A 143,004-nucleotide genomic window follows, 5' to 3' on the forward strand; every position below is an offset into this window, starting at 1 on the left:
CTCAGACCTTTATCAGGTAATCCACCTCACAATACTGAAACAAAGGTAAAAGCTGATCTCACACATCCACCTCATGTCTCTACATCTCAGTTTATGGGATAGCAGCTATCTCGCGGCTCTGTGAGATGGTGTAAGACACTGACAAGCCTACTTAGAAAATGAATGATCCTCTGGTGCAGGAGAAAAACCATTATGGACTCTGAATGAAGGATAAACGATAGAGCGAGGTGGTGTGGAGAAAACTCTCTGATTTCATTACTGAGTGACCCTCTTTGTGTGCGCCCCGGCTCAGGAGCGACTCCATCGTCACTCACTCTCTGACAGCAGGGGCCTCTATTTTCACACATGAAATGAGACACAGAAACCTAAACCGTGTGCACATTATCCTTCAAGGTCACACATGAATACAAATCCATCAATATATGCATGAGGCAACAGTCTATTGCTGTCAGGTCCATTTGCAGGGCTTTAATATGCCTAAATTATCAATGTCTTATAGAGAATGTTAACCAACTCAGTGTTTCCTTTTTGTTTGTAAAAGTTGTTTTCTTTGTTCTTCCTGGAGCACCTTCACAAAGCAGGCATACGAGTCCAGCATTCATCCCTCCTCTGTTCTCTGGGCTTGGAGCCAGCAGGGCTTTCCTTGCAGAGGAGTAGGTGACAGGCCGTACTTTGTCTGGCCTGGAACCTTTTTTTTTTTTTTTTTTTTTTTACAACCACAGGAGACCTAACTGGGAGTACTACTAAATTAGGCTACCTCTGACTGTAAAGCACACACACTCCTCCACGCAGAGGGGTGGCAACATCCTGAGAGGACATCAGCAGGACATTCAAAACAGCGTTAAGCTTTCACGAGCCTCTGTGCCTGTGCTTGTGTTTGTGTGTGTGTGATGTGAAGTGTGATCATAGAGCTGACGGTGAGAGAGGAGGGCAGCCTGGTGCCAGAAGAGCCAGTGGGCGGGAATGCCTTCTGTTAGTTTTTACTTCCAGGTCACCTAGCATCAAACAGGAGAAGCTAGAAATGGACAGTCTGCTTCTTTTAACAAACTCCAGCTCTCTTCTAATGAAGACAACATCATCATATTCACCAATACAATGGTGAATCTACACATACACAAGCTTTACCTAAAATGATTTGAATGTAGGACTCAATGGATGCTCATCGTAGTTCTGTAAATGGAGTGCATTTGTTTGCAATCATGAAAAGAAACTTTTACATTTTTCCCCTCCACAACCAACCCCTCTTTTGCTCTCTCTCTGTGTCACACACACACACACACACACACACACACACACACACACACACACACACACACACACACACACACCCTGCATCGAGAGGGTATTTTACCTGCGAAAGCTTTAAACACAGCGAGTGAGTTGCTGCAGCTGTGAAGTGGACCATGTTATCACCATGACATAACTGATGGGGCGGCTAAAAATTCTGATATTTAAAAAAAAAAACCCAACAACCTGGATGCTATTTTAAGGTTCATTGCTGAGGTTGAGGAGATGCAACGAGCACCGTTGCACTGAATTTTACAATGGAGTAAAACAAAGTCAGCAACATAAGTGAGCAGACTACATTTCATTTATCTAAACCACAGAAAAAGTAAATAAATAAATAAAAATAATAATATTGCTAACACACACCTGTCCTGAAACAGGTTATTGTAATTATTGTAACAATAATATTGAAATGGCTTTGGAAAATATTACTGTTCTCCTTTTTGTCTTCACACATGCAGGAGAGGAGCCATCAAAATCTAACACATCTTTCTCATTCAGTTTTCTCACCCAATATCTAGTATAGAAACAGGATTAATAATAGGAACAGGACATAATAAAGTTCTACATTTATCTTGGTATTTTTTGCACTGGTTCCCTAATGTGTAGGAGTAACTCTAAAAAAGGTTCAAGTTTTGTTTTTTCCAACCACTACCATAGGAGGTGAATTCCTCTGTGTTTCCCTCTGAGGAAACAAGAGTCTTTTGGGAAATCTGTCTTTTTCTGCAGCAGCTCTCACTGTTTTTTGTCAGCTTCTAAAAATCCTGCCCTTAAATATAACCATGCAAATAAACCGGGCAAATAAGGGGGGGAAAAAAAGAAAGAAAGAAAAAGAACAGCATTTATTTTTGATAAAATGCATTGGTGTGGTTGCAGTGTAGCTACATTTGAGTAATTTGGAATGAGAGTGTAAATTTTGAGGCTGCAGTGTTTCTTTAAGGTGCTGGAGATATCGACTGGATCAGCTGCGAAGCTCAGGGGTAATTTCCTTCCCTTCCTCAGTATCTGGAGGAGCTTCTCTTTTTAAAGTGCTTCAGCGCTGAACAGCCTGGCTATGTGTGCTGCACTGGCAGCTCCCAGGTGGTTTTGTGTGTATCCATTTTAATGAATGGGAAGCAGGGAGAGTGTGCACTACTCATCTGACCATCCACCAAATAAACGAAAATGAAAAATAATCCTTATAGTAGTGGTGAAAACAAAGGCACCAGGGACCCCTCTGTGTCTCTCCTCTCATGTCTGGCCTATTAGTTTTCTCACTGGGCACAATCTAAGCCCTTAGGGAGCAGAGCCGTTCTTAAACAAATCATCCAGTCTTACATAACAACTCCTATAATGCCAATGAAAGGGGCCCATTTAAAACAGCATGAACTACACGAGGAAACAACGTGAATTACTGCTATTAATATGCTTCATATGTGGGCCTAATGCAGTTAGCATCCCCAAAGTGTTTGGATAATGAAAATGGTTGCTATGGCAAAAAGTAGTTTCATTTTATAGACTCGCAGCTGCAATTGTCTGACTGTAACAAGTGAGGTCCATTTTTAATAAACTCTAATTCAAATGAGCCCTTTGATGAAAGCAGCCCGTGTCTTCCCGTTCATGAGCAAACGTGCAACATGCAGGAGCAGCTCTCGCTCTGTCGAAATGCCGACCTCTTTTCCATGAATTATTTCTTATTGCGGTTCACTCCCACGGCCACGGAGAGCCTGACCCGCGAACGAGCCTGAGCTGTCGGGAGCGCGCAGCAGTCATGCCTTCATCCGTCGCTCGCTTCGCCAGTGTCGGAAAATAAGGGAGAAGATTTTCGTCTTTCCCCCCCGAAATCCTCGTGGTTTCAGCGCACCACCGCTCGCCGCGTGCTCAAGAAGGTGAAAACTCGTCGATAATTTGTTATTTTTTCCCTCCTCTTCCTCTCGTTAATGAGACAAAGAGAGGGCAACACGATACATGGGAGTAGGACAGCTGTGGTGATGTGCTCATCCTACATTTCGCAGGTCATTGCTTTAACTTGATGCTGTCGACTCTTCCTGCCGCTGTTCAGTTTTTGGGGGATGTAAATAACCACAGGAAGCCACTTTAACGGAGCTCAACTGATGTGACTTCAGCCACAGTGGAGGTTTTTTCTTTTCTTCATCATCTCTCTTCCTGGAACAACGAGTCGATATTAGAGAGCCTGCACGTCTCGTGGAAAGGTAAAATAAGTCTCACAGCTGATGTTCACAATGTTTCACAATCACTGGTGATTAACTCGATGGAACAAGTGGAGGAAAACGAGGAGACAGGTGATGTCCTGTCCTGTCCTGTCCTGTCCAACAGGACGAGCAGCTCAAAACGACCACAGGGAGAAGAAGTGTGTAAATGTTAAACATTTGCATTAACGTGTAGCATTCCTGTAAAAATGACCTAGGCTACGGTAGCCTACTCAGATTATTGCTTCATTAACCAGACTGCAATGCAAGGCGACTGAAGTGAAACTTTACATTAGTCTCAGCCTGCACAGTGTGACCTGGGTTACACATTAATTTAACTGAGTGAGGAGTCTTTTACATTAAATCCGTGCACTGGATTAAGAATGGTAATTACACAGAGCTGGTAGAGGCGGGATTACTAGATATGACCGAGATTAGACACTGAGTTAACACTGTTGGTGACAGAAAGAAAAAACAGCCAGTAACAGGAAATAGTGATAGAGGCTGCTTTGACATTACTAATGTCGTATCCTATAATCACAAAATTCATCAAGCAGATTAGAAGATAAAGAGAAGATAAATGAAATAGTGGGCCTATAGCCTCTTAATGTGGCATGTACAATGCTCACTTGAGTTACTGAATATTAAGAGGAAAATAGTAAAAAACAAAAAAACTTTATATTGTAGCATCAAACACTCAATGTTGTTAATGGTTTTTAGACTATATTGGTGGACTGAACACAGTAGGTGTACATTTATTGTAGAAGCAGGCCAAATAAATTCAGTATGCATTTATGTACCAAGTAATCATAGCCTAATGATTTTCAGACATTTTACTCATTGTCCTGAAATTTTGATGTGAGCTTGTGACTTTACTCAAAAGGAAATAAGATACCGTTATGCCATAGCATTTAGAAAATATCTCTGCTGTGTGTCATAGCCACATGCTCCACTGTCAACATCATTTATCCCAGGAATGTAAAAAATGAAGAATGAGGAGACAGACTCAGCTTTGCCTTATTTTAGATGTTCATTAAGCAGGTGTCCCCAGTAGAAAATAATAGCCTGTAGTGGAAACAGCAGAAATAGAGGAGAAAGTGATTTTGTATGTAGCCACAAGTCAAAGGGCGGCCGTGGAGGATGATCCATGGCATTACATGTGACAGTTTTGTGCTACAACACAAAGCCTCACTAGACCTCAGAGTTTCACGGGGCATATGTGACATTTTGTTCGTCACACGTTTGGCTCTGTCGTTTTGTGACCGCATTAGCCCGTGTTCACACTGCTCTGTTATTCCCACAACACACTGAAAAGAGTCTGCCTTCCTTCAAACAGCGTTATATGATCATATCTCATTTGAGCCAATTAAAAATATTTAGTCCCTTGTACCAGTTTGAATTTAATAATCAATTTTGTGTTTCTGTTTTAGTTTATGGCATCGTTCCACCACCTTAACATGCATGTATGTTTCTGAGGCAAACTGTAAACCCTCTGCCATATGGTGCCCAATACAGTCATAGTCAGAGGTAGCTTAACATAAACAGGAAGAGAGCCCGTAGGGTTCCAGTTGTGATGGAAAATTCAACTACTTACTCTCTGTAAACTCTCTCTGACTGGTGGCTCAGCCAAGTCAAGTGCTTAAATGTGCTTCAGGAATATCAAACAGCATTTTGGATCCTGGGTTGTGACCCTTTAATATCTTTTACCTCATTTGCAAATTTGTGGTTAAGCACCCTCCTGACACAGCTGGTAATTTTAGGTATTTACTGTAGCTTTGTGTGACAGGACAACCAAGTGCAGGCAGGGAGCTATGGAAATCACAGAGGATAGGGCATATCTACTGCAAGCTGGCTGCTCTCTAATGACTGTGCTCAGTTTTTGATGAAAAACAATGTTAGGTTTATAGGCTACTAGTTTGCAGTATTGGTATACCACCAATACATCCTCACAGGCCCAACAAAATGGATACATCCTGGGTCAAATGAAGTGTTTGTGAACTTTTAGATTTTGAACTGATCAGCAAATTACATTTACTTTGGAAGTTGCTCTAATGAGCTTTAGGTGTAAGGTTTTCCTCTTTATGTTTACTGTGGAGCAGACTCCATTTAACTGCAGTGCACTGTAAAAGCCAATTAGAGCCGAAGTTTTAGATTTCCTCAGAGTACGTCTAAGGATAATTAAATTACTGGGTATTTAATCAATTGATGCTTATGCCATTAAATATTCAAGATCACGCTGCATCAGTGTGACATGGGCTTGATTTTTAGGGTATGACAGCCATGTGGCAACATCTGCTAATCATCACTGGATTCATTGACTGATGCTTTCCCACATTTGTGAATCCATGGACATTTCCTCCTTTTAGGAGACAATAAACAGAATTTAAATAGGCTTATATTGGCCCTGATTCGAGGGAAACGATTAGTTTCATTCTCACAAAGCATTGGGTTTCAGTAGTGACCCTATTGATCAAGGAGGTTGCATTGCGTTTAGTTTGTTGGTTTAATGTGGAACCTACAGGCGGAGGATACTGAATCAATAGAGAAACTGACTTAGCTTACCTCTCTTGACAGGAATGTCAGTGGTCAAGGTCATAGAGCACCTCTAGAGCTTTCTATTTTGCGATGACTGGATCTGATAGTGATGATAGAGACTGTCACTGGTTTCGTTTAGAGACTTAAGTGGAGCATGGCTGACTCAGGAGCCTGAATCTACGTCCTCTGATTAGAGAGCAGGCTGCCAGCTGACCACGCCTCCATGCTGTGCATTAGTGAAATGCTGTGATTAAACGGAAGCGGCGCGTGGCAACAACATGTTATTGTTGTTGTTTCAGTCCTGAAATGAAAGCATATTTGCTGTCTGATGGCACAGTTACTCACAGGGGAAGGTTGTTATACACTGTATGAAATGTATGTTGTTAGTTCATTCACCAATGTTTGAAAAACCACACTGACACAGTCCACTGGCCTAAACATTTTCTCAACACTTATCCAGTGTAAAGGCAAAGGCAGCAGAAGACAAACTATTGGCTAAGCGCGTGTTTGTCAGTTACAAGGAAAAAAAGGTATTTAAAACCGCTGTCTACCAATAAACCGACACGTGTCACAAAATAACATTGGTTAAACAAGACTTACTCATGCTCCCTCATTCAGCCTTTAATCAACTGTGAGGGTGGGTATTGTTGGGATTTTATCTTTAATTAAATCTATTGCCTTATTGGTCGAGCTCTGAAGATTACTTGTTCTGTATCATTACTAAACAATTTAGTTGTTTTTAGACAATCATTTCTTGAAAGAATTAGCTAATGATTAGTGATGAACTGACTCACACAGACAACTTTCCTTTTGTTGCTTCCAGTTTGCTTTCATTTTTCTTGACAGTTAGCTCAACCACTGAAATGTTGTTGTGTAGATGCAAATATCACTTTTCTGTTTGTAGACTGTAGAACAGGTTGTTTGATTTAGTTGTTTTTGACCTTTTTAGTTTTTCTCTTACACTAATATTCAGTGATGGTTGTTGTCCACTCCAGTAATCTTAAATTTTCTTCTGTGTCACAACTTCTCTGCTCTGTTGTTCAACAATGTGTGTGCATGAGTGAGTGTGCACTGTGTACCTGTAGTAGTTAAAGTAACAAGCCAACAACAGGCAAAATAATTTGTCCACTTATAATATTTACGTATTTTGATAGTTGTCCATTATGGCAATTAATCACAGCCGCCTTACACCTGTAACATGATGTGGTTGAGGTTGACAATTAAATTTAAATCCTCATACTGGAATGTCCATAATGTAGAATAAGGCAACTTCAAAAACATAAAATAATATATGAATGGAAACTGGCACCCAACATAGATTGTGGACTCAACTCTTAAATTACTTGGCTGCACTACATTTCCAATCTACCATGTACGTGAAAGTTCATACTTTCAGTATGAAAAGAATGCTTAATTAAGTGTTTTAGCATTTCCACATAAAGCTCACATTTGTGTGACACTACACCTGTCAGTGATGACCATTTATAACTAAATATTGAATGTGAGTATTAAATAGGTAACATTATAGGCTATAGGGGAAACTGGATGAGCGAACCGGGCTGTGATATTGGACACAGCTTCGGTCTCAGACAGATTGCCTAATGATGATGTAATTACGGTAAAGCTGCTGACCCAGGAGAATAATGAGACATGCAGGGAAATTCAGTGTGCCAGTATCCTTTAATTACCATTGGCTGATACTTTTGGAGCTGCTCACTTACATTGCCTTGAAATGACCGGCTCTACTCGACATGATGTGCTGGACCAACACAGCAGTGCCAGTTTTATGGTTTGGAATAGTTAAAGTCACTATCTCGCAGTAAAAGTTGAATTAGTGTTTTATTTTTATGGCAATGAGGGAAACATTCAGTTACTGTGATCCAAATGCTTTTTCAGTTAATGCTTTCTTCAAGACTAATGCAGTTGCTATGCAACATACACAATAAGAGCCAATAGCTGATCTGATGAAGCGAGGATGAGGACATGACAGTTACTGGTGACACAGTAAGCCTCTGGATGTCATATAAATAAAAACAGATTGAATTTATGGTGGATGGGACATTGACTGTTCAGTAAAGGCCATTTGTTTGGCTGGAAGTTGAGCAGGTCTACTTTCCCTCCCCCTTTGGATATAGAGCCCAGACTAAACACACTGTGAGTGGTAAGAGGAATTTTAATAGATCTTAATTAAGCCTTGGCCCACTTTTAGTTTTGATGGGTTTGCAACCAGGCATTTTAAAATGAGGCGCATATAATGAAATTGATGGTCAGACAGTTAAGTAGCTTAATTAGGTCATAGCGGTGAAGGCACTCCTAGTAATGACTCTCAACCAATAGTTGTGGAAAGGACAAACAGTCCTGCAGAGATTCTTACTTCATTCATTTTTCTTCAAATGTTTTCCTGTAATGGGTTTCTGTTATCTTTGTTTTGACAAAACAGTCCTACCAATAAAATATTATAGGGTAGTTCCGAAAAATCCAAAGGCATAACTGTTGCCTCTTTTTCCTTTCTTCCAGGAATACAATTTGTAAAAACATTACGACAACAGGTCTAGAGAGGTCACAAATAACAGCCTCTTGAGTTTTAAAGAGGTACGTTGTCAGAGGTATCCAGCCCTTCTGCTGGACTGCATGTTAAAGCCGGTTCAGCTGATCATTTGTCACGCAAGGAGAACCTCGCCAGGCCTCTCATTGATAACTAGATAATGAGCGCTCGCTGGAGATGAGTGAGATTGATAGTGTTTTGGCCTCTGAGGGTCATTGTAATCCTTCATGGGGTGAAGGAGAGCTCTTTACCTGCACTGTGTGGGACACACAGTGTAAACACACTGAAACTGAACTGAAAATGTACAGTGAAATAGTTACATGGTTTTGTATTATATTTCACACACATTAATGCTTATATTCAACTAGAATGATAACTCTGTGTTATAGGTCTTAATCTTAAAACCAAGAAAACACTCCTGGTAATTTTCCTCCCTGGCCATATGCAATATAAGTACAGTAGTAAGGGCTGCACACTAGGCTATATATTTCCTATACTGTATTTACATACAAGATCTTGTGAAGGACAGTGACTGTTTACGATGCCAGAATATCACATCACATCACATCAAGACTTCTGTGTAGGATAATATTTAGTGACTTCTAGTAGCTTGTTTAAAATTTTCAACATTACATCTAAAGCTTCTCCCATAATGTATGAATATTGAATATTCATAACCATATTAATTTTTCATTTCAAAAGTTCAACAGCTTGACACAAGATATCCCCTCTTTCATTGAGATGTCTCACTGTTTCTACACTGGAGGCTTCAAGTTTTCTCACTGCCTGAATACAGATTGTCTTCAAAACTAGTTGTTACAGTACAGACACTCATATTCAGCACAGACTGAAGGTGAGCCCAGGGGAACCTTCCTACTTCTGCAGTGCCTCCTGTTAAACTGCACATGTACCACTCTGCACAGTGAAGGCCAAACATTTAACAGTTCAAGCCTGTAACATGCAAATAGAAATAGGCTGTACTGTAGGTACTGAAGCCCGTGGATTGTGGCTCGCTGACTCTAAAGTTGTGTTTCTCACATTTGTGCAACCAGAAAGTTGCTGATTATAATCCATGCATCAGGTTTATTTATTTAAAGTATGTCAGGGTATGCATGTGTCCAGTAATCATAACTAAACAAAGGAAATATATTGCAACTAGAAAAAAAATCAGGATTGTAACAGAGAAGAATTACAATTTAAATAGTTATAAATTAGGCAGCAGTGCAGTAACTGCAGATGTTGTATTATTTTCTTTAAGTAATGATGTAAAAATGAATAACTGCTCCTGACATTCACTGTACAAAAGCTGCAGTGGACTGCATCAGCTCATGTCAGCTCCTTAGCATGAGTGTTTATAAGCAGGGTGCTGCTGACAAAGTCACACCAGTTAACTTGATTTTTAAAGTGAAGCACCTGTCATGGGTGAGCTTTGGACATGTAATATTAAACACTGAGGTTGTGCTCTAGGGAGAGCTGTGCTGCCTCCTGGGGCAGAGTATTTTCCTCTCCGACAGCTCCGGGGATGAGTGGCTGGTCTGGCAATAAGACCCCACACTCACACCTGTCAGCGGGGTGCTTATAGAAGAGGTCCAGTCCCCTTGTCTACTCCAGCTCCTGCCAATTTGAAGCTGAGAGATGTGGGTCACCACCACCACCACCACCACACATCATCATCATAAACAAATAAACATCATGGAAACCCCCCCCCCACAGGGTTTGACGGCCCTCATCATTGTAAATGTACAGTATGTACTTAAAGCAAGACAAGAAAAAAGCGACTGTGTAGGTAGCCTACTTCTTTTAAAAGGTTTATTTTCCAAAGCAGTCGAAAAACGATGACAAACTTGGTTCCATATTAAAGGGACAACAAGGAGTTTCTCCATCGAACGAAAAATTCCGCAACAATAAAAAAGTCTCATATTAATGTGGATGAATCTACGTTACCCACACTTTTTAATGGGCCCATTTTCAATAAATATATCGTTTTGTCTCTATCGTTATTTTGTTATTATTAGTGGTGGCGGAAATGCTGGGCGAGCTGACCAGCGTTTCCTTACTTTCGGTTTCGCGGACGCTGCCCGGCGGGTCATGAGAATAACGCCGCCAAATCGCCGTTTATGGTCGGAACTACGACGGTATGTGATCGTCTTCAAACCTCTGACTTTAATTCTTGATGAATGAAAACATGAGTCTGTCATGGCACCGGTCAAAGAATTTCACGGTGCGCACTGAGGCTCATAAATGTAGTGTGAAAACGCTTCGCTTTTCCAAAACTCCTCTTTGTCCCTTTAATAATACATTCCAAAAATAAGTAAAATACCATCAAATTAACGAAATTAGTAACTTAAAGTCCTTAAACAATAGTGATGGTCAAAAACTTTTTTACGACCACAGTCCAACACTGTTCAGCCTGACTAGCCAGCCCCCAGTGACGTGTGACCAAATAATGTGACGCTACAATGACGCAAGAAATTATAAATTGCAGATTAAATGTTTCTCCAAGATGCACATAAAAAGCTCTGTTTTTATCCATGAGGTGATTATAGAGATCAGCTCTATGTGTGATAGAAAGGAACAAAATGTATTGTTGATCGACAGACAGAAATGCCCTTCTATGCTCTTCTCTTACTCTCTACCAAACCAAACACACTGACCGACATTGCGATGATTAGCATGGTTAGAAAGTGCCTTGAAAATCGCTGTGTTCCTTGGAACAGGGTTCTGTGTAATTACTGGTTTGATCTCATTCAGACACACTGTTATCCATTTTGGCCTTTGTTTTAGTGAATGGATCCTTCTTCATGCCTGCCAAAATCTGTCTCGGCTCACCCGTCTCTCCCCCCCTGTATCTCAGCAGATTATAGTTTGAGATGAGGAGTGAAAAGTCTTTGTTCCCAAAATGTGACTAATGTGAAAGTGACAAGTTTGTCATCCAGGATACGACTTGCAATGTGCCTAGATGTGAGAAAGGTACTGCTGACAAATCTGCATTGAAGCAGCGTATAAAGCTGTTTCTCTAGCTGCTAATACAAGATACAGATCTGATCTACACTGCTGTTGTCATCATTATAAGCAGTTTTATTTATTTACCTTCTTGTCTCTGTTTTATTCTTGCAGTATATCTGACTAATTTATTTCACTATAATGGAAAAGCCTAAACCATAAAACATTAATTAAGAACTGAAGCATTTGGAAGAATGCACCTTCTACACCACAGTCTCTTACACACAAAGGCATTATTAATATTTCAGGCTAAATTGATCCTTAAGAATAACCATATTATTTGGAACAAAGTCTTTATGTTTTGGTGTCATGGTTATTATGGTTGAAGAACAGAATATTTTTCCCTTGTTCCAAAACTAGATGGATGTTAACAGTTCATGTGTGATATGAGAAGTGAAAACAGCAATTATAAAATGCACGACACGTCATCCTTGTATCAACACCTCAGTGAATCCATGCACCTCTGTTAACATTCACTATCTTGATGATAGAGCTCAAGTCTTTAAAGCACGTGTGTAATTGTCGGTACTGATTTCCCTTGTGTAGAGGACACATCGGGCTCGGAGGCCCAGGGGATTGTGGGTGATTTAGCTGTTAGTTCCACTACGGTTAGGAAGCCTGTCACTCAAGTGTTAAAATAAAACCATTGCAACTTACTACAGTACCACGATTATTTCTACGACAACCGTAGCTACTATTTCTGCTAATACTGCATAGTATCATTCATACTGTAGCCTACATGCTACTCTTACGAGGAATACTACTTCCCTAAAGCTAATACTGCTAGCGCTCAGATAATGTGTAACATTAGGTTTGTGATTACTTAAAGTAACCATCATTTTCAAGTAATCGTGGACTGAAAAAATTCCATGGCATAACTGGGCTCTTAAAAAATCTCAAATTGTGCACTTTTAGGAGATATACCGGTAATCTATTTTATAATCAGTGTTTTATATTTCATTGGGTTTTTTGTGTTTTTACTTCTATTTTTATGCTTCCTGTAGTTCAGTTAAACACATTAAATGACCTTGTCAATGTGCTATACTGTACAAATAAACTTGCCTTTAGGGGTCACTTTGAGTCAAAGTCAAAATCAAGTTGTTACTGCCAGTGTTTACAGTGTGTGTTCTCTTCTTGGACGAGAGGTGTTAGAATAAGCCAGACAATTGTCAGAGACATTGTACAGCCAAGCCAAAGGGAGATATCATCCTCTTCCCCAAACTTTTTTTGCTGTTCATAAAAGTAGTGGATTCTCCGAAATACATCAGTAGGTTCAGATCTACCCAGGAGAATTAAATTTTTATAGTAAAAGCTGACATTCAGTTGGAGCAGCCTATTAGCCAGTCTGCTGTAGTCTGCTGTAGCTGAACCCAGTGTAATGTAGCTGTGTCCCAGCTTTTGGTTGAGGTGTAAGAAGATCCACTGTCCCCATCAAGATACATCCATCCAACTATGACGCCTTTCAATCAGCTGCCTGAGGACGCTCTCCGGCTCGTGAATCATGTGCAGCCTAGACCCTGACCACTTTTATTTGCAAAAATCTCTACAAATAGGCTGCATCAATGGGATGATTTTCTTCCCTGATAACAAATACATCTCCATGTACAATGGTACATGGTACTGTAGGTACAATAATTTTTTATGTACGTTCGGTCTATGACACTGATTACGCCAGGTAGACTGGCAGTCGCCTGCTGCTCCCAGCAGTTGTTGAACACCTGAAGGAAATCGTGTGAATTGTCCTATGACGTTGGGTCAGAGTTGGTGGATAGATTGGCTTAGAGACAGCTGGAAGAGCTAAGCTGTCAGCATTGCAAATGTTCTCTGTTGCCAAGTAGCAGCAGGTTAAGAGCTACTTTTAGCCTCAAGATGTGTGAATGCAAGTCCTCTCCTTCTTTATAATTGTATGTGGGGATGATTTTTTTAAATATCTTTCACTCTTTATTTAAAGCCCCACTGTGTAACTTATTTGGCTTTTTATTGGCAAAAATCAAATATTGCTTTCATAAATACTGTACATATTTCACTGAAGTCGAATCACACCCGCATACAAATGAAAGCTTTCTCGTACCTTAGAATGAGTTGTTACAAGTCGTTACAAATACATAAGGGGGGGGTGGGTGCACTGAACCTTGGCTGCCATGTTGCATCGCCATTTTTTACGTTCAGTGGCAGCGTGACCGTAGGTAACCACAGAAACTCAGCGGTTGGGAGCTGTCGGCTCGGGGAGAAAGTTTTCCAGGTAGCGCCTGTTAAAACTGTCACCACTGTGTAGTGTGAGGAAGGACGGAGGCACTGGTGTTGCATTCAGGTGCAGTCAGGCACCTGAATGACACCGTCAGCAAACCAACCGGATGTCATTTAACTCGACGAGAGAAAGACGGCAAAACGTGGGTCAGGTAAACAATACGACATCACCATGACAACATATTGTCACGCCTGTATTGTTTTGCCTCATGCTGGCGGACCGCTTGTTTACATAGACGCTTGTTTATCCTGTTACATGCAGCATCTGTTGTCTGTCTGACGTCTGCCCGATTTCACGTGAATGCAACATCAAGAATACGTTCCAATATGCAACCGCACCGCTAGATGGGGGTAATTCCTACACATTATACCTTTAAGGCTTAAAGTTTCACATGTGCTCCACCTCTTTGCCTATTTTTGGGAGTTGAGAGGGAGTAGAAGACCAGCTCATTCTGATCTTCAGTAGTTCTTTTCAGAAATCTGTGGGTGATGTCATAGAGGTTATACCCAAGTATTTTTTGATGCATTTAATTGATAGGATAGTCAGAGAGAGACAGGTAATGGGGAGACAGAGAGGAGGAATCACACGCAGCAAAGGGCCGCAGGGGGATTCGAACGGGCCGGCTGCAGCGAGGACTATAGCCTCTGTATATGGGGCACCTGCCTCACCACTGTCACTGGTCAAAACTGATGAAGGAAAAATGTAAGATGATGACTGACTGGCATCGAATTTCCAAAGTTTAAAGCAGAAGTAAGCGGAATGTTTGTGTTAATATAAGTCTTAAATAGTTATATCTTCCGACAGCAATCACTTACATAGAGTGTTTGGACCGAAACACGGGTCTGTCAGTCACTCTGCTCTGCTGTAAGCCGAGGAGAAAACTTTCCTTGTATCCTACAACCTTTATCCAATGAGGAGAGAGAACGGCATGAAGGGGCGGTCCTCAGTGTGTGTGCAGCCAAGGGATGCGCGTGAATGTGGTGACGTAGGGACGAGGGCAGGGACTGCTAACTCCACTTGCTGACAAGAAGTTAGCCAAAACGACTGGATCGCTTACTTCTGCTTTAAATTAACATTTGCACTTTCACTTTTCCACATTGTTTTACCAACTATAACTATAGTTGCCATGCAAAGCTTATACAAATATTGACACAGGATTTTTGTTGTGCAATAGTGATGATGATGTTATTTTGGAATATGATTTATTTAATTGCTGTGGACCACTGTATATGTCAGTTGTCTCAGGGGCTTGACTTTATTTTTTCCAGCCAGCTTACACAAGAGAGCAATGTGTTGAAGTTTAAAATGTGACACTCAAATTTCATTTGGACGTTCATGACATGAAATAAGATTCTCCGGATCTAATTCATAGTCCAGTCTAGTGTTGTACTTGGGGTTGTTTTGCACAGTTTATCATATTGTAGACATAATAAACTGTGTCTGCGTTTTGTGTGTCTGATCTCTGAATATGCACTGTGCAAAAATCATTTTGAAGGCAGTGGAGCACAGCGCCATGCATTTTAATCGACTTCTCTCCCCTGCTTTGCCCTGGTTAGGTGCTGCTTGAGGACACTGTCTGATTTAATTGAATTTTAGTCAGAATGATTAAGAACTGCAACGTAAACATGCACAAACAAAACTGGTAACTTTCTGCAGACTGTGTACAGTCAGTGTTGGCATTAATGGGCTTGTAAACCTCCAAAAGTAATCTATGAATTATCAGTGGGGTCATAAGATACGCTAATGGCCATCAACTCAAAACATTAGATCAGAGATGTCACCAGTTAAAATACCATCCATGTTTTAAATCTCCTCACAGTATATCTGAGCAGCTCTCAGAGGTAGAAAACTGCAGTTGCTCATAAACATCCCAGAATAATTTTGTTAGACCTCATTGCAATGTATTATATTTAATTGGGACTTGTCATTGTCCCTCTTGAGCGTCATGAATCACGCAAGAAGTTTGCTACCTGCATATGTTAGCAAATTGCAAACATTGCTATATAAATCAAAGGAGGAACTGTCTCTTGATTTTGGAACAACTTGTGGGTCAAGTGTTTTCTCTGTAGTGTCTGAATGACTATAAGAACTTTTAGTTGTTTAGGAATTACAATATTGCAGGATTTTTTTTCATGATTTGGAGGCCAAAAGACCAATTCTGACCAAAATATTATGATTACTGCTATTTTTCTTATTTCTAGCAAACCCCATGGAAGGCACAGGAAATTAACATTTAACAACATTAAATTTGTGACAACTAAGTAAGTGATAAAAGAACAGAAAGAAACAGTAAAGGCAGTGATGAAGTGATTTAAAATACACAGTGCAGTTACCTTGAGCCTTCAAGCAGAGGAATGTGAGGCTGGTTGGCTTCAGAGTCCATAGAAGGAAAGCACCACATTCTGTTTGTACTGGGGTTGCAGCGTGTCCAAAACAGACACTCTTTTTACTTTTTACTACTCTATTGGTGTTCAATAACTTGCATTAGTATTATTCAGTAATTAGAATTTGATTTGTTATAACTCTCTCAGTCATGAATAAGCTCATCTCCAGTCAAAGAAAGTGAAGGGTTTCTTTTTCCTGACATAGAAGGAGCTCTACACATCCACTAATATCACAAACTGTGCCTGTGGTGACTAACTTAGGAGCACAAAATTGATCATTTATTTGTTTGGCACCAAATAAGGCAATGTCATATTCTAAACTATGCCCAGTGGATAAGTTACTGCCCATGATGTGAAAATTGTAAATGATGATGATCACACTGTGCAGCGCTTTTTGTTTTTGTTTCAGCTTTTAAGACTCTTCAGAGTTGTGCTGACGTACAAAGCATTAACATTAGCAATGACATCATTCCGTTCAGGGTGTGAACAGCAGTGGATCACCTTAATGGAAAGCAGCCAGCATTGATATTACTTGAATGACATGCAGCGAGGTTTTAGATCTTTTTCACTGACAGTAACTGCCTGCTGTGGCTGCCACTGAAATGATGAGTGGTGACAGAGAAGATGTGGGCAGGAAGACCAAAACAATGAGCTGAGAGTTTCTGTAAGGCCTCTGTGGTGTTGAGCGTTGTTCCAGATTGTGTGACGCTTCTCTGGGGGTTCGTCACCGAGCGACTCCTTTCACATACAGTGTATGTAGCCGTCCAATGACTACCTGTATGTACTGAGGGGAAGATGGAGAGCAGGGGTTGGATTATCAACAGAGAGGTGAAGATGCCTTTACCGAATCATACCGCTGTGATGGAGGGGGGTCCTGGAAAGGTGGTAAATTGGAACTTTGACAGGTTTTGAGAGTGAAATTCTCCCCAAGAGAGAAACCATGACCAAACTTCAGTTCAGCCTTCACTGTTCATTAAGAAATGCTTCTACTTTACCTGCGAATAATCAGTGGTCCTGATTTGACTTGACCCTCATCTGCCTTTGCTGCTTCTAAAAACATGGCACCAGTGTCAGTCGACTTGAAGTGAGATTCAGCCGAGCCAGTCCAGACTCTTCTCACCTTTCCAAGAACGAGACACCGGCTGGTTGGCATCATTTCCAGTAGGCGTTTGGTGATAGCTGGAGGTTAATTGGTGTTGCTCTCCCAAGTTTTTGAATTTTTTTTTTTAATTTATTCATGTTTTGTTTATAAGTCAGCCCTCCTAATACACAGGCCACAGATGCAGCTTCATAGCTTCTTGCTTCCGAATCTGAACTGAATCAAATTGGCTGTTTAAGATGCCATAGGAGGGAAGAGGGAGAGAGGAGGATTAGATCAGTGCAAGTGAGAGCAGGGTGATGATGACGTTGTTCTTGTCATTTCCAGTGTCCCCTCTCAGGGGTCTTGCCCACAGCACATCAGTGTTTGGACAAGCCAAAAGACAGGAAATAGATGTGACAACATGCTCCAGCTGTGCCAAGCATTTTTCACTCCACACTGGGGGAACCAAAGTCATCCTCTTCTGGTGATTCTCTGGCTGCAGCTGTGCTGTGCTGGAAATGGACCTCAACAAACTGACAAGCTTTTTTTGTGTGTGTGTGTATATTGTTGGGAGCTGTTTGTACGAAAACTGAATAAGATTCTGTTTTCATGTCAATGATTTTACAGGTCGAAGCACCGTAAAATCAGCAGCACACAATGCTGCCTAAAAGATGGTGTCAAATGAAAGCAACGCCTTTGTGACAGCATAAGTCTCTAATTCAGAATATGAATTATAGAAGAATGTATTGATTATGTAACACCAGGACTAATAATTTATTCTGCAAATTGTCTGCTGTCTAAGCAACAGGCACAAACCCAAAAGATATCCAATCAACGATGATATAAAAGCAGTACATTTTCAGCCCAAGAGCTGGAAACACTGTTTTAGCTTTTACATAGCTTCGCGATTGATAATGCACGAATCGAATATCAAAATTATATTGAACATTTTAGTTATTTTAGGATATGTGATTTTATTGTCATATTTTATTTATAGCTCCCTGTTTAACATTAGAGCAGTTTGAATCCACTTCTGTGATCCACTGTTTTCTTTGAAACAGACGTTGCATGTGACTGTACATTTATATTATTCTCTGTCATTTTGCTCATAGTGTTTTTAAAATCAGCCCTGCTGACTGGTTACAGTTTAACCACGTGAAATGGATGGCTTTGTGTATTAACAGCAATAGTTAATGTCAGCCTGTTAGTCCTGGGATGAGGGATTATGACTGATTAGGAATTATTTTACATATCATTTTCTTTACATCCTCTCTCCATCTCTCTCTCTCTCCTCACCCCGCCTCCCCCTTCAGCCTCAGGCGTATAAAGGAACAGGCCCAGCGCTGTCATTCTCCCCCTCTAACGTCACCACAGTGTCACAGCACTTTGTCCTTTCCCCGCTGTGCCAAACCCATGGAGATTGCACGTCCACCCAGATAGGATGCCTGCTTTGCCCACCACCCTGCATCCCCTCCTGCCCATCACCACCTTCTCTTTCTCCTCGTGTGTACCTGCTCTTGCCAGCCATTCCTTGAGGCGCCCAAGGCTCCACCCTGCCCCACTCCAACATGGTGGATGAGGCGACCGCCATGAAGGATGAGGTCATCAACGCCAACACGCTGCCTTGGCTGGTCTGCTCGGGCGTGTCCATCCTGGCCAATACTTGGAGCATCCTCAGCGTCAGCGCCAAGCAGAAGAAGTGGAAGCCGCTGGAATTCCTCATCTGCACACTGGCGGGCACGCACATCCTCAACATGGCCATCCCCATCACCATGTACTGTGTCATCATGCTGCGCCGCCAGCACTCCAACTACGAGTGGAACGAGGGTCTGTGCAAGGTGTTTGTCTCCACCTTCTACACTCTCACGCTGGTCACCTGCTTCTCCGTCACCTCGCTCTCTTATCACAGGATGTGGATGGTGCGCTGGCCTGTAAACTACAGGTAAGTTAGTTTCCGATTCTTCTTGTTCTTCTTAAAAGTTATGTGCACAGTGCCATTTACAGAGTCCTTTCAGACACATGACAAACTTACCTCCTTGTAGTTTATCACACCAGTAGATGTCATCTTGGTTTTATTTGCCCAGGTTTAAGATATCTGTCCCTGTGATTTCTGCCTTGAAGATTTATTTTTATTTGTAGTCCTCCAAGGATTAAAACTTCTCCAGCAACATTTCTCTGCAACATAGACTGTGCTGTAAGAAGTTTCTATTGGGACCACATTTCAGTGAAGACGTGGTTGCCATGAAAACTGTTGTGCTCTGTGGATTATCTCTATGGCTTCATGCCGCAAGAGAGAAGTGAGAAAAAAAATGTTTGATGTTTATGTGAAACGAACCCTTAAAGATTTATCTGCACATTTCAACACACACAGTTCAACTTGTGTTGCCTTTCAATATGTGGCTTTAGTAAAGTTAAGTAAACTCACATCAAGGTGTTTTTCCCAGCAAGATCCTGCACAGACACTGATGTATTGAAAATGAAAGACTTTTTGTAGACTCTGATCTGGGGTCACAGATATTTTTGCCTTTTTTACACTTGACATTTTAATATTCCATCATCTTTCTAAAATACCTCCCAGCAGAATTTGTAAAATGACATTTTAACCCCTTGCATGGCTTCCCTTAAAGACACCAACCACAAAAGACACCTTGGAAGACACCATCGTGGCGTTAAAAATCTTGGGCCTCTCCCTGAATTTCTGAGTTGATTCCTCAGATGGGATGGGACTGCTGTTTAGATCTCTGTCTCTTGTGTGGCTGTTTATCACAGGGTTTTAGAGGAATGCTCTGCATCAGGTGAAATCTCCCTCCTCCTGCCAACACATCTGCTGGTTGCAGCTATTTGGAGCAATACCATGTGAAACCCTCTTCACTGAGCATCTGCCAGCTCTAGCTTCATTTGGCTCCACACAACAAGTGCTATTACAAAGTAACACTGAATAATAAAGATCGTGTTCAGCTCACATTCACAGTCAGCACAATGCTGCAGTAACACCATTTTGGTCCTGTTAGACTCCCCAAGACATCTGCTGTTCACACATAATCAGATGTTCTAAGCAACATTGCTGCTTCCTTCACAACAAGATTTTGATGCTATTTGTGTTTGTATTGAGGGATGCATTAGAGCTGCTTGAACACAACCTGTGCTAAAGATCATTAAACTGTAGCCACAAAGTAAAATTCTGACACACAATCCTTAAACACAATTCACAAGTGAAGTTTGGCATTTTCTCACGTCATTAACATGAAAAATAAATCAATCAATTTGGTTTGTTTTGATCTTGAACATTTTTACACTATTTTCTATTTCAAAAGTAGTGAGTGACTGTATGTCTTTGATTTTAGTTTGATGTTGTCTGCAGTGACACATTATAATGGTAATTGCCCAGTAATACATCTAAGATATCTCAGCTTGGTGCAGTCCAGCTGTTATGCATGGCTGTCGATCACATCAAGCGCACAACAATCATTTGCAGATGAATGCACTTCTAGAGCAAATACTGTGGCAAAGGCAGGTTGAACACACATGAAAGCACTGTTCATATCTACTGAATGCAAACACGCTCCTGTGTGTTATTAAAATGGTGCAGAAACCGGCGCTGTGGTCCATGTGGTGGGAATTGGTATTCTGTTGCCTCGCTCTGCTTTCTACCTTTCTGAAAAACAAAGAGCGATTGTACTTCCTGTGACATCCGGCCCGCAGATGCTCGGCTTACAGCTCGGCGCGGCCAATTTTGCAGTGCCGTGCAGATAAGCAGACATTCAAATAAGATATGCAAACTTTTAAATCTACGCTTGATCTTGCTATCTATATTGCTTGTGCAGCTGTCACTATTGGCAGTTTCCCCACATAGAGATATCAGGCTTTACACAAACGCTTTTATCTCCCTAATCTATTCTCTCATTCGTCTGACTGTATTGTCTCATCTCCTGACTTTCCTCTCAGCAGCTCATCTACTTGTTTTCAAGTCACTTTAAACAACGATCCGGTACAGCGATAGCTCAGGTGATGCACCGTGTAATTGCTGTTCATCTTTGATTTAAATTGCTCCACATTTGCCCTGCTGAGCTAGCATGGCTGCCTTGTCTCTGACATTAACACATACCGAAGGCCTGAATTATGAATTCCAACCTTGTACTTCAGCAGCTGTTCTCATCACCCTGCGCTCGCTATCTCTTAGGAGCATTTTCCCTCGCAACGCTCTTTCTCTGGTAATAGATTCAAGCAGCTTGGTGATGTAACCTCCCCATCGTATGCACCTCAGGCACATTCAGGAAAGGCTAGCATTATTACTCACAGTGACAACAAGACCCACTTGTCTTTGCACACAGCCATAGTGCAAAGATGGAGGCTACCGCTGCTCCCTCTGTGCCACTCACATTGTGTCAGCTAATGCATTACTAACTATATATTTTTTTTTACTCATTTTCGGTGTGAGTGTGTCTGTGGGGGGTATTTTCTATATGGAGTCTGTGCTCCTCCGGAGGATTTTAATGAGAGGAAGCTGAGGGTAGACTACATGCTCTGGTTCTCTTGAGGGTGACAGATTGGGTTTCCTGCAAAACTGCTCCAAGAAAACTGACACTTAACACGGAGAGAATTTACAGTCTTCTTCCGTAACCACAAATGGAACAGGAGAGGTTCATTTATGTGAACTGTAGTACTCTACATGCCACTTATTATCATATCCACGCTCAATAGATGGCAATTCATAGATGCTGTACTGGAATGATGGTATCTAAATATTCAACAAGCCCTAAAGAAGTGTATGGCTTGTTGCTGATACCTTCAACAGCTCAGCAGTACTTAAGGTGTAAATATCTTGGCAGGATAGCAGCAGTCTTTTGTAAAGTTTTGGAAATGAAAACACCAGTCATCTCCTGCCATATTTTTAGACACGCGTGTGCCGCTACAAACCTTGAAAAGTGCCACACCGCGAGGGGACACATACACATTCAGCAAATTGCTCGACTGTAACAATTACTTGGAGGTGAGAGGAAATAGAAATCCCTTCGCACTGAAATAGACCTAGATGACAAATAGACCGAGGGATGTGAAAAGCAATCTTTTGCCATGAGCCAAAGCATTGATTTCCCTCCATTCAACCGCAGTTTATCAAAGTGATGACTGTGTGGGATGGTGCTTTTTTTTCAGCTTACAGTATATGTCTCAGGTGCTGACCTACCATTTTATGACATGTAGAGTAATTTACTGTAGCCTAGATGTGCTGTAGGTTTTTTTATGCCAACATGATTCTTTACCATCTCTCTGTGAGTTGTGCTCAAACACCTCAGCATGTATTGTTATTATCAGTCCAAGCACCTCCATAGTTTGTGTTCCAAGTCTTAGAACCATGTATAAGTATCACCGTTTTTGAGACCCCACAGTATCTTTGTCATTGTCCACAAATGTAGGACTTTTCCAGGAAGAGCACAGCAGGAAAAAAAAAGCCACAGCCAATTTCATTTGATAGTCTGAGAGCAGATCAAATTACTTTATGCTAAAATCTATGGTTCTGCTTCCAGGTTGAGTAACACCAAGAAGCAGGCGGTGCACACAGTCATGGGCATCTGGATGGTCTCCTTCATCCTGTCCACGCTCCCAGCAGTGGGCTGGCACGACACAATCAACCGCTTCTACACCTCTGACTGCAGATTCATTGTGACGGAGATTGGCCTGGGCTTTGGAGTGTGCTTTCTGCTGCTGATCGGCGGCAGCGTGGCCATGGGCGTGATCTGCATTGGCATCGCTCTCTTCCAGACTTTCTCCATTCAGGCGGGCCACAAAGCAGACAAGAACAAATTCAATGTCCCCACCATAGTTGTGGAGGATGCCCAGGGGAAGCGCAGATCCTCCATCGACGGATCGGAGCCTCTCAAGACATCACTGCAGATCACATACCTGATCAGTGGGATCGTCTTCATCTACGACTTCCTGACTGGCTTCCCCATCTTGGTGAGTCCACTGTCGAACCAACACTCAAGCAGTGAGCAGCAATAACTGTTGGAGTTGACTGAAAAAACTGTGCAGCAGTTTTCAAAGTGTGGGGCGCCAGAGAATTTCAGGGAGGAGGGTGTAGCATGTGAAAAAATTAACTAGAAAAAATAACCGCAACATCCGGTCAGCTAAACTAAGCCATGTGGCTAAATGGATAAACTTTTAGTAGCTACGGTGAGAGAGACAGAGAGGTGAGCAGAAAATGTCGGAAGTAGGATCCAGGCATGGTGCCAGGATTACATTTTGTGTGAGCCAAGGTCATTTTGACTTGGCCTTGCACTGACAGAAGTTAATATTTCCAAAAGTTTCCAACTTAAGCACATTAGTCTCTTTAGAACAGAAATAAGTTATTTCCTGCAGTGGACGGCCATTAGTTTGATATGACACTAGAATGATCTGTTTCCACACTCAGTGGCAGGATGTTCAGGGGCTGTTTCCTTTGGAGGAAATGGTCGATGAAGGTGTGGCCCTTTTAAGTTCTCGAGTGTGAAGGCTGAACTGAGATGAGACGGTCCAATCTATGGAGGATTTATGTTGTGCATCAACCAGTTGTGTCCATTGTTACCATTAAGTCACAAAGCGTGGCTCTTGTTGCCTAGGAACCTGGACAACATCTAACTTTTTTAAGGCCCCAGATGTACCTCTCTGAACTGATCTAAAAAACAATATTTAAATTTAAAGGTGGCCAATCTGTTGATGATGTTTGACTCACTGTGCACTGGAAATTAATCTTCAGATGGATTGGGCAATGAAAGATCCACTCTTTGGACCTTTTGTTGCCCAGGAAAAAAGGGACATATTTGTCAGCCAAATTCAAAATGGAGCAGTGTAGTCGGGCTGGTGTGACACATTCGTTCCTCAAATGCAGCCCCTGAAGTGGGACACAACCATGGTAGCTGAGAGGAACACATGTCCTTGTTTGTTTTTTCAGGACATGTACAGATTTTAAGGAAGCGTACAGTTAATGTTATAACTATTATATTGTATTGTAATATATTGTTATTATCTAATGCAAATATAAAACAATACAAAAGAACATTGGCATAATGAAACGTACAGAAACGTTAGAGAAGGATAGGGAGCTGAGATTCCTGCTCGTCTTTGTTTTGATTGTTTCTCTGCTTGCACTTATGTTCCAGATGTTCAGGATGTTTTTTTGTTTGTTTACCAGCAGCTGAATTATACACATCATCCACAGAGGTGTCCTCCTCTCCATAACAAATGGATGAAAAAACTGTAAAAACTCACTGAGTAGTATCACTTTAAAAATGTGTCATTCGTGGTGCCCTGGCAGCTCACCTGGTAGACTACACTGCTACAGAGGCCTAGTCCCCCCAACAGTGGCTCTGGTGGAAAACAGTCAGCGAGTCACTGACGTTCTTTAGCAGACACATGTTGTCTTGGGAAGGAAACTGGGAAGGTTTACCTTTTGTTTCTTAAATAACTTATGAACCACACATTTGGGATGTGAATCTGTGTTTTCACCAAAACGGCTCGGTGTACACAGGACAGGATGTCCTCACAGTCTGGAAGCTGCACTGTCTAACATTAACTCAGCTTCTTTCTCTGATTACTTCAGATCCAGTTGTCCAATTTCTTCAATCCTTCACCTGGTTAGGATATAAAGTTAAAGCAGAAGTAAGCGGAATATTTGTGTCTTAAATAGTTTTATCTTCCGACGGCAATCACTTACATAGAGTGTTTGGTCCGAAACACGGGTCTGTCAGTCACTCTGCTCTGCTGTAAGCCGAGGAGAAAACTTTCCTTGTATCCTACAACCTTTATCCAATGAGGAGAGAGAACGGCATGAAGGGCTGTGGTTGCAGCCAAGGAATGCGCGTGAATGTGGTGACGCAGGGACGAGGACCAATAGATCCATGACGAGGGCGGGAGCTGCTAACTAACGAAGTTAGCCAAAACAACCGGATCGCTTACTTCTGCTTTAAAAACCACCAAGGTTTGTTTGTGTAGGATACTCACAGTAAGAACTTCTGTTATCATATGAGTTAGATGTTGTACAGCCACACACGATTATGAACTCATGGCAGCCATGTTTGTGACGTCTTTGTCACTCAGATGGGTAAGAGATTGATTGAGACTGCCCTGAAGAGAGAGGGAACTGGGTAAAAATAGAAGAAACTAAGGTGAGAAAATATTTGTATGCTGTTATTGCTGTGTCATTGGTGCCATTGCTTTTCACCTTATTTTCTTCTACTTTTACCCCAACAAACCCCCCTCTGTCTCTATCTATCTATCTATCTATCTATCTATCTATCTATCTATCTATCTATCTATCTATCTATCTATCTATCTATCTATCTATCTATCTATCTATCTATCTCTATCTATCTATCTATCTATCTATCTATCTATCTATCTATCTATCTATCTATCTATCTATCTATCTATCTATCTATCTATCTATCTATCTCTATATATATAACCATACTGTGCTGTTTTATTATTTACATGATCCTTAATGTTACTGCTCATGTGGAGCTGTAAGTAGGTCAGACTACATGCGTATGGATGGTATGTGCGTCTTTATAGACAGTGTAGATTATTTCTGTTGCAGCAGGGATAGGGTGCCGATTGAATTCTGACAAACACAAGCTGAAAAAAGTAACAATGATGTTACAAATGATCAAAAATTATATTATGAATACAGAAAGATAAAATCCCCAACAGTGTAATTTTTCTGGGCCTGTGACATAATACAGTATGTGCAGGTCACAGGTCTGACCCTGTTGCTCCAGTTACAGGTTACAGTTCATCACTGGAGTCATCTTCCATGTTCTTTCTATTAGGGAACTCCAGACATAGAAACTGAGTGTAGCTCCCCTCTCCTTCCTGGGGAAACAAATCTGCATTTGATTCATAACGTTAGTTCATTGGTTGTCTGTGCAGAGCCAGTAGAAACCTGAAGGCCAAACAGAAATGGGAACAAACTCATAGAAGTTGTTTGGACATAATCAAAGGAGAACACACCCTCTCCTCCACAAGTGACAGTACTCGGATCATGAGCAATATTGTCTCATCATCAAGCCTCAAGCTAGAATTATCAATTTTATACCTCTTACATAATGTGTGACTTTTCATATGAGGACACAATAACACCTTGCAGGTCTTGGCTTTTAAAGAGATCTCAAATTGGGTGGAAAATCACACTTTCCGTTTCTTTTAGGACGATCCAAATCTGCTGCCTTTCCCCAATCTCTGCTCACCAAGAGCTGAGCTATACTGTAACAGAGTTCACTGTTTCCCTTTCTCATTTATACAAATAGTCTGTCTTTTAATAAGCTGACAAATTAATACATGTTTGTTTCTACCAGGCACCTCTGTGTTTCTTGTTCTGTGTTACCAGTATCATCAGCCTTAAGAGCATTAAATTAGCTCTTGCCCTACAACAAGATGAGGTTTAGGGGAGATATTAGTTCATTCAAGATTCCACCAAAAATGAATTTGAATAAAGGTACAGAGAGAGAATGAACTTCATTATTAGATCCTTGTGGGTAAGATTAATTAGTCAGCACTGATGAGCTCACTGGTCCTAAGGCACCACAGCTGCATTTTGTTGCTGCAGTACCAAAAAAGGTTTTTTTTTATGAATTGGTGCATTTTAGCGTAACATGAAAAATGAAACACTATTTCTACATTCATTCATTTTGTGTGTTAGTTAATTAGTGTGTGTCAGAAGGTTTACAACCAAGCTTCATTACTCACATGTTTGAGTTCAGGTTCAGACAGATTCTGGTTGCTCTATATGAAAAGACGGTGGTATATTACTTTTACTGTGACATCCTGTAGTCATTTATCTATGTGTACATAACAGAGAGGGTAGCACAGTACTGATGAAGGATCATATTTCCAGTGCAGCCACAGAAACAACAAAAAGGCCTGTTTGCCATTTTTATGGCCTGATGTAATGAGCTATTTAAATGCATGGAAAGCTGCAACACAAACACAAATGAACATGTGAACTTGTTCTCAAGTGCAGTGTTATACTGAGGATGTAGGAACACAAAGTACAGAATCACCATTGTTTGAGATCTGTTATTGATGTTGTTAGATGTTAAAGAACCAAAGGAAAAAGAAGTTAGGTGTATGATTTATATGATGCTTATATTGCTAACATTTTTGGAAGATAGTGTGACTTGTTAGAAACCTGAAATCAACACCAGGAGTCACTAAATGACCTGTTACCTCTTCAAATAGACTTAGTAAATATCATACTGGCCATTTGATATTGATCCTGACATGATAAACAGCGGCACTGCACCTTCACTAACCATCAACTTTACTGTGTCTATTTTTACTTAGTAGCTTTACATATAAATCAATTCCATTATTACACACTGAGTTTCAAAGTGACAAGAATCAGAACTCTGTGTTTACCTCCAACGTCTGTTTTTAGACTCGGAGGGTCTGCTCAATAGACCAACAAGATCAATATCTGGATAAGACTTCAGAACTTCATCAAGTCACGTAGTTTGGTTGGTGCTCAAGTTCAAAGTATGACCAGAGGAGGTGACATCCAAGATAATGAGTGTGAGTTAATCAGTCTGATCAGAGTCTTGGCCCGGCATTAGCAATGAGGATTAGACATAGAACCTGTCAACTTTAATGATCAGACCATGTTCTCTAGTCTACGGCCTCACTGAGGTAGGAGAACCTTGTAGGCTCTAAAAAGGCAAAAGGTCATGGCCAAACTGAAATCGCTTTTCCCTACACTAAGAGGCAGTTCGGTGACTGAATGTAGAGATGAAATTAATGATTAGAATAATTATGCAACTAAATATTAGAATTATACAATAAATATGCAACAAATTATTCAATCAATTGAAAAAATAAAAAGCAGCTTCTTTGAATCAGATGATTGTTTAGTCATTTTTGTCCAGTTGGCTTCACTCCTGGTGCCTTTGATTTAATATGCATAATTTATATTTCTACCCCACTGATCTACTAAATTCAAAAATATTATCATGCTACTCTCAACCCTTGTTAGCAGATAGGTCAATGGAGTAGTTGGGGAAATCTTTTTTGTTGTGATATATTGTCTCCCAAGGTGCAAAGCTACATACAAGGTTGGAAAACAAGAAAAAAAAATCTTAAATAACTCTTAATGGGACACCTCTGCAGCCAAGTTATAGTTAGCTATGAGTTATATTTTCACCAATTGCAGGCAGCATTTTCCTGCCATTCATACACATTATTTAAAGGAAGAAAATAACCAAATCCAAATCCAATTTGATTTAGATTGTAGGCTTAGGCTACACATTAATATGAACTGGAAGGACATAATAATAAACATCCAGGTTCTACCAGCAAACCGGCAGAGAAGACCTAGGACGGCCAAGAGTCAAGCACAGAGATGGGCACACACAGCCTGCACGCCCATCTGCTTGTGGGGAATAAATCAACAGAGGGCTAAAGAGATGCTGTGCTTTTCAGAAAGTTCTTCTGAAGGTCAGAATAAGCTCTGTGGTCTGAATTCAGTCATTTCTACGTGGTGGCATATGTATAGTTCTTTATTCCTTTGTAAAAGTGACTTTTAAAATGTATTTGATAGCCTAACTAACCAGGAGTGAGACTGTTCTCTGTTTAGCCCATAATATAACATTAGTTTGTTATCTCCTGCCAGGCCTGTTTAACATGGTAAGTGTGAGCTGTTGTTGCATTTACCTGCTGTTGTTGAGAGAAAGAACGGATGTTGAACATGGTTATGAATCTGCACTTGTCTCATCCACTCTGCTTATTTAACTTAATCAATGACGTGGCCTGCTGATTCTGTGGAAGAGGTCTAATGTCCTCTAAAATTACCGCTGTATAATAAAAGCCTACATTATTGTTTGAATGACTGACACGATTAAATGACAAAGATGTGTACTTTAACCTGGGGTCATGCAAAAAAAAAAAAAAGATGCATAGACAAGGCAAGGGAAGGCAATTTTGTTTGTATAGCCCATTTTTACAAACAGTTTGTCTCAAAGGTCTTTACATAGCATCATAACAACATCATCTGCCCTTAGACCCTCACACCGAGTGAGGAAAAACTCCCAAGAAAACAAAAGCTGTTTGCCATTTACTGCATAGAAAAAGTTAAATGTCCTTAGTCTTTCCTTTATCATTGTTTAATTTTCTCATTATTCACTGTGATTTGATCTGTAAACTGTTTTGATTCCAATTTAGTATTTACTATTCACAGTTTCAGAGCTGGTCTGGAGCCTCACTAACATTTCTCTAGTCCCAGGAACTGATATGAAGCTCAGGCTAAAATCGGACATATTCACAGTGATTGTACCAAAGTAAAGAGACACAGTTTTGTCTCAGTTTCACAGTCAGTGATTTTGCTCTTCTGTCTTGTCTTTCTTTTCTGAGTCTGATCACTTGTGGCAGACTTTGTGTTTTTGATATAAACTGGTTGATTAAAGAAGTGTCTTCATCCGTTTATGGGTAATTTGGGGAATGTAAATGAGGCTTGTACACATGCACCTAATTTCTCAATGATTGAGATTTATAAAGTGGAACCTATAAATCTATAATGGATAATTCTAATGGATACAATGCATACAAATAATCATGTTTTTTTGCTTTCATGTAGCTTTAGTCAAATAATTAACAGAGTTTTATGCGTCTGCAATCTGAATGTAACAGTCATGTCTGGTACACATTAAGCAGTCTCATGAGCAGTTAAGGGTTAAGTGCTGCGTTCAAGGACAGCCTGTGTTTCGGGAAGGTCCTGTGCTGCTCATCCAGTCACCTCCCTTGCCATCATCTTCTTAACATCATCTGTACTGAATTACAAACTAATAAAAGCAGGTTATTTACCTAGTCATCATTAAAATCATTATTGAAATAACATGAATTGCTTCAGTGTTCTAAAACCAGGACGTCCACTTATATTCAAAACAAGAGTAAAGAAAAAACTGCCACAATATCTCAGTCTTTTTAACATTTTTTATTATTGCTGCCTTCAAAAGCTAATTGCACAGTTAATGTGCAGTGATGGAGCGTTTGTTCAGTGTATTAACTGTGTTTGGATATCAGTGACCCTGGTTTCTTTTGTTTACTGGCCTGTCTGCCCGATCCACTTTGTTACTGCAAAAGTTTATCTTTGAGGACTCTACACCGTAAGCAGTCCTCAAGACCTCAACATGGTGTATAACAGCTGCTAATGTTTTTTCCTACCCTTTCCTGACACTGTGCAGGTGGTGAGCTTTGCCAGTCTGAAGTTTGATCGCTCCTACAACTGGATGGTGTTGTGTGTGCTGTGGTGCTCCATTGCCCAGTCCATCCTGCTGCCCATGTTCCTCTGGGCCTGTGATCGCTATCGGGCTGACATCCGCATGGTGTGGGAGAAGTGCGTTGCCATCATGTCCAATGACGACGTGGACGAAGGTAAGTCACTTTCAGATGTCTACCTCCCGTCCTGCCCCCTTTTCCCATCCTCTGCACCCAATGATGTGAATTATTCCTATTTCCACAGACAGTTCAGTAAGTGTTAGTCGGAGCATTAAGGAGCATTTTTTGTCCTGTTGAATGCTCTGTGAGGCCATGTCACATACTAATTAAATATACTAATTAAAGACAATTGGTGTTCCAAAGATAACAGACAAATTGTTTATGAAACCTTAGTGAAACCCTGGTGTAATGACTAGGCATGACTCTCTGAAGTCTGGGTTTGGAAATGGAAAACTGGAAACTGGACTGTCTTTGGTTATAGGAATTACAGTGACAAATGTGAAGGCTTTTTCTTTTAGCCTAGGGAGCAGTTGTACTGGGGAAATTAAGGCTATCAAAATTGCAGGAGGGGAACAGAGGTTTGTATAAAAAAAAAAAAAAATTGTTTAGTCAGTTTCTCTACTGTGTAGCCTGATGTTTGATAGAGATCTCCACCTCTGGTCTTTGAGGTACGGTTGTGTGATCTCTGTGATTTACAGTCAGCTGAGAGCAGCAGAGACATGCTGTAATTCACAATGCAAAATTTAAAATGAAGTTTAGACCACAAATCCAGTGGTGGGTACCATTAATGTGTAAAACATGAGCTCATAAATGATCAGAACTGCATAAGAAAACAAGAAAAACAAACATTTCAGGATATTGCAGAGCACTTGTGCATCGCTGTATATTAGCTTTTCTGATAATTACATCACAGGACATAACTTAACATGCATCCAGTTACAACATAACACTTTATGCAGAAAGTTAGGACTGAGGTACTTAAAAGGTGGATTAAAAGGTGGTTAAAGCATTTCTATGGATGCTTTGAAGAAGGAAGATAATATATTCCTGGTATCTAGCTCATGATGTGGGTTTAAATTGCTCCTTGACTCTGAAGCACCCACAACTGCTACCCCACATACTCACCTGCTGCGACTGCTTTGCTTGGTGTACTAAATATTAAACCATGCAAAGAGAGTCTCTCATCAGTTTTTCAGTCAGAGCAATCAAATGATGAGTTAAACAAGACACTTCTAGTGTCTAGCCACATCTTTATTTTTATGGAGACCATGGACAGTCTGTGTTAGTCAGACTGATTTTGGCATATCTCAAATCTTTGATACAGGACCACCCCGATATGTTGTATGCACAGAAAATTGCTACAATCTGTTTATGCAAAAAATTTGATAAATGGTAGAAGTGATTGCCTGGTGTACTTATTCCATACATACACACACATTTAATACTAATTCGAAGTTGTATATTGTTGTAGTATGGTATAATGTTATCATGTGACCTATCATGTGACCCATTGTCAGGAGATGAAACTGGAGTACCAAGTGTCTGTGTAATACAATTTCCTATACTTAAGTCCATTTTGCTGTTTTTGTACATGCTGTGTACTTTATCAACTGTTTTGTTTTACCATGCTATAAGATTGCTGGAAAAAAATAAAGAAAAATATATTGCTTTACAAAGGACATATTTACCTTGCAGCACTCTTTTTTTCAATTGAGTGCATTTAAACCTCTAAAATGCTCTGGCAGGAGAGGATGCTAAAATAAATGGTTTACCATTTATTTGGGAGGATCCATAATGAAACTGAAACAAATGTACTAAAGCCTAGAGGCATTTTCATGTCATTATGATGGTCATATTTCCCTCAGGTCACAAAGGGATAAAGCCAAATTGTTTTCTGATAGAACTGATATAGATATAAATGAATGATTTACATGTATACACTTATTTTCTCATTTTCCTTTTGTTTGTCTTTAATTTTCTTTTATTTGTGTGACGTGGACTCTGACCTACTCACTATTGTGAATTAAAGAGCAAAATGCTTTATATTGTTAGGCAGAAATTGAGGAAAGTGTTCCAAGACTTCTATCTATTTGATGTATTCCACAGAGGTGGAAAATGAAACATTTCACAGAGAATCACAGACACTTCACAAAATTCGGTCCCAAAATTAGGTCACATGATAATCATAGAAAGCTTGTGGACTGGGTCCATGACCAGGTCTCCATGGTTCATGCAAACTAGTGACAGGATGAACCATCTGTCTTTTTCTCTATTGGCACTGTGTAAACTCAATCTGACCTGAACCCCCTCTCTCCTGTTTCTAACCCTCCAAACCTTTTGATCCTCTTCCTGTTGACACCCTCCCCAATAACCGCTCGCTGTCCAGCAGGAGCCATAAAACAACACAGGGCAGTCCATATTCTGTGTGATAATTAACACTACCAGTTCTCTGCTTTTTTCCAGAGGGCTTGCCATGTATAACTCATCACAGTTGTATGTATAAGGATTGTTTCCTGTTTTTCCAAAGCTACTGACTTGCATGCCAAGCTGCCTGTGCAAATAGCCACTTTCATCTTCCATCTTTTGGCCAACATTTTCCTTAAGATCAGCATTTAACACGCATCTCCAATTGATCTTTAATGAACATGAATGCAGTAATCGGGAAAATCGATTTGGTAGATAGGTATTTCTACACAAAGAACGCCTGACATTGTTTAATTTTGTTGTTAAGAATGTAAGCCCTGTACCTTCCTTAGCTTCTTTTTTCAATGGTTACTGAATTCAGACCCAGTCTGGGGATTTTTTGTCCCCTTCATAAATATATGAATTACAATTATGACAAATTTTTGTTAAACACGTTTTTTGAGCTAAACCTCATTTTCCTGTAGAGACAAAATTCAACAAATCAGAGAACAATTGAACTTGTCTCTCTTATCTATTCGTCTGTCTGTCTGTCTGTTTTGTGTATTGAGTCCGTTGCTCTCTAATCCTGACGCTCGTGCTTTTCTGCACTTTGCAGAAAACAGCCAAGATGGAGGAATTCATGCCGACTTAATATATGACAGACCATATGACTATAGCTCGGCGCCTGAAATCGTGACGATAGACCGTAATGCCAAGTATGAGTTCTCAACCTTAGAAAGGGGGGTTCTGCAAGGGTATCCATTGAGGGAACAACAGGAAGATAAAATGCAGTATTTGCAGGTATATTTTATTGATTTTCTTCATTTGTTTTACTTGATCAATTGAACTATTTTTACATTGCTAATGTGCATGATGAAATGGCCCTTTGAGCCTTAACAGTATCTTGCATCTTGCATTTTGTGATGCTACCTATGCCTCTTATTTTTATTTCATTTATTTTTTGGTCTTTATACTTGAAACAAAACTACACTCTGGCTGACTAATGTTTGGTAAATATGACCATCGACAGTCCCATCAATATCAAATATGCTTCGTTTATCAAGTAGTGTGTCCTAAGCATGGACCTACATGGAGCTGAGCACATTTTTTGTCAGAGGGTAAGAGTTTAGTAACTGACTTACCTTCTGCGTTTCAGGAATCCCTCAAGGTTCAGGAAAGAACTACAAATATCTGCTCATGTTCTACCCAAAAAGCATTGTGTCCATTGGATCCAACATTCATCCCAGTCTGCAGAGCTGCCAAATGCTTCTATTTAGCCTGCGTTAACACCAAAGCTTGTTCAAACACACAGCCTTCAAGGGCAAAATCCTATTTTCTCCTCTGGTTTCAGTTTAACTCTGTAAACCAGGAATTCTGGCCCACAATCAGATATCGGATGAATATAAATGAAAATTACTAATTAGAATAGTAACAATGATAATGATGAAAATCTTTCTGGACTTGGCCTGGAAGACTGTGGTGAGCGTATGTAAAAGTAGAAGCAACTGATGCAACCCACACAGTATGAACCCGAACAAAGCATCCTAACACTGTGTCATCTTTGTCCTAAACAACTTAGCAAGGGCTTCGCTAGTTTACATTTACTGCAATTATTTACATATTGAATAAATATACGTTTATTTTGAAATTGGTATAACGCCCCACATTTCCAATATTATAATAGACATTTCAAAAAACCGATGTGACATTCCCTTTAAATCCCCTTTAAAGAAGCCTTGAAACAGAGATGTATACAGTAGCTACCACTTCATTACATCAAGTCATCACTCCATCCATTGTTTTTGTGTCCAAGACACCATAACATCAGATTCCTTTGATTGCAAAGTAATATTTGACTGTGTTCCTCCTCACTGTATATGCGTGACTGTAAAACGAATGAGGTGCACTCTTTCAGTTACAGGGCAACTGGCTGAACAATGACACAGTCACAGTATTTTTGTTGCTGCTGGAGGGTTTGAGGCCCAGTTAGACCATGAATCAACAAAAACCTATCAAATCATAATCAAGTAGCACCTCCATTTGAGAATTGCTATGGCACTTCTCAAGTGGTTTGATTGCAGAATAAAGCCTCTTTGGCTTAACTGCTTTGTTGTGTGACTCTCTGTCTGTCTGTCTGTCTGTCTGTCTGTCTGTCTCTCTCCGTCCCTGTCCTGCTGAGTTATCCTGCATCGTAATTCATTCTAATGCTTGTGCTGCCCTCTGCTGTCCAGCCCTTCCAACTAACACCCTCAATGCTACTGTATCGTCTGCTGTCTCATTTCTCTGCATCTACTAAAAGCCGCCACAGGGGGGCAGGCTGATATCAATCTTGTGGCTCTTGACATCACCTTGACAAACCCTCTCTCTCTTGCATAGTTGTCAGAACAGAATGGAATGTGAGTATAACACATAGGAAACTATCAACCTGTCAGTCACATCACCAAATAATGACGGTGGAGAGTAGTCGTCGATGTATGGTAGAATGTTAAAATAAATCAACAAATAAATAAAATTGCTCTTAGCACCTGGGGCAAACAGCTTGCTCATGATAGGCTACATGTAGGATTTTGAACACACTGCAGTTGAATCGGTGTACAAAAGTTTTTTTCTCTCCGAACTGCATGTCACCAAACCAAATATATGCAGAAAGCAGTTCATTGGGATTCCTGCTTATTAAGTGACAATCAGTCTTCACAAAAATTAACTAAATCAACAAAAATTGCAGTGCAATGTCAACGTGGGGCTCTCAGCCATACAAGCTTGAAGAATCCTACATGTAAAATATCTAATCAATGATAATAATGTAGGTGAGATCTACAATAACGTTAATGTACTTACAGTGCAGGGCCACAATGCGTACCTACTCTGTGTTGTACAGTTCTAGGTGAGTGAATGCCAAAGTAGTCTAGAGACTGAGGGGTTTGGTCTTGGTCTGTGTCTTGCATCCAGGTGCCCCCTACAAGAAGATACTCCCACGACGAAACAGACATGTGGACCAGCGACAGGATCCCCTCATACCTTCACCGATGGGGCTCCACCGAGGACATGATAGTGAGTGCCCACTACAGCTCCACCTTGCCGCGCCACGAGAGGCGCAGGAGCAGCCTGGTCTCCTACCCCGAGGAGAGCCACCATCACCATCACCCACATCGCAAGCGGCGACGCTCTGAGGATAGCATGCACTCCCTCAAGCACCTGCCCCGCGTGGTTTGCGGCGGGGAGCGCTACGAGGATGAACTGCGGTGTTTCAGCCGCGACGAGGTGATCAACTTTATAGACGAGACTCCACTGCCGAGTCCCAGGAAGAGCCCGCGGCGCGCATCCACCATCTCACTCACCCCCTACGTGTACGAACATCACACAGTTATCCTTCCTCACTTTGCGCTCACAGACTTTGAGCGTGAGCCTCAAGCGCTCCGGCGGCTCTCGGAACACAAAAGGAGCAGCAGTCGGGGGAACTCACCCGAGGGTTCCCCGAAACCAGACAGACCTGGTGGAAAGAGGAGCCACGGGGCTTGTGGCTCTGGTAGAAGTTACCGGGAGTGCCTGCAAGACGGGAAAGAGCAGGGCCAAGTGTGCTCACCGGGGCGATGCCAGCAGACTGTAGGGCACTCTCCCTGTAGGCCCAGGACAGGCGGTGGAGCTCGTGCTGACTGGGGGCACCAGAAACACCTGAGCAAGGCCGAGAGTAAAGGAAGCACAAACAGTTTTGTAAGCACACCTCTGGCATCGTCCTCGGGTTACGTCATATTTCACTCTGATTCTGTAGGCTCCACTACCTAAGAGTTCTCCCATGTTAAAGTCAACATTATTAATAAGGTTATTATCATAATGAAGCCCACCTGAAAATGGTGGTTATAAGAATTTAACTATTGGGCCTTTTTACTACTGCCACTGCTGTTTTACTATATATACCACCAATAAATATCCGTGAAATGGCCATGGGAGTTTTGGACATATTTTCTGAATGGGGCCTAAGGTTGAGTTAGTATGTAGGCAGGTCAGGCGGTCACATTATTCACCTTTCACATCACAAAATGTCCATTGAGGACACTTTTTTTTTTTCAGCACTAACACAAAGAAACTGTTTTTCAATGGTGTGAACATTCCTACATCTTGTTTTTGCTGTTTGGTGTTGTTTCTTATGAAATGCTCAAAGAGTTGGTGGAGGTAGTTGTTAGGGTGATGTTTTTCTCTTTTTGTTTTTTTGTTGTTTTTTACTTGTTTTTGCACTTAGAACTCTTTACTCACATTGTATTTCATTTGACCTGTAATGGTTTTGTGTTTTGTTGTATGAACACGATTGCTTTCATGAATACTGCCCATTCACCTTGAGACTGACTCAAGGGTATGCAACATTATACATGTTTATCCTGTTTTAGTAACACATGGACACATCGGTTTTCACAACACAGGGAAGGCTTTCTTTTCTTTCTTTTTTTAGAGTAACCTGAGAGTGGTAATCCTACACTCTGTCAAGCCTAGCAGTTTTACACCTTAATGTGTGAGTTATTGAGATATAAATGTAAAGACCCCAAAATTTTTTAATGAAAATGTGAAGTCAGTTTTTAAAAAAGATTGTCATGTCATGTATATAAGAAGGAGATAGCATTTATGGTTTTGTTGTTCTTTTGGTCTCTAACCCAAACCCACCCCAGTTCTTGCTATTGCATTGTTTATGTTAACTGGTGTAACATGCAGGTTGTAAACTACAATACAGCAGTTGCACACCACATTGCATATTTACATGAGGAACGCCAAATTAATACACCAGAAAATTGTACTTTTCCTCATTAAGTCAGCGTGTCAGCTTGGCCTCATCTACTATTTGTTTCAGTTACATTAAAAAGCACCAGTAATGATTTTGAAAGTAGGCGGCCAAGAGGGAACCTATATAAAGATGCCTTCGGCTTACTACATGTAGCATATCTTAAGAGCTTGTGTGAGACCTAAACCCAGAGAAAATGTTAGCACAACTTACAAACATTGATAATAAAATGGAAATGGAGTGTAACTGCATACACATATACACTTTGACTGCTAATGGTCTTGACTTTTCTCTGATTTAACTAAGCCCCCATGAAGTATTGAATTAAATCCCCAAACCCTCAGTAAGGCATTCTATAGGAAAATTAAACTGAAGACTCTTGTATAACCTCATATTTAGAAAGGCTGATTATTTAAAGTCAAAGAAAAGTGCAAAATGTCAAGGATTAAAATGCCACTGAATCGCTTCCTAATGCACCATAATTGTGAAGAAATTTTCACCTAGCTAGCGCCCTTACTCAAAATGTAGTTCACTGGTGGAATGAACATTGCAATGTAGCTTACTTTACAAACTCCACTGTTAAATCAATGAAGCATTTCTGTTTAGCAATTGGCCGACTAAAAGAGTGAAAACTCTTCTACTGAAAAATAATAATTAAAAAAAACAAACAGCTTTAAGCGTTGACCTCTCCTGGAGAGTAACTGCTAACATGAATGTATTTGCACAGATTAGATGTACATTCTCAAAGAAATTAGTAAGAGATAAGATGAAAATATCGGCATTAATGGCTCCAGCCCCCCACACCTCCTTGATGGACGGATGGACAGATGGTTGGATGGATGGAATATCCCCTTGACAGCCTTATTAGTTGTGAAACTTTTTTGCTACTACCATCCAAGTAATAAAGTTGCACGTGTTTGACATAGGCTTTTTAACTCATCTGCAGTCATTTAAATGTTTACTTTGAATTCTTACGTAGTTGTGTATTCCCACTCACTGCAGCTTATTCAATTGGACAGGTGAGCTGAGATGTACATTTCTTTGGAAGCGTAACATCACATTCCCCTGTCAAACTTTGCTATGTCATAGATTTTTGGATTTTGTTGTGTTTACAATATTTAAATATAATTTTGTAACTTATTCAAAGATTTATGACTCAAATATGAATGATGTTAAATGTTATGATTTTCTTGTTCAGATGATGACTTTGTTAAAAAGATACGACTGATTAAATTCACAAGATGATGCTTCAGAGAGTGTTTTGCACCAGATGGATTTCTGTTTGTTATGGTTTTTTACTTGTCTTTGGGAAGGGGTACACATTAGAAAGTTTCATTTCTTCTTTTTGCTTTATGTTGATTTCCCGTCTCCCGCAGGAGTTGAGGCACACCATGATGGACATAATAAAGTAAGATGCTTAGTGTTTTTCACCAAGACTGCATTAAAGTGAAGCCCATACAGGACAACAAGACTAAGGCTTAGTGTCCATTGCAAAAATTGAAGGTACATTTTTACACACGACTCATATATTTTGCTCATGTAGCCAGTATTTTTATTTTTATTTATTATTTTTTGTCTTGTAAAAAATGGTGCAACCATAGATTGACACTTTATTAATCTCTAATGGAAAATTTAAGTGTCCAGCAGCTCATAATGATAATTACTAATCAACAGTACAGTAGTTTAATCGTTAGCCTCTGTCTTTGGCTGAGCTGCTTGATGGCCACCTTGAATAAGGACCCCCACAAAGGTGACTAGAGGTCAACTGATAGTGGGTTTTTAAAAGTCCCTGTCAAATTCCTGTCTCGAGTGCCCACCAAATCAGTCACAACTTTACTAGTGTTGAGTCCTCATTACCTGTGACTTCTCAGATGATGTCTCTGGGAATTAGTTAATGGGAAAACTTAACTTTTACAGCAGAGTATCCAATCCTTGTCAAATCCCGATTTTCTTGCACCTCTTATGGTTAAACATAACACTTAAATACCTTTCCAGAGAGGATAAACATTCCTTAAAACACATTCCCTTTTTGTGAAAATACAACAAAAGACCACATTTGAACATGTCTAGAAAAACCACAACCCTCAGATGAAAGCATTTTTACCCTTATCCATGAATAGATATTTTGAATTACACTGATTTTGTAAACATGAACAAAATATTGAACACATTAGCCTACATTACATTGTACAAGTGCTGTAGTAAGGGCTAACAGTGGACGCTTACCGTAGTGTCTAATGAAACCAACCATGAGAACCAACTTCTTCTTTCATGTTGTTAGAGGAATATTTTAATGCTCATATTGCTCTTTCATATCAGTGTAAATAAATCACAATTCTCCACAACACCATATTTCACTAATACAAAGCCTTGAGTGAAGGTTCCTACCTTTATGGTCGTGTCTCAATGGACGACAGTGCCTCCTACTGGACAAAGGTGTGCACTACACTCCCCACCACCACCACCACCGTTTCTGGGTCCTACAGAGCACGTGGGTCACACTGAAAGCTCAGGGCAGGTAAGTAAAAACACCAGTAACTTTTGAGCTCGTTATGAGGAGCTGTCCATGTCAGGGACAGGTTCCTATTTGGACTTCTGCAATGAAATTACAATACAGAATCAATTTTGTGCAACATTAGTCTAAATAATCTGTATCAAATTCGAATAAAGGTTTCACAACTGTGAAAAAATGACCAAGAGTCTTTATAATTTCTGAGATGTAGGTTGTGTAGGTAAGATAACCTGATTTTTGTGGAAACGCAGAAAAAGGCATGTAAATGCCTGTAGGCTATTTGACATTTTGACGAATAGAATTAAGGTTTTTGAAGGTTGAACATTTTTTATTTTGCATTCTGCGTTAAAGTTTTACCTTACATTTTATCTAGCCTCCACTACAGTCAGAAGTGTAGCAGTCCTGTATGTGATTACAACAGCCACTTTCACTTCAGTATTCAACCACTATGGCTGTGCTAAAGCGCTATGAGCAGAGTGGCGCAGCGGAAGCGTGCTGGGCCCATAACCCAGAGGTCGATGGATCGAAACCATCCTCTGCTATGTGTTTTCTGACTTTTTACTATCGTTTTAGTTCATTCTCAAGGAAACGTCCGTGTTTCTTTCCTTTGACTTTACAGAACTAATGCGCTTGGAAAACAGTTTATTGTTACAATTAATGCGCATTTTAATGTTAACCCCAAATTTAGTCCCAAATTTTTCATGAAAATATCTAAATCATGTGCCATTAGCAACCCTTTGAAATAATCAATCATTGTTTGTTTTTTTTAATTTTCATGGAAAAATAGGAGAAAAAGTGTGTGGGATATATGTAGGCTACTAATTTTACATATCCATATTTCTTATATTCCAGCCCAATTTTAACTTGGCTGTACTACAGAACTTTTTTTTTATTTATTTTTTTTACTGTTACCAGTGCCAGCATACATAACAGATGCTTGTGTGCTTTATCACATGTTAGTGTGACTATTTTCAAAAACATGTAGAACAACTAAAAGCAAAAACAAAAAGACACCTATCAACATTACCATTGTCACTTTTGTGCAACATTTAAGACATGCATATTGTAACTTTGTCATTGGATTTAGGTTACAGTTTAGTGCAATATTGCTTTAGTGTACTTTTCATTTTACCATTGTAAATGTATTTTTAGTGCAATATTGACTTATTGACCTAGGGGTCACTCAGAATAGAGGTAACCTGCATAACCTCAGTCTTTTGTTCAGGTTTAAATGCAATTTCAAAAGACATAAAACCAACATGACTACAAAATGCACATTTTAACAAATTTGATGCAAGCTTTTAAAACAGTTTTTTAAGAAAATTCATGAATTGCTCATCTTGCCAACCCTAACAAGTAAAGGGAATGGTCCCTGGATTTGTCACTGATTTTAACAAAACTGCTAATAAAAAGAAGCCTACTAATGACATCACAATGATTCCTCATCCTTTTCCCTAAAGATCTATAAAGGAGAATATGGGAAATCCACTGCCTCCTTTAACTCATCAGACATTTTCTGATTTATCTCATGAGTTCTTGGCCTTTACTCTAAGTCCCTGGTATGAATCTTTACAGAACTGCAAAAATGCCCTATGGTCAGGTTTGTCATGTTTGGTGCCCCAGTGGTCCCCCATCACTGGTATTAGCAATTAGGAAGTATAACATTAGTGATGATGAGTGACACCAGATGTACAGATGAACTTTATTTGAAGCTTCTAGCTTATGATGGTACCTTGCCTATATTGACCAAGATGTTGAGAAACAATAGGCTATTTCATAAAAGTCTGTATTGATACAGCTAGCAAGTAAAATAATTCTGTGACCCAAGTTTAAATGTCAGAAAAGGAAGCCATTTAAAGACATTTTCCTGGACCAAAAATGGACGTTTCTGTAGAATATCCCCTCTACTAACAGCAAAGTGCTGCCTCCTGACAGCTGACTGCACAGGGTGTTAACAGAGACTCTTTGTTTTAGCCAAACTTTAATTCCACGCTGTGCTGTAGGTCAATCTGGAAACAGCCTGGAACCTCTGCTCAGACCTTTTGTAGGTTCACGCTTAATTAATCAAGGAGTCCTTGAGTGAGTCACATGTTCTGTGATGATGGACTAAAGCAGCCTAACACTGTAGGCCTATGATGCTGCAGCAGGGAATATTCGAGGGTTGTGCTGTTGAACCTATAGCACTGCTTTATTTATAGTATATCAGTAAAATAAAGAGGGTACTCAGAAGTCTCACTTCATCCACGTCTGCTCTCTTAAGAGCGCTTGACTGGTCCTAATCTAATGCTAATAAGTTATTATCTCACTCCCTTCGGTTCTCAGCTCTAATATAATATAGGTTGCCTTCAGGTTACTTAAACAATGCTGAGTGGAGTTCATAGAAATTCTTAGAAAATGTATTCAGTTTGGAAGTCACGTGGCATTGCTTTTCTTGGATAATAAAACATTCTTAGGCCTTCAGTGCAGGTTTGACTGTGGGAATGGAGAATATTTACAGAGGGGATTTATTTATTATTATTAGATAGACAAACCAAAAGAGAAAAGTTAGAATGACCATGCAGGGGAGTTTGGGTTCAGTTGTTAACTTGAGGACATGCCATAGTTAACATTTGCAGCAGGCAGTGACTCAGGACACCCATGTGCATTGCAATGCAATAGTGCCCCTCTTCCACGGAGAAGCGGTCTTTTCAGCACATGCCATCTCAAAGAGCTGTGGGCGTTGCAGCGATTCTCCTCGCTGTGAGGTGCCATCCTTTCCGGGGCTGCGGTTTAAGAATGGAGACACTTTATGACACCCCCAGCAAAACAGCGGAAGAAAACTTTAGAGCGCTTTAAAAGAGCTGAGTGATGGACAGGTTCGGTGTCTGGGCCTGTGGCATATGGCCTGTAAAGTCCAGCTTTATGTGGGTGCACTGCATCAACCTACAGAGCATAGGCCGAATACGACTAGACTTCAACTACTAATGCACTAAACCTGCCTGACATTATTTTCAGATGAAGGTTAATTGGTATTTTATGAATTGGATCGATGAACAACAATTAATTCAATCAGCTGTCAACCTCGATCAGAACTGTAAAGCACCTGTAGATCAACAGGGTTTCTTTAAGTCCATGCAGAGCAGACAGAGGAGGGAGTGCTGCGTGTAATTTGCAGCATGTAGGAGAAAATTGTTGCGCTGTCCAACAACATCTTGATTTGCTCGCTGCTGTTTCGGTAATTAAGCGTGAAAACAAAGAATGGAGGAAATGTGTGCAGAGCCGAGCCCAGTGGATCTCGCTTGTTTCTCTATATAACACCTCAGAACCATTTTTTAATTGTGAATTTATCCAATGTAGCCTACGTCTCTATAAACGTGGCACAAACTCAGTGTTTATAGCCTTAGTCTATATGTCTAAAATGTTTGACACAATTCAAATCTACTTTGCTCATACAAAAGAAACATTAACTCACTTATTTAAGGGGCAAAAAACAAACAAACACTATTTTTTCCCCACTCTGTCAACTAGTCACCTACATTGTGAGATCAGGACCAGTTGTACCACGTTACACAATCCTTGACCTTTATAGCCTACCAATAATAAGAAAACACATTCTTTATTTTTGATCATTTTATTAAAAAATAAAACATACAGTTGTACAATAATTGTGGAAATCTATACATTATAAACAGTCAAACTATAATTTAGGATATCTAGTTGTAAAAGTTCTACCAAGGCCGCCACACGCTGTGCTGAGTGTGTGCAGCTTGATCCCTGCCACTGACAGACACACACTTCTTGTGACTGGGACTTTTCCGTGGGGGCGTCGCAGCAGCTGCGGCGCGTTTGGCTCCAGGTGAAGGCCGTGCGTCCTCGCTGGGTAGACGACAGGACGTGCTGCTACTGCGGGGTTTCAGGACGTTCAATCTGCCCGTGTTTCCCTCCTCAGGTGCCGCTGCAGATGGATGAAGCCTCCGCGCCTCCTCCTGCGTCTCAGTCTGGCCCGGCGCGCCGCTGTCCATGGTGCTGGAGACTTCCCCTCGTGCCACGGAGCGGCAGAGTTTACCGGAAAGCTGCGATAACATCCAGCGGTCGCCTCCGTTCAAGGTGTCAGTCATCACCAGGTACTGGTTGAGGTTCGCCAAACAATTACGGAAGCCGGTTTGGTAATCAGAAAACTCGGAAGCAACGGCGGAGCCTGCAATAGAAAGACACCTTAAGGTCAGAGATGCACAGAAGCTGCGTAACATAAGTTCATGATAAATGTCCCCAGTGCTTGAATACTGATGTCTCTGTCTACTGTGAGGATCAAGTTATAACTCACAGCTCTGTATCTTTTGGAGGTTCCTCAGATGTTTCACAGTCAGCTCCAGGATATCAGCCTTTTCCAGTTTGCGCTTCCGAATCTGTGTAAAGAGATGAAAGATCATATTATTAAGATATGGTTCTTCTAATCATTAGCCCACTGTTATAAATTGCCACTAGCAATGTATTCAACATTGTAACGCTTCTGACAGCCATACGTACATTGGTGCTGTAGTAGCTCTCCAGAAGAGATTTTAACTGGTCCAAACACTTGTTGATGCGAGCTCTTCGTTTCTTCTCCATGAGTGGTTTGGATACCTGTTACAAAAAAAAAAAAAAGTAAAATGTCAAGTTAATATTTCTCCAACATTCTTCAGAGGAATTCAGATTTCCACCTTAAATTTAGATTCCTGTTGTGATTTTGCTCCACACACCTTGTGCCCAGAGGTGGGTTTAGACTTTTCTCCGCAGTCTGTAGTAGCCACCATCCTGTTAGTCCTCCGTCTGGTTTCCTTGAAGTTACTTTCTTTGCCTGTGTGGCGCGCGCGAATGATGGAGTTCACTCCTGAGTGGATTTATATAGAGACACCCACTTAACATCTCAATGCAAACAGTCCCGCCTGTCTCCCACTCTAAGCTGAAGGAACACTGGCGTCATTTGACAGACAAAAACCTGGATCATTTTTCAGCTGCTTAAAAGCTGCTTAAAACATTAAATATTAATATTAAATATACACAACAGCACTGACATCACTCCTGCACTTTAGATAAAACTATGGCAACTTTACTTCTCTTAATTGTGTTTTTTGTCTTTAAATGTTATTTATTTATAGGCGGCTATTTTGTTGTTGTTGCTATTTGTTGAATTGACTCACTATTGTTTTTAACAAGTTTTTAAAACCTTTTTAACAATCTTTTATCTGACCTGGGGGGACTTCTGCACAAGAATTCCTATTGTACCCAGCTTGCTGTGTACAAAATGGCGAAATATATTTCTTGAATCTTGAATCTTGAATCTTGAAAACATTTATATATTTACCTTGAATGTTCCATAGTCTTGTTTTGTTTTGTTTTGTTTTTAACACGAATCCATTTCATGTTAAAATGTGTGTAGGAATTCTTTTCTTTAATTTCTTCAGTGCTCAACTAACAAACTGTTCACTGAAACAGGACCTGAAGTTTGCAAAGAAACTGTCCGACAAACGTTTATAGGAGCCCAGAGACATGCAAATAGTCAAGTGCATCACAGGTTGTATGATGTGCATAAGGATTGATACATTGGTGCAGTAGTTTAAAGACACAATGCTGATTGTGCAAATATTCAAGAAACAACGTGTGGGGCAGAAAACTAAAGAGAAGCGTAGAAATCCTAAACATAATGGGCAATCATATGGTCCTTCCAGAGCAGCGTGGGTGCTATTGCCTCCTATATTGGGTCTTTTATATGCGAGTTTCACGCCACCCGCTCGAAGGCAGCACCGTGGTAATTTCCTGCGTGTCGCCACAACATTTCAATTTTCTGGTGGTGGCCACTTGCAGACAAACCACTCTACCTGCAGAGTGTTGTGCTATAACCTGTACTATCTTACCAGGCAAAGGTGCAGGCGCACATCTGTGTACACACAGACACTAATCATGTAAGGGTTTGAAAAATAGTTAACACTTGGGGGATTCTTTGGCTTTTGTGCGTCTCCACTTTTTGTTTTCATACCAGGCGCGCTGAGGCACCGAGGAGAATCGCGGGCCGCCCCTTGTCCTCGGTCCCTCGCCTCCCGATTTTCCACACTGCTCCCTGAAAGGAGCGGAGGCTTGGGAAAAGTCATACTAACTGAAACAATGTGTTGACGATAGGCCCACTGCAGACCACTGCCCACATCATGTGCGCACACACTGACCATCTGAAAACACCAGATGGGGGCGAACTAAAGATATCCATCCTGGTTGTGATATGAGGCAGAAACTTAAAGGGGTTCAACTGTTGATTATGTGAGCTCTGTAGATGTGTAATTCTGGGGGTGCATGAAAAAAATCCTTAAGAAAAGACAGATCATTGTTTCAGGGGGAAAAAAATATGACAATGCTGAGAAACCCATGATAGGTTGCTGTCCTCTTGCCTGCTCCGGTGCACAATGCGTGTGTTAAAACGGGTGAGGGCCTGTCTGAAGGAGGGTATTTCTATTCAGTCTGAGGAGAAGCGCCCGTGAAAAGAGGCCAGTGTATAAATGTGCGCCATTGATCTTTTCTTTCACGTCTGCTTTGTGACCACAAACGTGTGGACATCAAAAGATTCCTCCACTTCTTAAGCGAACAAACATAGCTGCTCCTCTCGTCATCCAGTTTTGACAAAATAGCTAAACCAATTGGTTCCTAAGGGCTGCAGTGAAAATAATCATAACCTTGCAGGTTTAAGTTGTAACTGTAACTATTTGTGCGCTGACAAACATCTATGGCCACAGTTAAAGTCAACCATATTGCTTTACCTTGTTTTTTTTCCAAAGTCGACGCTTGTTTGCTGAAGCTTGATTGAGTGGCCTTGCAAAACCAAATCAGAGTTTCATATGGAAGTGCTGATATTTCACGGCTCCTGCCATATTAGTACGACACTAATTGCGTAAAATGCACCGAAACATTACAGGCCACAGTTGTGGTGCCACATACTGAAGCATTTAATTCGGTATGAAATTTGGCGGAGGTGTCCTGGTGTTAGTGGGCTTTCTGCTGTCTTTTGTCCGCATTTGAACGCCGCATTATGTGCGCTTTTCACGCTCAGTTTTTCAACACAAGACCGTGGAGCGCAGATTTGGAGACGCGGCATCACAACAGTCGCCTGTCTTGTTATTCTGCGCCACAAGGGGAGAAATTTCACCGCTGATTACTCGGTATAATTTCAATTAGTGTTGGCTCTCCGCTCTTTAGGGGTGGCAGATTTGCTAAATGAAAGGAGGGGTTGTGTTTTATTAAAATAAAAGAATGCAGCCAGACATAAAAACAGTGCAAAACACATCAGAAGTCGTTATGTCACATCTATCCATAAGAATAGCGCGACGAGAAACTTGTGTCCCAATTTGACGTAATAATGCAAGTGCCATTAAATGACAAGTTAAGTGTATGTTTATAAAAAGGCGCGGGCTCTTGCTCCACTTTCACTTTTCAGCCTCAGGTCATTCATTAACCCAATCTGACCTTTGTCATGGATGCCTGCCGGCGGGGACCTGACAAAGCTGCTGTAATAATTGGACTATTGGGGAACTTGTTAACAACAATTAGTGAAGCAATTATGCAATTACTGCAATAAACTATTTCTTCTCAGAGGGAAACTGAGACATTTGCAAACCAATGGTTATATAGGCCTACACCAAACGACAGCCTGTGGCTTTAGTAAAAGAAATGCAGAAATTACATCTGAGGAGAAAATAGATCCTATGAATAACAGTAGACAACAAATGCGTTTTCAGCGGCCTGTAACTTTATTTTAATAGTACAGAATAGTCTCATGTTTCTAGATTTAAAACCAACAATTAATGTTTGACAAGCTTTAAATATTCATTGATCAATGATCAGACAAACTCATTTGTCTTTAAGCTGCAGACTGTTTGCAGAAGATGATAATAATAATAATAAAAACACCTTTACTCAGTTGTATCCTGTTTAAGTAAACGCATGCTTTTATAGACTATACCATGTTCTGGTGTTTCAGCAGAACCGTCCTTTTTAATATATGCAAACACAGGCCCGTGACTCGGCGCACCAGGAGCGGAGCAAATCGATGTACCGCCTTCCATTCACACGGACCCGAGGCAGCACTGGTGTGACCAAAACGCTCATTGTGAGGAACAAGGTCACAGTTTACAAAAAGAGCAGGTACGTGGACATGTGCACTGTAAAAATATTAGAAATATAAAGAGGATTTTCTCCACGGCCACGCGACGGACCTGTTGGCGAAGCTCTGATCAAACATCAAACAGACATAGCATCATGAATTTCTATAGACTGGTCCACGGGTTATTTAAAGACTTCTTACTTTGCTTTGGGGACACAATGGCCGCTGTTCGCCCGTTTGTGCCGGGGTTACCGCATGAAAAGGCGAGAGGTGCACATTAACATCGCTTAAGGTTTTTTCAAGGGACGAAATGAACTGACTGGAAAGTAACTTTATAACTCGCTGGAGGATGAAGCCTTTGTCGAGCTCTGAACTGAAAGACATAAGTGCCTAACAAAAGGAGGGCACCATTGTTAAACACTAAAGCGCATGGGTATTGATGCGCCTTGAATTGCAAAACATCTGCCATTTACTCTGAACGACTTGAGCAAAGATTTGAATGAGAATAACCAACCATTCCTCAGCGCACTGTCTTTGGCCGAGGCCCGAGCCTTAAACAGGGATATGGCCAACATGAAGATGAAGCGTTCAATTGGAGATTAAAAGCAAATCAAAACAAACCTAAGAGGAAATCATTGCGCCCTTTTCTCCATGTTGACTCCCTATAAGGCAACACCGTCATCATCTAGTCTATAATATATTTAGACTGTTATTTTAGTCCAGCTCATGGCACTTGATGGATTTATAACCTATCCAGTCCTATCCATCTATTTACCCATCTGTGGATTAAAACAGGGTTAGTTCTGAACAACAGCACATGGACTAAAAATTAACTCCATCTAATTGTAGTTGCTGGCAGGGGCCCTGGTCTGGATGTAAATATAATGAAGCCCACTCTAAAATGAATGCATTTGCTTATGAGTTATAGACTTGTTAATAAACCAGTCAATTTTCTTTAAGACAGGGGTACTGCGCCTTTCTCTAAAACGGGTTGAAGTGTAAGGTAATAGGAGGCACTATTTCATCATTAATTACACCAAGGGTCCTGTCCATTGAAAAATAAAATAAGATAAAATAAAAAGACAATTGAAGGACAAAGTCGCAAATAGCCTCCATTTAAAGTGTGTTTTGTTTTTGCTGTGGGCGCAAAAGGCAGTTTCAGGCCAAGTTTTTTTTTTTTTCCCAGGACTTTCCCTTTATCCGACCAAAGTGGAAAATTGAAAGGTACAAGTGAAAAGCCACGGGGCGTTCCTCCGATTTTCTTCGCTCCGTATTTTGTGGAACTTGAATATGTGTCCCCTCAGCAGAAGGGACTTTAACAATATGATTCTTTAATAGTAAAATTAATCAAAGCATGTTCGCCATTAAAACTTAAAACAAATGCTGCTGCAATAGTGTAAGTAGTTCATCTTAGTTTTAAACATGGAGACTAATTTAATTTCTATAGGGCACTCGTCATGCACCTTGCAACTTTATTATGTTTAGATTTTATTTAGACATTTTAATCACTAAGTGCTCACAGCAGACATTGAACTCGACACAAGAGGATGACACAGCTGCGCAACAGTTTTCTGGCAACCTGTGTGGCGAATGTAATTCTGAAATTGGTATGAAATCGTCAATTTGTTGGTGTCAGCGTTCAGCTTCACAGACGCACCATATGCCATGCAAAGTGGCACCATTTACCAATTCGTTCCTAGTTTCACGGTCCATCCTCCCCTTCTCCTCGTCAGGAAGCTGAATGGCCACAACAAAATGGCAATTTACCCTCTGGAATGGTCACATACCCCCTGCGGCAAGGCTCCAGGGGCGAAATCCGCATTGAGACGCTGACGGGGGTGGCTTGGGACGCATCCGGTTGTGTATGATGCATTGCCATAACAATTGGAAACATATCTGCTATCTGGAATACACGACACAAAACTAAAATATTTGACTTTGAAAACCATCTCTCTGACCTTTCATTTTGAAATTCTGAAGTTTCATGTTGTGCAACTCCAAAGATTTTAGGTGTACAGAGAATTTAGGTGCCATGATCCATCCCTTTTGTGCAGATCTGAATTTTTGTACCTGAATTTTACCCAGCCTCCTGTCTTTGAGTTTTTAACTTATGCAATTAAAGTATTTAATTATCATAATACATTTTTGTATTTTGTATTTACAGTTGGAGATATTGCATTATCTTCAGTGATTTACACAGTTGTGTATTAACTCCAAGCTGGTCATTTGACATAATTTAAAAATGAAAAAAAAATTTTTTCACACTGCTAAGATCTTATGAAATATGGAAAAATAAGATCAAAATGAAGAAATAGAAAAAGAATAATCAAGACAAAAAATGGAATCAGAAATTACCCATAAATCTGTTTTTAGAGGTCAGACCTGCCATCTAGTGTTTACATGAAGGGACACACGAGTTCATGATGTGGTGACATGATGAGGCGGAGAGTAGCTTACCAATGGATTCATTTTTCAAAATCCCAGTGATTAAGCAAGAATTGTCCCAAACATAAAGATCACATAATGGTTTCTGTCTGATTATAGGGGTACAGTATACATCAACACCCTAATTTCTTACCCAAATATTGTAAGGAATCAAAAGAAATCTATTCAGACAGTGCAAGGGGAGTTGTTAAATGGAGCCTTCATTTTTTTGATTAGAGCTAACCCGAACCCTAACCACAAGATAAATGTATACAGGCCAAAAAGGGAAGCACACATGTAGGACTGAATAGTGTTTATTACAGCAAGTTATTTGTTGAAAAAAATCATGAAAATGGTTATCTTTACCAAATCTGCATAAAGCTACCATACTTGCCAACCCCACCACCGCCCTCACTTCAATATCAACAAAAATATTTCAAACAGACTTATTTGCAACAATTAAGGTTTGAAAGATAAAATGATATATAGATAGATGTGTTTATCATCAGACTTCTTGAGAGATACTGACATTAGTGGAATCAAAGAGTCACCTAGTGGAATTGTTGTCTATCCTGTTGACAGTGAGGCGGTGCCATCATGTGGTGAAATTAGTATTGTAACAGTCAGAGCAGTATTCCAGACTAGTGACACAATCAGCCATATAAAAGCTATTTATAATCTAAATTGCCTATATTGTGATCATTGGTAAATGCTACTTTTTGGAGCACATAAAGTCAGATCCAGGCATCTACTGGCTAATTGTTTTGGTATAGTTCTGAATGAGACCTTGGAAGTACTGCTGTGTATTCTTTTGGGGTTGAAAAATGATGATGTAACATTTTGGGAGGAAATACCACAACAAAAAGGAGTAGAGACTGGAGAGTACTGCCAGAGCGTTAAGGGGATGGATGTACTTTCCACGGTAAAGTATAGCCACGGTGGCAAAGATGATCCAGGTGAGGATCAGGAGGAGCAGGCAGAATGTTATAGCTTTGGCCTCATTGTAGTTTTTTGGGAGGTCTTTTCCCATGTAGGAGAATATAAAGCAAAGGCAACATAGAAATACAAGAAAAATAATGGAACCAGAGTTTCCAGCCATACTGACATCACAACTAAGGATGATTTTGTCTGGATAAAAAAGTGTTTCATTGTAGGGCTTGGGGGGTTCACAAGAATTTCCAATAAGAAATAAAATGGCCTGAATAAAAAAAGCTCCTGCAATGACCAGCCACTGTCCATGATATTTCATCCACCAACCGTGGAGCTTAGGAAACTTGGCAGCTATTTTGAAAATGCAAACAATTTGAAAAGAGCGCACAACAAAACATGCCTGACAGACAGTGTAGAACAAAATGAACGGTAAAAACCTTAGGAGACAAAAAGAAGCTGTTGGCTTGTCAAAGTAAAAGAACACACTCAGACTACACAGACTGAGGCAGCCTAAAATGAGGAAGCACATTGGTCCTCCTGCAGATCTTACAACTGGGGTGTTGTAGTTGATGGCAAAGAGAACAGACATGGCTACTATGAGGCCCACCAAGACCCAGGCTCCCACCATGATTATCACGGCCACACTGTCTGAAAATGCCATGTACTCCACCACCCGCAAGCTGCATGACGTACTTCCATCTTCAGACCATTCTGTTTCCTCACATTTGATGCAGTTGTAGGGATCCTCTGTTTTTACAAAAGAGAGGGACAATTTCTCAGAAAAAGTCATGGTTAACATTTAAAAAATAAAGACAGACCAGAAGAGAGATGAAAAGGAGTAAAGATTACAGCAAGTTTTGTGCCTAGAAAATATACTTGCTTGTGTAATGTGTCATGATTTACCTGTGATGTTCACATAAGTTCCATTTGGACAAATTTCGCAAGTGAAGCAGCATTTGTAGATTCCATCTTGTTTTTTTATATGTCCCACTGGACACTCTGGGGAACACAGTGAAGTAGGCACCTGTACAGCACAAGGGGTAGAGGCTTATAAGTGAGAAGCGCCTATTAAGTTACTATTCCGTAATGAAAGACAAAAATAAAACAACAAGCACAACTATTTTCTAGCACCATGCACTTTATATAACAATACAAACACTGTTTTTATTATACTACGCATAAGACGACACATATTGTTATAAGGAAAAAACAACATACTTCTTTTGTGTACCAATTGATTTCGGTGTTGTTGATGAAGAAATTGACGGATGGGTGAAAACGATGAAAGCCGATTTCCTGTGGGTCACCACTGCTGTTCCAGAAAACAATAGAGTACATTCCAAACTTGGGGTCGCCAGCCTCATTGAAATGAATTCTTTCATTTAAAAGTGTAAAGTTTGACTTCCTCAGCTCGGCAAGAACCTGTTGCATTCACACAAACTTAAGATGAGTATTTACTTGCATGTATTCATCAATATGCTAATATTTCAGTGGGGAGGGGCGATCAGATTTAAAGCAGAAGTAAGTGATATATTTGTGTTAATATAAGTCTTAAATAGTTATATCTTCCGACAGCAATCACTTACATAGAGTGTTTGGACTGAAACACGGGTCTCTCAGTCCCTCTGCTCTGCTCTGAGCCGAGGAGAAAACATTTATCGTATCCTACAGTTTTTATCCAATGAGGAGAGAGAACGGCATGCAGGGCTGTGTGTGCAGCCAAGGAACGCCGTGAATGTGGCGACGTAGGGACGAGGACTGTTATGGTGCGTTCAAGGAAACTCGTATTTTTCCGACCGTGAAGTGGTACCAGTTCGATCTGGTACGACTTCACCGGTAAAACAGGTCGGAAAAACACGAGTGGGTTGCCTGAAACGCTACAAAGTCGTAAGTTGTGACTTGAAGCTGTAATTTACGATTTCAAAAGCCTGCCTGGAACGCAGCATTAGCGAAAACGACCGGACCACTTACTTCTGCTTTAAGTTCAAGTTTAAGTTCTTGATAACAATAACAAGGCAATCTTTGAAAAGTAAGCAGAAATTATATGGAGCAAAAGGCTGGCTAATCAAAAACTAAGTTCTTGAAATACTGTAAATATTTGTTTGGTTTCTGTGTACAGTAAGGGAGTTTTGAGCTTTTTCAGTTATTTCTTCATTTTTTAAAAATGTTTTTGCTTGTTGGACTTCATAACAATGAACTTGTATGTATGCTGAGATTAAAATTTGTTAGAACATTTGTGTACTCACCATATGTGGGTACACTGTAATACTGTCATTACATGTACCAGCTCCGCACTGCAAGACATTGTGTAAGGCATGAGCTATGGCATACACAGCAGAATAAATGGGAAAAGAGAAAGACGGGTCTGTAGCAAGGACATCTTCTGGACTCACGCTGCAGTTGCAAACCTGATTACAAAACTCCTGTCCTGCATTTTCCCAGTGAGTCTGGATATTGGATGATTTGATAAAATCATTGAAACCAGGGATCGTCACAACTGACTGAGCCACCCCAAGTACAGTTCCAATATTTTGTACTCCTTCGTTCTTAGAGAGTTTCTTGTTCAAGGACCAGGTATCTCCTGCTATCCACACTTTGTTGGTGACATTAAGTTTCACTGCTGACCCAATGAGAGCTTCTGCAGACATTACAGGAGCAAAAACAATGATGACATTTATTCTTTGTGCTTGTATCTGTTTAAACATTTTGGAATAATCAGAGTTGTCGTCGAAAGTTTTGGTGTACGCCAGGCAGATCTCAGTGTCCTTAATCATATTTCTGAATAACTCCTGGCCATCACTGCCAAAATTGTTATCACTGTTGAGGAAAGCAACCCAGCGCCAGTTGAAGTGCTGTATAATGTTAATGATCGCTTCAATCATGTCACTATTGGGATGGACCGTTCGAAAGAAAGATGGGAATTTTGATGTTTCTGAAAAAACAGAAGTAGAAGATCCATAATTGACCTGTTGAAAGAGAACAAACAAAGGAAACAATTTTAAACGAAAGAAATTATATAACTGATATAAGACAATCTGTATGGCTGACAAAAAAACTAACCATAGGAATGAGATCCACCATGAATAGTGGTGCCACAGTCAAGGCCTGGTTGCTTGTAAATGGACCAACAACTGCTATCACTTTGGGCACATTGGCCTTATGTCCTTTTTGCTTGTGTGGTTCACCCCAAGGATGGATCCAGCCATTGACTGATAGGAGGTTGAAAATATCTGGGAAATTGTGTGTTTCTGAGCAGTGGTCAAATATCTCATAGCCAAGAGATATGTTTGGCAGTAGGTTGGGTGAGTTGTTGATTTCCTCTACAGAGAATCTCATCAACTGAAACCTCCGATAACCTGAAAGAACGAACTTCTGACTGAAGACAAATAAAAAAAACAGCAAGAAAACAGGGTTAAGAACTTGAAATTGTTAAGCATTAAAACCGTATTGGTAACAGTGTTGTTGTAACTATAACTGACACTGCCATTTCCACAGGCTTATGAGGTAACTCACACATTCTTTTTTGTTACTAAGTAAAGCTTCCCATACACCGTACAATATGATGTAATAATACTACAGTTTTGTATTCTTAAATAGTTTGATCTTGGCATCCACAAAGATTAATTGTAAGACTCACCTGGCACAGTTGACGGCTTCTGGTCTGTCCTGATGCATCGGGGCGTCGACATAATGAATATCAAAAAGTCCACCTATTAAATAATCTCCTTTCAGCCGAAACTCTGAAGGTTGGACAGTGCACTGAGGCAAAGCATGTAGAAGAGACCATAATACACACAGAGGAGCAAAGAAGTGCTTCATTGTTGTGGTAAATGTTCACCATTCTGGTGCGAAATACGTGGAGAGTTGCCTCTGCCTTTACTAATTTATGAGACGCAGGTGATGGTTATGCTCCAGTGATTATTTTCATGCACGTGGGAATGAAATTCATACCTATACGTGGTTGGAGGAGAATTTACAAATTATTATGCAAAAACATCTCAACGCCTGCTGAACATACTTCCTATGATGTATACACACAATCATCAAAGTTACTGCCTTGATGAATGACCAGCAACTCACCAGAATTTGAATTCAGGCAACCTCCTGGTGGAAGGGCGGAAATCCTTGTTCTGCTTGGTAAGAGGGAGCAGAGCCTCATCAAGTGAGACAGATTGCACAGTGAAGTTGTGCTGATTCCATTGAGATGTAATAACTTCATTGATACAGCACACTGAAGCACTGTCTTATGTCAGTCTTGTCTGGGAGATTGGACAGTGGTCAAAAGGTTTGAGACTGTGAGTGGCAGGAGTTTGAACCCACACAGGAGAGACATAAGGTGATAAATGCAATGTAAGATCCAGGGCATCTTAGACAACACCAAACAACCTCTACACCACATTCAGGTTTCCATCTCTTATCCAGGGACCTGGGCCAACTGAAGTTTTAAACTACATTAGAATAAGCACACCGTTGGGAGGTCACCAAGTACTTTTGTTGGTACAAAACATTTGCCTTGGGTTTGTTGTCTTCTCACCTTTTCTTACATTTTCATCCTTACTCTGTCTCCGGTGCAAATTAGATTTTCCTTAAAGATTGGGCTGAGTTTCTGCAAAGGGCTGCTTTTTTTTTCTTTCTCTTAGAAAACGTCCGTACACACATCCCATGTACCTACTGTCCATACAATACAGACTACGATTATTACCACTACTAAGAAAACATTATTATTCAGGTTACATGCAAGCATAAAAACCTTTTAGGGATATGTGAAGATTTTTTATGACTGCAAAAATTAAATTGACTTAAATACAAGAGGATGGAAAACCACAAATAAAACTGAACAAGTAGACTTTAATGAGTTTCTTGTAAGTATTTCCATTGCTATAGTCAACATTGCCATTAACAGATGTTTTCTTTCCAGTCCTGAGAGCTTTGGCCAAGTTGGGTATATAAAGGAATTAACTTTGATGCTGAATTGCACCATTTCTTCCAGACTGGTGAGTAACAATTATTATTGCACTTAATATATAGATGTTTATTTGACTGTTCTTTCTTGGGTCCCATTGTCTTAATGTATTTCTTCATTGCATAATACTCAGCAGTGTCTTATTTTCTTGATACATTTAATAACTGAAAAAACTTTAAACTCTTATTGTTGGAGTGAATGTTTTAAAATTGAATGGACCTTCAGAAAAAAATAAAGCAAATCCTACCAAGTAAAGATGAGCTTGTAGAATCACACAGAACACAGTCACAAGCATATAATATTAATATATTTGGTTTATGCTAAGGTCACCTCATCTTACAAATTGTCCCTGCATGATTTAATGTTGCCACACAAGTCATTTGAAAGATGAACATTTGCAATCACACAGCAGATGAAAATGACTTGGATGGCTACTCATCATAGCCGGCTCAGTGGTTTCTCACCACAATTTGAATTCATCCTGGGTGAGACACAGAACTCCTGTTCATCACCAGGGGCGGGGCCCTCACCAACTGAGACGGATAACACGGTGCGGTCAAAATGGTAAAAGACATACAAAGATGAATCAACAACGGCCATTATTAGCAATAAGACTATATAAAATGGAATCAAATTAATCTCAGTTTGAAGCATACATCACTACACAACAATGTATAACAGTGTAAAGCAAAATGTAACTTCTTCATTGTCTGCCATCTGGTACAATATGGATAACCTATACTGTCTAGTCAAGTAAGATGTGTCACAATAGTGTTTGGTACTAAGCACATTTGCACTTTAAATCGAGGAGCTGATCACTTCATTTGATGTTATAAGTTTCCATTTTATTCTTCTTGACCACCAGAGGTGAAGCTTTAAGCACTGGATCTCACATATATGCACAGGTTGAGTATTTGACTTTTTTCAACAGTGTCAGCTGTGACCCCAGATCAACTGAGGGCTTTACTGCACTTATACATAATGAATTGTTTGAAATAGGTTATAGAACAATACATTTACTCTAATGAAATAGGCTAAGTAGTTACCCTTGAACTAACAAACTTTGTCGATATTATACATTTGTCTATATAATAGTTTGTCACGTTGACAATACCACAGTGTATTATTGTGACTGTGTGGTGAGATTAGTGATAGCCTACAGCAACAAACAAGCACATGTCAATGAATATCTTTATTTAATCAACTTTATGAATTAATCATTTTTATTTGATTCACTATTTAATATTGTGAGACTGTATATAACATTGTGTCCATTTAAAGTATATTGTTAATTAATATGCTATTAACATTACAAGCACATATTCTAATATGCCCCACCTGGGTCTTTTGAAAGGATAAAATACCAAGTGTTCAAAAAGATAAGCTGTAGCTTTGTGTTTAACTGACAAGTGTGAGTGCAATTTGATCTTGAGAAAAATGCTAAATTATTCCTTTAATGAGAGCTGTGCAATGGATACAAACTATGCCAATTATGCCAACAATCCTTTGATTACAGTGTCTGTATACTTTATTTCTGCTAATTTCAAGACATGATACATTACAAACCGTAGTTTAAAAGAAGCAAATCACAAAGACTTTCACTATAAAGCTTAATCGTTAGTAGAAGGCCTAAACATGAACTTTTCTGTATACTCATATTTACTGGAGGCATCTACTGGCTAATTGTTTTGGTGTAATTCTGAATGAGACCTTGGAAGTACTGCTGCGTGTTTTTGTAGGGTTGAAAAATGATGATGTAACATTTTGGGAGGAAATACCACAACAAAAAGGAGTAGAGACTGGAGAGTACTGCCAGAGCGTTAAGGATTTGGATGAACTTTCCACGGTAAAGCATGTATTCAGTGACAAAGATGATCCAGGTGAGGATCAGGAGGAGCAGGCAGAACGTTATAGCTTTGGCCTCATTGTAGTTTTTTGGGAGGTCTTTTCCCATGTAGGAGAATATGAAGCAAAGGCAACATAGAAATACAGGAAAAATAATGGAACCAGAGTTTCCAGCCATACTGACATCACAACTGAGGATGATTTTGTCTGGATAAAAAAGTGTTTCATTGTAGGGCTTGGGGGGTTCACAAGAATTTCCAATAAGAAGTAAAATGGCCTGAATAAAAAAAGCCCCCGCGATGACCAGCCACTGTCCATGATATTTCATCCACCAACTGTGGAGCTTAGGAAACTTGGCAGCTATTTTGAAAATGCAAACAATTTGAAAAGAGCGCACAACAAAACATGCCTGACAGACAGTGTAGAACAAAATGAACGGTAAAAACCTTAGGAGACAAAAAGAAGCTGTTGGCTTGTCAAAGTAAAAGAACACACTCAGACTACACAGACTGAGGCAGCCTAAAATGAGGAAGCACATTGGTCCTCCTGCAGATCTTACAACTGGGGTGTTGTAGTTGATGGCAAAGAGAACAGACATGGCTACTATGAGGCCCACCAAGACCCAGGCTCCCACCATGAGCAGTATAGCCTCACTGTCTGTGTATGCAATGTACTCCACCACCCGCAGGCTGCATGACGTACTTCCATCTTCAGACCATTCTGTTTCCTCACATTTGATGCAGTTATAGGGATCCTCTGTTGTACAAGAAAACACACAATTTGACTGAAAAAATATAGTTAACTTTTAAAAAACAAAGACAGACAAAAAGGTGTAAGATTATACAGTGCTGTATATGCCCCTTTCATGAATTCATCATTTTGTATTTGGTATTTTCAAAATTTGTGCAATAATCTTGAACATTTAAATGTGACACATACGCAATTAATAAGAAATCAGCAAGGGGGAAAATACGTTTTCACAGCAATGTATATTACAGTGTCTGACCTTGACCTTGAATGTTTAATAGTTGTCAAGTATAGAAACTGCTTTTACTAATTTTCCTGTTTTCATGCATAGTCATTTACCTGTGGTGTTCAGATAAGTTCCATTTGGACAGATTTCACACGTGAAGCAGCAGTCATGGATTCCATCTTGTTTTTTTGCATGTCCTACTGGACACTCTGGGGAACACAGTGAAGCTGGCACCTGTACAAAACAATTGTTTAACAGCAAATGAAATTTAAGAGAGGACATTGCTGTGAAGGGTGGAAAAGTTTGAGATGGAAATAGGAAATACAACTTACTTCTCCGTCTGTGTACCACTGAATTTTGGTGTTGTCAATGAAAGAATGCACTGATGGGTTAAATTTAAAAAAGCCAATCTCTTCTGTATCTCCATTGTGGTTCCAGAAAACAATAGTATAGGATCCGAACTTGGGGTCACCATTCTCATCAAATTGAATGCTTTCATTCAAAAGTGTAAAGTTTGACTTCTTCAGCTCTGCAAGAACCTGATGTGAGGACACAAAGTTTAGTTGTACATTATTAAAATCAAAAATGTTGTGAAAAGGTTCCTAGAAAAACACACATGTCTGTGTGTGCCCCCCTTTTTAAGCTTTTACAGAAAGGATTTTGTGAATTCTAATTGATATCAATTCAATTTTATTACCTACTGAGTTTGACACAACAGATTTTTTTTTTTGACAAAAAAAAGGTATATCATCAGCTTAAAACTTTAATTATCAGAAATGTTAAAAATTCAAATGGTTAAATTTGATATATCCTCATATTTATATACTTACCGTGTGTGGGTAGACTGTAATATTGCCATTGCATTTACCAAATCCACATTGCAAGACATTGTGTAATGCATGAGCAATGGCATGAACAGCAGAATAAACAGCAAAAGAGAAAGATGGGTCCATATAAATAATATCCTCTGCACTCAGGCTACTGCAGTTACAAAACTGATTACACAACTGCTGCCTTGCATTTTCACAAAGAGCCTGCCTTTTGGGTGATTTGATAAAATCACTGAAACCAGGGATCATCACCACTGGCTGAGCCACCCCAAGTACAGTTCCAATATTCCTGATTCCCTTCTCTTTGGGGAGCTTCTTGTTTAAAGACCAGGTATCTCCTGCTATCCACACTTTGTTGGTGACATTAAGTTGTATTGCTGACTCAATGAGAGCTTCAGCAGTCATTTTAGGAACAAAAACAATAATGACACGTATCTTCTGTGCCCCTATGTGTTTGAATATTTGTGAATGATTAGAATCGTCGTTGAGAGCTTTGGTGTACGCCAGGCAGATGTCGGTGTCCTTAATCCTCTTTATGAACAGGTCACGACCGTCTTTGCCGAATTCATCATCACTATAAAGGAAAGCAACCCAGCGCCAGTTGAAGTGCTGTATGATGTTTATAAACACTTCTATGACGTCTTTATTGGAATGCACTGTTCGTAGGAAAGATGGATATTTTTGTTTCTCTGAAAAGGCAGAACTAGCAGCTCCATAAGTGACCTGTTAAAAGAATTATAGAAAAATTATTGTTATTTTCACTCAAACTGAATTGTCATTTCTATCAATTGACAGCTTTTATTACTTAGTACACATATCTCAAAAAAATGTTCCAACACAGTGCTTGACAAACTTGCCACAGGAATGAGATCTGTCATGAATAATGGGGCCACCGTCAATGTCTCAGAGCTTGAAAAAGGGCCGACCACTGCTACCACTTTGGACACACTGGACGAATTCTTGTATGGTGTCCCCCAAGGTTTGATCAAGTCATTGACTGAGATGAGATTCAGAATAGCTGGAAAGTTCTGTATATCTAAGCAGTGGTCAAATATCTGATAGCCAAGAGATATGTTTGGTAGTAGGTCGGTAGAGTTGTTGATTTCCTCCACAGAGAATCTCATCAACTGGAACCTCCGATAACTTGACAGAATTAAGGGTTTACTGTGGACACAGAAAAGACAGCAGAAAAGTGAGATTGCAACGTGAACAAATCCTAGGTAAAGCCTGTTATGAAACTCACCCGGTGCAGTCAATAGATTCTGGTCTGTTCTGTCGAACAGGGTCACTGACATGATGAATATCAAAAAGTCCACCTATTAAATAATCTCCTTCCAGCTGAAACTCTGAGGCTGGGACAGTGCACCGAGTCAAAGCATTCAGAAGAGATCCCAGCACACACACGGGAAGAAGATGTTTCATTGTTGTGGTTATCATTCATCAAGTTGAGGCGAAGATCAAAGGCATTAGTCTCTGCTTTTAAGAAGCAATGTGGTGCTTGTGACAGGAAACCCCTACCTGTCATTTCCATGCATGTGGGTATGCCTGACTTTAGATAAGCACATACTTGAACATGATTGGTGGAGAATTCACAAATTAGGATGCAAAAAACATAGAAGCTGCACTTACTCCTGTCATGGACAACCAACTATGACAGAATGAAGTGATACACACACACACACACACACACACACACACACACACACATACATCTATTACATTACATTTATGAGCGTGTGGAATTTGATTATCTCCAAGAATCCATAGCTTAAGATAAAGTCCAGCATTTCTCAGGTCCATTCCATCATTACTGCAGCATTACTGTGTGTCTGTATGTAATTGGGCAAAACCAAAGGAAAATGTCCTGCCTTGGCTGGACAATAAAGTTTTTTTTTTTAAAATTCCAATCCAAAAAGTGTTCGAAACTTCCATTGTTCTTTTTTTTTAATATATATTGTGGAACTTTGTGAAATTCAGCTGGCACTTGAACAGAGGATATATATTTTTATTCTGTGATTTTCTCTTATGAAGAAAAATAACTATCAATTAAAAATATGTAGGTATATATATATATATATATATATTTTTTTTTTATAAATGGCAGACCTAAAATTGTATGTAGATATTGTCCATCAAACTGAAAGAGTGAAAAGTACAATGAAACATAGTTATATCATTGCATATTGTATAAATGTCTTATGAGATAAATAGTTTATGGAGGACAGGGGTGACAAGAGGTGAAACTGTGGTAGTGAAATCACATGAGGCCACAAACAAATACTCAAACATCGAGTAATTAATGGTCAGTGCCGAATGCTATCCTGTAACAAATAAGTTCTGCATGACTGCCTGGATAACTGACCACACAGGAAACAATTTGCAGACATGCTGTGGATGACAATGATGGATGACAGGCCATTAGCTGTGCCCTCAGACAACCTGATGAAATGGCCTGAAAAGAGTTTTGTTTTAGTGCTGATACAACAGCATACGAAGAAAAAAGAAGAAAAAAGAAGAAAAAAAGTGTTGTTTGTTTCTGATAACTATGCCAAAAAAAGGTGACAGTGAGGTGGGGGACAGGGGTTGGGGGCTGTTCCTAAATCTGCTGGTTAAGGAGGCTGTTCTCCACACCACAACAACGGCATCCAAAATAGTGTCAACATCTAACAAAGTCCACACTCTGGCCTGTTCAGGGCCGCTATGACGGCAGGGATCACGATTTTCCCATAATGAGCCCTTCTGCGCCACAGTGCTCTGTATCTGCATCCTGAGGGGAGTGGGGTGAGGTGGGAGTTCAGTGGTAGTGTGATGTCCTGTTCTATTGAGGTTGCAATGTGTATAAAAGTAATAGCACACCGATCATGATCAAGACGCGTGTTTTGATATGTAATTTGCTAATTTGTATAATTAGTGAACCGAAATTTGTCCAGAAGATGAAGAAAGAAAATAGGTAGGAAAAAATCCACACGTTAACAATAGTGCTCGGTGCGATTGCCCCATGGCCATAATTATTACTATAAATCTGGAATTCTAATTAATATTGTATCTATTCCTTATAACCAAAACCAAAATAACATTAAAACCACATCAAATGATATTTCTTCTTCCTGGGGAGATATGCTACACTGAAGATTTTATAGCAGTAGAATATATTAGTGTTATAATCTTAACAGACTGAATTATAAATTTAAGTTTCCCAAATTTATTATACAGCATCCATTAAGATTTAAAGGGCATCAAGTTAAGGGCGGTGCATGGCGCAGTGGTTAAAGCGGCCGCCCCATGTACTGTAAAGGCTACAGTCCTCAACGCAGGGGTCCCCAGTTTGAGTCCCGCGTCGGGCAGACCTTCCCTGCATGTCATTCCCTCTCTCTGTGCCTCCCCCTTTCATCATTATGATGTTTCTGATACTGTCTTGGAAAATGTAGAAAATTAATTCATACATTTCGTTCAAAACCACAAAATGTCAACCTCATGGTGTTGCTTGAGTCAGGTGATCACCATTCAGTGGGATCTATTGTTGAAGAACCATAATGAAAAACTGATTAAAAACTGGACTTTTATTTTTATCAATGAATTTTTGGGATTGTGAGGGACCGAGTCGGTTGCAATGAGGACAACAGATAGTAACTTCAAAAAAAGGGGGTTTTATTTACCCAAAATATACAGAAACAAAATTACTCAAATGAACATAAGGTCTGGGCCCATAAAAGAGGTCAAATTAACAAACCTGTGCAAAAGTCAACTGAATAAACTAACAGAAGACAAAACAGAACAGAATTAAACAGACCTAACTAATGAACACAAGGGAGAACTTATATACTGGGTGGTCAGCCCATACTAACAAGAGAGGGGTTAACTTAAACCCTAAACACAAAAGACCACAGCTAATTCACAAACAAAACAACTTAGGAAAGGCAACGTATTAAAATAAACACAATCTATGCATAACCAAACAAACTGATATTACTAATGGTCTAAGGAAAATAATGAACATAACTAAAACACTAAACTTCCCCCCATGGTGCACCAGCCCTTGGGTTGGCCCAATTAGTGCCGCCTCTTATAAAATGGCCGAGCGTGTGGGGGCGGATCCTTTTATCAGGAGGATCCCAGCAACACCAACAGCACCAGCAGCACCAGCAGCACCAACAGCACCGGTAACTCAAAGAACAGAGAGAGATTAGAAACAACAAAAGCTAACTAAATATATGTGCTCAAATAAAACTAATGTATTGCCAAATAATAAAGTATGTTGTATGCAACCAAACCTGTGTGAGTTATTTCAATACTTAAGTGCTAAACCAACTTATAAAATGTATAAACAAAATATGGTTAACATAAATATAGAAACAAAATAGTATTGTGTATAATGTGAATGCAGGTGCAGTGGGCTACCGTTATCATGGCTGTGTGGCCACAGCTGTGGCCATCACACACTCCCCCCCTTCGGAGTCTTCGCTGGAACAGCGGGAGAGGTAATCCGCAGTGGTGTTATCCCTGCCAGGGATGTGCTGCACCGTGAACCGATATGGCTGCATGGCAAGATACCACCGGGTGATTCGCCCATTAGTGTCTTTCATCCTCTCCAACCATTGCAGTGCCTTATGGTCAGTCTCCAAAGCGAACTCCCTCCCCAGTAGATAATACTTGAATGAGTCCAGGGCCCACTTCACCGCCAAGGCTTCTTTTTCCACTGTGGAGTAGCGGACCTCTCTGGGGAATAACTTCCGGCTGATGTAAGCCACAGGATGCTGGTCCCTTTTCACTCCCTGCAAAAGCACAGCTCCAACACCCCTCTCAGATGCATCAGTTTGCAGTGTGAAAGGTTCATTGAAATCTGGACTGTGGAGAACAGGGCTCTTACTCAGGGATTCCTGGATGTCCTTAAAAGCAGCCACTGCCTCAGCTGTCCACTGGATGTGGTTGGGGCACCTTGAGCCAGTTCGGTCGGTCAGGAGGGCAGCCCTGGCTGAGAAGTTCGGGATGAACCGATGGTAAAAGCCAGCCATCCCCAGGAAGGATCTCAGCTGCTTCCTACTCTGTGGGAGAGGACACGACTTGAGTGCATGCACTTTATGGACTTGCGGTTTGATTAACCCACCTCCAATGGTGAAGCCAAGGTACTCTGTTTCCTCTCTGGCGATTGCACACTTTGTGGGATTGACTGTCAGGCCTGCTGACCTCAGGCGATCCAGGACTTCCTTCAATTGCCTCAGGTGGTCCTCCCAGGTGGCGCTGTAGATGACAATATCATCGAGATATGCACAAGCAAAATCAGACAGTTCACAGAGTACCTGGTCCATTAATCGTTGAAAAGTTGCAGGGGCCCCGTGCAACCCAAATGGCAAGACTGTGAACTGGAACAGCCCCCAGGGAGTCCGAAAGGCTGTCAGCTCCTGAGACTGCTGGGTCAGGGGCACCTGCCAGTAACCTTTACACAGGTCAATTGTGGTCAGGTATTTTGCCTTCCCCAGGCGCTCGATGAGGTCGTCAATCCGTGGAGTGGGGTATGAATCAAATTTTGAAACCGAGTTCAGGTACCTGAAGTCGATACAGAAACGGATGGATCCATCCTTCTTCGGGACCAGAACCACCGGATTACACCACTCACTTTTCGAAGGTCGGATTATACCCAGGGACAACATGAGGTCCACTTCCTTTTTCAGGGCCACCAGGAGGCGCTCCGGTATCCTGTAGCTCATCCGTCTCACAGACACATCAGGTTTCAAAATAATATCATGTTCCACAATATCTGTACGCCCAGGATACTCTTGAAAAATTTCTGAGTTAATCAAAGTCTTCACCTGAGTCTGCTGGTCCTCAGAGAGGTGGCCCAAATCCAGGTCAGAGGATACTGATGCCGGTAAATACTCATCGTCCGCCTCCTCTTCCTCCTTCACAGCCTGGATCAGCAGCACCCTTGCACCCTCTCCAGTCCTTGGGAACCATTCTTTGAGGAGATTCACATGGAGAACCCGGCTGGCATGATGACGTCCTGGGTTAGAGACCTGATAGGTGGTGGGCCCAAGCTTCCTCTGAACCTCAAAAGGCCCCTGCCACTTTGCCAACAGCTTGCTATCACTGGTTGGCAGCATAACCAGGACCTTTTGACCTGGTTCGAAGCTTCTCTGCCTGGCTGACTGGTCATACCAGGTCTTCTGATGTCGCTGGGCCTCCGCCATATGTGCCTCTGCCAGTTGACTCATCCTCTGGAGTTTCTCTCTCATCTGTACCACATAAGAAACAACATTAACAGGCCCCTCCCTCCTGTGATCCCCCTCCCAGGTCTCCCGCAGCAAGGCCAGAGGACCCCTCACCTCATGACCATAAAGCAGTTCGAAAGGGGAGAAACCTGTAGAGGCTTGGGGTACCTCCCTGTAGGCGAAGAGGAGGTAGGGGAGCCATTGATCCCAGTCAGATCCAGTTTCATTAACGAACTTACGGAGCATTTGTTTGAGGGTCTGGTTGAACCGTTCTGTCAAACCATCTGTCTGCGGATGGTATGGGGTGGTGCGTACACTCTTTATGCCCAGCAGCTGGTAAACCTGTTTCAAAAGGTTGGACATAAAGTTAGTGCCCTGGTCTGTCAAAATTTCACAGGGGAATCCCACTCTTGAAAAAAATTGAACCAGAGAAAAAGCCACAGTTTTTGCTTTAACAGATTTCAATGGGAACACTTCAGGATATTTGGTACCATAATCGGTAATGACCAACATGTAACGGTTGCCTGATTTACTCTTTTCCACAGGGCCAACAACGTCCATCCCCAAGCGTTCAAAGGGAGTAGTAATGATGGGGAGTGGCTGGAGAGGAGCTCTGGTGGGGCCTCTCATTGAGGTCTTTTGGCACTGAGGGCAACTCCTGCAGAACTGGGAAACATCAAAACTCAAACCTGGCCAGAAAAAATGGTGTTTAATACGAGCTGTGGTCTTGTGTTTCCCCAGGTGGCCAGCCCAGGGAATCGAGTGGCCCAAGGTAAGTACCATGTCTCGGGCCACCTGCGGGACTACTAGCTGTTTAACCTGGCCATGCTGACGGTAAAGAACCCCATTCTGAAGGAAGTACTCTTCCGTCCTGCCATCAGGTTCCATCTCAGGCTCCCTCTCCTTTGCTCTCTGAAAAAAGACAGACAGTATTGGGTCCTCTTGTTGCAGTTGCATTATGTTGTCAGGTACTTGAAAACCTAAAGGCACATCTGGAGCAGCCTCAGCTGATGAATGTAAAGCAGTGTGTTGGAATTTCTCTTGCCTCTTTTGCCTACGGGGCTTCCGACACTTCCCGGGCTGTGTTTCAAGCCTGACACCATAGAATGGCAAGGCACTGAGGGCTGGGGAATCTACCTCCCCCTGTTTAGCTTGTGCTCTGGTGACTGCAACATTACAACTTTGCACTGGATTTAGCAGATCAAAAAGTACAGGGAGGTCATCACCTAAAACCACTGGAAAGGGCAAGTTATCTGCAACTCCAACATTTAACAGATAGGCCTGTCCATGTACTTCAATATAGATGTCTGCCGTGGGGTAAAACTTCTCATCACCATGTACACAGCAAATGGGAATAGTCTCCAGAGTGCAAACAGTATTGGCTGGCACATATTTCCTGTGCACAAGAGTCTGAGTACTGCCAGTGTCAATCAGGGCTCTGAGATGTTCTCCATTTATTTTGACATTGGTTGTTTTCATGGACTGGTTAGTGTGAGGCTTAATGTCAGCTTGGCGTGGAACAAAACACATTTGAGTGAGCTTAGCTGGATTCTGTGGGCACATTGGTTTAATATGGCCTTCCTGTCCACACAGGTAACAAGTGGGTGTTTTATTGGGAGCTCTTGATTGTGTTTGCTGGCTCTCCCTTACAGGAGGCTTACCCCCACCTGCTGGTGACCTCTGGTAGTGTTGAGGAGGGCCAGGTCTGCGGGTGTCCTTCCAGGTGGGGTTGCTCCACGGCTGATTGTTTTTCCGTGCAGCCACAAACACATCAGCCAGAGTAGCAGCTTCTGCAGCTGACTTTGGATCATGCTCCTTTACCCAAACCTGAAGCTCAGGACACAACATTCTCAAGTATTGTTCCAGAATAATCATTTCTCCAACATCATGAACTGTTTTACCTTGAGGTTGGATCCACTTCCCATACAGCTCTTTGAGCCTCACATAGAGCTCCTTGGGGCTCTCATCAGGTCCAACATCCAGTGAGCGGAACCTCCGCCTGTAGGTCTCAGGGTTAACATCATATTTTCTCAGTATAGCAGTTTTTACAGCATCATATTCCAGGGAATCATCAACATCCATATTTACATATGCTCCTCGAGCCTTACCAGTCAGAAGTGGAATGAGTCGGAAAACCCAATCTGATCTCGGCCACCGACATGCAGCTGCTATCCTCTCAAACGTAATGAGAAAGTGCTCAACATCATCATTTTCTGTTAACTTCTCTAGTCTGGGTTCATGAGAGAATCGAGACTGACCTGACGGATTACTCACAGGCTGGATGGGCTCGACTGAGGCTGCAGCTTGGGCCTGCAGCCGACCACCATCTGGGTCCAGAGCCTGCACAGTAGAAGTGGGCTCTAGTGCTGGAGATGTATGTGCCTGCGCTGCCTGTACATCCTCCTGCAGAAGCCTGAACTGGTTATGTAATGCTTGGAACCGTTGCTCCTGCCTTGTAGCTTCTTCTTTCCTTTTCGCCTCCCGGGCCTCCTGTTGCCCCATGAAGGCCTGCAGAATGCCTGTTAAGTCTCTCAATGTTGGCTCTCTACTCTCTTCACCCCCAGTGCCATCTTCTTTTAAAGCTCCCTCCTGCATCTCTTCCTCACTCTCAGCCTGGGCTTCCAACCCTGTTTGTGTCCTGAGATCTGCTCGACCACCTCTTGCCACTCTTCCTCCACGGGCCCGCATGTCTTCACAAATGGAGGAGAAGACAAAAGGGGAAAAAAGGAAAAAAAAGAGAAAAAAAAATACCTGTGTCCTCAACTGGCTGATCCCACCACTGCCACCATATGTGAGGGACCGAGTCGGTTGCAATGAGGACAACAGATAGTAACTTCAAAAAAAAGGGGTTTTATTTACCCAAAATATACAGAAACAAAATTACTCAAATGAACATAAGGTCTGGGCCCATAAAAGAGGTCAAATTAACAAACCTGTGCAAAAGTCAACTGAATAAACTAACAGAAGACAAAACAGAACAGAATTAAACAGACCTAACTAATGAACACAAGGGAGAACTTATATACTGGGTGGTCAGCCCATACTAACAAAAGAGGGGTTAACTTAAACCCTAAACACAAAAGACCACAGCTAATTCACAAACAAAACAACTTAGGAAAGGCAACGTATTAAAATAAACACAATCTATGCATAACCAAACAAACTGATATTACTAATGGTCTAAGGAAAATAATGAACATAACTAAAACACTAAACTTCCCCCCATGGTGCACCAGCCCTTGGGTTGGCCCAATTAGTGCCGCCTCTTATAAAATGGCCGAGCGTGTGGGGGCGGATCCTTTTATCAGGAGGATCCCAGCAACACCAACAGCACCAGCAGCACCAGCAGCACCAACAGCACCGGTAACTCAAAGAACAGAGAGAGATTAGAAACAACAAAAGCTAACTAAATATATGTGCTCAAATAAAACTAATGTATTGCCAAATAATAAAGTATGTTGTATGCAACCAAACCTGTGTGAGTTATTTCAATACTTAAGTGCTAAACCAACTTATAAAATGTATAAACAAAATATGGTTAACATAAATATAGAAACAAAATAGTATTGTGTATAATGTGAATGCAGGTGCAGTGGGCTACCGTTATCATGGCTGTGTGGCCACAGCTGTGGCCATCACAGGGATGTTACACTCAACAATTGAGAACTTTGATCTCAGTTGTGGCGATTAACATGTTTATTCTAACAGGACCAATGGTTATTTTTAATCAATAACACCACTTGTCACTGTGTAGCTATTTCTTACCAGGCTGATTAACTATTGACATAATTTGTATTTTAGGCAGCTAGGCTATAACAAGGCTAACAGTTAGCCTGCCTAAAGAGGCATTATGAGCATAGCACACCACACCTTGTCAACAATACAATGTAAAGACCAAATTTTATTCAGAGAGAAAAGCCGATCAGTTCTCAAATCAGTTAAATCCTATACCAATTGATTTCTGTGGCGTCCTCCCCTAGCATTACCTCTAGCCGCTTGCAAACTAGCAATCAGCTAATTTAAGACAACAATTCACTTGCTAACTAAATGATATGACTAGTATTACCTCTTTTGGACAAATGTTTTTCTCCTTTTATATGATGAACTAACTACTTAAAATTGTTTTTTTTTATTAATCTTTATTTTATTTTTGCAGACACAACAAGCGGTCCATATCAACAACAACAGACATGATAAAACAGATTTAAGAAAGAGAAAAAGACATACACACAGACAGAGAATCAATTCTCCACATAATTCATAAGGCTATCCCACCAGTGTTTTCTAAGCCTGGAGGAATATCTATAGCAGCTCCTATCAGGTCAATAATGCTGTTTCCTGAGTCATCCAGGCGGCACATAAAACGATACATTAAATTTCTTAGAAGTGCTTCACAATTGGGTACATTTAAATTAACAAAGAGTTGGCTCGCACTGAAGCAACAACCTCAGTCCATCATTGTAGGCCACTATGAGCCGCCGCATAGGCTACTGCTTTTCTTATAGCTACACCAGAGGTGAGCTGTATACATTGGTCTACAGAAAGATCTAAACAGGGAACATTTAACATCAACTGAGCACATACTAAACCTACGAAGGAGCATATTAGCTTGAGCATATTGCTTTGAACACTGCCTATAAATATCTCTATCATCATGCCAATCATCAGTAAGAAAATGCCCAAGATACTTTGTCTCCTGACATGTCATGAGCAGATTATCATCTAGAAAAAACTGAGGAAACACTAATTTCTTGTCCTCTTTGCACCTGACTATCATGGCATTACTTTTCTTGTCATTAAATTTAATGTCATAAGCATTCCCATACTGTGAACATACCTTTAACAAACTTTGTAGGCCAGCACTGTATGGACTAAAAATAACCAGGTCATCAGCATACATTAAATGATTTACAACAGTATTTCCAACAAGGCAGCCTGTGTTACATATGTTCAGATGTTTTGACAGGTCATCCATGTACATTAAACAAAATGGGGGACAAAATGCCACCTTGGCGAACACCATTATTTACATGAAACGGGGCCAACACAACATTGGCCTTGTGGCTCTTTTCATACTGAGCAGAATATGGGCTTAATCAGTTATGACTGGTTATATTGGCTGGATTTGAAAGAAAAAAATTACACCCTTGATGCACCTGCTTTAAAATCTACTTTAAAGAAACTATTTATCAGTCAGTTTATCAACAATTACTGGCTAATTGTTTTGGTATAGTTCTGAATGAGACCTTGGAAGTACTGCTGTGTATTCTTTTGGGGTTGAAAAATGATGATGTAACATTTTGGGAGGAAATACCACAACAAAATGGAGTAGAGACTGGAGAGTACTGCCAGAGCGTTAAGGGAATGAATGTGCTTTCCACGGTAAAGTATAGCCACGGTGGCAAAGATGATCCAGGTGAGGATCAGGAGGAGCAGGCAGAACGTTATAGCTTTGGCCTCATTGTAGTTTTTTGGGAGGTCTTTTCCCATGTAGGAGAATATAAAGCAGAGACAGGACAAAGACAAAAGTAAAATCACAGAACCAGAGTTTCCAGCCAGACTGACATCACAGTTTAGGATGATTTTGTCTGGATAAAAAAGTGTTTCATTGTAGGGCCTGGGGGGTCCATGAGAATGTCCACTTAGAAGTAAGATGCACTGAACAAAAAAAGCTCCTGCAATGACCAGCCATTGTCCATGATATTTCATCCACCAACCGTGGAGCTTAGGAAACTTGGCAGCTATTTTGAAAATGCAAACAATTTGAAAAGAGCGCACAACAAAACATGCCTGACAGACAGTGTAGAACAAAATGAACGGTAAAAACCTTAGGAGACAAAAAGAAGCTGTTGGCTTGTCAAAGTAAAAGAACACACTCAGACTACACAGACTGAGGCAGCCTAAAATGAGGAAGCACATTGGTCCTCCTGCAGATCTTACAACTGGGGTGTTGTAGTTGATGGCAAAGAGAACAGACATGGCTACTATGAGGCCCACCAAGACCCAGGCTCCAACCATGAGCAGTATAGCCTCACTGTCTGTGTATGCAATGTACTCCACCACCCGCAGGCTGCATGACGTACTTCCATCTTCAGACCATTCTGTCTCCTTGCATTTGATGCACTTGTATGGATCCTCTGTTTTTACAAAGGAGAGGGACAATTTGTCAGAAAAAAATTTGATTGGTGGTGGTTAAACAGCCGAGTAAGACAGAAATACCTTTACTGATTTTCTTGTTTTCATTTACCTGTGATGTTTAGATAAGTTCCATTTGGACAGATTACACATGAGAAGCAGCATTCGTGGATTCCATCTATTTTTTTTGCATGTCCTTCTGGACACTCTAGGGAACAAACTGAAGTAGGCACCTGTACAACACAATTGGTAAGCAGTAAAATTATTGTAAACTTTTTATTTAGAGGGCAAACAAGAAGAGGAGAAGCAATAGTCAAAATAGCCTTTTCAATTTCAAACCAGAATTAGCAAAATGTAATAATTGTAAGTTGTAGACAACACTGGAGAATGCAACATAAACAACCATCAATGGGTGACTCGATGTACATAGCTTTACTGAAGTAGAAAATGCAATCACGGCCTTCAACAGCACCAATGTCAAACAACAACAATGTCAAACAGACTTCAGAAGAAATTCATAGTAAAACATCTGGATCTGCCCCAAAATTCAAAGGGTTCCTCTCAAATTCAGCAGCCTAAACAAACAGACATGGTTGAAAACACAATCTCTTTGGTGGAGGTACTGTATCAACATTAAAATATTTTTAACACACCATATGCAATATCAACTACTGATAGGAAAAAAACAAAAACAACTTACTTCTTTATCTGTATACCACCGAATTTTGCTGCTGTTGATGAAGAAATGAGATGACGGGGGGAATTTATAAAAGCCAACCTCCTCTGCATCTCCACTGCGGTTCCAAAAAACTATGGAATAGGCTCCACCCATGGGATCACCGTTCTCGTCAAACTGAATACTTTGATTTAAAAGTGTAAAGTTTGACTTCTTCAGTTCTGCTACAACCTGATGTGGGCACACAAAGTTCATAATACGTAAATGAGTTTACAAATTGAATAAACTGGGTTTAATACTCCTCCCTGGAACTGCAGCATGATGCCATTCATTTAAAATGTCAAATCCAACACCTAAATCCTAAAACTTGTCTGAGACTCTGGGTATGGAGGACCAAAAGTGACAAATCTCAAAATACATAATAAGCTACTTGACATTTTAATTGCCCCCCCAAAATTAAATTTTATAATTAAAATTAAAAAATAAATAAATAAATAAAAATAAAAATTAAGGTCAAAAAGTACATAATTTACATTATATTCATAAATAATTAATGGAATTGATAATAAGACTTTAACAAGGAAAAGGGTGGCTTGGTTTCTATTCCATTTTTTATGCTCATTTTCCCCATGTGTTTCCTTTCCTGTTACTGTAGCTCTTCAATTTGCTTAGTCATTTAGCTTTTCCTTTAAGCTTCTCCATATTTCCTCAACTTCGTTCAGTTTTGATTGTACAGGGTAGATAAACTGATGCACAGATGTGCTGATTTGATTTGCACATCTTCATTTAATGAGAAAAACATTTAGTAGCCGCGGCTAACAATGAACAAGCTCACTAACATTAACAAGCATTTGCTTTTTGCATTTGCATTTTGTTTAACAATTTCATGGGACGCTGCCTGTATAATGGAGCTGATCCCCAGCAAAGTATTGCAAGCCATTATTAATGTTTAAAATGCATTTACTGTATTCTGAGCCTGAATCTCAATTCTTTCAGTGTACTTACCATGTGTGGGTATACTGTAATGCTGTCATTACAGGTGCCAGCTCCACATTGCAAGACATTGTGTAAGGCGTGAGCGACGGCATACACAGCAGAATAAACGGGAAAAGAGAAAGATGGGTCTGCTCCAAAGATATCCTTGGCACTCAGGCTGCTGCAGTTGCAAATCTGATTACACATATGTCTTGCACTTTCACAGTGATTCTGACTTTTGAAGGAATAAATAAAGTCACGGAAACCAGGGATTGCCACTTCTGATCCAGCTACCCCAAGTACAGTTCCAATATTTCTGATTCCTTTCACCTTGGGGAGCTTCTTGTTTAAGGACCAGGCGTCCCCTGCTATCCACACCTTATTAGTGATATTTAGTCGTATTGCTGCCTCAATGAGAGGTTCAGCAGTGTATTCAGGAGCAAAAACAATAATGACACGTATCCTCTGTGCCTGTATCTGTCGGTATATTTGGTTGTGATTTGTTTCATAATTGAGACCCTTGGTGTACGCCAGGCAGATCTCAGTTCCTGCAATCTTTTTTACGAACAAGTCTCGCCCATCATTGCCATAATCATCATCAACATTTAGAAAAGCAACCCATCGCCAGTTGAAGCGCTGTACGATTTGAACAATCACTTCTATGACATTTTGATTAGGGTGCACTGTTCTAAAAAAAGATGGAAATGTCTGTTTCCTTGAAAAGACAGAGCTTGCAGCTCCATAGCTGACCTGTTAAATGAGAGATAAATGATTTTCAGTACAGTAAACTCTTGAACTGAAGCTGTTTTATTTCAGCATAGAAAAGTTGACAAATTTACCATAGGAATGAGATCCATCATGAAGAGTGGGGCCACTGTCCGTGTCTCAGTACTTGTATATGTGCCGACCACTGCTATCACTTTGGACACATTCTTGTGTGGTTCTTCCCATGGTTTGATCAAGTGGTTGACTGAAATGAGATCCAAGATTCCTGGAAAACTGTGTGTATCTGAGCAGTGGTCAAATATGTTATATCCTAGAGATATGTTTGGCAGTAGGTCAGTAGAGTTGTTGATTTCCTCTATAGAAAATCTCATCAACTGAAACCTCCTGTAACTTGATTCAGTTAGGGTTTCCCTGTGGACAGAGGAAAGGTTCACGGTGGCTGCACAGACATCGATATTTATAAGAATTTCATGGAACAAAGCCTGATGTCGACTATGAGTACTTAACATCCATATCTTTTACACAGCGATACATTGGATTGATTGGAAAACCAATCAGTTCAATTCTGAGTGAAACAATAGTCTATGACAAATACATTTTAATTAGTTTCAACTTTAGAGGATACCCACCCACTTACTACAAGACTCACCTGGCACAGTCGATGGCTTCTGGTCTGTTGTTATTAACACGGGCACTGATATGATGAACATCAAAAAGTCCACCTATTAGATAATCTCCATCCAGCTGAAACTCTGAGGTGTGGACAGTGCACTGAGTCAAGGCACGTTGAAGAGATCCCAGTACACACAGAAGAAGAAAATGTTTCATTTTTACAGATTACTGTTACCAGTCTGATGTGTCTATATTGAGATCTGCCTTTGCCTCTGCCAAACTGAGACACTGGAGATGGTTAAGCCTCAATCATTTACATACACGTATACGTAGTCATACCTATACATGGTTGGAAGAGAATTTACAAATCAGTATGCAAAAGCATCTGAACTTTTGCTGAACAGACTCCCTATGATATAAACAGAGCACAGTCAATATGAACAGTACTTAATGTCTCTATCATGAATAAATCCCAGAGCATATATTCATTCCTTTATCCAAACTCAAAGTGTTGACATAAAAATGAGAAATATAATTATCTTAATTTTTAATGGGAGATACTGTCCCTCTCTAACATTTGGGATTTCGGCGTTTGCCTTCCTCCATGTCAGCCAAGGATTAGACAGGTCAAAACTAATGGTAACCATGTTGTTTCAGTGCAAATAAAGTTATAGAGAACAGAGATATTGACAAGTCAGTGTTTGCAAGACTAAAAGTGGCCAATTATAAATGGTACACATCAATTCTGTTAATTTGCATTGGTATCAGTTTTGCACTTTATCTTGCATTCCTCTTAAGTGGAAAATGTCAAGTGAACAATGAACTGTACTGAAATGAATTTGACTAAAGAACACAGATGAGTGCCAAAATACAAATAAAAACGCAAGGTGCTCCTGAAGGTGATGTGTGGTGGTTACTTAGACACGAGGAAGTGCAGGGACACTTACACGAGCCAAGGATATAATGACATGATTCAATGACTCTTATTAAGTTATACCTAAAATAAAGGCACTGTGAGAGTGTAAAAATAAATAAATATGACATCAAGGTCAAAATGTGAAGGGAAGACACCAATATAGTTTTGAAGGGACACAGCCTCTTTAATAGCATTGGAGTGAAAAAATTACACTTAAGCTATTAAACTCTATTTTTTAATAACGGTAGCACAAGAAAACAAGAACATGCAATCCATGAGAAAGATATTTAATTCATCAAATCTAGAACCCAATTAACCAGTTCTGCTTTCAATGGATTTTTAAAATAGGAAACAGTATGGTGGTTGGAAGAAAAAAAAAACAAAAAATAAAAATAATCTCAAAAAAAATTTCATATTTTAAAATATATATATATAGATATATACAAATCCTCCAGACAATCCTTTGAAACAAAAACTTTTTACAGGAAAATGTTTTGATCCCTTACTACAGTGCTGATCAAAGTTGAGTAATGACAGATAATCCCCAGCATTGTGATAAAAATGGAAAAAAGAAAAAAAAAATCAACAGGTTAATAGAAAAGAAAGTGTGATCGCCACCCACTTCATCCATTTGTTTTAATAAAAGCTCTCAATCTCTGTTTTCTTATGTTTCCTCTGCAAAAGAAAGAGAACAACAGTTTGCTTGGAATGACTATTTACCATAACTTTTTTTCAAAGTAAACACAGATTATAAAGAACTACAACAGCTAATCTACACAAATCGAATGGACCCCAGACTTTGAAACACAGATGGGTAAATGTTTCAAAGAGAAAAGGTTACTGGGGTATATGTAGAATTGCTTTATTACTAGATTAGACCTCGTTATGATGAATTGGACGTGAATACTGGTTGTGAACTCTGAAGACAGTCTGCTTTATCTTTTAAATAATTATCCACGCAACGGTGTAGAAATCTGAGGTAAAGCAAATTCATCAACTTGCCATTTCAAGCTAAATGCCCCCAAAAATGATTTAGAAATTTGGTTCATATGGGTGCTCAACAACACAGTAGTGTCCCATCTGTTAAACTTTACAAAGGCGCATAAATAGAAAGAACTGATTTAAAGGTAAACTACAGACTACAGGAAACTAAAGGGGTCAGGGTTAGTAACATTCGCCTTGAAATATGCATTCTCTGATGTGGGTGGCTGACAAGTCAAATAAAGTCGATGGTAATAATAATAATATAATATTAGCAGCCAATTCAAGATAAACATCAGTCAAACATAATGTGTGCTGAGTGTTATCCTTTCAAAAGATCAATTGTGATGGGCCCTTTTTTCCTTCTACCTGTCATGAATGCATATTCAAATGTAATGTGACTAGTCTCTTCAACGTGTCTTCATTCAGTACAGAGGACGACTGGCTGACACCTAAGCCAGAGCAGCTGCACACTTTTATCACAAAAGATGAAATTATAAATTATAGTCTTCAGATTTCATCTTAAACATCATGTTATTTTGCTATTTAACACTAATGACTTTCAGTATATAACTTGTTACAAATAAGTATAAACCAATATATTAATCAAAAGTGGGCAGATTTATTTCATTTGGGACAAGAACATGTACTGGAATCAGATAATTGAGGAGGGGGAGGGGGACATTTACCAAAAAACATTTCACTGCAAATAATTCTTTTTCAGTGTGGTTCCTTCTTGATGACTTTATACTTACCCCATGGGGTTAAAAAGGCAAAAGGCAGCATTTTGTTTCACCTACTACTGAACAAATTGCAAATCAGTTCTAAAAATGAGGTTCAGGGTCCTCAAAAACAAAACAAAAAGAAAAACAAAAAGAAAAACTACTTTTTAATAGACAAAGGCAAAATTTCCAAACTAATTTGATCCATGCTGTTCATATCCTCATCCAACACTGTGAACCATGGATCAAACTCGTATTTTTCATGTTATCTTTTCATGTTACTGTCCCACTTACAAAAAAAGGAAAACAAATCTCTAACCCTTGTCTCTCCTCACCAGCTGCGACTGATAGATTTCAAACGAGAAGGAGGGGAAGGCTAAGTGGGAGGTTTTAACTAGCAAAAGGTTTCCCTGTGTCGTCCTTGCCTTTGTATGTCCTCTTCCCGTGTGTGAAGGGTAGGTATCTGTACTTGATCATATGCTGGAGTGGATGGAGAAGAAAAAGAGAGGAATTAACGACAGGTATTTGTAAATAGTGCTAAAACAGTTTTCCTAACTAAACCCATGTGATAGAAGAGTAAAACTACTGCTGATTTTATCAAGTAAATGAAAAAGGAAATAGTTCTTAAAACATGGTACTTAAAATTAACTCATTGAGTGCCAACCACGTAATTTCTCATTTTTCGTTCCCATGCGAAAACCAGATTTCTCGTTTTTTGCTTCTTTTTTTTTAAATTATGAAACTAGACACTTTAACACACCTTATGTGTAAATTTGGGGACTCTACGACGAGCAGAACTGAAATAGATGATGATCGAAAACTCATGACAGCGCACGATCTGGAAGTTTTTATCATAACTCGGCTTTTGCAAACAGAGTTCTGCATGTGGATGCAGCGCAGCTGCTCAACTGTCACCCGCGAGGCTCCAGCAGCTCGGAGAGCCGAAACAGGAAGCTCTCAGCCGACTGTCCCGCCCGGTCTTCATCTCCAGCAACACCGTGTCCTCTCCAAGGTCCCGCGGTAAAATGTGATGATCCCTCGGCCAAAGCAGACCGGCATCACCGACCCGTACCACAGAAGGACCGCGACCACCGGTGGGGCCGGTGTTCCAGACCTGCTGTGGCCGAGAGACCATCACACTCCGCGGCGAGAGGCTGTGACACGGCACGGTGCGTCTGTGTTATTGTTGTTTAGTGGCGCCCCCCCCGCCCCCGATGGTGGTTTTGTGAATAGAACAACAATTGTTGTATATATTTATCTTACACGAGCCCTTTGATCCAGGAATGCGAGTGTCAGAAGAGCGACAGGCACAAACAGAGCACCTTTCATAAAAGACGCTCTATCTCCTTTTCTAGAAAAAAAGCAGGGATTTTGATGAAAACCAGCCATGTTTAGCTTGACTTTTCTCAGGAACGGAGGCACATAGAAACAAACGGTTTGTGGCCATTTGAAGCATAAAGTTTCACCTTTCAAATGAGCCACAGTATGTGTTGGTGGCAATAATATAGAATACACTGTGGCTCTACAAAAATCGTCAAAAATGGTCTAAATTGCCGGTACACTTGACTAAAACTTTGGAAAGGAGCGCGGCACTCAATGAGTTAAACACGCAGTCAAATATAAATAAAACGTATCCAATTGACTCTTTGGGATGAACCACAGTGTTTGTATTACACAAGTGTGACTTCAGTACAGCTACACTGTTAATGTATGCAGTGCATGTAAATATAAGCCAATATATGTTTTGTTTTTTTCACCTTGATCTGCCTCTTCATGGTGATGCAGAAGAGCATGATGAAGTACATTACAAGTATAGGCCAGAACACTGGCACATTGAAGGCATCAAAAAATGTGCAAATCATGGCGATGACGATGCCTTTTGTCGCAGAATGCCTAGAAAGAAAAACAACAACCTCAGTTAAGACAGTGTAATCACATTTGTGACATTTGTTTAGCATAATTCAACAACATCCTTAGCTATAGCTCAGTCATTTACTGAATGTTTTATGAATGCCCATAATGTTCACAGTTTAGTTAAGATTTGATTTTCACCACTATTATTTCATTTTTCAGTCCGAAATACATAAGTGGTAGGGATGCTAAAATTACATTTTGCCACCAGTAGTGATATTATCTATCATCATGAGACTCTTTACAGTATTAGCCTCACACACTCTCCCACGGCTGAGATGTTGTTTTGGTTGCCTGGTGGACCATACTACACAGCACACTGTCTCTCTCCGCTGCAGACACTTCAGGTTAGTTTTAATTTCTTTCTATAGTGCCGGGTGAAGAGACAGCTACAGCACCCATGTTCATTTTCCAACAGGTTGCCATGGTGGTGAAAATCAAATCTTAACTAAACTAAACTAAACTAAACTAAAACCTTAAAGCAGAAGTAAGCCATCCGGTCGTTTTGGCTAACTTCTTGTCAGCCGATGGAGTTAGCAGTCCCCGCCCTCGTCCCTACGTCACCACATGCACGCGCATCCCTTGGCTGCACACACAGAGAGGACCGCCCCTTTATGCCGTTCTCTCTCCTCATTGGATAAAGGTTGTAGGATACAAGGAAAGTTTTCTCCTCGGCTTACAGCAGAGCAGAGTGACTGACAGACCCGTGTTTCGGACCAAACACTCTATATAAGTGATTGCTGTCGGAAGATATAACTATTTAAGACTTATATTAACACAAACATTCCGCTTACTTCTGCTTTAATATATTTAAACACAGAGTTTGTTTGTCAAAGTTTGTTGAAGTCGGAAGTCAGACACCAAACAATAGGTTCACCGTGAACCATTCACAGCAATGTTTTCATCAGTGTGCCTAAATCCTTCTCATATCTGCTCTGGGTAAAAAAGAAAAAAAAGATTTTGCCTCATTATGTGGCCAGAAAGAAACTGTGTGGATCAGTGAACTACACTCAGCTCCAGAAACAAGTCGCAACGCAAATAACAAGCTTCGACATATTTTTAGGCTAACGGGGAGAGTTATGATTGAGCCTTCAGTTTCATAATGCAACTGTGGACAGATTGAGGTCACTGCATCATGAATGTCTCTAAAACAGCAGTACAAACCACACTCTGACCTTCTGTGTGCTGCACTATGATATTCTACTTGACATATCCACACACCTGAAGCTCATTTTCAGTTCGTTCTGCCTGTGTGTAAAGAGCAGAATCTATGTGCGATGTTCTGACACCTTTGTAGGTGCATATTACTCTTGACAATGGTCCTCAAAACACTGCACCACACACTTCAGACTAGTGTATTTGCCATTTAAACAACCTGGGTGCTGAATATGGATAATGACTGCATGTTGCATGTTGGATACCTAGTGGTGGCAGATTATGGGAGGCACTGAAGAAAGAAAGAATACTATCTATTTATATCATTTTTATATTCATATGTTATTTTTCTTGGGAATGCTGTGTTTCCTCTTGAAGTTCTCTGGTAAGTGCTTTGTATTTTATTTTCAAAGGTCTGGTTGACTAAGTATGTCTACAAAACAACTTTTGAAGAAGCTGTTCCGCACTATTACAAATACAGCTTAAAAAGTAATCACAATTTTAAGAATAAAATCATCATTCATGTTTCCAAACTCAACTCAAATGTTTTTTGCACAGTGATGAAGATAATGGTAAGTAGAGTCAAAGATTATCTTTACATATACCAAACAAATTGCAGCTTTAGACTGACAGATGCAAAACCACTCTCTTCCTGCTTTAGACACGAAGACTCATACTTTGCATAAACACAGGAGAGACAAGGTTTGACACAAACTAAAAGACCCATAGCTTTGATTATTAATCAATAGCATGTGCCTTGATACATCAGTTTTTAATGGCTCAGATATTTTAATTGTGGCTGTGAAGGTTAGTTCACCAATGATGGTTTTTGGAGTTAGACGTTTATGTCATAAAGATGATCTATGGATGATGGGAATGAAGATGAGGAGCTGGAGACTTCTTCATTTACAAATGAGCTCTGCATGACTTAACCTTCGACCGCATTATGGACATTTGAATGAATTTATTTTGCAATCACTCTGTGCATGAACATGATGGGAACCCACACCATGAGCTGGACTCACCAGAATTTGAATTCAGGCAACCTCCTGATGAAGGGCCGGAACTCCTCATTCTGCTTGGTGGGAAGGGCCGGGCCCTCATCTGCATTAGATACAGGTCAAAGGATGATATCGTGGTTTATAAACTCGCAGAAGAATAAATTATGACTCAGCATTAAGATTAATAATATATCAAAATCCAAGCTAAAAGACAGAAGGCACTATCATGTTGGCAAAACAATTCTTTTTTCTATGTTTATGTGGAGCTAACATTAGTGTAGATGCCATTGTAACATTGTGTGTGTGTATATAAAAACATGGGTGCACAAGACAGGTAGCGACTAAAGAGGTAACTTGCTGCTCACCACACATCATGACAACGCTACAAAAAATGTATCTAATTTAATTGAGTCAACTTGCCTTCGTCAAGCAGTGAAGGATCCACTTTTGGCGATAGAAAAGCGATGAAGAGGTTGAGATGATAGATGCCCAAAGCATATGTTACTATATACCAACCCTGAAAAGCAGAATAAGGAACATCGCCACATTAGAAGGCGTTCTGCAAAGTCAGTAAGTGCATTTTTGTTAATGTAAATTACACAAACTACAAGAACAATTTGTGGAAAGAGAACAGTGAAGTAGATAAAGATAAAAAAAACAAAAACAAAGATCATGTCAGGTGAATTGGATATGAACTGTAGTGTTCAAACACCTAAAGTAAATATCCCTTTACAGACTGATACATATAATGCAAGTGTACAAAGAACAATAAAAATGTAGAGAGCAAAAAACAAACAAGTGGCCTACACAAATATACATTTGAAGCTTTACCAGTTTATGTACAGTATTACTTAAACGTTTGACCACACTTTGCTATTGGGTTAGGGTGTGTCCAGAATTTTGAGTGTTAAGCCAGGTTCAGACTACACAATTTTTTTGTCTTTCACGATGGTCTCCATGTCAGACTAAACGATCACAGTGGCATAAATTCTTGCCGTGTCTTGGCCGGGAGACTGGCAACACTACAAGTGTCACCCCGACTAATCATCATTCACGACTGATCACGACCCTGTACGAGTTCATAGGCCGTCGGGGAGGCGTCACAACAAACTGTCAATCATGGATACTGTAGCGCTGTGTGTAATAGGTCTTTTGCTCAGACACGAAAATTAAAAGGAAGAAAAAATGATAGTGGAGCCGTTCCACTATCCACCTTTATTTATCTCTCATTTACAAAACATAGATAGCAGTAGTGCAGTAATCATAGAAACAACAGGGTAAACATTACATTAATAATAACTGAAAAACAAATAAATGATACAGAAAATAAATACATAAATAAATAGAAATATTGTGCACATGAAGCACATGTTCATTGGGTGTGAACAATGCGTCAGAGCGCTCTGTCTATTGGTCGACATCAAGGTTCACGTCGTAGGAGTCAATTATGTCACACTACACGTCAGTTTGTCCTTCCCAACGCTCATAATCGGGCACAACGCTGGAAATGTGTCAGCCACGATGAAATCGGGTCAAAATCGGCCTGAAATCGCGTAGTCTGAACCTGGCTTTACTGCATGTGGGAACTGTGTTAACCCGAGCTGTGTCTCACTCCCGGTTGCAGGAGAACGTGTGGGAGTTGGGTTGAGTTTGGGTGCAAATGCAGGGAGATAGTGGGATAGCTGGCATGGCTTTATCGAAGAAACACACTATGTAATGTGATATCTAATTATATCAGTACAAACAGTATCATTTTAACCTATATCTTGTTTGGAAAAAATATATCAATCTACTATAAAAAGTCCACATACCACAAGCCCTTTTTAGAAATAAAGGGGGAAAAAGATGAGTTACTGTCCTCATGACATGTGCCCTAAGTCTTTCACCTTTGATGGTAATCATAAAAAATCTAAATCTTTGTGTCTTACTTACATACTTTTTAAATAATTAAATAATCAATAGAGGTAAATGATTACCTCTCACTACTCTGACTCCGTAACTAAACATTTTAAATGTCGAAAGTATTATTAAGTCATTGTTTGTCTGTGTTACTTTAATCACACCTACCGCTCATGGAGCTCACATGTTCTGACTTCCCTGTGCAAATAACAATATGCTAAAATGTCAAGTGTGACAGAAATGAACAATTACCTGTAGTATGTACACTCTGATCAGGTAGACACCAATGAGTAGTAGAGTGGCTGCCCATCGCACTGCATGGAATGGTGTTGACTTGTCTAGCCATGACTGATAGATCTGTTAAAATACACGACGAAAACAAAATGTCACCATCGCACAACCATGAACAAACACTACTAAGCCTAAAGCTGTTTCACTTTCATTTTGATATTACTAAAACTGACTGAACACCCTGTGACAATGATTGGCCTATTTTTTGCCTAAGGTAAAGGAAAATATTGTGAATATGTGTGACAAAAAAAAATCATTGGATAAAATGACGCCAACTTGTCACTTACAATCAGAATGTACTGATGGCAGTTTTAAAAGACTAATGCCACCTCTGAAAACAAAAGTTACGTTAAAGTAAGACACTACTGAATGATAATGTTGACTATTAGAAAAGAGGAATATGTGAAGGAAAGTGAAAGTAAAATGTTTCATTCGAAAACCTAAAGATATCCCTGCAGTTTATCTGTTTCTTTGATTTAACTACAATTGAATGTTATCTTTGTATCTATGATAATTTAAGCAACTTGATGTGCACTGTGATACCAGGTGCAGCATTACACAAGCATTTTGGAAAATAAAATGCTACTGGCCTAGCTAAATTCATTCACTAAGTGACTTCAGTCACCATCAGTTGAACTGATCATCATACAATTTGTCATTTAGGACAAGGTATCAAATGTTTTATTCTTAATAATGTAAATGATGTGTATGATATAAGCAATGGACATGTTACCTGTCCAACCCGTGTGAAGAAGGCAGCAACTACAGATGGTTTCCCATGGATTGACTCCCCAACACTGTCCCCTTCTGACATTCTAGAAGTGAAGATACATGTTGATTAGTAATGCATACAGATAAAAGTTACCCAGCTTGATTGACTGGAATAGACTACGTAAAATGTAGGGGCAGTATCATCATCATCGAAGATGAAGTTCCCTGTTCGTTTCACTCTCATTTGAAAGAGCAATGTGTTGAGCTGCTACACAGCTTTCGCTGTGAGACAAGATATACAACTTCTTGTATAATCCATAATACTGTTCAACAACAAATAGGAATACAAATCGAACAGATTTATTAACATAAATATAAATTTATTTTTAGATAACAAAGACCCTTCAGAAATACACTATATGGTATTAGGTGTTAAAGTAATCTACATTTCTGCAAAGCTTTTTCAACATAATCAAAAAGTCCATGTAGTTTTGAAAGGGATTATAGGTGTTTTAGGTCATTAAAGCCATAAAGATAGAAACATGACATGGTATCAAAGCTCTAACGCTGAAAGTAGTCCCAAAAATAGATGAAACAGTAGAAGAGGTCAATGTTATTCCTGTCTCTACATATCAGTAGTTTTGTTCACAATTCCTTTTGCCAGCTTTTCACTTAAGGTACGGGCAAAACAATCAAATTGCTAAATCTAGGTAATTCATTAGATTCACATGACGTCACTGTGTTTCTGCGCCGCCATATTTGTGTCCGAATCAGGGCGATCTGGGCACAGATCACAGCATGACGTTACCAGAACAAGTGGAGTAGTAGGAGGAAATCAGCAAGAGACCGAAAATTGACGTTATTTGAAAGATGCCAGGATTATATTGTGCTGTTGACTGTGATAGCAGTCGCCAAAAAAAACCCCGGACTGCAGTTTTATTCCATCCCAAAAGACGTAAAGTTATAGGCGGAATTGACTGCAGGCAGTCTACTGTATCAGTGGCAGCGTGGGCTGTGACAAGTCTCACAAAAAGAGGGGATTCACTTTTTTTTTAATAACATGGATATATTGAATTCTGCATTTTGATTACTTTCTTATTAATTACTCACTGATTCTGCATTTAGGGTCTTTTATTTCTGTATAACAGACCGTTGCTAAGTAAAACGGGCCGTTGCTAGGGACGCCGCTCTGATCAGCGGAGCAGGGCAGAAGAACTATCCAGGGTTTTTACCTTATGTTTCATTTTTACCAGCTTCAGACTAATTGTGATGTTAGAAAAATCACTTGTAGCTTGTTAGAGGGAGAGTGGAGGCTCTCTGCCTCCCTCCGCTGCTGGAATCAAACCTGCGATCAGAGCGGACAGAGCGGACGGGCCAGCGCAGTGTCACAGCTGTGACCAGCTGTGTCTGTGCCACCGCGAGTCCGTGACACAAACGTGTCCCGTATCGTAATCTCTTATGACAGACAGGACTACATAAATGCGCACATCGTAACATTTACATGATAATTCATCAATCTACTGATTGATTATCAAAAGCTCGTTGAAAACAACTACACACGAGTCGACAGGAGGAGGGTGAGGAGCAAACAGCGGAGAAGTGACCGGACTAAGGACTTTGATCAACATTACGTCTCAAATTAATTAATTAATTCATAAACTGTGTAATAAGTGGGATAATATAGAGTTAGTCTGTTGTTATAGAGATATAAACCCAGACAGGATGTATGAAACCCTGTCATTTTGTCAAGAAACTGTCATTCCATCCTGCGGTTTGATGCTGTTATATGAGGAGACCTGTCAAATCGGACACAAATATGGCGGCGGTCCCTTCGACGTGACGTCACTGCAACCCATGAATAGGGGAATGCACTCAGATTTGTGACCATTGTTTATTTATTTATTTTGTCATGATTAGCCAATTCCAGCTGTGAAGAGCATTACTCCAGTGCCATCACCCGTGTCATATATTGTTTTGGTTAAGAAAGAAAAAGAAAAAAGGTTTTTTAATGGAGTGGACATGGTGTTGACTGCCAATACTTGCCCGGTCGGTTTGACTGGTGCCCAGAAAGATCAGAATGATATTTGTGTAAATTGCTGACATAAAGGAAATGGGGTAGAGAACACAGACAAACCATCGAAATCTGATAACGACTCTGTTACACTTCACAATATTGCTTCTCCCTTTGCACCCTTTACCCTTTAACTTATCACAAATCCATTGATTTGATAACGACACGATCGTGAATATTCTGGGTAAAAACTGATAGCTGAATGTTTGCGTTACCGTTTGAGGTCACGTAACACACAATTGAATCCTGACTGTGCTATGTTGAGGTTGCGAGTACAGTGCAATTTAAACATGAATGAACACGTATTTCATCTTAACAAAAACGCAGGACCGTGTTGAATTGTTCGAGGTTGTTGCTTTGCTAACGTTAGCTGCCTCACTAGCTAACAACGTTAGGCGTCCGGGAAGCTAGCTAAACCGCAATGTTATCAAAACAGACGCTCTGGAGAAAACTATAACGTGGCTGCGATAGAAATAGATGATGCAGTAGTGGTTCCTGGCGCTTCTTCGGTGATATTGTTTTGAGAATACTCACGATAGCTTACAAATTAGCCGTATGAATTGCTAACAAGCTACCCAAATGTACCTTGCCCTTTGGCCCAAATTGCAGTTGCTCTGGGTTGTGTAGTTTTAGTAAAGCCTCAGTTGTCCCCTGTCGGCCGTTAAATGGATTTATGCAACTACAATTCCCAAAATCCGAGCGTATAAACCTAGCAAAATCAAATGTAGTCCACGACTCGTTTTATCTCCATTGCAAATAATGTGCCTAAGGAAAATATTGAACTACAAGTACCAGCAATGAATTCGATAGTTTGACAACTCACTTCCGGTGATACGATATTACGGTGCCAAAGGCTCTACAGCTAACCAGCTAGCCAAATTACAAACTAAACTCTTGTAGCCACATCAGTTTTCACAGAACGAATCAGTCCCTTTTCAGTTTGTACCTCAATATTTCGTTATATCTGTAAGTCTCCTGGTTGTTTTTGCAACTGCGGTGAAAATAATCAATGACGGTCCTTCCTTACCTGATACAGCCGCTGTTGTCACTACCCGGCACTACCTAGCTAGCTAAACTAGCCACCTCTCGTGCAAACCGGAGTGAACACGTCAGTACTTCCGCGAGGACTCGACGGAAAGGCAGAATAATCGATCTCCGAAAGCAACGAACCACTGAGTGTCGACCACCATGGTGTCGGCAAGACAGGACATGAAAGAAACATAATGGGTTTCAGCTTCAGTAAAACATATAAAGAAAAAAAAAAACTTTTTGTTTGATGTCTTATTAGATGTAAGGCCAGCTCCACGAATATTAGGCCTACGTGTCATACGGTTTAAAGCAATTTTGACATAATTAAAGTGCGACATTAAAGGAAGGTAAGCCTCAATATTTTAATAATTAATTCCACAATTTTGAGAAACAACACTGAAGTTAACAACCTCAGAAACTACTTGACATTGATGAACAGCAACTGTTACAAAGGTACACGTCTTGATAATCTTTATAAAACTGATAGAAAAAAAATATCAAAACAAAATAGCCTACTATTATTATTTACATTCTGGTTATGCATAATACTGATCATAAGCACAAATAACCCAATTTGTATTTCCTTTTAAAACATTAAAGTGCTATTTCTTTGACCAGTTGGCGGTAGGTGGGTGAAATGTTTGTAAGTAAGAAGCCTTTATAAAATGACTGTAAATCAGGTTACAGATTATTGTCATGGTACAAAGTCGAGTACTACAAACAATTTTGACACCATACAAAAATGGCAACATGACTAATTGTGCTGGATGACAAACTAGGAATAAAGCTGGAATGTTGCTATTAAATATCCACAAACAAGTGCCATGGAAACATACACTACATACACAACTAGCTAATCAATATATGATGACCTTGCCCTGCAAGGTTTTTTCGAAATACACAGAGAAGGAGAACAATGCTATGGTTTTGCCTCATGTCTAGAATTCTTATAATACTGTTTTAGATATCTTGTCTCTCAGTTGTTTAGCAGTGGGTTTCTACACAAGATTAACACAGTATTTCCCATATCTTGAAAAGAAAAAGACAAAACAAAACTTGAGTTCTAACTAATTACTTTGATTTCCATTATGAGTTTTCATGAATACACACTACCATAGCCCATTAAATAACTTTGAACAATGGATTGGTAAGGGCATACTGAACTACATGTCATCGCATTATCATGCCCAAAGATACATGACCATGTGTTCCCAACAGAGTGAGTTTGATTTATCATTCAACGCTTTACATTTGGTTCAAACAGGACACCCTTTTGAATCTAAATACCCACTTTCAATCACATCTAGTCTAAACATTTACAAGATACAGTATATACAATTATACATGGTGGAAAACTGAAGAAACAATAAATAATTCAGCTGAGAACTAGTTTTATGATAAAATCAAATTGAAACTAAAGTGAAATGGCGATATGTCTAATTTGACATTTGTGCGATTGTACAATTACTACACTCACCATAAATGTTTAGTGGATATAGAAAAATGTGTCATCTATTATTCCACTGTGGGACCAAACAACATCCCATTTTCTGGAATAATGAATATTTTCCTCTTTAAACATGGACTTATTAGAGTCCCAGACAGAACAGCCCAAACCATGCAAGTATTGATTAGCGCTGCATTCCTTGATAATGTTATAGTTACATGGTATTTGCTAAGTAGACTCGATACATCCTTTGGGGTATCTCACAGTCAATCATTGCAACTGAACACATGTTTAAGCACAAAATTCGGTCTGCACAGGAAAGTGCAATAACACACTGAAAATGTCCCATATAACTTGATTCTCTGCAAAATCACTGACTGAGTTTTGACAGCAACACATAACAGCACTTTTAAAGAACATATCCATTGGCTTTACTCTGTAAATCTGTTTGTAATAATGAGTTTGCCAAAATGGTCCCAAGATCATTTTTGGGCTCAGTGAACGTCACTTTCCATAAACTCCTCCTTGATGGAGTGCTTGTTCCGTGACATCTTGCAGTCAGGCATGTCGAAACCAAAGTCAGCCCATTCGTCAGCAGAAGTGGCCATTCCTGATGGCCCAACAACGCCGGGCCGATTAGGGATAGTGATGGTGTGGCGGACACGAAAGTGCACAGCCTCCATGACGCGCTGACGTTGCAGTTCCCCACCAGCGGCCCCAATTGCTGCCATTGCAGAGGCGGCCATGTTGCTGCTGGAGCGAAGAAGCTGCTGGCCATGGTAGTCGTGGTGATGAGTAGAGTTTGGCAGCTGGATGGGAGCTCCTTGCTTCATGTCCTGCAGACCTCGCCAGATGACAAGGCGCGACTGCTCTGGTATCTTTAGTGCATCTAAATCCTGAAGAGGGTACAAATAGACACAGTGTAAGAATCACAAATGGTCAAAACATCCATGGTACTTTTAATAAGACTAGGCCAAATTATTTCGACATTCAAATGCTTTTTTAGAAGCCTTTTCTGGGCAACTTTTACTGTTATTAGTTATACTTTTCAAATTCTGATTCCCAATTTGAGTGAGATTTTGAGTGCAGTAACAGAGTAATTACCTCCATGGAGAGAGTCTGAAGATGGTAGAGAGACTGGAGTCCCTGGGAGGTGAAGTACTCAATGAGGTTCTGACAGCCCAGACTGGTAAGAAAACTGCATGGGGAGAAAAGCAGGGCTGCTTAGACTGCCATCAGACCACAGCTACAAGGCTAAAAGTCAGACTAATATTTAAAAAGCAACTTCATTAACACTGATGAGCATGCACTTGTACTTGAGTGGAACAACTAATATCTTAGCTTTATTATTAGGCTAAACATTTTCTTTAGACATCAATGAATATAAAAGCATGTCAATGCTGTTATATCACATATCATTATCTCACTGTCTTCACAAGCTATTATTAGTTTATTTTAAAACTGAGTGAAAGATTTATGGCCTAGATTAACCTCAAGGGAAGAGGAACTATACATCTTTATAGATGCACTGGCAGTAAAACCATGAACATGCATTTATATTAATGATTCATAAGGCCGTTATAGTTTTGGTGAAGAATCTTTATTATAAATACATGAAATGTTTAAGTTTTGGCAGCATACAATGTAATCGAAAAAGAAGCTAACTGTACAATCTAGCTGTAAAATAAACATAACGGTCTATAAAATGAAAAGATGGACATGTTTGCTGTATCAAAAGTGTTAAATTTCTATTTGTAAAGTCCAAGTTTAAACAATTACAGTGACACGCTGTCTTAGAAAAAAAATAAAAATAAAAACAGTTTTAAATTAAATAGAACTTAAACAATGGAAATTTCTTTTGAAGAAAATTTGCTATAGTGCATTGCAAAAGTACATGTAGGGCTGTCCACACAGTGACAGTGTGAATGATTTTAGATGCAAGTGTTTGACACAGTTTGGGCTTTTATGTGACATAACAAACCCTCTGGCAGCCTTAGTAGAAGTCTACAACTCTTGAGCAGCTTGACTGTTTGAGCAGAGTAAATAGACATGATCAACACATCTTAACATATGCAACTAGTAATAGGGAGCCTGGGTAGGAAAACCAGTTGCAATCAGCCAGCTAACAAAGACACAGACACTTCTTATCTTGCGCTAGTAGAAGCAGAACATTTACATCAAAGTGGCCAAAATTTGGAAGCAAACAAATGAAAACACTTGACTTAACCTACTCCTATTCCTATAAAACAACCATAGCACGCAATGCTCTTTTTCCAGTTTAGCTGTATTATAAATAAACATCAATGCCATAGAGCTGTTACCTCAGTAGACCCTCTATAGCACCAGCCACGGTTGCTGGATATTTGTCATGTAATTGCTATTACAGAGCAGCCATAGTCATATCAAACTGTCTGTATAACACAGTTTCATCTAGATACATTTCACTGCGAGAGTGAACTGTTCCAAAACAAAGAAAAAAACAGTTTGACCAAATCTGTACGAACTTGGCCAAGCAAAGTAATTAGTGGCATCAACATGGCACCCATTCAAGGTTAACCTAGTAAGTACATTTGATTGTCTGTGGCTTTTTTGCAGGAGAATAAAGGAGTGTCATTGCAGGGTGAGGTACCTGACAAGGCTGGGGTCAGGGTTATATGGAGGGGGTGGGCTGCAGTGGGAGGCAGACACTAGAGTCTGATTGCTGTGACCACCGTTCATATCACCATTGGCCTGCATGTGGTGGCTGTTCAGCATGTTTGAACCTGTGAGAAAGGGATGAGGCGGTCAACAAAATAATCAAGAGTGAAACAGCACAAAGAACTGTACCATAGTGTTGAAAAAAGGATTAATCGTATCAAAAACGTCATGAGTGCATTTATTTAGATTTTGATTACATATATAATAGAGTGGGCACTCACCCATATGGGCAATGGAGGTGGGGGCAGAGTGGTGGTGCTGGGGCTGCTGCCCCACCAGCTGGTTGACTGAGGGCGGTTTGTTGAGGCCTCCATGGCCATGAAGCTTGTTCATATTGGACAGTGGTGAGTATGAGGAGGGGGATGCTATATGACTCCTAGAGAAAAGAGGACAGTAAGCCAGGAGGTTAGTGGAGTGGGGCTGTCTGTGAGTTATAGTGTGTGCAAATTACTTCACAACAGCTTTATGATCATGATGTAGGCTACATGTACCAGTCTCAAACTCACGGTCTCTGCAGCAACTGCTGCTGTGTCTGTTGTCTGTAGGAGTCCACCAGCGACTGTGGCACCAGCTCCACCAGCTCCAAGCTGTCCTTAATCTTCATCAACAGCTCAAAGTTCTCCCTACCACGGACCTACACATCAAATCACATAAGACCATCAATCAGGGAATAGCAGCAAATAAGTAAATCCTTTAAATTTGTTCTTAGTATTTAAAACTGTGGCATTCGTCTAGTTTAAATATTTCCTATTAATAATAATATTTGTTATGGCTGCATAATTGGATTGAATAAGTTAGGGGTTGAAATAAAACACATTATTTGTTATCTGAGACATTATACTGTAACCGTTTATCCATTAGTTAATCCATTAGTGAAAGACTCTTACAGGAATATAGTAAATCTCTTCTTCTCCATGCCGTCTCTTCCTCATGTTAATATTTGGACTAGGAATATTTGGCGGAATCTGTTTGAAGTCTGCAGATGACAGAAACAGAACAATAGTCAAACCAGTTTCTAATGCATTTCACAGTCTCGTTATTTTTCACCCGGAACGCTGCATTTCAACTCACTGCGTTTGCTGGCGCTGCCATTTTTGGCCACACTCTCGCTCAGGGCCTGTTGTTCCCTGAAGTGGTCCTCATCTGCTTTGCGGTCTCGGCCAGGACACGCACATATCCGACCTTCAAATGACCTTCTTCCCAAGACTTGACCACTGAAAACCATAATTCAAGACAGAGCATATACTGTAACCATCAACACTACTTAGGATAAAATGCACAGAAAGTTCTCTATGTCATTTAGTTTTACTTTGGAGGAGTGCATTGGTGCACTGAATACTTTACACCACACAATGGTACCATACTTAATGTTTGTCACAGTCAGGTTATGTTTTCTGTTTCTGTTTCAAAACTCACTTTTTCTCCCGAGCTTTCAACTGCCCCTGATTTTAACAGTGCCTGGTTTGATTCCCTTCTTACAATTCATTATTTCATCAAAATGTCTTTTTCTGTTACGTTTATTGTCTTTTGTTGCCGTTTTGTATTCTTTGTCTTGCTGTAAAGCACTTTGCATCAATCTCTGCATTGTGTTGAATGTGCTATCTACTGTAAATAAAGCTGAGTTGAGTTGAGTTGAGTTATTTTGCACCTGCAGTTGTTCTGTGAGTTGGTCATTTTGTAATGTTGTAATATGTACAGTTGTAAAACATTACTAAATGTATGAAACTGATGTACCCAGTGTGAGAAAAAAACAAACAAACATATAAAGCCAAGCTAAATTAGTTTGAACTGTGTGTGTGACTGTAAGAATTGCTGACTTACTCTCTGGTCTCCAAAGTGATGATGATGAGGATGGGTCTCCTGTTCATACCACCCACGCAGCTGCTGTTACACATGAAGTTGTAAAGGATGGTGGTAAACTCAGTCCCCACCTGCAAAACATAATGGATTTAAGGTGTTTTTTTCTTTTCTTTTTTTTATCTCTGTCACAGTGAGTGTGACCAATCTGCCACTAGAGGGCAGGACTGTCGCACACTTTGATGAAGCTCCATAGCTGTACACACAATTACTGAAAAGCACAAATGCTTCACTTCACAATCCTAAATTGGACAATTGTCATCTAAGCCTTGGAGCCCGGCAACAGTTCATGCTCTCCTTGGTGCAAATATCAATCATAAATGTTTTGCAGAAAAGTTTGTTATTTTTCATGATTTCCCACAACCTAGGGAAATATTATGATGATGTCTGTGTGAAACTACAGGCTGGTATTCACAGTATCGTTTTTTATGATTAATAATTTATTGGCATTTGGGAGTATAACATATTATGAACATAAATGTGCGTATTCACAATATTGTGAATGAATGGTAGTTTATGTGGTAGATTTTCCTGGTGTGACTGATTTTAGTAATAGCTTAGAGGTAGAGGACGGGGTTATTTGTGGTCAAACTAGAATGGAGACCATCTCAGCAGAAGTCTGCACAAACATTAAGAAGCACCCGCTCCAACGCGGTGACATCATTGATCTGATGTGCAACTGAGCGACAGAAAACGATCACGCAAGTGTATCAACTTTTTTGTCCCCAGTGCCAAGATGTCACCCTGGGCAGTTGCCCAAGATGCCAATATCTAAATCCACCCCTGGTCACAGACATGATTTGTCACTCTTGACATTCCCAGCATCATCTCAGAAATGCTCTCTGTGGAGTGAACTTGACTGACCAATTGAGTGTCTTGACTTGTATAAAATACATAATATCCAGAATATTTTGTCCATGTTGAACATAGCATAGACATGAGTCCAGTATGCTGTCTCTATGATACATATATATGATGATGAACTACCAACCTGTGGAGTCTCGTAGGGCACGAAGACACTCTGTCGCCCGGTGACAGGATCATCCACATACTGGCTGAGGTTGTTCCCCTCGACCCGGATCAGGTGACTGGCTGGGGCTACTTGACCTTTGTAAAGAATGATGGAGGAAAGGTGAGGATGCAGTTGGCTGATGTAATCAAAGCAAAATTCACACCACAGTTATGATTAGTAAATTATATGTCTCGTCCTCTCTCATTTCATTACCATCATTGAAGTCTCGCCCTAGTTCATGATTGGGGCAGCGTTTGACCACTTCTGTGACATGCTCTGCCTTTTTGTAAATCGGCATGGCTCTTATGATGCTGCCATGTGGAGGGGAGGATGCCAGTTTGATCTGGATTGGACATGTTTTTGCAATCTGACAATAGAGCTTCTTCAGTAATGGGGAGTACTGCAGGGGAAAGAACACACACAGAGTCAGCCACACTTTCCCAGTAGAAAACTAAACATAGTTTCTGCATTGAAATCTGAACAAACTGCAGGATATATTCTTCCGCTTTGAACAGTTTAGGTATTTTTCAGACACTCGTGTATAGTGTGATTAATGATGTACTGAACATACTTAAGAATCAAATCTGTTACTTTTTGAGCAAATATAAAATAATACCTTCACATTTACATTTGCTAAGCAATAGAAAGATTAAACACAATACATTAGACATAAAGATTTTCGCACAACAGACATCAAAGCAAAAATAAGGGACGTGGACAAATACAATGTGATGATAAAATAGTACAGTAAAGCTGCAGGCCACTGTAATCATTGTATACAATCATGACTGTGTGATCTTTGGGAAAAGAGAAAGAGAAAATACATGACTGTAAAACACTCAGCTGTAAAATGGGTCATCTGTCTTGTAAGTGTAATCATTTGTGTTATTAGAATGAGTCAAGTTGTAGGCTGATTTCACTTGGGTCGCTAAAGTCAGAAAATGTGTTGAACTAGGTCTCGAATCAGTCTATGGCGATTTGCACATGCACATTCATGTGTACATGTTTAAATATGCTTCCTCAGATGCATCAAAAGACACTGGGACAAGGGAAGGAAAAGCCTTAACATGCCCAAACACAATCACAAAATCTCAAAAATCTTCCCTGTGGAAATTAAACTGGGACCTTCCAGGAAAAAAACCGAGAAGACAGTTGTCCTGTGTGGGCTTGTTATGATGAGCAAATGCAACAATGCACCTTATGGCAGAAGAAGACAGCCTAGTAATCTATAACCCTAACCCTTTTGAATTTCTCTGTCATTTTCCCTTTTTGTATTTGATAGGTAAGGGGGCAAAGCACAAAGAAAGAAAAAACAGGGCAGAGATAATCCTATGAACAGTTGTACTCTACTTATGGTCTATCTTGAATGTCGGGGTAACCAGAGTCCCACTTCAAGCATTAATCATTAGATATTATTTCAAGGAAATTTCAGTTGAAGGTCGAATTATAAAGTGATATGATACATCATATTTTTAAAGTTTCTTCAGTGTAAGCTTATTAACAGGAGGTGATGTGGATTTTGTTGGAAGGGTATCTAAGTGTTTTGGGAAGTTTAATACCCCTTTATTCTTGATCAGGGTCAGTATCAGGTTTTCTTTCTGTGGAATTAATTTTCTTCCCTGTCTTTCATGAGTGTCCTATATTGGTGGTATACTTCTTTAACCCCATGTTACATCATGTGTGTGCCTCTTATCACCACTGTCCTTTGAAAAAACACTTTTTTTTAATGTCCCTGCCTTTTATTTGTAAGCCATATCTCTGCCCCTCATGCAGATCATTCGTTGATATTGATTACTATTTACTTTTCTGTGTGGACCCTTGGACTTTGATCCCTCTGTGCTGCACCAGGATACAACATGCAAGATTTTCTATTGCAGAAATATCAGCTTTTTTTAAAATTTTATTTAATGTAAGGACTATTTAAAAAAAAAATTCCCACTGAGCATCAAGACTCTTAGATTAATTTACTACTTAGATTCCTTGTTGTGACAGCGTTACTAAACCCCAGCGCAACCACACACACACACACACACACACTTTGCAGACTCGTTCTCACACACTCATACTCACATGCCCTTAGCCATGAGCACTTCCCTGAGGGCAATGGAAATACCTACGCACCACATTACCTTTTCCCAACTAGATTTCGCTGACAAGTTTCAACAGACCATCCATACCATGAATAAATAATTTGCAACAACCAGACATCTTACTTTCAGACCTGAGCACCTACTGTCTTATATCAGAATATGAGCCATTCAACACAATCACAATTGATTTTTTTTTAACTCTTTTAGCACTGGACAACACCAACATAGACACTGTGGTTTAAAGTCTAAGCAAGTACAGAAAAATAACTCATTCATAGTCATGGTGGTTTCCTGGCTTGGGGTGCAAATGGCAGCAGACTGACTCATATCATATCATATCATATCCTACACCGCTGACAGATATACAGTATCCATGCAGCTACATAAGGCCACACAATGATCTTTAACATTTGACCAAAAAAAATGTATGGACCTGTGAGTGAATCAGTCACTCACCCACTCAACTACTGAAGAAAAACATTGTGTGTTCCAGGGGATACTGAAGAAGACCGTATAGTGTCACACAAATATATTGATCTAAGTTGACATAGTGACATCACATATGCAGCTAATGTACCAGTGGGTGTAACCAGCTTATTTGCAACAGATCTTCTTTTGGTTTTATGTTTTGGTCATCCCTGGTGTTTTCTTCTAAATCATATTTAGTAGTCAGTGTGACAATCCCATGTCTATTCTAAAAACCTGTCAGCATCGTATAACTTATAGTATTATAGGGGACCATTGTATTGTGGCTTCATACATTTGTACATTATATGTGTTCAAATGTCTCGGAGTGCATGAAAAAGTCATAAATTATGTGTGTTTCAGTCTTCAGGGATGAGAGATGTCTGAACTCATCCAGTACACAGACAAGTGTGCACTTGCAACGAAGATGCCTCAGCATGCACACATGAATTTGTGAGTTCAGCTCAATTCCTTATTGTCAGAAGCTAAGCCTTAATAAAAGGAATGACAATATCTCATGCGTTCTGACAAGAGATGCTAAGAGATGGATAATCTGGGCTTAGTTTCAAGACAGAGAGGGGGTGAAAAAAATGGAGAGGAAGGAGAAAATGATGAAGAGAAAACAGGCAGTAGATTGCAGACATTATTTACTTAGTCAATGAGCTGGAAAAAAATCTTCAAGGTGAGTGAGAAAAGTATATTAAAAAAGGGAAGAAGAAAAAAAATGGTTACAATCTGACCAAATGATAAATCTTCATAAATGTTTACATAATTCTAGAATTTCTGTTTTACCACTAAAATTATAATGCAGTTTGATAAATAAGACACCTGTGCTCATTCTATTATCTCTGAAACAGACCTTTCCAGCATTTCATCCAAACTCCCGACTCACTTGTCGGCTTTTAATGTCATAGCATAAATTGATCCATTATTCAGTCATCTTTTCATTCATTCATCCATCCATCCATCCATCCATCCATCCACCCATCCCTGCCTCTACACAGTAGACCAGTGGAGGCAGGTCCTGACAGGCTCCTGGAGACAGGGTGATAATTGTCAGACTGTCAACCATATACACAAGCAACAACTTGCCCGCCACAAATTCACTTAACTGTCCAAATATCAAATATGTTTATGCACACACACACACACACACATACACACAGAGCTGACTTACTAAGCCTGCTTTCTAAACAGTCTGTAATTATTTTGGTTTCAAATCAGCATAGAAAATTGCACTTTCTTCAGCATTAAAGTAATTGCTGTTTGTCTTGATCAGACTTTGGGAAAGAAGCAAAGATATAGAGACAGGTTTTTTTCGTTTTCTCAATAGCAGCTTGGCTCTCTGCAGTTTGAAATATTTCCATGGGATAAATGATGAGTTAGACCTAACATTTGTTTTCAATGCTTGCTTTGTTACAAATGACAATAAGTGGGAAATTCACAGGAAATGTTCCCCTATTTTTTCACCTTACAGTAAGTAAAGAGTTAGGGTTGGGAGAAACACTTGTGAAAATAATGATTTTATACATAAGTAAAAGAAGTAAAAGAAAGCTGAATAGTTTCCTATTGACTGCTGTTCCTTTGCAGTACTGGCACAGTCCATGGGGATTGTAAAAGTTCAGTCTTTCTGACAACATGACATATACACAGTGTTAGATGGAGTGTTATTGGACACACAGCAGAATACAGCGGTGTTAAATGTCCTGCTTTCCTGGATTTATGGGGTCCAGCCCAGACCATTTCCTGACCAGGAACATGTACACTGTTGTACAGGACTGAACTTAGTTAAGATATCAGTCCTGGAGGCACTCCATTTACCTGATGGACTAAAATGCTCTTGCTCCTGATATAGAAATTAGTCGTGCAAACTTATATTGATATGGACAACTTCATGTGTTTGCTTGTTGACATCTGGGCACTAAATGTCCTCAGAAGAGGGAAAATGCGAGTGAGTGTATTTTCTCAGGTCAGATGCTCATCCAGCAGTGATGTGGCTGAGGATGATGCATGGCGGAAGGAGGGGTAGGACGCATTGTGTGGGGCATGTTGGGACCTGTGTGGTAACGGAGAGAGAGAGGCTAATAGCTGGGAAGAGCAGCTTCTGACAAGCCGCCGTGCAGTGCATGCTCAAGCCTGCACCCCCACCACATCAACCCCTCCTCTCTTGACACATACTGTACGTGCGCACGTGCACAAACACACACAGACACACACACACACACTGACATAAACTGAAGTCTGAGTGCATGGAAAGAGGTCTTATTATTTGAAAAGGCGGAGGTGTTAGATCTCATTTCCAGCCACAGTGACGCTTGCTTGTGTCCAAGCCAAGGAATCATCTTCAAGGCGCAAGAGTGCTGCAGAGTTTGATGAGACAGAAGGAGGGCGGGAGGATTACCAGACTACCTTAACATAGGCTTGGATGGATTTACTGTATGTGGAAACACTATGAAATATGAGAATAAGTATTGTGTTCTGATCTCATCTGTTGTCTTGTTTTCTGTCTCTGGTGAAGCAGATGCGGACTGACTTGGTAGCCAGCTGTGTGCAGCCGCAAGTTTCACCTGTCAATCATTCAGTTGCTAACCAAGAAAGGAGAATTTCACCCAAAAAAAATGCTTTGTGCAAGACTCATAATCACTGCATGCCGCCCTCTCTTAGTGGGTGGTGGCAGGGTGGGGAGAGGGGCAGTGAGGTAACTGATTATAGTCAATATGCCCCTATGGGATTTGGCATTCCCCACTGCCTGAGGCCATAAGAAAATAGCAAGAAACACAGAGACTGTTGACTCCTTCATTCAAACAATGTGACTCAGTCTCGTCCAGATGCTCATGATTTATTTCCATGCATGTTCAAACCTGGATTTTCTGTTGAATTTAGCAATAATACACACACACATAGCCTACATTAGCATGCAGATTGCACACACACATGCACACACACAAGACGCCAATCCTCATGCAACCTTCGTCTTATTTTGGGGGGAATCCCCTCACATTAGCAAAAACATCTTTATTCCATGAGGCTTTAACTTAATCTGTTATTTTGAGAACTAACATTTTGAAAATCCTCAAATGTAGCCTGGCAAACGTGCACTTGGTTTTCTTTTTTTTTTCTTCCTTATTTAGTTTTTCTGTTAAACATGTTGCATGCTGCCATTTCTATTTTAAAGGACACATTTTCTTCTGTGCTTTTGCGATTTACAGAAACAGCCAAACAAAGGCAGTCAGTGACATCATAAATCACCTTAAAGGATCAAATATAATCATCTCACACATTAAAACGTTTTCTGTTCCATAGCCACTGTATAATAACAGTTAAACACATCGTCTCATACTTTGTCAATCTTATAATCAGGTTTGCGAGATGAAAACAAAGCATATAGTAAAATCCATCAAGGTGTGAGCAATCACCCCGTCTCTCTCATTCTAATCCCTCCTGTTTAAGTGCAGCAGAGACTTCTGAATAATCACAGGTTTCCTCTATCACAGTCCTCTTTCTGCTGCCTCATCTTCTGTATAATAAGTTGCGCGCCAGTCAAAAACTCTTACACACTCTAACAGGTTTTAACTGCTCAGGCAGGAAGAATCAAAGCTTCTTTGCTGATAAATCTGGGGTCTCTCACAAAGAGATGTAGTGAGTAGAACAACTAAATTTGTATTTGGGATTCAGCTGTCTTCTTTGAGATCAAGATATTAGGAAAAATTAACAAACCAATGGGAGAGTGAAGCAGGTTAATTTGACACCACACAGGTTGAAACAGGTTCCTGACATGTTTTAGGATTTCATTTCATCGCAGTAACTTCTTGGATAAAACAAAGTCATATTTTCATCCATATATATTGGTTCTCTTTGTTTCTATGAATGCAATGAGTCAGAGAATGGAAGTGAGAGAAAAGAGATGACAGACATATTTGAGGGGAGGTGAGGGGAGAAACTTTAGGCGCCAGAGGTGACAGACGTGAGTGTGTGTTAAGACCAGAGAAAGAAAGAAAAAAAGGAGCAGGTCAAAGACCACTGCTCTAATGTCCAAAGGGGGATCTTCTTACATCACTGAAGGCTGAGTAAAACATCCCAACACGCATGGTTAAATCCAGCAAACACAGCCATGGAGGAGCCCCTCAGTCAATCACACAGAGACAGTCTCAGACCTGAACACACACACACACACACACACACACACACACACACACACTGAGGGAAGTGCAGTCTTGTTTCTCTTGTTTCAGGGAGGTCAACTGTGTGACAGTCGGAGGTGACACCTTTCCAGCGAGAGACTTCTCACTGGGTCATGACAAATTACACAGCTCCCATTTCACCTGTCTCTCTCAACACCAAGGAAGTTGTGTGTGTGAAGTCTTTCCCCAAGTTCCTTAGTTCAGATTCTTTTGATTTGTGTATTTTTTACCCAATGCGTTTATCATCTTATCACCTCCCAAAAGTTAACAGCAGATAAATGATGATTACAAATAAATAAGTCAGTAACTCTGACTATGAAACAACAGGCAACACCAGCCACACTAAACGTGTCATGTATGGACTAAGACATGACATACTAGTGTAGTGTTACGATCATTATTGCAAAGTGTCAATGCTGCATTGATCTCCTATATTATCTAGAGATGCAACATATCACACTCACAAAAAAATGGTATATATACGTATATCTCTCTCTATATATATATATATATATATATATATATATTACAATATATAGATATAAAAGGAGCCTCAGCCACACACCAAACCCTGCCTGCTGCATTCATTACATTAGGTGTGATTAAATAAGGTGAGAAGAAGACGAGGTGAATCACTGAAAGATGCACTACTTTCTCTTGCAGGTGACACGCCTGTCTGTACATGTGCTGACTTGAATAACTGTGTGTACATGTGCATGTGAGAGAGTGTCTTTGTGAACACATTTATTTGCGGGCAATACAGTTACTTATTGAGTGATTCTGATACAAAAGACAGAGAAACACACTTGTGTATACAGACACAAACACACACACAGCACGTCAAAGCCAAGAAAGTGTGTGTACTCACGGTCCATGTGGCAGACTTGGCTGTGCTGGACTGCTGGAAGGACACCTGAAAGGTGTGCGGTCCGGGGTAGTCGGTGTTGGAGGGGATGGCTGGGGCAGGCGACAGGCCCTCGAAGGTGGAGTTGGGCTGGGAGTAGGGTGAGGGGGTGGGCACGGCCGACGAGGAGGCGTTCTCGGAGCTGTAGGGGCTGGCGGACGTTGCACGGCTCCCCAGGCTCTCCATGCTGCTGCTCAGCAAGTTGTACTGGGACTGGGGAGAAAAGAAGACAGAGAAGAATGAGGGAGTCGAAGGAGGGAGGAGGGAGACGGAGGGAGGACACAGGTAGAAGTCTCAGAGAGACAGGGGATTGAAGGCTTGGAGGGAGGTCGGATTACACTGGGAAGGGAGAGTTGTGCGTAGTGTGTGAGTGTGTGTGTGTGTGTGTGTGTGTGTGTGTGTGTGTGTGTGTGTGTGTGTGTGTGTGTGTGTGTGTGTGTGTGTGAGTGTGTGTGTGTGTGTGTGAGTGTGTGAGTGTGTGATGCTGGATGTGTGTGGGCACATGAGTAACTGTCAAGGTAGGTATCCACAATCAATGCTGAGCACTTTTTCTGTGACTTTTTACAAAGAAAGACGATAAAATCACCACAAACTCATGACAACAAACTTGAGTGTTTGTGTGCATGTGTGTGTGTGTGAGTGTGCGTGTGAGTGTGTGTATGAGTAGCGGTTGCAGTGAGGTTTTCACAGTAGCCTCCTCGGGGCTATGTGAGGAGAGTTGTAAAACACAGGCATAATCTCTGCTCAGCCTAATTGCCTGCCATTCCCCTCTTGTCCTCTGCACTGTGTTTGAAGACAGGGAAGATTTGTTGCTCTGAAGTGGGTGAGTCTTTCATATTTCAGTCCAGCTAATTTTGATTCAGCAAGAGAAACCAACAGCCAAGTACTGATATGAAAACGAAAGAAATAATGTAGATTATTAAAGATGCCAGATTTAATCTCACTGCTTGTACCATACATATGTGTGTCAAATAACAGAGAAAGATTTGCAAGTTCACACTGGAATAGCAACAACATAAAAATCCTGATGCACACACAGTCACCCCAGGAGTTGAAAAAGACTAAATCTTTACCTTCTTTTTCACGTAATACATCCTTTAGTGCTTTGGTCTCATTTGTCCACTCCTCAGTTAGAAACGTCCACAGACAGTAAAGCAAAAGAGTGCTGGACCATAGCCTAACCAGAGAGTTCAAGTGATGTGTGCTTCAATGGACACACCACACACTCTCTCACTCAGTCACTCACTCAGACACACATGCAGACACATTTACAGTCAGGACAGGGAAAAAGGTGTAGACTGGTGTGGAGAGAGAGGAATCATAGACTGACACAACGGGAGACAAGGAGAGAGGTAAAGAGGGATGGGAACCCAAAAAATTGTACCACGTTCTAATTATGGCATGCCCGGACATATACGGCAATGCCGGGGTGCATGTACACACATGCTCCAAAACACCTTGTGAAGGCCTGCACTTTTAAGTAAACACTGTCTGGTCTGAGAGAGGGAGAGAGAGACAGAGAGAGAGACAGAGAGAGAGAGAGACAGAGAGAGAGAGATGAAAAAAGGAAAACACATAAAGGAACAAGAGTTCAAAGGTCAGACCTCCTCCCCCATTTAGGCTATTATATATCAATATCAACAGTTTGGCAGAATATTTTCACAAACACGCTTTAACACCGCTGGACACTGAAATGAATTGATACAGGCTGGAAATTATCTAATAAAAGTTTTTGGGGTGTTTGGATCAAATCCACCAAAGCACACACATACAATTATTTAACAAATAATCTGTGGTATTTTGGGTGGATTTAAATAGCAGAAAAGGCCAATACAGATTGAAAGACAGTGCATCCAGAAAAGAGAGAATGTTGTATTAGAGAGTAAAAACACCAATGGTATCTCATTGAGACAGGTAGTGCTGGAACTTTTCATCCTCATTAGTTTCTTTTCGTGGTCTTTTTTTTTTTTTCGTTTCTGATTTCACACTGAGATCAATGCTCCACCGCTCTGATTAGTGTGTTCAAGTTAAGTAAACCGCTAAAACACACACAAAAACTCACAGTAAACACACAATAAACTTGATGTGCTTCAATGCCGTGGTTGATCAGATGAAAGTTGATGAAAGTCAATGTTTTATGTAAACTGTGTTCAATGTAAAATAAAGATGCAGCTACAGTATTCATGCAAGTTTGATTCTGATCAATAACAGATTAAAAACAACAAATAAAAAATAGCTATTTGCTTGTTTACCCTCTAGAAATACAGCCTCAAATAAGTGGCAAGAGTCCCTTGATAAATCACGCGCACCAAGTGTAGAGCTGAAATTATGAGTTCATTCATGGAAGTTAATCAACAGGAAATCTGTTGAAAATTATAAGAAAATCAATTAATCATTTCAGTTGTTTCTGAGTTTGGAGTGGTTTTAATGTTTGTTTGTTTTTTGCTTTTGTAATATGGTTGCCCATCAAGTTGGAATAATTTTGTTACAGACACATTCCTCTTTTTATTCCTATCATAAGGTTAATTGTGGATTAATTTTCACAGTGATATGTTTGGGAGAGATTGATCATTAGAGTTTTTAGATCGATATACACCTTTCTATTAAGAATAGACAACATTGTCTCAAGCATTTCATGAAAAAAGGTAAAATATTCTATACCAACTTTATGGACAACCATGTCTCACAGGTGAGTGAATATCTTATAATAGGACAATTCTTGTGCTGTTGTATCTTTTCATATTTTGAAGACAAAACAATTCATTAATTAAGAAAATAATAAGCATATTGATTTATTTTAAATAAAAATGTGTTGAGGCAGCCTTGATCATAAATGCCTCAAATGTAGCAGTAAAAAGAAGGATAGCTGTAGCATTGATGAGATTCAAACGCGTTCTCCCTCATGAAATAAATATGATTTCAACATCTGTTTCTAGGCAGATGTCCTTTTTCTTGCGATAGGTGAATGAAAGACTCATTCTGTCCTCCTGACTTCCCTTCATTGAGCAGAGAGTCAAAAGGGGCTTTATAGCCACAAGGAAAGCCCAGGTGTATGCGTCAACAACAGAAAACACTTTACACACACGCAGGCACGCACGCACACTGTCACACAGACACAGGTGTGCTTGGTCTTAATACCTAAACTTGATCCGCAACAAGTTGAAACAGAGCTAAAACCTCTGTTGCCACTGTGTGAGCAACTGTGTGTGTATGTTCGCTTTCCCATCTTCCCATCCCAATAGACACTGATGTCCCCTATGGGCAGTCATCCTGGTAGCTGCCACTCAAAACCCAGCTTTAAAGGCTAAGAACATTTAAAAACGCAGATAAGCCAGCCACAACAACACTCACTTGTCAGGGTGAGTGAAACATAATGAGCTGTGGATAGAGGGTATCAACACGCTAATGACCTCTGTTTATAGTCATTAATGACATAAACTGAACCTTAGTTTTATCAAACAACACAGGGACTTTTACCACCACAGATCTGCCCGTCTCATAAAAAACAACAACTTGACAAAATAAAAAGTTAGGCTACATAAATGAAAGACACGGCATCATGTGAACACCAATGCAAGTCTAAACAACTCCGGCTATGTTAAACAGAGGTGAAGTTGAGGGGAGGTAAACTATGGAGACATTTGTAAGAAGGATGCCCCCTGTTGGCAATATTGGGAAAGGTTCAAGAAGAAAAACAAATCATTCTCAAGAGGTCCATTCATGCTAACTTGTACTATTTATTTATTTTCTTCATCAAGTTCCCATTATATTAATTCTATTAATATTTCAAATTAATGTCATATTAAGGAAAACTAAAATTCATTGTACCATGAGGTTGGATCCAAACATGCCTGAGGCTTGGGCCAACAATCAACTACCTCTGTAACACTACATTACACATCAGTCTGCTTTCATTCATAAAGTCACAAATTCAAGTAAGCAATAAGAACATGTCCTGGTTTAAAATATCAGCACACCCTCAAACAGCATGGACAGTCATCCTGAGCTCATCAACACTATGAATGATAAAATACTAGAGGTTTTGCAGTCTTTGCATGAATCATTTCCACTACCAGATCAGTCCAACAACATTTCTCAAACATAAAAATATAATACAACAGCACAAACAATTTATTCTAGTCCACTTACCACACCATACAGCATCTTAAGGCTCCTGAAAGACAGGACAGGGTGTTTCTATGTTGTCTCATGAGATTGCACTCTGCTGTGGTCAAACGTTACTGTATAAAAGCTGAGCTCTCCACAGCCAGCTGGCCTCTCTGTGGAGCAGGACATGATGGAGGATACAGGAGACGTCTTGTCTCTCCTCCACTTGTTTCCCCGTGCCGGACTGGGCCTTCTAAACTTGCCTTGCATCTAACAACAAATCCTTGCTCCGCCCCCTTTTTTCTCTGTCATGACTATTCATTAACCAGCCAGACAGGCCCAGGCTTGTCCACGTAAAGATTAGATCCTACCAATATTACAGATCAGAAGGTGTGTTTTTGGGAGTGACTTCTGGACTTATATTTGGAAGACAGAGATGGATAGAGTGAAAAGGTGTCCAGGATCAATTGTCAGTATGATTGTTGTCTCGCAAAAAAAATCATAACTAATGTTAGAAGAATCAGACAATCTCCTCCATGAGTTTAGAAGATGTTCAATCCCATTTGTGGCCACTCCGAAAACTGAGCTGTTTGTGCATAAAAAAGTTATTTCTATGGATACAAAGTATACACCAACAACAACAAGCAGGTGCATACACTTGCAGACAAATGTGCATGTTTGCTAATGCTTGCACGCACAAACACACACACACACACACACACACACACACACACACACACACACACACACACACACACACACACACACACACACACACACACACACAGACCCTCCCAAGCCTACAGATGGCTCTACAGTGGAGCAGCATGAAGCCTTGGCTTGGGGTTTAATTAGCCCTCCCCTCGCACAATAACAGACACACACACACACACACACACACACACGCTCCTCAGTCCCTACAGGCCACTCAGCAGGGAGACAGAGAGAGAGGGAAAAGGCTGCAGAGAAGAGGGAATCTACATGGGAGGGAATTTCCTCAACACTGGAGGGAAAAAGTGAAAGGATGGGTTACTACATTAAAATGGGAAAAGAGGAAGTGTGTGCAGTGCACATATAGAGCACAGATGCCGTGTGTGTGCTTACAGAAAACCCATCGGATCTGAAAAAAAGCCTTCAGGACAGAAAGAAGTTGGAGCTTCTCATAAGCTGACCGCAAAGATACAAACTGAAATGTAATGGGGGCTTGCGTTCCTACCATCACATTGTCATTGATGTCCCTCATGTGGTACACATCCATTGAAACCTCGGCGGCGCTGCGGTGGCTCCCCGGGGTGCTGGTGGAAGGCACCGACCTCTCACCTGGCTGGCTGCCTGGGGGGAGCTCAAAGTAGGTGCTGTCTGGCTCCCTTCGAACACAAACACAGGGGACACGTGCTGATCGAAAGTGAATTAGCAATGGTGGCTCATGCATTTCTTTTTCTTTTTTTACTTAACAGGGAACAGAATATAATAATCAACATTTCTCTGAATGTACCAGTGTTATCCAGGTAACTTTCAACCTTAATAAAGAAGAACAACAAAAGTGTAAACAGGCCCTTGATAAAATAATCAGTATGTTGATCTTATGATGGCCCCCAGAGTTTAGTGTAGCCTACTGCAGCTTCAGAAAACATGCAAATACACAAATGCCCTGAAAATTCATCATTCATTCATTACTGTAAGTGAACAACGAAAACACCAGAAAACAATTCTGTTTAATTGGGGAACTGTATTTACAGAGCATTTGTTTATTTGTGTGCATTTTTGCAGCAGTTGTTGTTTAACAGATAAGGAACAGTAATTTTGGGGTACCTAAAATATAAGAAATTTTTAAACAAACACAGCTATTAAATAAGATTTTTTTTTCTTTTACTCATACTGAAACTTGCATCAGATCCACATGTGCAGATTTTTTGTACACTTATTTGTGGTTTTCTGGCACCTCGGGCCTCGGCATACGCTGGTCGTGAGTGTGGTGATTTACTCCAACTTCTGATTTTTTTTTAAACAATTCTAAAAGATTTTTTTTTCTTTTACCAATATTTATCATTTAACAATGAAAAGGGAAAAGAAAAGCCTTAATTTAGCAACAGAACAGTAACATTACATCTCTCGAAAAAGATTTTAAAAAGATTTCTACACCGCAGAAATCTACACAAGGACACAGATAGAATTTTTGGTTTGAAAAGCAGAAATGTGTTCACATTTGACTGTCTGCACTGCCCATGCTTATAGTAGCATATATTTTTATTGTTATCCAGCATCAACAAGCAACAGTAAAAAAAAAAACCAAAAAACCTTTCTTAAATGCTATATAGCCTAAACTGAAATGAAGCATATGCTGATGAGTATTGATTTAGGAATAATCCAAACCCAATTTGCTCATAAAATAATGTGTCTGGAGAATCACACATGTTTTCATATCTGTAATAAAACGTCATCTATATTGTTATTTTAAAACACTGTATGTTAAACACATGGAAAGTAAACAGTGGTGCACATGTGTTGACACTCACAGGGAGCTCCACAGGTGCTCGAAGGTTCCTCCCTCTTCAGTCACTGTGGACTGGGACATCTTAGACGATGGGTAGTCTGGTGAGGTACAGATCACTCTGCAAACACACACAGAGAGAGAGAGAGTAATGATTATTCAGAATAAGCATGGTACTAATATGAACTTAATAAATCGGGCAAATAGCCATAAAACTGTGGAAACAAACTGCGTGGTCGTTTTTGTCTGTTTTCTCATCAAACAGAAGAAGAAGCGGTTCCAAATATAGGCTACACACGTGTGCATACACAAACACACACACACACGCACACACATTCATCCAGGTGTGATCGCACCAATGTAGTCCCAACGTGGTGGCACGGGCGTCTGGGGGACTGGGCCTGCCCAGACCTGCCTTGCTCATCACCATCTCACTTCCCTCCTCCAGACCAAGACACATCACCTCCTCTGTTTCAGAACATCCCAGCCCAGCCCTAACCCTAAAACATCCAAGTCCAGACATCATGGATTTTCCCGAAGCAAGAGCGGGTACAGCTTTACCGTGGGTGCATTTAATCTCTCATTGTTTCAACCAAGATATCTCAGCAATTTGCCTTTTTTTCTTTTTCTTTTTTTAAACCGCAGATCCATCCAATCACTATCTTTCATTTCAACCTAGCAGATGACATGGTTGTTTAAGTCCAGACATGTAGCTAACCAACAGGCCTACCTGCAAATGGGGGGAGGGTTGAGTTAAAGCTGGTAAATATGATATTTATCCGTGATAAATCAAAAGAGATTCAAACGGACTGCAGGCCTACCGCGTGAAGACGGATTTCTCTCCTTTCCATCCTGTCTCGTCTTTGATGCGTTGATAACATGCAGCGGAAAATCCAGTCTGGGTATGGGCTATTTACTCGTACCAAAGTTTACTACACAGTTGCGCGCACGCACCACCAGCAGCGTCACATCTCCTTAGTAACCCCTCTGAAGGAGTGCACAAGAAAAACTGTGGCAAAGGTGCATGGTTTTAAAGATGCACGCGCTGCAACGACTCACCCCAAAATCTAAACTTCCTCGGGAAATGATTTGGCTGCAGATGTATGACGATTATTTTTTATGAACCCTTTGACATCTGTAACAAAATTAAAGTATGAATTAACTCGATTTGATTGTGATTGTTGCTTTAAATTATTGCTTTTCTACTGTAGGCCTAATCTTATCTCTACAGGCTATGTAGGGGTCTTTTCACTTTGGTCAGCACTGATCGATTGGAGATATAGGCAGCCTTGTAAACATGAAAAGTGATGTCATGCCTCTTAAACAAAGGCTGTTTTTTTTTTTGCTTTTCGTCAAGCTGACACTGTGGATACTTACTAGCCTAGCATTTTAGGCTCGTCTAATAAAGTTTTGATTCAAAATGCATAGTTAAAATATGAGGCCTGTCGCACGCACGCATGCACGCGTCGCGGACACGGAGCTCCGCACCACCTGGCTGCTGCTGGTTCCCGCTGCTGGTTCCCGCTGCTCCCCTGTCGACTTGCCGCCGCCGCACGAAACCAGCTCCCACTCCCTGTGCCCGTATTTCAGCGCCGGGGATCTGACAAAGCGACACTTCGGTCTCTACAGCTTAATTGAGACTCCACCTGGACAATGAATGTCTCACCTGCCTCAAGGGGATGAGGCTGTTCTCACCAGGCAGGCACATGCTAGAAGGTTTAGAGATATAGGCCTAGATTACATAGATAGATAGATAGATAGATAGATAGATAGATAGATAGATAGATAGATAGATAGATAGATAGATGAAATGAAAAATATCATTTTACTTTCAAAATTTCATTGAATTATTAGCCTCTCATTTAACTTTTAATATTGTATAGGCTTACATATAGAGGCCTAGGGCCCCTACTGGATCTTTCATGTCATCATTAACATTGGAATCTCTGATAGTCACCTGTCTCTAGGCCTATTTGTGTCTCCATTCCCCGGTTACGGCACCCATGACAACACACACACACACACACACACACACACACACACACACACACACACACACACACACACACACACACACAATCTTCTTCTTCGTCTTCTTCTTCTTCCTCCCAAGGGCCATTTTATGAAAGACAATGCACAGTCCCAACTGAGTGTAAATTAATTTAAAAATTGTTTTAGATTCGATTCTCGTCTGCCCCAAGTGATGTATTACATATGAGGATTCAAAGAACGAGGTTTGTCGAATCGGTGCTGCTATTAACCATCAATCCATGTCGCTTCTTTCATATCCACAAAAAATAGGTAAATTAAAGATGAAAGTTGCACGAACTTACATGTAAATGTTACCGAAGAATGAATAATGAATAAACAAATGTTCCTCAATATGCACATTGGCTATTAGGCTACTTTGTTTTTAGTAGGATATAAATTGTTTATGTTCCTATTAGGCCATACAAATATTTTTTGACGCCTAGGCTGCATTTAATTTAATTTGGACGAGATAGTCTTTATTAGGCTTTTTTTTAATTTATTTTTTTATGTTTCACGCTGTTTAGAATACACAAAGAAAAAGTTAACAAATCATTATCTAAACCACGACCCACTGCAAAACCAATAAAATGAAATAAAATAAAACAAAAGCTTTTACTGTAAGCTTTAAGCTTTGAAGAACCTTTTGAATATTGGAGCAATCCTATCCCACTTTCCTATCCCACTCAATTCTTTAGACAGCTTTTTCAGTCTATAAGCTTTAAAGGAGAGTTTTAACAGTAAACATGTAACATTTAAGGGAAAATGCCGCCAGATAAACCTAATGGCTTAGAGAAACAGAAAAACATATATAGGCAATTCTAAGTGTCCAGATCTGATAAAGTCAATTAGATACTAAGACAGGCTACGAGATACTATTAGATACAATTACAAATAAATCAACGTACCTGAAGGTTATTATTACTCCAATCCGAATTCACAGGGATTATCTTGCGCCGAGCACCTGCCTGTTTATTATCGAACATACCCAGAGAGTGACCTTCCATAAAAAGAAAATTTATAAGAAAGCACAAAAATCGACCTAATTCAGAGTATGGTAGATAACAAGTATTAGATATGATTGACTTTTCGGAGAAACAAAATTGACTGCAAGGAAGCTGGAGGGAAACTGATTTGCATGCTGTTCAGGGAAGTTGTGAGCTTTGCTGAGGGAGACGGAGCTGAGGAGAGGGGGTGAGCTGGAAGGAGCAGGGAGGCGGTAGCGCGGTTTGGGCGCACATAAGCGGGAAAGCCTCTGCAGCACGGTGGAGAGATAGCCGATAATGGTGGTGGGACATAGTCTTTTGTAGGCTACATGACATATTGATAGTATGGAAGGTTGGTGCAAATAAACATAACCCACAGAATGAAAATGACAGATCGCCTTTTATGCTGGGAGTAGAGTGTTTTTTTGTTTTTAAATCCTAATTTATAATCGCACGTTTAGAAAAACATAGAGCTCGTTTTATAATTTTGCACACACTGTAGACTACTTGTGTGCACACATTGACAATCCGAGTCTAAATTTGTTTGTAAATCTGTAAAGAAACAAACAGACAAAAAAACAAAAACAAACAAACATTGACACAACTCACAAAATACCATGCAAATACACAAACAAATTCCACGAATAAAAACACATGTCATTTGTGAACACAATCAATTGAAATTCCTAGGCCTTGGCTACATCAATCTTTCAAATATACATTTATCAATCAAATTGCTACTTGTGGATCTCAGTTGAACTACCAACTGAGATTGCAAGCAAAGAATTGGGTTAGTTCTAGCTTGTGTTTACATTTAGAGTTTAAAAGACCCTCCAATTAAACAGAAATCAGGCCGAGTGTAGGAAAACAGGTGATCGCCTTCTGCTGATGACGTCACTTCCGCTTTTCAGAGTGCTATTAGCACCCGATTAGCACCTATTTTTTTCCAGTCTATGATTAGCACATTTCTCGTTTGTGCTGTGTTTTTGCCCCAAATAGTCGACCACAAGTAACATTCGTTGACTGACAGGGCCCCGGTTAAGGCATTTGATAGTATAAAAAATGACTTTGATATTTGATTTGTTAAAATACTGCGTTGTGTCCATTGATGCTAGCTAAAGCTAACATATAATTGCATTGCATCAGACTGGACTGAGGAAGTGAAAACAAGTTCATGGGATGATGGTGGAGATAAATTAAACGGACCGCGTTTCAAGCAACTTCAAGGCTACTGGTGTTAGACTACTGAGTTGAATTTGTTGTAATAACACTTGACAGAGTCAGGGCCCCTAGTGTTTTATGGAGGAGCCTGATTTGATTATTCTCTGCTTCTCTCTGTCCTAAGGATTTGATTGCCCTTTGACACATCAGCACGTGATATGCCTTTTCTTTAGTCAGAATTGCTTGATATTATTATTTATCTGGTATTATTTATATTTTTTATCATGTAATTTTGGGTTGTGTAAGGAGAACTGGTTGTACATCCTCTCACCAAAACAAAACTTGTGCAAAAATCTATAAAAATCAATGAAATGAAGCACGTTTTCATTGTGGACTTTCTGACCTTGTTATGTCAAATACTAATGTACTATGTAACCTGTTATTGATATTGTGTACAGTCTATGATTACATCATTCACCTGTACCACTCATAGGTACCACTACACATAATCGGCTAGGGAAACGGTCGGGGGGCGACGATCGGGAAATATGTTCAATCTTCACGATCGTCGGCCCCGACAATTGTGACCGATTCGATCAAAAATCCTCTTGTGTGTGGGGAGAACCCGACCATCCTGAGTCACCGACTTCGCGAAATGTGACGTGAAATTGAATGTAAGCGAGATAACTGAAGAACACAAACCAGTGTGGCTACCGTCTCCATGGGCTACTATCAACAAAGTATGTCAGATCACGTTTGATAACGCGAGATTTCTGGCGTGGGGGACGAGATTCTAGCAAGTGTGTGGTGTGTGCTGCTGTGGTGGTGTGCTCTATTTGGAATATCGGAGTACACCACACACAATACGAGCAAAACTTTTTTTTTTATCTTCATGTGTGGGGTCCCTCGCAGATAAAAATCTGTTGAGAATTAGAAAATCTTTGTGTGTGTGTACCATAGACTGTAAAAAGAAGGTGTGTACCAGTGACGGGATCATCACAAATCCAGCGCCATGTTTTTGTGAATGTTTTCTGTCGCTATGGCAACATGTGCTGTTCCATAGCCAACATTAACAATAAACGATAACATTTCAATAGTCAATTTCTTGACAAAATGAACATCATTACCAAAAGCCATTCCACTAAAGATCTAAACCAGGGTCCGGTCATAAAACTACCTTTTAACACATGCTGAGAAAAGCGAAAAGACAAAAGAATGAACTACATTTCCCAGAAGGCAATACGCTGCAGACTGGCATTGATTGGCCAATGTTTGTAGACTCGCTACCTACTTCAACAAACTAGCAGCAACAGTTGATGAACAACCTGTGCTCTGAGACAATCATGCGGAGAAAAAACTTCTCGAAACTGCTGTTTGGACTTTTTGCGACAATTCACTAATAGACTACATTCAGACATAACTGAGAGTATTGGTAAGTTCTGACATTACTAACGAAAACAGCGGCGGTTAGCTGCTAAGATGCTATCAACGTCACATGCTAGTCCATACAACAAAACAACTGAGACTACCGTTAGCACATAACAAACGGTGGCTTCCCGCTACTAACGTTACTGGGTTGCAGTTATCTATATATTCATAGCAAGAGGATAGAGGTCGAGTGGTCGTGACACTTTATTCCCCTTGAACTATATTTTGCAAATGCAAGGGGCAGGTAGCTCCGCTTTACGTTCAGCGACATGTATTAACTGTTACGTTTTCTGCTGAGATGTTTTACAAACAGACTAAGTCGAGTCGTTTTCCCCACGCAACCACTCTATTTCCATCAGACAAGAACTGTATATGATGTGTGTGTTCATTTACTGCATGAAGCTAAACATTGTCTGGACTTATGGTGCCATCACGTGTTAATGTTTGGCAACTGCGCCTGTTGAGAATATTAAAGACCAGTCATATTACTGTTAATCTTCCACCGTAACGTTACAGGAACGGGTTTGATTCCAAGATGAATTTTTCTGAAGTCTTCAAGCAATCCAACCAACTTTGTAAATTTTCCCCTGATGGGAAATATTTGGTAAGTGTTTCAAACAAAACAAAAAACTACACGCTAATATGTATACATAGCTATGTGTAATGTAATGCAATGTTGTATGAATAATACTTTAAACTTAAAGTTAATTCCCTCTGTTGAGGTTGTCAGCCAAGTTCCAATCTTGTGCTATGGCTGTGATTGTACTCCACAGGCTACCTGTGTGCAGTACAGGCTGGTGGTGCGAGATGTGAGCACACTGCAGATCCTGCAGCTGTACACCTGCCTGGACCAGATCAACCACATGGAGTGGTCCTCGGACTCTCTCTTTATTCTCTGTGCTATGTACAAGAGAGGACTGGTACAGGTAGGTCATGGTGGTGGTGGGGCGTATAAGTATGGGCATATAGTGTAGGTGTAAGTTATATACTTCTTAGAGTTGCAGTCTGTCTAGACCTCTACACTTGGTGGTATTAGCTATGATTAAGTCATAGGTATTCAGAATGTATGAAAATAGTTAATGTATTTTTGCCATTTAATCGTTCTGTCACTCTTAAGTGGAATATTTTATTGGATCATTTGAACAATATTTAAGCACCCATTAAAGCTTGTACATAGTAGTCATGCACTGTTCATGTCTGTGTTAATTGTGACTAAGTAAACAATAATCCAGGGATTAACCAACAACAAGAAAGTTAGAATACTATCTTTAACAGTCATTAGATATTGCCCAAGCCAAAGTTTTCTGCTACTTTTAAGTGCACTCAAAATTTGACAACATTTTATGTGGCTTTTAAACAAGTCTCTGAGAAATCATATTAATCGTATGTTTACTGTGTTGAATTTATAGAGTTTGGTACGTTGATAGAAAGAACAGAGTAGCCATGAATTACATTTGCTTTGATTTTGTAGTTGATAAAATCTTTGAACTTTTAAGACAGACATGCAGATCCTGGGTCTTAAAAGGGGCTGGTGTCTGAGATGAAGTTGGCAAACAAAGGTTTTGAGAAACAATGAAGAGTGATTGCAGAAAAGCAACATTATTGATGAATATGTTAAAGAACATCTTTATTCTCTCTTTTTTTTATTGTAGGATTTTTCTTGCATGAGTTTTGTGTGATTGACACAAAGCCTTAAAAAAGTAAGGTGATGTTTTTAGGCAAATCTTGCATAAAACTTGCTGATGAATTACCACATCCAGTGTCAACAAAATTTAGAAACCATTTAATTTAATCTGTAGAGCAGTCTACTTCAAACATGCCCTGTTTACACCACAGTTAGAAATTTATATACAGATGAAAATCTGTATCCAACTCTGTTTACAAGCTGTTTTAAGTTTCTCCTCTCTAATGGAAGGGTTAGGGTTAGGGTTAGAATGAATCTCATGATGAACTTCATTGTCTGTACAAATTGAAATGTCATATTGATCAGAAGTTTTCCAGTGTTACTTGATGATGATTAAACATTTAGAGATCTACATCACACAACATAATACATCTTTTTAATAGTTACAGTCATTATTAGTTGAGACTTTTTAAAAAATGAATTCAAAGGCACATACATGGCTCTAAAGCAATGCTGTTCTTTTTTCCGTATGCCCATTTTAATGCATCTATACCTGTTAATGATTCATCCATAACTTCAGAATACAGGGATACTACTTGTGAATTAATGTCCATACTTTTTTTAAAGATTTTTTTTAAGATCGGCATATTGGTGTAATGTCTGTGTCTTCATAAACATACCTTTGAAGAGGTATCCAACGCCAGTCTTTCATGATTTCTGATGCACTTCTTACTGTTTGAAATCAAATCGAAGGAGATGCAGGATATGTGAGAGATGTCATCAGTGATGGCTGTTTGCTGTCCCACTGTCACTCTCCTCTTGACTCTGCCTTTCTCTTCAGGTATGGTCTCTTGAACAGCCCGACTGGCACTGTAAGATTGATGAGGGCTCAATAGGACTAGTCTCCTCACGCTGGAGTCCAGACGGACGTCACATTCTCAACACCACCGAGTTCCATGTAAGTGTGAAGTTGCTGTGTGCTTGTGTGCATGCATTCATGCACACTGAAGTGTGTTTATGCATATGCTTGTCTGGTTTCAACTGTTGCTGGCCCGCAAGTGAGGGGGACCTGAAAATAGCCAGACACCAGAGCCTTCCTTGACTACCACTACACCCCCACCCCCCCACCTGCTGCATGTATTCAGCCTGATTTCATAGCTCCCCTCCTGTTAGCATCCTGTCATACATGGGTCTCAAGTACCTCTAGAACACGGGTGCAATGTGTCTGTGCCCTTACGATGTAGGTCTGGTATTTCTTTGGCAGCAAGTCGTTTTACTGATGTTCTGTTACTTACAGTTATATAAAAGTTTAAAGATCTTGTTTTAATATATGAGTTCATTAGCCAGACTGAGGCCCTCCAGGTAGATTCTCAACATATCTACTGCCATTAAAATTGTCTAATGATTTTACTGCAACTGTTGGTTTAATACAGTGATGCCAAGCCCTAGGTCACATTTTGGAAGATATTTCATGATACTAATATTTTAGAGGTTTTTCACACCAAAAAATGGAACTGCATATATTAATTTAATAGTTTTGATGAAATTTCACTCCCTTGTATTTATCAACCATGTGATTAATGGAAGGGCCAAATTAAGGTCAAGAGATGTTGAGTGTTGTTGAATGTCTGCAAAGTCAACTACTGATTAAATAATGATGAATTTAGCTCCATTCTGTGCCGCCCAGTTCCTGTTTTACATTCACTTCACAGTAGCCATGTGTTGTAATGACTGAGCAGCCACACTTGGGCAATGTGGAATATGATGGGGGCACCGCCGTTGACCACGTCTGTAATGCTGAACCTGACTCCTGGAATCATTTGACAGGTGTTGTGGCCCAACACACCACTGTGTCTGGTCTGCAGAGGGGAGCAGCGAGTGCAAGTGTCTGTGGCATGTCTGCTTTGTGTCTATGTGCGTCTTCCATAAAGCAAAAAAATAGGAATAGGATGCAAAAGATTGTAGAGTCCCTAAAGAGATCATCAGCTCAGAACAGTGTAGTTTAGGACAAATTAAAGGTATTCGGAAAATGAAATTGATTTTGAGCCCACTATGGGTCTTAGAATTTGTGAAATCACTCATCTATCAGACAGTGTAGCCCAAACTTTGTGCAAAATTATATTTTCGACTAAATCCAGGGTCAAAGTGGGGTAGTTTTTTTTTCACATTGGATAATGCAGGCGCACAAATTATGCGTCACGTTGCTCACGATTCATCAGCCACTAATATTGGATCCGTCATCCGTCAATCAAATGTCTGTACACATACACACACACCGAGCTCGGTCTCGCCCAACATTGAATATCCCAATCAAATTTGTTTTCCTTACTCGGGTAAACTCGTGCCGCAACTCGTGGAAGGAGGCGCGACACACAGGACAAATGGCCATTTCTGAACACCTTTAAAAAATCAAAATCAAAGTTTTTATATCTCTGCACTAGCCACACCCAGGGCCCAGGGCCCAGGGCCGGAGGCGTTACATGTCTGGGTTGTTCACTCACGGATGAACTGATTAGACTTTGGTGTGCGGTCATGTTTTTTGTCAGAACTCAAGAAATCATGCTATTTTTGGCAAACCAACACACAAATGTGTAATAGGATCAAATTTTGACGTGACGTTTTTTGTATATAAAAGATAAAAGGTCAACTTCAACAAGCTGTTCTGCAAAACCTTGTTATGATGCATCTCTGTAACTCAAAAGCAGGAGAGGAGATTGAATGAAAAATGGAAGAGTTGACAGTTTAGTGACTGTGACCAGGCTTTAGATTGTCATGACTATTTTTCATTAGTATTTTGTTTATGCTTTAACAATAACAAGGTTTGTCATCGTAGTCCATGACACAACATCTTTTCACCCATATTTCCTCACTGTCCTCATCACCTGGCTGGATATGAAAAGCAACATTAAGTACTTATTGCCATTTTTGAACATCCTTTTGTGGTTGAGGTCTCAAAACTGATTTACCAGAGGCACCAGGCCACCACATTGCCAAGGGGCCCACTGAACTTACCTTCACCCCAGCCCAAGATTTCATTAAGGCTATGCCAGACGGGTGTTCGTGTCGGGCTTGAATTTCAGCCCCACTCATAAACAACCTGCTATATTAACTTGTTTAGGGACAGCTGCCTGTGGTGTGGATCGTGCCCCCGCGTGTGTGTGTTTGTCTGTCTGTGTAAATCTGCTTAGCTGGCTTCTTTGAGTGTCTGGCTGTTTTTGTAAAAAATATTTCAGTTGTTTCTTCTCAGAATAGCTTTAGATCCTTTTGATTCGTAGATATGCAATAATCTGTTCACAAATAACATTATGACAATAATAATAATTTCTGAGTATATAGGCCTGTGATGCTAACAGGTATTCCATTGGCAGCCATTGACAGACTACAGGTGACACTACACTTTTCCTGCCATCTAGAAATGCTGACTAGAACCATAACTGCTTCAATGTAGGACATGTTTAAAAAAAACAAAACAGCTGCAGTAATACATTACGGCGCCATGTCACAGATTTAATAGAAAGTCACATTACTGAAACCAAGCCTATGCATTGTGAGACTTCACCCAAGTTGTCTCCTGTTTGAATTCCGATCGTTTATGTTAGGACCTCACAAAATGTCACTCGCACATCCATGTTAATCCACCTTTTACCAGCTGAGGGGTGATAAACTGAGGGTGGAAAAACTCCAGCCAAGGACATCATTGAGCTAGACTTCTCTAATGGTTTTTACATTGTTGGGATCAGATTAGCAATAGCATTCTTGGCCAGTACGGCTGGAGCCTTTGCTAGCGTGTAGCATTGTTGGCAAAAACACTACCGGACTAAACTGTAAACGTAGACAGCTGCTGCACTGCATCATGGGACAATAGCTCACCCATACCTATGCGTGGGCTGTGACAAGCTCCAGTTCCTTGGTAGAATCATGAGGCTGTAACAGGAGAAATAGGCTATATTGGTTTCAGATGGCTTCAGATGTGGAATGCTTACAGTCCAAGGGGGCAGTTGTCGGTCTGAGAAGTGAAGCTCACTTCCGCGTTCAAAAAACTGCAATCCCCTCGGATTCCTCTGGGGGCTGGTGTCAGAAGGGAGCATTCCCCATAGACCCCCATGTTAAAATCGCCGACTTTACATCCTCAGTAAACATGTTAAAAGCCTGGTGTCAGAACGTTTTTTCGTCTCAATCGATAGTTTCTACCCCCGCACACACTCTGAGGGGGGTGAATTTTTTTTTAACTCTACCGTTTTACTGTTATAAGGTTAAGACTCTGGCCAATTAGGGCGCGGAAACATTGAGTGACAGGTCCGAGCAGCTCCGTGGACAGCTGCTTCGAGGCCAGTGGGCGGGTTCTCGGCCGGCCAATCCAACATGGCGCTGTACAGGCCGCCATATTTGAGTCACAAAAACGACTCCTCAAAACCAATGGGTGACGTCACGGACGCTACGTCCATTCTTTTTACAGTCTATGTTACAGTCTAATCCCGTGCTGACAGATAGGCCTATATGGCATCAAATGCACTCGCCCATTCTTTTGCACCAGCCCAGGCGCACAGTCAGAATGGCTGATAGATATGTTTTATTCCAGGTTGCTGTCATTAACTTTGGTCTATTGGGACTTTGTCCTAATTTTGTTGTTTTCATTGTATGAATCTCCAAAAGATACGAAAGGATGAGCTGGTAGAAATGATCCAAAACTGTCTTATCAAGCCATGCTCCAAGGAACTTGTTGTATCAGAACATGTCAAGTTAAGTTTATTACAGCTCTTAATTATACAGTAGCTGCAGTCTCAAAGGACTTCACGACAGCCATGTCATGAAACATTGATTTGCAGTCCATCTTCCACACCCTTTTATAGAAAACACACACAAGCACCCCATGTGGTTAATGACAATACTGAAAGGAAAAGTTGTACTGGTCCATAATTGTAGCCAATACTGATCACCACTTGTGTGTATGCTCACCCTATCACGGACATTAATTTTTCTGTCTTTGACGGATAAACAGCAGCTGTTGTAGTGGAGTTTGGCCTTTTCACACCACCCTCAAGTCCTCAGCTCACATCTCTAAACTGCTGCTCACCTTTGGTGAGGATACTTCATCTAAAGTGTAGCTTTACCAACTAAGGATCTTATTGCATACCACCCCACATGGAAAAGCATTTCCCACCTATTTTCCCCATGCTACCCTTCCTCCACCCAGTTTAAAATTACGCTGCCTTTCGGGTCTTGAGCTCTGCGTCCCCTATGTGGTGGGTTCAAGGCATCCAAGAAGTGTAAGTCTGTTTGTGTTTGAGCAGTGTTGATATTGGTTGCCATGGCACCATTTCGGAGGGGATGTCCAGGAAGTGTGCTGTGAAGTGTTATTACAGGGTTTACACAGCTGGATATCTTGACCAAACAGGAGGGTTGACACTTTAGCCCAGTTAGGTGACAGACTTAGCCGGGTTCAGATGTCTGTCTGCACACGGTGATGAAAGCCTCATCATTTCAATAGTTTAACCCTGTACATTCTTAAAGGCAAAATGCGGGATCAGGGACGGGCTCCAATTTTTATTTACTAAAAGATTTTTGTTGAATCATATAATTGCTCTATTTGTGGCATTTGTGGACAGGGTTTTCTCTGGAATATCTAGCCATGTTGTCACTAACAATTGCTCAGTACTGTAAGTTTGATATAGTAAGTTTAAATTGCACATCATCACCGATCCTTACACCCTGTTTTGAAAATGGAATGAGTACTGAATATGGTATACTGCCTGGTAAACTTGACCTTGGTTTTGAGGACAACACACTGTCAAAAATTATAAACATGTGAAATATAAAAGGAACGTGTTTAACAGTCTTCTCGGTGCACCAGCTAAGTTCAAGATTTTAACAGCTTTACATTCAAAGCATGATCAGACAGGGCCACGTGCACCATATGGTATTAACTTCCTGTAAGCTGTAAAGGAAAGTATGAGGGACATGCATTTAACACCTATAATGGTGTAGTGTTGTATTTGCATGCCATTGCCATTTAGATTATTTTGCATTCACTGCTGTCATAGTTGGCATCCAAATGTAACTATGCTGTAAATGTCAATTATAGAAATATTAATCAAACTTTGGTGTACTGTTTGTATCATATAAAAGACAAATAATAATTTGGATTATAAACAGGAATGTTCATATGTCTCCTATGTATACATGTTGCAGTCATCATGCTTATAAAATGTAATGTACACTGCCACTCTTGGCCTGTTGTTAACAGTGGCATTGCAGCTCTCTCTTTGAGCACCTTAACACCCAGACATACAAACCGCACATTCTAACAGTGTTCCAAAAACTGTCACATGTCCCTGTCTCTTCAAGGGCAAGACGATGTGTTTCATACTGGTCCTTGTGTCCAAACAGGCTGCACTGCTGGACAAGTGCCACGTTCTTTCGATGGCATCAGTGTTGCGGAAGTGAGGCGAGTGTGTGTTTGAGTGACCGCTGTCAAAACTGAGCATTAGCATGTGGTCTCTTTGTTATGCCGACTTGTGGCCAGATAGTTATTCCTTGGCACTGCCTTTCATTTTGTCAATCTGCTGGCTACACAACTTCCTGTTAATTTGTCACACTTGTAGCAAGCTTGTCTAAGATTACATCTTGGCCTCTTAATGGAGCAGTTGTGTTTTCTCGCTGTTTGTCGAGATGTTGCCTTGGATTTAATGTGTTCAAGTTCTAATTTAATCTGTACAGTCTCTTGATCCCTGTCTGACTTCAAAGCTTGAACATATGCATTCAGTCCCTGTGGAAGTATACTGATAGACAGCACTCCACTCAGAGTCCTAAGGGACCATCCGTCTAATGATGGATTTGCTACATGTCAGAGTCTCATATCCCTCATGGAGATTCATCATACACCTCTTCAAAAACATAAGACGTTCTGTCCACAGACGTTAGAGACCACAATGGACCATGCTAGTGCAGGCTGGTTCTGGATCTGCCCAGCTGATGGACAAGTCTCTGGGAGTACTTAAAGTGCTCATTAGGCCATTGACCTGAATGGTTGACCTCTTATTAATAGGCTTTTGTTGGCACCCATGCCATGATGCTATTATTGTTCATGCCGTGAGTAACAAGAAGTTGCAGACAAAAATTCTAAAGATTTGCTTGACTCAGTTTGCAATTAAGCAGTCTGATCACCAGAGTGTCAGTGTCTTGGTCACAGTTCTATAATAACTACATTAAAATTGTTTGTGTATGCCTTCGTTGAAAAATGAACACTGAGCAAGACACTGGTGTTGTTGTTTTTTTCACCCACAATAATATTTCGGTCACAAATCCTGTATTTCTTGGGGCCTTTCTTGGATGTGTTTGTGCCATTTATACCTTCTAGCTGTTTGGTGCTTGTTCTTTAAACTTTCACCTGAATATACTCCAATGTTAATTTTGTTTTATTCTCTGTCCCTCCTCCCCCTTTGTTGCTTTGACAGCTGAGAGTCACCGTCTGGTCTCTGTGTACCAAAGCTGTGTCGTACATCAAGTATCCCAAAGCATGTCAGAAGGGTGAGTAAGAGAATTGTATTGTTTTATTTAGTTTCTCGTGGCTTATGTGTGCATCTGTATTACTAGGAGTACCTGAGGACAGGGCCGGAGGTCTGAGTGCTTCAGCTTGTCATGAATCACATGCCGTTCTTTACCTTGTGGCACGACCCTGGGTATGTGGCCAAACTATGGTCCTCTCTGCTGACAGCTGTGGCCCTCTTCAGTAGATGGGGCATGCTCTTCATAACAGGCCTGTCAACAACTTGGGGAAAAATGATTGTCTCTGACTCTCCCCATTTTCCACATGCAATACTGTGCCCTTCTGCGACCCATGTATTCTCACAGCCGTTACATAGATGATATGACCATGATAGTTGCATACCACCGACATGATGGTGCCAATGTGTGCGATGATTACTTTGGATCAAATACACAGGAACATGTGAAGTTACATATTCAGTTATTAGAATAGATAATCTATATAATCTTCATCTAGACAGTGTAATGTAATGTTTTTTTTATCAAATGCTATACATTTTTAGTGTGTCTATTTATTTTTTGCTGCTGCTAAGGAACCAACTTTCATGAGTCTTGATTTAAGTGATAAAATGAAGAAAGTTAGTTATAAAGTCAGGATATGATATAAACTTCTTGATACCTGCTGACTGTATAAGGACTATAATATAGCACTGTGTCAAATGGAACCATTTAGTATGACTGATGCACATCTTGCTTGGTGGGATTTCTTTCAGTAGTTCAGTTCAACCTGGTCATTACGTTGTTATCGTAAAACATTTATCACACTTTAAATGATATACCACAACTGTTACTGCCTAGAAAATTACAGTTCTTACACATCATTTTCCATCCACAGGTATAGATTTCAGCAGAGATGGCTGCTATATGGCCTTGGCTGAGCGCCGGGACTGCAAAGACTATGTCAGTGTTTTTGTGTGTGATGACTGGCATTTACTAAGGGTACGTGGAGCATTTAAATTTAGTTTGAGTTTCATGACCACTACAGTTCAACTCTGACATGATTTGCATTACAGTATGAATCACAATATTCAAATCTGCATAAACACGTTTTTGTTTTTGTTTCAGTTTCACTTATTTCTGTAAATGTATGACATATACCTCTCATTCAACTCCTAACTCAGCATTTTGAGACTGAGACACAGGACCTGGCAGGGTTGGAGTGGTCTCCCAATGGCTGTGTGCTGGCAGTGTGGGACAGCTGTCTAGAAGTGAGTCGGTTGCTTTACAGACATCAAATTCAAGAAAAACCAAAACCAATCTACTGAGGGCAGAGCTCCACATTTAGACACAGTAACTGAAGCGGGAGTAAAAACAAGGGCTTTCATTACCCATATTTTTTAATCTTGTTTTGTCTTTTGAGGCCTGGTAAGTGCATCATCTAATGACGTCATCATATCATACATTGTGCAAGTATTCAAGTGAAATGTCATTGCACTGGAAGCATTAGAAATCACCTGTTACTGTGAAGCACCTTATGATCAAAGTACAACAATTAGTTTAGCTCAATGCTAAATAAGCTGAAGACAAATACTGTTATTTTGTGTGTGTATCCTCTCCACAGTACAAGGTGTTACTGTATTCTTTGGATGGCCGACTGCTGTCAACTTACAGCGCCTATGAGTGGTCGCTGGGTGTCAAGTCTGTGGCCTGGAGTCCCAGCAGCCAGTTCCTAGCCATCGGCAGCTACGATGAAAAAGTATGAACAGACAAGACGACTTCTGGAAATGAGTTTGATACAGCATGTATTGTTGTAACAAATCTTAAAAACAGTACTCCACCATTTTTAATCAGGTTTTCACAAAAATATTTTCAGCCAACTTTTTCACATGACAAAGGATGATGATATTGGTGATCAGCGATCATCAGAACAATATCCAGTTCCATTTGCAACTGTCAAGATTTGTTTTCCCATTCATCTAGTAACTTATTATTTGTGGTAGTAAATTGATATTAAATTAGATTTTCCCAGTGCAAGGCTGTCCCTCTCTGAAGTAATAAGAAATACGGTAGTCTATTCATGTCTCAGCCGCGAAACTGAGCTCCCATGTTCAGTCTCAGAAATGATAGTGTCAATTATTAAAACATGACAAAAACAATTGTCTAATATTCTTGTATTAATAAAGCCATAAAATGTATTTGTCAACATATTCCAGAGCGGCACACTCCTCTCTCTCTCTACATCGCACACAGGAAACCTCAAATAAAACTGTGCAACCCTAATATCTAATAGTGAGTCCCAAGACCTTGATTTTTAAAATTGGTGAAGTTGACCTTCATGAAATTTGTGTAAATTATAAGTAGTATAAATTTGAACTGATGCATGCATGGGTGGATAGATTTTTGTGCAATTTTGAATCGGTACAGAGCAGTAAAAGACTTTGATGTCCTCATGTCAGGTGCGCATCCTCAATCACATCACATGGAAGACAATCACCCAGTTCGATCACCCTGCAACCGTCAACAGCCCAAAAACTGTGAGTATTTCCCAACTTTGAGTCTCAGTCATTCCATTTCAATTACTCACTTATTGTTGTGTTTCTAGGTTGTGTATAAGGAAGTGGAGAGAAGACCTGCTGTTGGCAGTGATGACCTGTCTCTACACAACATCACAGTTGGCACAACCTTCTTCAACACCCAGAGCAAGTGTACGTCTGCTCTTTCTGTTATTCAAGAATATATGGTTAAGTCCCCAAATTTGTCCGATCAAACTTAAATGTGTTTTTGTGTCATGCAGATGAGATCTGTTCACTGCCAGTCCAAATTCCTGTGGTCAAACCAGACCCAGACCGAGCCAACCCCAAAATCGGTGTCTCTACCTTGGCATTCAGCTCAGATGGTCGCTTTTTAGCTACCAAAAATGGTAAAAATGGTATCTTGTATATTAAAAACATCCAAATTCATTTTGCTGCAAATATTCACAACCTTATAACCTGAGATGCATTTGAATGGCCGTGTGTGTTTCTCTGACTGCAGACAACATGGCCAGTGTTGTCTGGGTGTGGGACATGCAGAGGATGAGCCTAGAGGCCGTACTCCAACAGACATCAGCTGTGCGCTGCTTTCAGTGGGACCCCCGACACCTGCGGCTGGCAATGTGCACGGCCAACACCAAACTCTACCTATGGTCCCCAGCAGGATGCGTCTCTGTCCAGGTCCCCACTGAAGGTAACATTCTTGATCATTGAGAATTGCCACCGTCATGTAGCTGGAATCCACAGCAGCGGTGTGTTGTCAGATATTTGTTGCGTTAAACCTTGAAATCACATGATATTAGACCAAAACTAATGGAGTGTTTACTGTTCTGGTTTAACTCTCCAATCACATAATATTCCTCCCTGTGTGAGGGGGTTGTTGACTTGGATTCATCCAACCTTTATTTCTATGCTGTGGTGCAATGTTTACCGTGGTAATGCAGAAATATAAAAGCAAAAACAAAGATCCTACATGTAGTCAAACATTAAACTGCTAATAAAATAATAAAATGGATACAGTTAAAAAACAAAATTAAACCAGCATAAAGTAAAATTATGGGGTAAACGCATAATTAACCTGTCAGATCTATACCTTGCTTAGATTTAGCTGTGGCAGACATAGGTTAAACTCAGTGTTGGATGCAGTCAGTCATTTAAAACTTGCCCAATTTAATTTTAAAGTAAGCTCAATTTTGAATATGACCCTGTCTAAAATGAGACCTCCTTTGGGTCTGGTCAAGTGAGTTTGCCTGTACAGTACTGTACAGTGTTGTCAAAATGTAGGCAGCGCTCCCTGGTGGGCTGTGAAGGTATTGCAGGTGGGCTGTGGGAGGTTATTTACAATAAGCAGCTGAAGTTTTCAGTGTTCAGTTTTGTAACTGAGTTACTCACAAATATACATAGTCACATATTAAAAAGCAATCAGAACTGATTAAACAGGTTGGATGAATTTATTTATCTGTTTTTTTTCCCTCCCCAAGTAAGGTTCAAGTAATATTGTTTTTTCATGTTTAGCCTAACCTGGATGGTAAATTGAATGTGTTTTACCAACCAGGCAAACAGCCAGGATGAGGTGTGAAAGGCAACAAATATCACATTCAAACATCCCAGCTGATAACTAATTTGGTTGAAATTCAATGCAATGCAAGTTTTCACATTTTTGAAATAATGAAAGTAGTGGCAAACAAACACATCTCCAAAATCAGGCAGGTTTCCAGGATGCCATGTAGCCTACTCATTTAATGTAACAATTGCCGATGGGAACCGTTGTCAAAAAGGAGAAAAGGAAAAAAAAAAAAAAAAATCGATCACGGACTTCATGATCGATTACCATGGCAACTAACGAAGCTTCGAGTTGTAAAGCAATTTACTTACACACTGTGTGACCATGAGAACACCTGATGGTGAGGCAATGACGAGTGCATCACTTTCATAGTTGGAGCAGCATAGATGCTTTTTTGAACAGGCCAGTGTGTTTGTTTGTGTTTGTGTGTGTGTGTGGGGGGGAAACATTGTTTGACTTTCAAGTGGTCAAGTGAGTTTGGGGGTGGCTGCTGTAAAAAAAGATACAATACATACAGCATATACTGTTTTAATTTTGCAGTAGATCTGTGGTATCCAAGTTTTCACATGCTGGCTGCTTATCAATTGTGCTGCTTCATGTTTTGTTTTACACTGACAGGTTGTTTCCCTTTACTTAGAAATCCTTAAGTGGAAAACGCAAAGAGCTGAGTATTGTCTTTTCCAATCTGTAAGACTTTATAAGGACCACAAAGCGAACAAACCAAAGAGTGGATCTCAATGTATCGGTACACAACAATTAACAGTGTTTTGTTCATTAGTATTTTCATCACCGACCCTTTTTTCCTCTCTCTCTCTTCTTCTAGGTGGTTTCCAGGTCCAATCACTAAGCTGGCACAGCAAAGGAGACTCTCTGATCCTGCTAGGAAAGGATCAGCTGTGTTTATGCTACATGGACACAGCCCAGGAGGACAATTAAAAGACACAAAAACACAGGTATCGAGAAATGACTGGATCACAGTTCAGGCATATCCAGACACAAGCACTTGGATGGGAATGTGGGAAGGTGATGATCAAAAGACCGGTGGAAACACTCCTCTAAATGTTACACAACACATATATCTGCTCACTAAGCTTTCAAGGCCCTCAGTGCAGGTTACTGAGATGTTCCTTTTCTTGTCGAGTCGAAAATGTGTAGGATAAATATCACTTTTTTTTAGAATAAATTTGTACTGAAGCACTAGTTCCTTACACTGTGAGAAGATAGCTGTTTTCAAAGTTTTATAGATTTCACTCTTCTTTTGTATGTATATTAAAATAAAACAGCGTAACTATTTTGAATAAATTTTGTCATAAACAATGAGACTAAAAGTGTGCTGCTTACCTTTTCTGTTCTTCAAAACTATTTGTGTTCAGTTCCTTGCAACATGCAAAAATTAATGCAGCTGTTGTAGTGAGCACAGTCAGAGAGTTAAAACAAATGAAACTTCATAATAAATAAAGTTACCAGTGCTGTGATGTGCTCAGTGGAACAAAGACGATACAGGTGTTTCAGTATGTGATTTTTAAAGCAGTTCTTTATTCTTCATTAGTGACATTATCTTTATTCTGCAACTTCTGCATTGTTACTGGTAGAATTTAATAGTTGTTTCCCACTAACTACTGAAATGTCATTAGAAATCCAAACGACAAATCAACAAGCAGGACTAAGCATATTAGGACGGTAATCACTCGGCTTCAAAACATCGTTTGTGTCCTTTCTCATTTATTAACACAGCCACTTGAACTATAACATGTTACAGTCCTGTACAGTATGAAGATAATGTAAATGCACTTCTTTGTAACAACCAAAGCCAAGGCTCCTACAAACACATGTAGGCATTTGTTATTCTCCATTTTGGCTACTGTGCTACAAATGTCTAGAAGAAAAAAGTAACCTCTCTTAAAACCCCTAAATAAAATACTTTGGAACTGGTAAAGAAGTGCTCACTCTCTAGGGTCAATCATGTGTTAACTGCACCAAAGTACCAGCAGAGAAATAAGTCCTTATTTACAAATCTGTTATTATTCTTTTTCTTTTTTTTTAAACAAAAAAACATCTGTCATGCAAACACAACGTGCAGGGAACATGCACAGGTTAAGACCAGAAAAGGGCATTCTGGGACACAAATATTCATTGGTGTTGTTTAGCATGAAATTATGGTCTGTTACCTTTGGTAGCACAATGATATTATTGGCTGCATCTGAAGAAAATCACCACCTAAGTCCTATTGATAATATACATACAGCATGTGGTTAAGTAACTGAGTTTTAAAAAAGGAAAGCTTTGTTTGCATGTATTTAATTTTGTAACTCATCCATTATTCTCTCCACAGAGTTAAGAGTGCAAATGTATTCCTAAAACAAACGACAACAATAAAAGCAAACATAGTTTACAAATCCATGTTGCGTAAAACATCTGTAGCATACTACATCAATTCAGCTGACGTAGCTAACAGCATTCTCAAAGTGGTACAGTGTCTCCCTCCCTACGACACAATTTAGGCAAATGTAAGTATGGGGAGCACAACACTGACCAATAAGAGAGGACAGTCACAACATGCTGAAAAGTATAACCCACAAGTAACACATTTGAGCCCAGAGTTGTTCGGTGTAGCAGTGCAAATCCTGGAACAGTTTCCATATTAGTAACGTTTATTACAATGACATGTGACATGAGCATTAAACTCCTATCAGCTGCTATTCATTTTCCACCAGATGACCCTGAAATCTGAAATAAACAATCCTTCATATTTATGTAGCAAATATGAAACATAACCCTAGTTGATGTTACAGTTTGACAGCTCTTTTGCTGCAGAAAAAAACTAAATTCAGCTCAACATCTCAACATCTGGAATAACAACCCTGATGTTAGCACGCATCTAGCAAATCTAAACAGTACGCTAGCTTTGACAGCCCGTCAGTGACTGGTTAAACAAGGAGCATTAAACTACATGAAGCTCAATAGCTCAACCCAGAATAAGTACAGAGGTGATGAACTGATGTAAGCGCTGTGTCCTTTCTCTCCAGCTTATGTCACATGGGCCGTCACTCCTGAGGGCCCAGGCAGCTATGGCAGATCTGTGAGCAGCTGTCTGACAGACAGGGACCAGGGGGGTGGACTACAAACAAATGAGTAGACAGTCCATGCAGTGCTGCGCATCATTCACCTACAGTAGGCTGACCACTTGTCTGTGACACCAAGGTGTGGACATCTCATGGGCTCAACTTACACTCACTGATTGTTGGCGCATTACACTCTAGTGGAGCGACGGCTTCCTTCAGATAGCGCAGTGTAACACAAACACATGGGTTGGACTCTTTGTAATTTGGAGAAACTGGCGTTTAGAAGCCGATCTTGCCACGGGTCATTGAGTAGCCCAACTTGGCTTCATTGTTGATGAAGGACATGATGCCAAGATAGGTCTCGATGAGCAGGGGTCTCTCCAGGATCAAGACACCGTTGGCACGACCGGGTATAGGGTGCTCCTTATGGGCTTTCTTCACTGCCTGCACCAGCTGGGTCCTGAAGTTGTCCAACTTGGCAAAGAAGAAGAAAATCAACTTCAAACCACAACATCTCTCCAAAAAACATCCAATCAACTATATTTACTAAAACAGAAAACAGTGTATAACCTCTACAGATTTAAGATGTCCAGAATGAAAACATCTCCTTGAGTTGCATCTACAGTAAATATGCAGCCAAATGAGTTTTGTTTATTACATGTAGAAATGCTAAGGGCAGAGGATGAGAAAATGTACTCATATTCCTGAAAAATAGCCCCGGGTACTGTTGTTGCCATGCCAGTGAGTAAACACAAATAGCTCTTACAATACTGTCCATACACAAAGTCAGGACATAAATAATATGAGTAACCATGAATGCTGTCTTTAAAGCTGCGATCAGTCTGTAGTTTTCATCTGGACTGCAACTGCTAGAGCTGTGGTGAATATGTCTTGAAAGATTACACTCAGATTCAGGTGACTTTATGATTACCTAGCAGCAGACAATTAGACACCAACACACACAAAAAAACATTTCATCATGACATGTCAAGCACAGATGTTTTCTAAAATGTCAAAGTATTCATAGGATCAACTAAAAATACGACACAGGCATACTACATTACAGGTATTATACCTGGCAGAGAGAGGCCACCTTCTCGTCAGCACGGGCCATGGGGTGCTCTGTGAACGTGGCGTAGGGCATTTCTGTGGACCACGGGTTCCAGCGGTTTAAGAATGAAGCCCGAGGGCGTTTGTCCCATTGAACACGAATCCCATAGCCTTCTCTCCTGTTTAAAACAAAAAACACAAGAGCAAAGTGATCAACCAGCTAATCTCTCCAAAACCTATCCAATATTTTCTTTGGAGCCTTGATAATACATAAGAGTAAACACCGTTTTGCCGTTGGCTGACTTTTCTTGTTAGCTTACTTGTTAAGGGATTTTGGTGGAAACTCAAACTCTCCCACTGAGATGGTGTCTACAGCGTTGAGAGAGATCCTGATGACCTGCTGACACAACAGGTTGATGAAGTCGTACTTGCACACCAGCAATGACCTAACCACGCAATCACAGGATGACAAGTGGTGTCACAACAATGTCAAACATCACATGTAATCTGGTAAACTTCCTCAAATTATGAGTCAACAATTTTTTTTTCTTTTTTCTTACCTATCAGTTATAAGCACAAGTCTCTCCTTCTCATTGTTCCAGTGGTCTACTCTGTGAAAGTCCAGGACAAAAAAACAGACAACAATAACAACAAATAACCAGAGAAAGACTTAAGAATATTATTTATGAGCCTGAAAGTAGGCTATATTCATGAGTACAATAAAGCCTGTTATGCACACATTAGATGATAAGGCAGTCTCATGGGGCTGGGATACTTACTCGGCCAACAGCCAGACGCTGAGCACCTCACCATCCTCAGAAGGGAGTGCCACAGTCCTGATGTCGCTCACAGCCTGCTCGATGGTACCTGGCTGAGATCAGCATCACACCACGGTCAGTCATCATCATCATCCTCCTCATCTCCCCGGCCCCTGCCTCCCTGTGATGCTCTGGTTTCATCCTAAACGATACACTACTATAGGTCTTTATGTCAGTTCGTGTTTATTTACCACATCTTTAATTTAAAAAATAAGCGTCGGGGCTGTTTTGAAGATAGGTCTCTACGCATGTGCCGCTTACGCCGATTCACTTACCCTGAACACGAAATAGTCCTTCACTTTCGCTTGCACCGTGGGGTTGTGCACATGAAAGGGTGTCAGTGTTTGTAACGGGGGGCAGCAGGCCACGGACGATCCGTGTCCGAGGCTTCGTCCGGCCTCCGGCGGCGTGAAGGCAACCTCGACCCCCTCCTCGGTCTCTGCAGGGTGGAGGACCGCAGCGCCCGGACTCTCCGGCTCCACCGAGTCGTTGAGCTGGAGCATGGTGCGACGACAACGCTTTTCGAGGAGCTTTTTCCCGGCAATGTGCGCCTTGCCTTAGATGAGAAAACGTGCATCCGAGGGTGCAGACTCACCCATTGCGCACGAATAGTGTTTTGATTGTGAGGGCTGTGAGGAAGTAGTCCCTTCTTGCTTCACTTCCCCCCTCTAATTTCCTTCCTCTTAAAGGGACATAATGTTATTGACCGAGCTAATCACAGGAACAGGTGTCTCAGTGGATGGACCAGTGTTTTCCTACTTTTTGGTGCTTTCATCATAAGATCTTCTCAAATTGGGCGTTAATTTTATGCATCTCATTAGCCTGCTGATTGTGACCATATAAAAAAAAAAAAAAACCTTTGCCTTAGGCCTGTTTGGTTGTGGCTGTCTGAGCCTGTCAAATGGCCTTTCTTCAAATGTCTGCTATAGCTTTAGTGTTATTTATTTTGTCTGTAGCCGACTCTCTCTCTTCCTTTTCCTCTTCAACTCAACCGCTCATGGCAGATGGTCCCACCCTGAATCTGGTTCTGCTCCATGTTTCTCCAAGTTTTTCCTCATCACTGTTGCTGTGCACTTGCTCTTGATGGGAACTGTTGGGTTTCCGTCTAGACCAGGGCTATTCTATCACAAGTTCAGTTGGGTCAGATTTCTCAAATCAAGACATTTATCTGAGCCAGACATTTTCAGTGGCCGATGAGCAGCAGGTAATGACAGGTTTTAAACTAATAAAAATTAATGTACTATCAGAAAGTAATGTTTAGTCATTGTTTCCCTTAAAATTTGGTCACATTTAACACAGTCACATCACAAAGTGCATAAAAACAATGAAAAAAGCGTTAACTAAACATAAACTGAAGTATTTGAAAAAAAGAAAAACAATTTGGTCATATCTAAACCTAGGCACACCTCAAAGTGCATGAAAAAACAAAACAAAATAGTGCCCAGCAAAAATAGGGTTTTTTTTGTTTTGTTTTGTTTTTATTAATTTGAAACAAATGCAAAAGGTTGTAAATGAAACACATCAACAAGGTATAATAAGCAAAAGGAAAAAACAAAAAGGCTAGAGTTCCCAGCCAAACTAAACAAAAGAGAGGAGAGTCACTAAGCCAGCCGATGACCGTCACACGCAGTGCTCTCCTCAGATTAAACTGCCTAATAAAAGAAACCAAACTTATTAGGAAAACCAGCAATATGAAAACAGGACTACTGGGAATCTCCAGACCAAACTAAAACAACAAAACCTACTAATAAGGACACGGGGAACAAAACCATACTAAAACCAAAGCAAAACACAGGGAGATGCGCTGCTGGTGCTGCCTCCCACTCCCGGTCATGCATCTGCTGTAAGAGAGCAAGAAAGACCTTCCACTGTCTCCTTTCACCTGCTCTGCCAACAAGGTGATAGCTCCCACTTGAGCTCACATGAGCTGCACGTGTCGACACACCCCCATGAGTTGACACATAAGGAGCTAATAAAAATAACTGATAGTATTAATCGGTCAAAGTTCTTGTTATCGGTTAACGGCTAATCATGTGCATCCCTAGACACAAGATGCCATTTCTCTCATTAAGCAGTGTTTCACACTGACACATTTAGAATGTTAAATGGTTTTTCATTACACTGATTCCTGAGATCTTGATATGTTTGTTTACCAAAGGACTCTATGGAGGTGCTGTTTTTTTTGTTAAACTGATTGCTAAACTGAACATTTGATTTGATTTTAGCATGCTTGATTTTTAACCCCCTCCTAATATATTTGTTTTAGTTCCATGACAGGTGGCGTTTCTTGTTTTATTCAAATATTTATTTTAATTTTGTCAAAATGAAAATTATATTTTATTCAAGTGCATATTTTTGTTGTTGTTTTGAATAAAAAGGACATCTTTTGAATATTGCAGTACAATATATCACATGTGGCCTGACTGACCTCAATAAATGGACCTTCGAGCCATTGAAAAACATCTTTGTGGCCCTTGAAGATTTGTATTTGAGTACTGCTGCTCTATAATGTCTTTGAAGACCTTTATGCTCATTTGCCATGAGGTAAGAGAGATGGCCTGAAACAATGAAGTAGTAAACTTAGAGTGATATGATGAGAGTCTGTAGCGTTTTATAGCTGAGGACTGTTTATAGGCTTTTTGTAGGCATTTATTGTCTATAAAGTGCACCAACAAACCTGAAAACACCACAGTAAACATCCACACATGAGAGTTTCAATGACTGCACAAGGTTGATAACAGAGTTACTTGGTAATTTTCTGATTTCATGTTTTAGATGTTCTTCCGCTTATGGGCGAGAAAATTATTGCAGTTTTATTGCAGCTGCATTGTAGTAACGTAAATTGAGGCCAAGGTTGATCTCTTAAGTTCAGTGCAAAATACAGTGTAGTCTTTACTCTTCCAGTGCTGCTACAAACTTAACCTGATATTTTAGATTTTCTCCATGTTCGAGACACAGAAACACAAACCTCTCCAACCTCTAAATGCACTTGCATATCTGGACGTTTATTGCTCGTTGGGAAGGTCACATTAAAAAAGGCAAACTATCTTGGCATTCACATACCAGCCCTTTGATTATTGATTATCATTGAACAGACTGTGTACAGTAATTGACTATTTCTCCTGTTGTGCATTTTACAACTAAAATGTGAAGCTAAGTTCAGTTTTTTTTTTATGAATCATATTACTTTTATTTTCAGATGTGGCAGCATTTCATTTCTCAAATGAGTGTGGTCCAGATTAACTGCTCATCACTAACATCCACTGATGTGCTAGCTAGTCATGTAATTCCACAGCAGATTTTTTCCAGTGTTGTTGTGTTGTCAGTAAGCTGAAAACACGTGGACATGGTTGCAGTAATGCAGCTGATAACTTGTAGATCAGGGCTTGTACTGCCATTAAACAGTACATTTATTACACCTGAAACAATTTTCCATCATTGTTCATCTTATCAGCCGGATGTTATTGAATATTTGAGTGTTGTTTTTTGTTTCAGCTTTGGCTTATCAAGGTCACTCAGATCATCTGAGACTGATACCATACGTTTTATGACTTGATTGCCTACCAGTGTATGTTATTGTGGCATTATGTTGTTGCTTTTGAAAAGCAGACTTTATCAACCTGGCTGACTTATTGAGGAAGCAAAGACAGAAAAACATTTTTATTACTTCTCTTTGTAAGTCCTGGTTTATCTCAGCCTGAGGGAGCTCAATACATTAATATACTTTATGTTTGAAGAGTTGGAGATAAGTTCTTTGTTTTGCTGCCTCTCCACTCCATCAGCATCTAGGATGAAGTTGTTCAGTGTGGGCAGTTTTAATCAGTGGTTTTAATCTTTGAAAGACAAAATGAGATGGAATTTAACTCATTAATTTCTAATCCCGGGGATGAACCAAACGTCCAGATATGCAAGTGCAAGGATTCCTAGGATGCTCAAAATCACAGTCAAGTGACAAAACAAGTGTAATAATGTTAGACCTACATTTGAAAACAGGCTGCATTATAACAACCAGCAAATTAATACCCACTACTAATACTGGGGGCGTGGCTCAGCTGCTGATCCTGTGCCTCTCCGCGTGACTGTTTTATTCTTAAAAGTGAGTTTAATGTGTTTTACGTCGTCAATTTTTGTTGTGCAATATGGAATTGCACAACATTTCAGTTTGTTCTTGTTTCTATGTCTTTTATGTGTATGATGTGGAGTGCTTTGATTGTCTTATGCTTTGTTGTCTTGGAGAGGCCGAAGACAAATTTCCACTGCGGTGGACAATAAAGTATTTCTATCTATCTTCTATCTATTACAGTTTTTCTCAATTGCTAAAACACTAAACCCTATTGTCTGAACCAAATTCTCAGTTGCCTGAACCCACTGATTGAATCAGTCACTCTTTTGGCAAAACCATCAGCACTTTTCACCTGTTTAGACACAACTTACCAACACATTTTCATTGTGATGCACCTGTGTTGCATAATGCTGAGCACAGGTGGCAAAAGTCAAACACAAGTAAAGCACAAGTTTCACCAGTTGAACACAACAACTCAAAATTGATAACACTTGTGTCCAATGATGTGAGGGCACATATACTGTAAGCTAGTTCAGGATGAAGTCCTGTGGCCTGATCCAGTACAGAGAAATGATGCTGTGGCTGAGTAATGCACTTCTCATTTCTATATTTTTGTACTTTATTTTTATGTAGACTTACTGTATACAAGTGCTAAATGCACAAGATTTCTGTTTGTTTTTGTACTGTACAAGTGCTACGTGTAAATGCACAAGATTTCTGGTTTTTGTACTTCTTTTTTTTGTACTATGTACAAGTGCTAAATGCACAGGTTTTTTGTTTTGCAAGAGGAGAAGATGAGAGACAACAGGGTGAAGGAAGAAAGGATGAGGGAGGGAAGGAGGCTGGTGAAAGAAAGGGAAGGAGAGAAGTGCTACAGTGTAAATGCACAGGTTTTTTGTTTTGCAACATGCATTTAGCCTACAGTGAACGATAAACATTTATTTCTACAGCTTCATGTGCTGAGCGTTGTGTTTTGTAGTGTTTAGTGGCTGCTCAGTAGTGTTTTTAATTTTGATTGACTCTGGGCACGATTTGACAACAAAGTTCAGTTTTGGGCACAGATTGAACTGTTTTGAGGTGAAAGTTTGGTTTTGCAAGAAGAGTCTGAGGTTTTGTGAATGTAGCTTGAAAATTGGGGTTTGTGTTCACAGTTTAGAGAAAATGAGAGAAGCTTTCGAGAAATGTGTCTTAGCAATCGAGAAAAACTGTAAAATGGCAACAATGAATAAATAAATAGTACAAGAGCAATAACATGTAGTTCATCAAATTTTCATTTGGGGAGGAAAAAGTCAGCACATTCTTTTTTGATGTAAACTGTTTGTATAAATCAGATATACATAAGATATGTAACACAAATAAATAAGTGAAATACATTTTAAAAATATTTCTTGAGTTTTAGCCTACTTCATTTGGTGCAAAACAACAACAAAATCTCCTCAACTTTAGCTAAATAACTTGATCCAGGGCCTGCAGTGTCTCAGGTTGTAGCCTGAGTCCACCACTGAAACAGAGCATGAGCTGGTTAGTGTTTATCTCTGAGGATGCTCTGTGATTTTTTCGGCAACGCTGAGTGTAGATGGTGGAGGGGAGGCCAGAGCCAATCACCCTCTCTGCAGCATTAATGATGCGTTGCAGCGATTTCTGCTCCATCAGAGTTGTGTTGCAGTAAAACACTGTGATGGCGCTGGTGATAATGCTTTACACAAGTCAGTTAAGAAATAATAGTACAAACTAGTTATAAAAATATAGGTGAAAGTTACACTTTTTTTCTGTCCCATTTGTGGCGCTGGTGCCCCCTGGATGGACGGCGCCCTTAGCATTTGCCTACTGCCTATGCCACGGGCCTGCTCTGCCCGTGTTCCTGCTCCACTACCTGAGTTTTGTCAGTTAAGTCAATAAATACCTTTTGTTTCACCACACCTGCTCGTCTTGCTGTCTGCATTTGGGTCCAGCTCTCAACCTAACGTGACAAAGTCCTGGTTTATCTCGGCCTGGGGGAGGTCAATACCTGAATATGTCATATACATGTTTTAACTGTAAATTACTAATTCCGCGAAGTACGTTGCCTCTAATGATTAACGTCTGATAAGGACTGATCAGGTTAAGACACTATTTAAGGCTCGGATTAGTACAGAAACTCCAAAGCTGAACAAAGCATAGACTGCTAGTCCAACAATGGAGGTGACAATTATTTTCCCACTGCTGCTGATCTGCTCTCTCTCCACAGCAGAGCTTCAAACTGTCCAACTGTCCAACAACGAAATTATTCCACAGGGAGAGCAAACTGAATCCCAAGGAAGGAGACCAGCAAACACCTCGGACCCTCGACACGTTTGCCCAGGAGACATCCACGCTGTGCTGAGAGAGATGAGCGCCTTGTTGGCTGAACAGAAGGTGGAGATAAGGCACTTGCAGAGAGAGAATGAAGGTAAAGTGATAAGTCAAGCAGTAAAAGAATAAAACAAATAATGTGAGAACCAATGCCTTTTTTTAAAGCCTAATGACACGCCACAGCAGCTCATACACAGAGGACAGAAATGTTTGCCTGTACCAAGTCTTTACATTCAGTCTTTTTTTTTATAGCACAAGCAGCTCAACTGGGAGAACTGGAGTTGCAAAAGACTGGTATGGAAAAGAAAAAGAAAAATGACACGCCACAGCAGCTCATACACAAAGACAGAAATGTTTTACCTGTACTTTGTCTTAACATTGAGTCATTTGTTTGTTTTTTGTTGTTGTTGTTGTTGTTGTTGTTGTTTTACAGCACAAGCAGCTCAACTAAGACAGCTGGAGTTGCAAAAGACTGGTCTGAAGCAACAAGTTCAAGGTATATTTTAACCCTTGTGTTATGTTCGTTTCTCAGTTCAAGAGAGTCAGAAAGTCAAGCAGTGAAAGAATAAGACAAATAATGGAAGCAGGAACCAATGCCTTTTTTAAATAGGCCTAATGACACGCAGCTCATACACAAAGGACATAAATGTTTGCCTCTACCAAGTCTTTACATTCAGTCTTTTGCAAAAGAGTTGCAAAAGACTGGTATGGAAAAGCTGAAACAACAGTTTCAAGGTATATTTTATGCAATGAAAAACATTTATGTCAGAATTACATAATGAAAATTATAAAAGCACCATCAACTAGAATTTTCTAAATGCATTTATACCAGGCAGGCATTCTCAACAAAGCATGACATTTATTTCAACAATACATGTTTTTATTGGTAAATGCAAACCTTCAGGAAAACTGTCATATTGTTGTTTATTTCTCCTCGCCCTGTTTCATTTTATTTATTTATTTTATTAACCTGATTTCAGCACAATCAGAAGAACTGACCCTCATTAAAGCCAGAACAAATGTGACAGAAAACCAGGTGGAGGCTCTGAAGGGAGAGAGTAAAGGTTTGTACATTTGAAAACAAGCTGCATTATAACAACTAGCAAATGAATACCCACTTACTGAAACTGATTATAAATCCCTCTCAGCCAAACAGGTGGCCTTCTCTGCCTCTCTGCTGGCTTCAGGTTCAGGGACTATGGGACCATTTAACACACACACTCCTCTGAACTTCAGATACGTTGTTACAAATATTGGAAATGCCTACAACCCAAACTCAGGTATTCAAGTTCACAAATGTTATTCAGATTTTTGCCGTCTTTACTTTAACCTGGTTGACAGATCTTGCAACAAACAATTTGCCACTAATATTAACTGGCAATATCTCCCACAGGTTTTTTCATTGCACCAGTGAGAGGAGTCTACCGCTTTGAGTTCTACATAGGTGCTCATGGACATCCTTCACATCCTTCAGGTGCTGTGCTGGTCAAGAACGGACAGCATATTTTTATTGCGTATGAGCATCAGACAGGACAGTTGGGATCTTCTGCTAATGCTGCCACGCTGCTGTTAGAGGTGGGAGATGTCGTGTTTTTGAAGCTGTGGTCCAACACCAGAATTTTTGACAGTGCAAATCACCATAGCACCTTCAGCGGTCATCTGCTTTTCACAATGTGAGCAGGAAACTGTTTTCATTCACTGTATTATAGCTGTGCACACACTGCAGCAGTGTATCAGTGTATGTTGATATGAAATTTGCTTTACTTCCTGGAGCAGAGTAGTCATCTTACTGTGTGGTCCTTCACACTTGAATGGTCATGTGTTGTGAATATTCCCTCTGTTCCACTGCGTAGCAGTACATTCATATGTTCGGATGATTATGTACTAAATTATGAATATGTTGGATAAATACTAAGCCAAAATTTCAGATGTATAAGAGAATGTATCATCATAATCTTAACTGCTTACATTTGTGTAAAATATATACAGTAGATATCTTTGCAGCACTTTTCTGGATATTTCTTTAACATTTAGCATTTGTTTATATAATGAAATGTAAATATAAAGATATAATATATAACAGATTGTAAAATTTTCCTTTGAGGAAAAAAAGCAAGTGCGTTTTTAATGTAAACTGTTTGTATAAATCAAATATACATAAAATATGTAAAAAAAAAAAAAAAAAAAAAAGTAAAATACATTTTAAAAGAATTTCTTGAGTTTTACTTCATTTGGTGCAAATCAACAACAAAATCTCCTCTACTTTAGCTAAACCTAACTTGATCCAGAGCTATTCATGTTGTATGAAGTCTAACCTGCCAACCCCTGAGTGTTGGAGCCTTTACTAGGTTATGGACTGATGTTATTCAATCCCTCCTTTATGTCTTGTGCCACTAGTACGACAGTGGATGGAAAAAATCTTTTATGGAGGCGAGCCCTGTGAGCACTGATGCTCACTGGCCTGCAGTGTCTCAGGTTGTAGTCTGAGTCCACCACTGAAACAGAGCATGAGCTGGGTGGTGTTTGTCTCTGAGGATGCTCTGTGCTTTTTTCCCGGCAACACTGAGTGTAGATGGTGGAGAGGAGGCCAGAGCCAATCAGTGAGGGTGCTTTACACAAGTCCTCTGTAGGCTTGAATGAGGGGCTGACATCCAAGTCCGGCATTTTTCAGCACCTTGATGACATGCAGCCTCTGCTGAGCTCTTTTCACTGTCGTTGCAGTGTTTTTAGCCCAGCTGAGGCTCTTGCAGATGTGCAGGCCTGACCGTATAGCTGTCAGTCTGCTCCACCACAGTTCCTCTAATGGTAAGTGGCTGTAGAGGGGAGGGGGGGTTCGCCTCCTGAAATCCAGACTGAGTTCTTTGGTTTTGTCAGTGTTGAGCACAAGATCACTGTCCTCCCCACAGATTATATTTCTATGAACCAGGTCCTTGTATGATGACTCATTCCTCCCTTTAAAAATGCCAAGGATGGTTGTATCATAATTTGCATACTTTATGATTATGTTATTGTCCTGGGTGGAAGTGCAGTCGTATGTGTTAAGTGTGTAAAGTTTGGGGCTGAGGCAGCAGTCCTGCAGGGTTCCTGTGCTCACTGTGAGCTCAACAGAAACCTTCTTCCCCCTTCTCACAACCTGTGGCCTATCTGTAAGAAAGTCCAAGATCCAGTTGTACCATAAATGCACAGAACATTTATTACGTCAGATCACCTCCTGAAACATATTCCCACCAGTATTCACCTTATCTGCCGGATGTTGTTAAATATTAGAGTGTTGTTTTTGGTTTGATAGGTCAGCTAAGACTGATATCATGTTTTATGACTTTATCAACCTGATGTATTGAG

General features: G+C 40.2%; 10 protein-coding genes across 17 annotated transcripts in view; 3 read left to right on the top strand and 7 right to left on the bottom strand.

The window, feature by feature from the left end:
- The first annotated feature begins 3,109 nt into the window (after nt 1–3,109).
- gpr153 (G protein-coupled receptor 153) lies at nt 3,110–38,936 on the top strand. Of its 2 annotated transcripts, XM_085781519.1 has the most exons (7): nt 3,110–3,479; nt 18,586–19,214; nt 22,798–23,227; nt 30,478–30,667; nt 32,975–33,004; nt 35,291–35,310; nt 35,864–38,936. In XM_085781519.1, exons 2-7 carry the CDS (start codon nt 18,841–18,843, stop codon nt 36,695–36,697), a joined length of 1,878 nt encoding a protein of 625 aa, XP_085637645.1. In that variant the 5' UTR covers nt 3,110–3,479; nt 18,586–18,840; the 3' UTR covers nt 36,698–38,936. The 2 variants fall into 2 exon arrangements, with proteins under 2 accessions (XP_085637645.1, XP_085637644.1); XM_085781518.1 differs by lacking the exons at nt 32,975–33,004; nt 35,291–35,310 and adding an exon at nt 33,531–33,715.
- A 4,950-nt stretch (nt 38,937–43,886) lies between these two features.
- Nucleotides 43,887–45,011, bottom strand: hes3 (hes family bHLH transcription factor 3). The gene is made up of 4 exons (XM_085781520.1): nt 44,913–45,011; nt 44,701–44,796; nt 44,498–44,579; nt 43,887–44,371 (listed from the first exon to the last, which is right to left on the bottom strand). The coding sequence occupies exons 1-4, from the start codon at nt 44,964–44,966 to the stop codon at nt 43,902–43,904; spliced, it is 702 nt and encodes a 233-aa protein (XP_085637646.1). The 5' UTR covers nt 44,967–45,011; the 3' UTR covers nt 43,887–43,901.
- A 6,459-nt stretch (nt 45,012–51,470) lies between these two features.
- Nucleotides 51,471–55,471, bottom strand: LOC146984453 (taste receptor type 1 member 1-like). Its single transcript, XM_085783106.1, has 6 exons — nt 55,290–55,471; nt 54,713–55,028; nt 53,899–54,618; nt 52,871–53,074; nt 52,556–52,676; nt 51,471–52,399 (listed from the first exon to the last, which is right to left on the bottom strand). Exons 1-6 carry the CDS (start codon nt 55,469–55,471, stop codon nt 51,471–51,473), a joined length of 2,472 nt encoding a protein of 823 aa, XP_085639232.1.
- Nucleotides 55,472–58,247: 2,776 nt separating this feature from the next.
- Nucleotides 58,248–61,558, bottom strand: LOC146984454 (taste receptor type 1 member 1-like). The gene is made up of 5 exons (XM_085783202.1): nt 61,121–61,558; nt 60,264–60,986; nt 59,766–59,972; nt 59,547–59,667; nt 58,248–59,216 (listed from the first exon to the last, which is right to left on the bottom strand). Exons 1-5 carry the CDS (start codon nt 61,556–61,558, stop codon nt 58,288–58,290), a joined length of 2,418 nt encoding a protein of 805 aa, XP_085639328.1. The 3' UTR covers nt 58,248–58,287.
- Nucleotides 61,559–71,677: 10,119 nt separating this feature from the next.
- LOC146984455 (taste receptor type 1 member 1-like) lies at nt 71,678–75,809 on the bottom strand. The gene is made up of 6 exons (XM_085781521.1): nt 75,631–75,809; nt 75,095–75,392; nt 74,286–75,005; nt 73,305–73,511; nt 72,717–72,837; nt 71,678–72,606 (listed from the first exon to the last, which is right to left on the bottom strand). Exons 1-6 carry the CDS (start codon nt 75,807–75,809, stop codon nt 71,678–71,680), a joined length of 2,454 nt encoding a protein of 817 aa, XP_085637647.1.
- A 921-nt stretch (nt 75,810–76,730) lies between these two features.
- rer1 (retention in endoplasmic reticulum sorting receptor 1) lies at nt 76,731–88,417 on the bottom strand. Of its 3 annotated transcripts, XM_085781525.1 has the most exons (8): nt 88,279–88,417; nt 85,203–85,284; nt 84,431–84,535; nt 82,700–82,796; nt 82,304–82,382; nt 79,970–80,105; nt 78,638–78,692; nt 76,731–77,184 (listed from the first exon to the last, which is right to left on the bottom strand). In XM_085781525.1, the coding sequence occupies exons 2-8, from the start codon at nt 85,281–85,283 to the stop codon at nt 77,174–77,176; spliced, it is 564 nt and encodes a 187-aa protein (XP_085637651.1). In that variant the 5' UTR covers nt 85,284; nt 88,279–88,417; the 3' UTR covers nt 76,731–77,173. The 3 variants fall into 3 exon arrangements, with proteins under 3 accessions (XP_085637651.1, XP_085637649.1, XP_085637648.1); XM_085781523.1 differs by lacking the exons at nt 76,731–77,184; nt 88,279–88,417 and adding an exon at nt 88,198–88,222 and having other exon boundaries at nt 78,344–78,692; XM_085781522.1 differs by lacking the exon at nt 76,731–77,184 and having other exon boundaries at nt 78,346–78,692.
- A 207-nt stretch (nt 88,418–88,624) lies between these two features.
- tp73 (tumor protein p73) lies at nt 88,625–117,645 on the bottom strand. Of its 4 annotated transcripts, none has more exons than XM_085781526.1 (14): nt 117,439–117,645; nt 109,557–109,652; nt 108,257–108,407; nt 102,898–103,146; nt 95,507–95,693; nt 95,273–95,388; nt 94,246–94,355; nt 93,496–93,638; nt 93,312–93,400; nt 92,931–93,058; nt 92,646–92,800; nt 92,357–92,489; nt 90,832–90,925; nt 88,625–90,623 (listed from the first exon to the last, which is right to left on the bottom strand). In XM_085781526.1, exons 1-14 carry the CDS (start codon nt 117,468–117,470, stop codon nt 90,222–90,224), a joined length of 2,085 nt encoding a protein of 694 aa, XP_085637652.1. In that variant the 5' UTR covers nt 117,471–117,645; the 3' UTR covers nt 88,625–90,221. The 4 variants fall into 4 exon arrangements, with proteins under 4 accessions (XP_085637652.1, XP_085637653.1, XP_085637655.1 ...); XM_085781527.1 differs by lacking the exon at nt 117,439–117,645 and adding an exon at nt 112,468–112,667; XM_085781529.1 differs by lacking the exons at nt 108,257–108,407; nt 109,557–109,652; nt 117,439–117,645 and adding an exon at nt 107,083–107,266.
- Nucleotides 114,964–130,369, top strand: wrap73 (WD repeat containing, antisense to TP73). Its single transcript, XM_085781530.1, has 13 exons — nt 114,964–115,138; nt 115,651–115,738; nt 115,908–116,060; nt 117,600–117,716; nt 124,213–124,285; nt 125,139–125,242; nt 125,425–125,511; nt 125,865–125,999; nt 126,700–126,777; nt 126,846–126,948; nt 127,038–127,163; nt 127,277–127,468; nt 129,162–130,369. The coding sequence occupies exons 2-13, from the start codon at nt 115,670–115,672 to the stop codon at nt 129,272–129,274; spliced, it is 1,350 nt and encodes a 449-aa protein (XP_085637656.1). The 5' UTR covers nt 114,964–115,138; nt 115,651–115,669; the 3' UTR covers nt 129,275–130,369.
- On the bottom strand, nt 129,858–133,892 carry tprg1l (tumor protein p63 regulated 1-like). Its single transcript, XM_085781531.1, has 6 exons — nt 133,544–133,892; nt 133,230–133,321; nt 133,011–133,061; nt 132,771–132,896; nt 132,476–132,629; nt 129,858–131,874 (listed from the first exon to the last, which is right to left on the bottom strand). Exons 1-6 carry the CDS (start codon nt 133,769–133,771, stop codon nt 131,680–131,682), a joined length of 846 nt encoding a protein of 281 aa, XP_085637657.1. The 5' UTR covers nt 133,772–133,892; the 3' UTR covers nt 129,858–131,679.
- A 5,601-nt stretch (nt 133,893–139,493) lies between these two features.
- The window catches only part of LOC146984460 (uncharacterized), a 6,475-nt gene continuing 2,964 nt past the window's right edge, over nt 139,494–143,004 (top strand). The window contains exons 1-6 of one of the 2 annotated variants that reach the window (XR_015036147.1): nt 139,494–139,759; nt 139,915–139,956; nt 140,096–140,158; nt 140,643–140,726; nt 140,811–140,942; nt 141,056–141,650. Coding sequence is in view for 1 of the 2 variants with exons in the window: in XM_085781533.1 (XP_085637659.1) it covers nt 139,507–139,759; nt 139,915–139,956; nt 140,096–140,158; nt 140,643–140,726; nt 140,811–140,942; nt 141,056–141,339 (858 nt within the window). In the remaining variant the exon portion in view is untranslated. Of the gene's footprint in view, nt 139,760–139,914; nt 139,957–140,095; nt 140,159–140,642; nt 140,727–140,810; nt 140,943–141,055; nt 141,775–143,004 lie in introns of those variants that run through there. The other variant, XM_085781533.1, reaches the window with a different exon arrangement.

The sequence above is a fragment of the Trachurus japonicus genome, chromosome 7, assembly GCF_045865225.1.
Source record: "Trachurus japonicus isolate A0001 chromosome 7, Traja_1.0".
NCBI classification, from domain to species: Eukaryota; Metazoa; Chordata; class Actinopteri; order Carangiformes; family Carangidae; genus Trachurus; species Trachurus japonicus.

Excerpts from the sequence above, each read along its gene's own strand:
- wrap73 (XM_085781530.1), top strand. The coding sequence starts at position 115,670 with ATGAATTTTTCTGAAGTCTTCAAGCAATCCAACCAACTTTGTAAATTT. Across the intron at positions 126,000-126,699 it reads TCGGCAGCTACGATGAAAAA|GTGCGCATCCTCAATCACAT; the intron begins GTATGAACAGAC and ends TCCTCATGTCAG. Across the intron at positions 127,469-129,161 it reads TGTCCAGGTCCCCACTGAAG|GTGGTTTCCAGGTCCAATCA; the intron begins GTAACATTCTTG and ends CTCTTCTTCTAG.
- rer1 (XM_085781523.1), bottom strand. The coding sequence starts at position 85,283 with ATGTCAGAAGGGGACAGTGTTGGGGAGTCAATCCATGGGAAACCATCT. Across the intron at positions 80,106-82,303 it reads TTGCCTGAATTCAAATTCTG|GCATTCTGCGACAAAAGGCA; the intron begins GTGAGTCCAGCT and ends TTTTCTTTCTAG. Across the intron at positions 78,693-79,969 it reads CCATGAAGAGGCAGATCAAG|CATATGATCAAGTACAGATA; the intron begins GTGAAAAAAACA and ends CATCCACTCCAG.
- LOC146984455 (XM_085781521.1), bottom strand. The coding sequence starts at position 75,809 with ATGAAACATTTTCTTCTTCTGTGTGTACTGGGATCTCTTCAACGTGCC. Across the intron at positions 73,512-74,285 it reads TTACAGTATACCCACACATG|GTTGTAGCAGAACTGAAGAA; the intron begins GTAAGTACACTG and ends TGCCCACATCAG. Across the intron at positions 72,838-73,304 it reads GGTGGTATACAGATAAAGAA|GTGCCTACTTCAGTTTGTTC; the intron begins GTAAGTTGTTTT and ends TGTGTTGTACAG.
- LOC146984454 (XM_085783202.1), bottom strand. The coding sequence starts at position 61,558 with ATGTCAGTGACCCTGTTCGACAGAACAGACCAGAATCTATTGACTGCA. Across the intron at positions 59,973-60,263 it reads TTACAGTCTACCCACACACG|GTTCTTGCAGAGCTGAAGAA; the intron begins GTAAGTATATAA and ends TCCTCACATCAG. Across the intron at positions 59,668-59,765 it reads AGTGGTACACAGACGGAGAA|GTGCCAGCTTCACTGTGTTC; the intron begins GTAAGTTGTATT and ends TGTTTTGTACAG.
- hes3 (XM_085781520.1), bottom strand. The coding sequence starts at position 44,966 with ATGGTGGCTACTACAGACTGCGGAGAAAAGTCTAAACCCACCTCTGGG. Across the intron at positions 44,797-44,912 it reads AACCCACCTCTGGGCACAAG|GTATCCAAACCACTCATGGA; the intron begins GTGTGTGGAGCA and ends TTTTTGTAACAG. Across the intron at positions 44,580-44,700 it reads AGAGCTACTACAGCACCAAT|ATTCGGAAGCGCAAACTGGA; the intron begins GTACGTATGGCT and ends CTCTTTACACAG.
- gpr153 (XM_085781518.1), top strand. The coding sequence starts at position 18,841 with ATGGTGGATGAGGCGACCGCCATGAAGGATGAGGTCATCAACGCCAAC. Across the intron at positions 30,668-33,530 it reads CAATGACGACGTGGACGAAG|AAAACAGCCAAGATGGAGGA; the intron begins GTAAGTCACTTT and ends TGCACTTTGCAG. Across the intron at positions 33,716-35,863 it reads ATAAAATGCAGTATTTGCAG|GTGCCCCCTACAAGAAGATA; the intron begins GTATATTTTATT and ends TCTTGCATCCAG.
- tprg1l (XM_085781531.1), bottom strand. The coding sequence starts at position 133,771 with ATGCTCCAGCTCAACGACTCGGTGGAGCCGGAGAGTCCGGGCGCTGCG. Across the intron at positions 133,062-133,229 it reads AGCGTCTGGCTGTTGGCCGA|AGTAGACCACTGGAACAATG; the intron begins GTAAGTATCCCA and ends GGACTTTCACAG. Across the intron at positions 132,897-133,010 it reads CTTGTGCTTATAACTGATAG|GTCATTGCTGGTGTGCAAGT; the intron begins GTAAGAAAAAAG and ends TTGCGTGGTTAG.
- tp73 (XM_085781526.1), bottom strand. The coding sequence starts at position 117,470 with ATGAAAGACTGGCGTTGGATACCTCTTCAAAG. Across the intron at positions 94,356-95,272 it reads TGCCCTACGAGACTCCACAG|GTGGGGACTGAGTTTACCAC; the intron begins GTTGGTAGTTCA and ends TATGTTTTGCAG. Across the intron at positions 93,059-93,311 it reads AAGAGATTTACTATATTCCT|GTCCGTGGTAGGGAGAACTT; the intron begins GTAAGAGTCTTT and ends TTTGATGTGTAG.
- LOC146984453 (XM_085783106.1), bottom strand. The coding sequence starts at position 55,471 with ATGAAGCACTTCTTTGCTCCTCTGTGTGTATTATGGTCTCTTCTACAT. Across the intron at positions 52,677-52,870 it reads TCAATTGGTACACAAAAGAA|GTGCCTACTTCACTGTGTTC; the intron begins GTATGTTGTTTT and ends TGTGCTGTACAG. Across the intron at positions 52,400-52,555 it reads AACTTATGTGAACATCACAG|AGGATCCCTACAACTGCATC; the intron begins GTAAATCATGAC and ends TTGTAAAAACAG.